The 144,179-nt window shown below is 42.7% G+C and overlaps 1 protein-coding gene and 1 pseudogene across 1 annotated transcript; both read left to right on the top strand.

Moving 5' to 3' along the window:
- Positions 1 to 43,624: 43,624 nt before the first annotated feature.
- Positions 43,625 to 69,786, top strand: LOC122117254 (annotated as a pseudogene).
- Positions 69,787 to 72,600: 2,814 nt separating this feature from the next.
- Znf366 (zinc finger protein 366) lies at positions 72,601 to 133,864 on the top strand. The gene is made up of 5 exons (XM_042691116.1): positions 72,601 to 72,748; positions 113,926 to 115,325; positions 118,704 to 118,895; positions 129,916 to 130,090; positions 132,999 to 133,864. The coding sequence occupies exons 2-5, from the start codon at positions 113,940 to 113,942 to the stop codon at positions 133,529 to 133,531; spliced, it is 2,286 nt and encodes a 761-aa protein (XP_042547050.1). The 5' UTR covers positions 72,601 to 72,748; positions 113,926 to 113,939; the 3' UTR covers positions 133,532 to 133,864.
- Positions 133,865 to 144,179: the final 10,315 nt, after the last annotated feature.

Genomic DNA, 144,179 nt, shown 5'->3' with positions numbered 1-144,179 from the left:
GGGGAGAGCAAACTGCCAGCCTACAGGGCTAAATTAAGCTAATCACGGAGATTGATTACGCTGGAAGAGGGTGTTGGGGGGAGGAGGTGTGGCCACAGCAAACTCAGAGTACTCAGAGCCTGGAAGACCTCCCTCTGCACTCAGGTGCACAATTACCTGGTTTACCGATGCTGGGTGGGGACTTCTAGGGAAGGGGTCCCTTTTCCCCTGGCGACCTACTGGAAAGTCTGAAGGTGAAGGTCATGTGTGGCAAGAAGAAGCACTGAAAGCTCTCCGGTAGGTCCCCAGGGGGGGAAATGATAAGAAGCTGCTAAACCGCAAAACCTCTCCTATTTTCCAAGGTCAAAGTATAAAAGCTACTGATAGGACCTACCATTTTCCGTCCTTAATTTCCATTTCCAACGTGAGGAGCAGGAAATGTTTCTCTTTTTCTCTTTCTCTCTACGTTAACTCTGTTAGAACTAAAATAAATCCTTGCTAAAACCTTCACCATGTGCAACTCTCTTTTTCTGCAAGACAACTGTGAAATATTTTTCATACGTGGATTGCAAGGATTTGTAATTCTGTAAGTATACTGGAAGATGAGGGGAACCCCCGTCCGTTCCCTGGTGACAGAACTACACGAGGAACAGTGGGAAACAGGGGAAGCCATGAGATCAGAGGAGCTGTGGTCACGAGAGGGCTGGAAGTAGAGCAAGGAATAGAAGGGAGAAAGGAAGGCTTACTTCTCCGAAAAGGACCTTAAAGCTGGGCACACAGTTACCACCAAGTGGGTGCTTAGGTCAGGGTATTCTTGGAAGGGCTGAGCTTTAGCAGAGAATTTGAAGCTGGGGCAGAACTTGGGGGCTGGCGTTGGCAGAGTGCGGGATAGATTAGGAGGTGTGAGTTGTGATGACTTGAATGTTTTGGTTAAGTCAGAGTATCTGCAAACCTCCCCTTTCTGTTTCCACCAGTATCAAGGTGTTCTACATTGACTGAGGTGGAATAAACGGATAAACATGAGGATAAGGAACTTTTTAGTTCCTAAAAAGGCCATAATAACCGAAGCTCTCTCCTACCACACCTATTTTTAGATTTCAAGCTACTACTAGAAGCAGAGACACAAAGGAACTGTCTGTTCCTTTTCCAGATATTGAAAGGGCTCACTATGTGTTATAGATAAAGATGCAGAATTGGAAGGCATGCTTGGCAAAGGGAAGTGCCACCTCTTAACCCTGTTTTGGGTAGGCATAGATCACGTCTCTATGTTTTAGTTTTGATTTATGTATACTTTGTTGCTTGCACTAATTGAAAGGATCTGTCACATCCATGTCAGGGGACCACGCAGAGGCAGGTAAGCACAGAGAAAGATTATTACAAGGTGTATTAGAGGAGCCATATTTCCCCTGGAGAGTGCATGACAGCCTCCACTAGGTAGCAGCAGAGTCTGGGCTAGGAAGTGAGGTAGATGGGAGTTCAGGTGGGTCTGGGTGGAGAGAGGGAGGGGCCAGCTGTACAGAGGGAACTCTAGGGCAGGGAGGAGCTCAGGTCTGGGTGGAGCTGAGGACCAGAGGTGAGCATAATGCTTACTCTAAGGCTTGAACTCCAGGCAAGGGTCTCTTCCATTTTGGCTCAAGACTAGATCTCTATCTAAACTACTTGAGCCACAGCTCCACTTCCTTTTGTTTTTGTTTTTGTTTTAGGCTGGTTAATTGAAGATGAGAATCTCAAGGACTTTCCTGCCTTTGTTGGCTTTGAATAGAGATCCTCAGATCTCTGCCTCCTATTTTTTAGGATAATAAACAACACTCACTTTACCCACCCAGAATCATTGTTTTGGGGTTAGGAGTTGCTAAACAATAGGGCCAACTGTAAGTTCCCAGCCCAGAAAGTACAAAGGCTACAGATAAGAGCTGCCTCTCTGAGTCTTCACTCACAGTTCCTGTAGAGAAGCAGGAAATATTTTTATCTTTTCTTTTTATTTTTTTTCTATCTTATACCATTATCTGAAAATAAATTTTTGCTAAAACTTTCACTTTGTAAGATTGCTGCTATTGAAATGCTTTTCTTGTGTGCGGCTCAATGATCTGTAATTTTGTGTGAAAACCAGGAAGCTGAAGGAATTCCTCACTCCTCATGCAATGACATGGACTACTTTTCCAAGTTGTACAACAACAGCAAGAAGCAAATGCAATGTTATCAGCCTTCGGGTATAGAATTGTGCTAAAAGCATTGAGCCTGAAAGCTGAGTGACTTGATTTTCCAATCTGTTTCATTCAACTATCCTAGAACTTAGGATCCTCATTTTGAAAGTGAGACATAGCCCTCATGGGCTGATAGTGGAAACTAATGAGTCATCCAAAGGGAAGCAGAGTTATATCACCTAGCAATTTCAGCCCCCCAAAGAACCCAAAATTAGAACAAACAGAAATTTGTACACATAAGGTCTGCCCCAGGCCATGCAGGCACTGTGCAGACACCTCCCTACCTCTTGGCTAAGTTTCTGCCAAGTATCTGTTACCTAGGTAACTAGCACACCTGGAAGCAGTCACCTCCCCCTCTTGCTAGGTCACATCATGGGCCACGCCTGGTCACACTTCCCATCTGACCAAAAGAGGGTCCCAGGCCCTGAGGTCACATCTGGATCCAGTGTGGCCACACCTTTTCCTGTCCTTAGCCTAGATAAGTCTGGGCCCCAGACTTGGTAACCCCTTTTCGGCCAAGCCTCTCCATCATTCACAGCATGGGCAGCAGTTCGGTAAATAAACTTCTTCTCCTCCCAGAATACTGCTTGCTGTTCTCTTCATCAGCTACCTAATGAAACCTATCTACTTAATATATCTTATAGTACATGGATTTGCATGGCAATTTTAGTCATGATAGTAAAAATAAACAAACATAAAAAGCTGAAATAACCCAAATGTCCATCAACTGATGAATGATAGAAAAATGTGGTGTGTTTATGCAAGGGATCATTATTCATCCATAGAAAGGAATAGGGTAGTCATTCATGCTGCAACAAAACCTTGAGAAACAAAATGGAAACCAAGATTTTAGATCCCAGGCCTGAAATCTAGGGGCCCTACATTAGATCTAGTTACTTACCTCTGTGCTAAATAAAGTCATAAGGTAAAGGGCAGAAAATTACCTAGAAGCCACCAAAGACTGTTTTAGTACATTTTCAGATATACCACGTGAGTCACAGCTCCACTTCTAGCTTTTTGGTGGTTAATTGGCAATAAGAATCTCTCATACTTCTGCCTGGGCTGGTTTTGAACCATGATCCTCAGATTACAGCTTCCTGAGTAGCTAGGATTGCAGGTGTGAGCCACCGGTGTCGTTATATTTACTATTTAAAAACAAGTGTTAAATTTGATGAACATTGATGCAAAACTTCTCAACAAAATTTTGGCCAACCGACTTCAACAATTCATCCAAAAAATCATACACCACGATCAAACAGGATTCATTTCAGGGATGCAAAGCTGGTTCAATATACGCAAATCAATTAATATTATTCATCACATCAACAGGAGCAAGAATAAGAACCACATGGTTATCTCAATAGACGCAGAAAAAGCATTCGACAAGATCCAACACCCCTTTATGATGAAGGTTTTGGAAAAATTAGGAATCCATGGAACATTCCTCAATACAATAAAGGCTGTATATGACAAACCTACAGCCAGCATTATACTCAATGGTGAAAAACTAAAGCCATTTCCTCTTAACTCAGGAACAAGACAAGGATGCCCACTCTCTCCACTTCTCTTCAATCTAGTATTAGAATGCCTAGCTACAGCAATAAGACAAGATGCAGACATAAAGGGGATCCAAGTAGGGAAAGAAGAAATAAAACTCTCCCTCTTTGTAGATGACATGATCTTGTATTTAAAGAATCCCATAGACTCCACTCCCAAATTACTCAAGCTGATTCAAAACTTTGGCAAAGTAGCAGGTTATAAAATTAACCCCCAAAAATCAATGGCTTTTCTGTATGCCAACAATGAGAAAAGTGTGGCTGAAATTAGGAAAGCAACTCCATTTGTAATAGCCCCACAAAAAATAAAATACCTAGGAATTAACTTAACTAAAGAAGTGAAGGACCTCTATGATGAAAACTTTAAAATCTTGAAAAAGGAAATCAACACAGAACTTAAAAAATGGCAAAACCTCCCATGCTCCTGGATTGGAAAGATTAACATCGTGAAAATGGCAATACTTCCCAAGGCTATCTACAAATTCAATGCAATACCTATCAAAATTCCACCCTCATTCTTCAAGGAAATAGAAGAGGCAATCCAAAAATTCATATGGAACAATAAAAGACCCCGAATAGCAAAAACGCTCCTCAACGGAAAGAACACTGCTGGAGGAATATCAATACCAAATTTCAAACTCTACTATAAAGCCATAGTAATCAAAACAGCTTGGTATTGGCATAAGAACAGACCTCAGGACCAATGGAATAGAATTGAAAACCCAGAAATGAACCTACAGACCTATAGCCATCTAATCTTCGATAAGGGAGCTAAAACAATAGAATGGAAGACAGACAGCCTCTTCAGTAAATGGTGCTGGCAAAACTGGTTAACTACATGTAGAAAACTTAAGCTAGATCCTTATATATCACCCTGCACCAGAATCAACTCCAAATGGATCAAAGACCTTGAAGTCAAAGCAGACACTCTGAAAACATTACAGGATGGAATAGGAGAAACCCTGGGTCTCCTTGGCTCAGGCCGAAATTTTCTGAATAGAGACCCGGAAACACAACAAATCAAAGAAAGGTTGGACAAATGGGATTGTATAAGGTTTCAGAGCTTCTGCAGGGCAAATGACATAGCTAGCAAGATCAATAGAAAGCCCACGAACTGGGAGAAGATCTTTACTAGCCATACAACGGACAAGGGTCTCATATCTAAAATATACTTGGAACTCAAAAAATTAAACCACCCAACAACAAATCCTCAAAGAAACAACTGCCCAATAAGTAAGTGGGCGAAAGACTTAAAGAGAAGCTTCTCTGAAGAAGAAAGAAGGATGGCCAATAGACACATGAAGAAATGTTCAACATCCCTAGCCATAAAAGAAATGCAAATCAAAACAACATTGAGATATCACCTCACTCCAGTTAGAACAGCAAAAATCAAGAACTCTAACAACAACAGATGCTGGAGGGGATGTGGACAGACAGGAACCTTACTTCATTGTTGGTGGGAATGTAAACTTGTTCAACCACTTTGGAAAGCAGTATGGAGGTTCCTCAAAAGACTCCACATAGAGCTCCCCAATGACCCAGCAATCCCACTTTTGGGCATTTACCCAAATGATCACAAACAAGGCCACACTAAAGCTACCAGCACAACTATGTTTATTGCAGCATTATTTACCATAGCTAAGATATGGAACCAACCCAGATGCCCCTCAGTAGATGAATGGATCAAGAAGATGTGGTATATATACACAATGGAATTCTATGCCTCCATCAGAAAGAATGACATTTCCCCATTTGTTAGGAAATGGAAAGGCTTGGAAAAAATTATATTAAGTGAAGTAAGCCAGGCCCAAAGAAACATAGGTCCCATGGTTTCCCTTATTTGCAATATCTAGTATAGGTATGAGTCAAGCGGAAAAAGTCAGAGAATGTGATGTTAGGAAAACGAACCCTCAAATATGTATTTTAATGTTTTTGTTTCTTTCATGCATGTGTTTCTAACACATTTATAAGATTATTTCTTTGTTGCTTTGTATGTCCCTCCCCCACAGTGTAACCCCCGCTTTCACTATATTTGATGTCAGTATAACATGTGGAGGAGACGGGGACAAACAAGTCGTTTAAGGATTCAGGTGGACCTGTTGCAACAATGAGAAGTACAAAATGTCATGTCAAAACCAGCTTTACAATGTCGGTGGGGGGGGAGATGGGGGGGTATGATTGGGTGGGGGGGAGGGGAGGCTGGGAAGGGAGGTGAAGGGTAAACAAAGGAGGAGGCTGCAATGCTTGGTAAGAAATGTATGCATTATCCTGCCCATGTAATTGTAACCCCTCTGTACAGTATGTTCTCAAATAAAATAAAATAAAATTTAAAAAAAAAAAAAAAAAAACAAGTGTTAAAGTCAGCATTACGAAAAGAAAGCACAGCATGCTGTTACACTTCATTGCATTTGCTTCATAGTGTAGCATTGCACTTGTTTTCCGTAACATCTGTGTGTTGTGTTTCACAGTTATTAAACAGATACACAATTGCAGGGGAGTGATCCAACACCCTTAGAGCTGTGTGATGGAGTAGCTTTGGAAGGAAGGGCTCACAATAATTTTGATGTTGGTGATCTCCATAGATTGCAGCTTTCTCTTGGGTCTTTCATATATGAGAGAACTAGAAATGGTAGTTACTAGTATGATGTGATTACCCAACACCTAGGAGATCCAAAGAAGCAATTATTCAATCAGTCTACTCCTTCCATCCTCCCCACCTGCCATCTGTTTCAAAAGGATCCATCCAGACACAGAGGCTTGCTGGGAAGAGCTCAGGACAGTGCCGGCCTGGGGTGTTCTCCTGGTATAGGAAGGGGCAAGCTCTTGTGTCTCACAGTTAATTGCAAGCAGAAGGAAGGAAAAACAACACAATTAGCACAATTGTCTTCTTTCTATGATGGAGAAACAAGCAATCTGCTGTTTGTGCAGAGGGCCACAGAGAAGGAGACTGAGCGTTTTTCTTCTAAGAAGCTGTTGTTTAAAAATGCAGGAAGCACACAAGACTGGCCCTTGTGTCTGGTGGCAGGCTAGCTCCTCTTCCCTTCAGAGGTGAGATTTTAGAGGTGATTCCTATTGGGGATAGTTGTTGTGGGATGGACCTGTGCCCTATCTCTGAGATCAGCCAGTCACTCCTACCCACTACTGGCCAGCATTTTCCTCACCAGAGACTGAGTGACAGCTACCACTCTCATACCTCCTCTTCCAGTCTCAGCCCAATGGGCAATGTTGGCTATAGTGGTTCCCTCTTCTCTGTGTGGAAAATGCTATATCCTTAGTGGATGCCTGAAATTGTGGAGTACCCTGAATCTTACACATATTGTTTTTCTATGCATATAAAAAGATTAACTTATTAATTGGGCATAGTAAGAAATCAACAATAATAACCACAGTAAAATAGAACACATATAACAATATATAATAGTAAAAATACCAGCATCACCACTCTTGTGCTTTAGAAAAATTATTAAATAAAAGTAAGAGTTACCAAAATTCAAATGTATAACCATATCATGACAGTTGATCTGATAATCAAGAAGGCTACTAATGGGTAACAAGTGGGCAATATATACAGCACAATACATGGGCATGTTGGAATGAGGGTTGACTTGAGTTGCAGGCAGGAAGAGTGGAACAACTTGAGATTCTGTCATACTATTCAGAAAGGTTGGCCAGTGAAAATGTATGGGTTGTTTATGTCTGGAGTTTTCCTTTTCATATTTTCAGACTGTGGGTGATCTCAGTTAACTGAAACAGAAAGAAATGAAACTGTACTTAAGGGAGAACTAATAGACTTTTATGGAAAATAAGGGAAGCTAGTCTCTCCATAGATAGAGGTCATTGTGGACCTGGAAAATTTAAAGTGCTCTGTGCATCTAGGAGTTATCCAGAAACTCAAAGGAGTCAGAACAGCAGCCCGACAGCTAGCCTACTATCTGAGGTTGGAGAGTCAGTCCTGGGCACTGAACCTTCCCTGCAAGCAGAGGAGAGAGCTCCTCATCATACATACATCTGGCTGCTTTTGATGATCAACTACGCCTTCTAAAAGTCTCTTTGCCAGAAGTGTTAGGAGCTGACATGCCCCTCCCCCAATCTGGTGGGTAATTTTTAGAGGGCATTTATATTCTACCTTGGTTTATCAATAGACCAGATCAAACTGTAAACATGTGTGGATGACAGCTATATTTTGCATCCTCCTGTGGATTAGATCAGTGCTGTTCTGGGAGTAGGCACTTCACAGTTATTCATACTTATGAATATTTGACCCTTACCTCTTATGTCCCTTTCAGTTAAAGCCAGCCTTTTAAATAAGAACAGAAAATTGAACAATCTTCTCTCCTGAGTCCAGGAGCTTCACCCCTGGTCATCCTCCCTCTTGCTTACCAGGCAGAAAAAGATCATTTTCAAATCTTTTCTTACAGTAAAATGAGAGTAATAATAGAGCCATCTTACAAGGATGAGGTCAGACCCATAAAACAGAGCACCATACCTAATGAGAGCTGCTGTTATTCTCATTATCATCATCATCATTGTGATGGGATTGTGATTTCTAAGATAAGCATGATCTGTCCAGGAATTCTGTGAGGGGATGGGAACATTTTGGCTCTTTCTCTCCCCTATGAAGAGAAGAAAGTACCATTCAGATGTGGCTGATACATTAAGTAACTCAGTGATGGTCACAGTGTTATTCCATCTGCTCCTGGTAGCCATTTCTCAAAGGTTTAGAAGTTGCACTCCACCACCTGTCTGCAAATCCAGTGGCATCCACAAGCCCAGAGTTTTGCCTTTTCCTGCCATTTGGGCTCATATCACATATTTCTTGAGAGAAGGAGCAACCTATGGCTCTGCCATGGGTTTGGATGAACACTGTTGCTTTTGTTTCAGTGTCCTCATCTATTCTCACGCCCCAGATTGGGGAATTATTTGCAATGGTAAAGGCAAACTCCTGGCATCCCTGTTCTGTGAAGCTATAATACCTGTAGCAGGCCCTGAGTTCCATCTCCTCTGCAGAGTCCAAGATATAAGGGGTCAACCAAGATGGCGTCAGCTTTATGATCTGCTTTGCAAGAAACTTCCTTCTCCGAATTACATGTCAGTGTTCTAGTGTTTTAAAGCCAGAATATAATGCTCTAATAGTCATTAAAAAACGCTTACACACTGTCGGAAACAAACTATTGCAGACGGAGCACATTATTATTTGATGGTGTTGATGGCCATTATAACATCTTCCATCTGTAAAGTGTCCATTACATAGCAAGTCATATCACCGATGAAGCAGTGAGGCCCAGTGTCTCAGCTTTTTGGGCTCATATTCTGCCTTCCCTTCAAACCACAGCTGGCTAGTAGGCTCTTCCAGGTATAATGAACCACACCATAAAGTCCTCTAAGAGTAAAGTTCAGAAAGAGAGTTTTAATCGCCTGTTTTCTTGTATCAGATCATGCTTGCTTTAGCTTCAGGCAGCCTGGGGGTTTAGAAGCAAACCACATTGTAAGGGTTGTGGCAAGGAAACTCCCATCGCAGTTCAGGCTGAAGAGGGTTTGTTGAGGGAGACAAAACTGCAGCCTGCACAAAATGGAGGCGCTCAAGAGAGCTTATGGCTGGAGGAGAAAGATTGTATAGAGGAGCCTGGGAGGAGGAGGTGTGGCAACAGCGGAGGCTGAGTTGACCTCAGAGGAGAGGGAAATGACCTCAGTGCCTGGAGGACCTCCATTGCCCCCCCTCCCCCATGCCAGTTGCCTGGGTTACAGGTGCTGGGCCAGGACTTCTAGGGTGCTGGGAAAGAACCATGAGAAAGGGTCATTTCTCTCTGGTAGGGCTAACACACATCGGTGTAAGCTTTTGAAGTTGAGACTTTCCGTTTTTTTCTAGTTCATTTGATTTTTTTTCCTCTCCATTTCAATGGTCTTATTGTGTGTGTCTTTGTTTTAAGACACTTAAATCACTCTGAAAGTAATGTAGAGACTTGGTAAGAAAGGTGAACCAATCCATCAGCCGTTTTTGTTTCACTTGGTAAATAAAAGGACCCCAAACTTTTCTTTTGTTTCAGACATTTCAGAGGTCTGCTTTCTTGGGAGAGAGCTCTTCAGATTAGAGTTGCCAGGTAAAGTACAGGATGCCTAGTTAAATTTGAATTTTTATGTAAATAATGAATAATTATAGTATAGGTCCCAAATGTTAAATGATGATTTTTATGCTAAAAATCATTCATGCTCAATCTGAAATCCAAATCTGACTGAGTGTCCTGTATTTTAATCTGCTAAATCTGACAAACTTAACTCAGAGGCACAGAAATCTTAGCTGGTAACTTGCTTTTGTACATATGCAAAGACCTTGGCTAAGGATGAAGATGTAAAACTAAAACAAGTTTATAGATGAGCTGAGCATATTTAATCAACCTTTGAACACCTGGCCTTTGGAAACAGATCCACTGGTTCATCGTCCATCCAAGAGGCAGCATGTGTTATTTACTGAGGCTGGATCTGATTCTAGCCTGCCACCCTGGGAGATCAAGTGGACTGTGAAGGGTTGGCTCCTGCCTTATTCTCCCAGGTCAAGCAAGACACCAGGTGCACAGGAGCAGGCCTGACCACCTGCCTGTCCACAGGCAGGTCATTCCAACCTAGGCCGGGCTGACAGTCCCCACCACCCCACGCGGGACATTCCATTCTGGACCTAACTGAAAGTACTCTGATTTTTACACCTTTGTTTCCTTGTTAAGACCCATATAAACCTGCCCCCAAATCCAGTCCCTTACACAACTTCCAAACTCGCGGGAAGATCTGTGCCCCTCTCTGGCAATAAATAGTTCTAGCCTGTGGTCGATCGAGTCGGGCCTATTACATTTCCGTCCTCCTCCTTTTCCCCGACCGACTTGCCTATGATTTCCCTGGGGCCAGTGCGCTATGCTTACCGGGGTGGACGACTTCAGCAGAAGTAAATACATATTTTGACCAGTTTTCTCTAGCTTTGATCTAGAACTTTTTCAATTGCAAATTTAACTCTGGTTCCCCTGAAGTCACTTTAACCTTGATACTCACATTTCACTGAGTACGAACCCTGCCTCTTCTCCTACCTTCATGTGAAGAAAGTGTACCAATTCCTCTGTGCTAACAAAAACTGCCTGCCAGTTCCTTTGGGACTCCCAAGGATGCTGCCTGCAATCTCCCTTCTATCCCTATGGTGCTCTGCAGCCCTCATCAAATAGAAAGGCAAAAAAGGGAATCTCCTTGGAACTTATCTGGGAAGTTAGAAACTGTGATGTCCACACCATACCTCCATGTGTGAGTGTGTGTGTGTGTGTGTGTGTGTACTTATACACATAGGAGCCTCAGAACCCCATTGGGCAGCTTGTCTCATTATTATGTACTTTATTTGTACATTATTATTATTTATGAATACTATGTATTCATCTTTTTAAAAATATTTTCATTGTAAAGATACTGTACAGAGGGGTTACAGTTACATGAGTAAGGTAATGAGTACATTTCCTATCCAGCATTGTTATCTTCTCCTTTGTTTTTCCACTACTATCCCTTCCCTCTCCACCTCCCCAACTCCTCCCTTCTCCATGCCCCCCAAGTTGTAAAGCTAGTTTTCAACATAGTGTCTTGTATGACTTATTGTTACAATGTGTCAACCTGTATCCTTGTTTCAGCATTTTGTTTTTTCCCTTCCCCTCCCCAAATTAGAAAAAAATGTATATACAAGATGCAGGGCACTGGAATTAAATACAGGGACATCAGGGGTTATAACATGGGGGAAGAGCCTACAAAAGAAACATTAAAAACAACAGCAACAAAGAAAAAAACCTCTGTGTCCCTATCTTGGGGTTCATTTCACTTAGCGTCATCTTATATATTGAGCCACAGTTAGCCTAATTGCCCAGGGGTCTCCAGTAACATCACACTCCTATCATGTCATCATCCCCATGTGAGTGTTGGACAGGGGTTTAATTTCTGGCCCTTCATTTTCCTTTCCTGGAAAATGCCTATGACAATGCTGGGTAGTCATGTTCTTAGAGTTAAGCTCTGATTTCCAGCTGCCTTGGTTCAGATTAAGGCGCCATCATTTACCAACTTAACATGTCAGTGCCTTTGCTTTCTTTTCTGCCAAACAAGGATGGATGATCTCAGTACTTCACTTGTGAAATTGTTGTAAGGCACTTAATAAGTGATATATAAGTGTTGGTTATTTTCTTAGTGAGGTAGCTGGTACATAAGACATTATCTAAAAGTTTCTATAGAACACAGTACCCGACACAGGTTCAGTAATACCAGTTATAATAATAAAAGCAATAATAATTACTACTAATGCTACTAATAACAAATATTAACATATCATAACATGTCATCATCATTATTATTATAATATGTGGCAATATTAAAAGATATAATTAATTAGCCAGGTGATCGTTGCTTACCCCTGTAATCCTAGCTACTCAGGAGACTGAGATTTGAGTCTGTGGTTTGAAACCAGTCTGGTAGGAAAGTTTATTAGACTTATCTTCAGCTAACCTGCAAAAATTCAGAAGTGGAGGTGTGGCTCAAGTAGTAGAATACCAATCTTGAGCAAGAAATAAGGCACAGTGCCCAGGCACAAAAAACAAAAGTTAAAAAAAAGATACAGTTGAGTGATCGCTGGTGGCTCACGCCTGTAATCCTAGCTACTCAGGAGGCTGATATCTGAGGATCGCAGTTCAAAGCCAGCCTGGGCAGGAAAGTCTGTGAGACTCTAATCTCCAATAAACACCAGAAAACTGGAAGTGGTGCTGTGGTGCAAGCATTAGAGCACTCGTCTTGAGCTGAAGAGCCGAGGGACAGTGCCCAGGCCCAGAGTTCAAGCCCACGACCACCACCACCAACAGCAAAAAAAGATATAGTTAACTGTTTGTATTCTTTACTTCTCCAGACTAAGTATCCATTCTTCATAGAACATACTAAGTTTTCATCCCTATCTATACTCTGACTGCACAAATATATTGAGGCCATTACCTTGCCCTCTATATCTATCTTAACTGTAATAGAAAATTGCTTTGATTCAGAAAAGACTGTCCTTTCAACCTCTGCCAAATATTAATTGTCAACAGCAAATGGCTTCACATTTAAATATTTACCAAACAGTTGGAAAATAAAACTATATCTCACTGATGAAATTTATCACATATTTCTTTCATCTATCTTTTTTTTTCCATGTCCCCTGGCAGTGTCCTTAACTTAGATAATTTCTCACTTGGATCTTCTAAAAGCTTTCAAATGATTTCCCTGCTACCATTAAGTCTCTTCCTTTTTCCTCTTCTGCCATCAGTGATACTTACATCACAGGTGTTTCCATCTTCTTTGGTGTAGTATTGACAGCTCTTCATTAATCTGACCCTCCTTGCCTTACCAGCTAACCATTAATACCTAAGGATTATTATTTCATCTGTTGAAACCAACCAATGACAAGACTTTCTCAACTACCTTCTATGTGCTGAGGAATGTGTTAGATATTGTAAAGGACATAAAAAAATTTTTCATGCATGATTTTCCACTTTTAAAAGCCTGCAAAACCAGCATGTGAAAAGAATTATTGCATAATTAAGGGCTTAATAGTGTAGTATAGAGCATAAAAGGAATATGAAGTACATTTTCTGATTAGTTTTCTAGAACTCATAAAAGTCTACAAATATGTATACACATATAAATTATGTATGCATAAGTTCTTGTTTATAATATTAATTTGCCTTGGTAACATAGGCAAAAGGGGAAGGAGGTCACTTCTATCAAACAACACGTCTCTATCAATTTGTTTCACAAACTACTTATTTTATGGCATATGTACCCTACTCTCTCTTCAACTAGAAGGAAATGATTTCTATAATTGAAACAAAAAAGATAAGCTATTGCTTACATTCCTTAGAGGAATATAAACCAGACAGTCAATGTCAGGTCAAAAAAACAAGGCAGAGGAAGACAAACTACTTATAACTCTAGCATAACTACCTAAATCAATGTATTGTCCAAGTTCAAATGAAGAAATTTAACTCACAGTAAATAACTTTGCCAAAGGTGGGACTCTTGCAATTGAATACAGGTTCACCTCTCCTAGTATGACGTCCACATAGGCTGGTTCATTGTCATGCTCTCCACCTGCACCCCACGCACATCAGCTGTACAGAAGTCCATAGGGAGGCTACAGACATTCAGCATTCTTCCCCAGAAAAATAAGTGGACCAGGCTTTACTAAAAGGAAACCCACTTAAAGGATACTGTGTGTCCTTATTTTCCCCCTGCACCCTGCTCTTAGGTGAGGTGTCACAAATCCAAGGGGATGATATAGCCACTCCTAGTTCTTTTTGTTTGTTTGTTTTGTCTTTTGTTGACCTGGACGCTGTCCCTGGGCTCTTCAGCTCAAGTTTAGGGCTCTACCATTTGAGCCACAGTGCCACTTCTGGCCTTTTCTGTTTCTGTGGTGCTGAGGAATCGAACCCAAGACCTCGTGCATGGGAAGCAAGCGCTCTACCACTGAGCCACCTTCCCAGCCCTGCACTCCTAGTTCTTGTCCCTTGGCATAGGTGGGTTTGAAACAGAGCAGTACTGGGCTTAAATCATGTCCGAGGGCTTGCTGGAATGGATAGAATTTTAGAACAGAAGCCAACTGACTGGCTCCTAACGCAGCTGCTAACCAGCTGTGTGTGCCTCATAAGCACCTTAACTTTTAGGATCTCAGGTTTATAATCCTCATTGTGTGTGTTGGGGGGGAGGAGGAGGCTGTGTGTGTGTGCACATGAATGTGCATACATTGGTATTAGGGCTTGACCTCAGGGCCTGGGAGCTGTACCTGAGTTTTTTGCTCAAGGCCAGAACCACAGCTCTGTTTCTATCTTTTTTGGTGGTTAGGTGGAGATACACTAGTGTCATGGGCTTTCCTGCCTGGGTAAGCTTCAAACCACATTCCTCAGATCTCATCCTCCTGAGAAGCTAGGATTACAGGCGTGAGCCATCTGCATCTGGCTAGGGCCTTGCACTCTTGTTTGTCTTTTCCATCAGGCAAGAATAGGCTCGCACTCTACCACTTGAGGGATACCTCTACTTGCAGCTTTTTGCTGGTTTATGAAGATAAGGGTCTCTCAGATTTACCTGTCTGTCTGGCTTTGAATAAATAACCTTCAGCTCTCCTGTCTCCTGAGTAGCTGATTACCTGCATGAGCCACTGGTGCCTGGCTTTTACTTATGATTTTTTTATTTATTTATATTTTTGCCAGCCCTGGGGCTTGAACTCTGGGCCTGGTACTGTCTCTGAGCTTCTTTTTGCTCAAGGCTAGCATTCTATCGCTTGAGCTACAGGGTCAGTTCAGGCTTTTTCTCAATTAATTAGAGATAAGAGTCTTTCAGGCTTTTCTGCCTGGGCTGGCTTCAGATTGTGATCCTCAGATCTCAGTTTCCTGAGTAACTAGGATTACAGGCAAGAGCCACCAGCACCTAGCTTTTACTCATGATTTTTGAGATAGTGTCTCACTTCCTGCCTTGTTATGCTGGCTGGACATGATACACTTATGTTAGGTTTCTAACACAATACACTGATGTTAGATTTCTGGGAAGCTTGGATAACAGGGGCATACCACCCTTCCAGCTCTTTACTGCCTAGATTGGCCGTGAACTCCTGCCCCAACAATCTCTGTCTCAAGTAGCTAGGGTTATAGGCATGAGCCACCAGTGCCCAGTGATGTTTTCATTTTCACACTTGTTTTAGGATCTCCCTGTGTTTCTTCTACATTTGTGTTTTCAGTCTTGGCTTACACATTTCACAAAGATAGAACCCTGCATTTTGAAGTCACCTCTAATTGGTGAGTGCAGAGCAAATGGCATTTTGACCAACCTATTTTTCCCACTGATATCAAGAGTTTTACCACTAGAGAAATAACTAAGAGTGATAGCAAAACCAAGATTATTTTAGTTATTGAGGAGTGGATGTTCTTAGACATTACTTGCAAGACTAAAGCATCTCCTATACCTGGCTGCTGGACTGATGGAAATTTTCTAATAATAACTAGCTACATTTACAAGTGCTCATTTGTGCATATGGTACACGAGGCCAGTAATACAGTGCAAGTTCAAGACCTTGTGATTCATTAGCTGGAAGCTTATTGATTCTGAAAGCTGTGGACCCTGTGCTCTGTCATCATTTTTATAAAGCGGTCCTCAGGGTAGTGTTCACTGTAAACTATTGAGCTTATTAAGAGGATTTTTTTTTTTTTGGCCTCTGATTAACGTTCGCTGCAAAAGCTATGTTAAGTAAATTAGGTACTAAATAAATCTAACATAACTGTGGAAAGTCATCAGCTAAATTAAGACGTTGACAGCTCATACAACATGATGCAAAGCCTAGTAATTAAGAAAAATAATCACCTTTGCTGCTGAGAGCACGGGTTTGGTCCTCAGTGAAGTAATTCCCTAGGCATCTGTCTCTTAAAAGGCAAATCTTGCTGTTTTGTTCTTCTGTGAAGGGGGTAAGGGGTGAGGGACTCTTTTCATATTCAAGTGTTTACCACCCTTTGATGGAGAGCTATGTTAGGAGCATAACCTTGTTTGAAGGAAAAGAACATATTGGCAGGGGCTCCTGCAGTACTAGGGCTAGTCTGATGATTTCATGTTCTAATCTCCATCCCTGCTTTCTTCTCATTGGCCATCTTGTGACCAGTTCTCCCAAGGTGATGGGAATAGTAGTTTCTGGCCTCAGTACCTGCAAAGCTTCAGAGAAGGGTCGGATGTGACTGGATACCCATCTTTTCTTTGTTCTCTTTCCCTCTTCCTGATAGTAAGGTGATCAGGACAGCTGCCCTCCTCAAAAGATGCGATGATGGGAAATCAGAGCAACCTGAGTTGCCAATTCTTGGCAACCATCTCAGGTATGAGAAGAAAGTCCATCTTTGGAAGCCATTTTCAAGAGATTTTGTACTATGCTTTCACATACAAGCCTAACTTTAGGGTTTTTCAGCTTAAAGGTGAACCTTTGAATGTTGGTGGGTTTGGTAAGAATACAGTACCACCACCAACAAAACAACAACAATAGTTTTGTGCCTTTGTGGGAACTAATTTTCATTCACAATTTTCAGACAATGGCATGGCTTTCTGGAGCGGGCAGGGCCAGATCTGTGAATGTAGTCATGAGGGAAGCACATTTCTCATTGGGCCTTGAACCTGTCAATCTGGAGACAATTCTCTTTTTTGCAGGCTTTGTTGATTCCAGTGGACTATTTTGAGAAATAGAATTCTACCATTACTGGCTCCATGGAACAATGCTTTTGTGTTATCTTGGTATTTAGTATTAAACCCCTTCTATTCTAAAGAATGCTTCTAAATATAAAAATAAGGTAGGGGTTTCCTGGTTATATCCTTTACACTTATATTTTCTTATAATCCTGGAACATGAAGCAATGACAACAAAGGTAAGTTCAAGGCTAAAAGAGAACGAAAAAGAAAATGAGTGAGGGATCCCACAGGCTCACACAGTCTGTTTTCCATAGGTATTCCTTCCACGGTTTTTTGTTTTGTTTTGTTTTTTTTGCCTGTCCTGGGGCCTAAACTCTGGGCCTGGGCGCTGTCCCTCAGCTCTTCAGCTCAAGGCTAGCGCTCTACCACTTGAGCCACCGCGCCACTTCCAGCTTTTTCTTTTTGCTTATATGGTGCTGAGGAATCAAACCCAGGGCCTCAGGCATGCAAGGCAAGCACTCTACCACTGAGCCACCTTCCCAGCCCTTCTATTCATGTTTTGTAAGAAGATAGGAATACCCACCCTACACTGGTCAGATGGAAGTGAATCCCAACAGCTCTCTCCTATTATGTGTCCATGAAGAAGTCATATAATGATTGTTTTTGTTTTTTTGTTTTGCCTGACATAGGGCCTGAACTCTGACCATAGGTGCTGTCCCTGAACTCTTCAGCTCAAGGTTAGTACTCTACCACTTGAGCCATAGCTTCACTTCCGGCTTTTTCTGCTTATGTGGTGCTGAGGAGTCAAACCCAAAGCCTCATGCATGTAAGGTAAGCATTCTACCACCAAGCCACCTTCCCAGTCCCTGCTTTTTTTGTGGGTTTTTTTTTTTTTTTTTTGCCAGTCCTGGAGCTTGAACTCAGGGTCTGGGTACTGTCCCTGAGCTTCTTTTGCTCAAGGCTAACACTCAAACACTTGAGCCACAGAACCACTTCTGGCTTTTTCTGTTTATGTGGTACTGAGGATTCAAACTCAGGGCTTCATGCATGCTAGACAAGCACTCTACCACTAAGCTACATTTCCAGCCCATAATGATTGTTTTAAGAGTCAACTTTTCTCCCTGACATTGGAAGGATTTTTGGAGGGACTTTAACTCTTGAATGCATAGAGGATTTGCTTATATTCCTTCAGGAGATATTGTTTATTTCCTTAACAGATGTTTACTAAATATTTTATGTCATCAATTGCTGCATAAAAGATTAGTCCAAAACTTTGTAGCCCAAAATAAAAATAAACTTCTCTTATGTCATGCAGTATTGGTGGGTGGCAAATTAGTGAGCAATTCAGCTTGGTGATTCAATTACAGCCAGTATACAAATGGGCTACAGGTATCTGAGGGCTTGACAGGAGGTGAGAAATCCACTTCCATGATGGCTTCTGCCCGTGGCTGTTGACAGGGGTTGTCAGTCTCCCTCAGCTCTTCATAGGTGTCTGTCGGAGTTCTCGGCAGTCAGTGCTACTCAGTCTCAGAATGCTTTCTACTGTTCTTGGCTCCCTTCTGAATCAACGTTTCTTTCCTAGAAAAGCAACTTATTTTGCAGTGCATGCTTTCCTCTGCTTATTTCCTATTTGTTCATATGTGGAGGTCCAGAGGCCATTTTTCCTTTTGTATTTTCTCTGCCCCCACTTTTTTTTTTTTTTAACACAGACTGGTTATACTCTGTTAATAGAATTTGTGAATCTATAATTTGTAATACTGAGACATGTATCTCTAGATAAAATCCATGTCCATAAACTACATCGAGATAACTCTTTTTCCAACTTTGAGCCTCTCAGATACTGCCAAAGGATTTCATTCTTAAACTTCTCAGAAACTCTGCTGTTTGACGAGTTCTTCAAGGCACAAACGTTGGGTCTTTCTAAAATGTTAACAAAGGAGGTTACAATTATTTATTTGGCTTTATCTTTAGACAATGGTTTTTCTGAGTATTCTGTTTGCTAAGAAGAGAAAACAGAAATGTTAAATATAATACTTCCAGGGCCTTTTTGTTCCACCAGTCCTTCCTCCAGCTTGTCTTTCTTCACTTACATTTTATCATAAGAAGATATCAGGTGGTACCTTCAACACTGATTAGAAATCTCCTTAGGAGATTGGCAAATTCCTCAATTATCACTTATAATTTCTACTTTCCAACGCATATACTGGACTTCTGCCACTTCATAGAAAGGATTTGCTTCCTTCAAGTTTTCAATCACATTTTCTTTATCATCATCATCATCATAATCCTCCTCCTCCTCCTCCTATTCCTCCTCCTCCTCCTCCTCATCATCATCATCATTGCTTCTACTTGAAGACTTTTCAAAGGCCACCAAACTTCTACTATCAGTCCCTCCAGTGCTATTCAGACTTTTCTAGCAGTTTCTGCTGCTAATTCTGCCCCTGTTCCAGTCCCAAAGCCACTCACTCCTGTGTTCTAGGTTTTGTTATGTCAGCACTGCTATACTTCCAGTTACCAAAAATCTGAATTTTTGTAACTGAAATACAATACTGATGTATAATAAAGTAATATAAAACTTAGCATCCTAAGATAAGAAACAAGTATTATGTTACACATTTCTGTGGGTTGGGAGTTTGATCATGGTTTAGCTGGAAGGTTTTTGGTTCATATCTTCTTCTAATATTGTAGCCAAGATGTCATCAGGAGGCTTTGAGGGGCCTGGAGGATCCATTTCCAAGATGACTCACTTGGCTAATTGGCAGGAAGCCTCAATCATACAGCTGCTTGACAGCCAGCTTTCCCTAGAGCGAGCCAAGAAATAGTAAGATATAGTCATAATGTCTTTCATAACCTTGCCTCTGAAGTCACAACCATCATTTCCTTAATAATCATAGTGGCTACAGAGGCCAGCTCTATTCAATACATGACGAGATGACACCAAGTCACACACACACCGGGAGGTGAGTGTCCCTGGGGCCATCTCAGAGGCTGGCCATCACAAAAACTTACTAGGATGCAAGGCTCAAGGCAGGGCACAACTGGGACAGAAAACAAGGTTCTTCCCCTTAAGGGACTTATATTCTAATTTAGACAATTAGACACATATGCAACTAATATGGCAAACTCTGTTGAATTATATAATCTAATTGCTGCAGCTCTAAGGAAAGAGCACTTCATGCCATTTCATATTTGTTTCTATACCTAGCTGCAGCACTTGATGGGGTTTCACTCATCTTTATTTCTCATGGGACTTAGCTAGGACCTGACCAACGTAGACATTTAGTAGTTACTTCCTCAGTGGACAAAACAATATGGCAAGACTTTTTTTTTTTTTTCTCAAAAAGCCTGAGCACTGAGAATTTGACACAGAATTTAATGACCAAATTTTGATATTTGAATTTTCTGTAAAAATCACTTCAGAAGACAAACAGAATAGAATTGGGATTGTGAGGAGTGAAGGACATGTGGATAACAGTGAGAATAAGTTAATAAGCAAGTCTGGAAGTGAAAGGAAAGGTAAAGATCAGCTCAACTTGAAAATAATTATCTAAAAGTCTCTTCTTTATGGCTAAAGGAGATCGAGGTGTTTTTCTAGCAAGAGAAGAGATGATAGAACAGAAAAAGAAAATGTCCTGGGAAAGGATTGTGAAAGGTAAATCTCTAGGAAGGTGTTATCTTTGGAAGAGGGATAGAAGAAAGATGCTTTAGAGTGAATATAAGGGAATATAAAGTCATGTTGAATGACTATTTTTTTTTTTTCAGTGAAGTTGGGGCAAAATCATTCTATAGACTGAGGACTCAGAAGGAGGTGGGACAATGGAATGGACTGGCAGGATTCTGAGGATGCAAATCCCTGTGGTGATAGTGATGAGCCAGTGGGGGTTAGAGCACCTGGGTCTGCAGGAGCGCCAGCATGCAAGAACACGATGTCTTCTGGCATCACGGTGCGGGGAACACGTTGTCTTCTGGCATGGCTTAGCACGGGGTGAGCAGAAGGACAGGAAACAGACATAATGTAACAGCTGCCGACACTCACGGCCACAGCCAGGGATCTCCGGAGACTGAGTCCATCTGATTTTCATCTGACAGAATGTTCTGCTTACATGATATGATTTCTTTGCTTTGAAGATCAATGTGAACTGGGGTTGAGACTGGACCATGAGATGTGCAATGGCAAAAAGATAGGAAGGCTTTTAATATTTTTGTTTTAATAATTCCTGTCATGGACAATTAAAAATTCAGTTTCTGATGACTTCAGAGTGTATAGATGATGTCAGTGCCCACTTTTTAATTCAGCTCATGTGAAAATAAACACTTAATTTTCACATTCTTTCATAGATAGATCCTATAACAAACTACCTAAAGCCAATAGCATTTTATGGAAAGAATTCTTGGGAATATCAAACTAGACTAGATTGGTCTCCAAGTCTACTACATCTATATGACTAGAGACAATACACCCAAGCACTCCTAAGGCTTTAATCACTTAGATGTAAAATGAGGAAACTAGATGGAATACTGTCTAATCCCTGCCAGATTTCTAGCCCTCCATTCACCGGCTTTCCCTCTGTGAGTGCCACACAAGTTGGACACTAGGGGTCACATTTAGATAGCCACTCACGAACATGTCCATTTCCTCAATAGAAGGACCTCCCTAGCTACAGGATGAGTGGCCTGATTTCTCATTAAAAAGTCTTTAAATGGGATCTTGTTATTTCCCTTTCTGGCTGGCTGAGGGTTCTGGGGGAAAGTGAGAAACACAGGTTTCTCTGACTCATAGCTTTCCCTTTGGGCCAATGCTATTTTCTTCCTTTCATACATGACCCCAAATTAAGCCTTCAGTCGTGAGGCAGACAAATTCTTTCTGAAGATTTTGTATTTTTCCTCCAATACTCCTTCTTAGCTGGGTAAATTATATTCCTTACCACATTACTTTTAAAAAAATGTCAGAGTTGCCTTCACAGAAAACCATTTTTGGTATCTTATTCAATGATTAGTCTTTCTTCCATAAATATATAGACTCATTATACTTTCTCTCTCTCTCTTTCTCTCTCTCTCTCTCCCTCTCTCCCCCTTTCTCTTTTTTCTCTCTTTCCTTATTGAAGTTTCCCCAGGAATATTTTATGGCCTATTTTGCTAGTTAGCCAGACATATGGGTTTCTTCTTGGATTTTTTTTTACAATGTTTCCTTTTCCTACTCCAGTCTGAGCACTGCTCTGTCTAGCCTAAGTTCTGACTTGCTGCCTTATCTTAGTGGTCAATTCTCAGGGAGTTGAGAAACTATAATGCTTTTTCATCATGGAAAATGACAATGCCATGAACCATTCCCACTCTTAATAGCCATATTTCCTGAATTTATAAAGTCTTATAGTTTTTGAAATGTTCTTACACGTGTTTCCTAGATTATCACTTGTGTATGCCTTCCTTACCATTCCCCCTATCTCCTTTGCTAAGAGATAAAGCCTAATAGAGATAGGGAAGGGACAGCAGAGAGGGTAGCCAGGCCTTATCCTGGCTGAGAGTCTTGATTCTGTTTCTGACCAGCTGGCTACTGGAAGGTGAGTGACAACCCTTCTCCAAAGCCCAGTGCTCCTAGGAGAATGGGCACTCACATCCATACTCTCCTGGATGATCTTCTCCATGTTGATACTGAGAGCTTTTTGGACAATCTGAAAGAATATCTGAAGGACCATTTCCTTCCTGCTTTCAAATGTGGAGACAACCAAGAGACAAGGCTCCCTGGTTCCTCTCCCTTGGGGCCTGTCTCCAAAAGCATAAAAGATGGTCCTCTTCTCTCCTCTCCTCTTCCTTTCCCCCAGGAGAACTCTACCTTAAAGAAAGATCCCTGCAGGCTGGGAAGGTGGCTTAGTGGTAGAGCTCTTGCCTTGCATGCATGAGGCCCTGGGTTTGATTCCTCAGCACCACAGAAGCAGAAAAAAGCTGGAAGTGACACTGTGGCTCAAGTGGTAGGGCACTAGCCTTGAGTTGAAGAGCTGAGGGACAGTGCCCAGGCCCAGAATTCAGCCCCCACAACAGACAAAAAGATCTCTGCCTTTAAGATTAGGGACTCTGCTGGGCATTGGTGGTTCATGCCTGTAATCTTAACTACACAGGAGGCTGAGATCTGAGGATCACAGTTGAAACTATCTAGTGCAGACATTCGAGAGACTTTTTATCTTAACCACCAAAAAGCCAGAATTAGAGCTGTTACAAGTGATAGAACACTATCCTTGAGAAAAACAGCTAAAGAAACAGCACCCAGCCCCAAGTTCAATCCACTGTACACAGACACATAGACACACAGACACACACACACACACTCCAAGGATTCTCAAGGCTGACACTCTGAGCCACGGATGCTTTCCTCACAATGCTGCATTGAGTGCTGGCTTGTCTATGATAGGAAGCTGCTGTTCTTTTTCTTCCATAATGGTATCTAGACTTAGCATATCTCTTTATAGCAAAACGTGGTGCAAGCATTGCCTTTGGAGTCCGAAAGATTTGTATCTGAACCCAAGCTTTCCAAGTGATTAGTAAGGCAAATTAGTTAACTTCCCCAAACTTTAGTTTCCAAGTAATGTAAGACATGAACGAGACTTTTCCTGTTGTCTCAGAAATATGGCTAAACCAAAGCTAAATGCAAAAAACACCTGGAATCCTGAGATCTAAGTCCAAGTTCTATGACTAGCCAATGAGCCTAGGAGGAAAATAAAACCTGGGAGGATTAGAGTGGAGGCAGGAGCTTTGGAGGCTGCCAAATGGTTGTCTTGGTTACATGATGGAATGCTCAACCCAACAGAGGACTCACGTTGTGGGCCTCTCATGGGTCATGAGACATAGCTGCCCTTGGAGAAGGGTTCCGTGATGGAGGGAGCTGATCACCATCCAGAGGTAGAACACCCATTTGTAGAAGAATTAGCAAGAGTTTGGCCAGAATCTGAGAGATGAAGGAGAAAGTTCAAAGACAGATAAAAGGAAAAAGATCATGAGGAGAAGACTTTGTTTAGTCCCAGTGTTGGGGAAGCAGGGAGAGTGAGATCAGAATGAAGCTTTAAAATAAGTAAGATTAAGTCTAAATATAAAATGAGACAGTGCTAATAACCATAAATGACAGAAACTGACCAAGAGATATTTATGGCCAATTACCCAATGGGAAAGAAGGATGCCAAACAAAGATTACTTAGGGGGCAATAATAAGCAAAATTAAACATTTAAAATATTTGTATTCCAGTGAGCAGAGACTACCTTTCATAATCCATGCCACCAGTAATTGGCAAGTTATTGTTTTGATATTCAGTCCTTTATAGGTACTACTTCATTCACTATTGAGGGATTCTTTATTTGAGGAAAACAAGGTCTTTCTCTCTAGTTGCCTTTTGAACATGCCTGCTTAAAAAAAAATTTTTTTTTTAAACATCCCATCTTCCCAGGTGCTTGTTGCTCATGCCTGTAGCCCTTGCTACTCAGGAGGCTGAGATCTGAAGATCATGATTCAAAGGCAGCTAAGGCAGAAAAGTCAGTGAGACTATTCTCTTCAATTGAACACCCAAAAGCCAGAAGTGGAGCAGTGGCTCAAGAGGTAGAACACTACCTTGAGTACAGAAGCTCAGGGGCAGCGCCCAATCCTTGAGGTCAAGCCCCAGGACACATACTTGCTTGTTCTCTCTCTCTCTCTCTCTCTCTCTCTCTCACACACACACACACACACACACACACACACACACACACACACATATTCCACTTTATCTCCTGGCTTCTAGTCCTTTTCTCATCCTGATGAACATTTAAAATTTATTTATTTCAAAACATTTGAAATCTTATAGACTCATTTCCATCTCATTCTCTTGGAGTAGCTTCCTCTTACCTATGTCACCAGCTAGGGTTATGGCATGCATCCCTTCCTCAGCTTATTTGTTGAGATAGTATCTTGTTAACATTTTTGCCTAGGGTTGGTTAGCCTGGCACCTGGATCCTTCCAGCTCTTCCTCTCAAGTAGCTGGGATTGCAAGCATGAGCCAACACATATAGCTTCTCCATTATTCATCTGTCTGTCTGACTCCTGTTTATGTAGCTATCTAGCCCCCCCTCGATATATATATATATATATATACATATATATTTATATATATATACATATATTTATATATATATATATACATATATATGTATATATATGTGTATATATATGTATATATATATATATATATATATATCTTCAACAAGTCTGTTCTCTGGAGAACACATTTCCTTTAGTAGTCTTCTCCACAGAGCAGCCAGGGAGTTTTTTAAAATGAAATAAGCCTGTCACTCCTTTTATCCAAACTGCTCAGATGGCCTTGAATTTCAAACAGATCAAAAGCTGAAGGATTTATAATGGCCTGCCATGCCGTCTGTGATACGGCCTGCCCATTCCTTTTCTAGTTGTCTCTTTCTATTTTCTCTTTTAAGACAGTTCCAGTTAAAGAGTATTGTAAAGATAAATGGATAATATTGTGCACATACCTGGCCAGTTCAAAGTCAGCAAATGAACTACATGTCTGTAGCCTAGTGGGAATCAGAATTGGGAACTAGAAAGTCAAGGATCAAGGCTTTTCTTTTTAGACAGGGTTTCACTATGTAGCTCATGCTGACCTTGAACCCACCATTTTCCTGCCTGAGCCTACTGAGTGCTGGGATTACATAAATGTACTACCATGCTCAGCAGGAGCCAGGCTTTCTGACTCTCGGGGCACCATCGTTTCCCTTTGCACAGCTTCCTGCTACACTACCTCTATGTGTTCTCTCATCCTTTGTTGCGTTCTGTTTATTCATCTTGTTAAAGGCTTCCCCATGGCTGGCACCTGCCCTAAGTACTTACAAGTGTCCTCTGTTGTTAGGAAATGAGCTAGCACCAGAAAACCAATAAAAATGACTGCCTTTCTGCACAAATTCTCTCTTGTGGAAGCTAGATCCAAAAAATAACTGGGTATAATCATCTATACATGACTCTAGGCATTCACACACACATAGTCTGACCAAAGGAGGATACCAGTAGGGGAGGAACCCAAAGGTGTAACTCTCCTGAACATATAAAACATTATTTAGGAAATGGAAATATGGGTTGTTTATGTTGTTGTTGTTTGTGTCTGTGTGTTTTTGTTTGTTTTTTAAAGTTTTCTTTTTCTGCTTCTCAGGGATGGTAAAGGGAGGGTGCAGAAAGGGAGGAAGGGTGAATAAATGCAATAATGCTATTCACTATACACTGTGTGGAAAATGAACTATTCAACTTGTGGGGAAAGAGAGAAAAACTGGAGGAAAGCAAAGGAAGGGGTGACATTGTCCAAAAGAGAAATGTATACATTACTTGAATGTGAACTGGTAACCCCTTTGTACAACATCTTAATAATAATAATAAAATTGTATGTTTTAAAAAAGGCTGCCTTTGTAGAGCTTGTGCACTGGAGTGAGAGGGGAGTGTGGGGGGGGTGGGGTAAATATAAAATAAAACAGATGAATATGCAAACTATACACTGTTACCAGGATGAGGAGTAGAGAACATGAGAGGAGCAAGGCTAGGCAGTGTGTGTGTGGTGGTGGGGGGGGGGGGGGGGGGCGAGGGTCTTTTAAGGAGATGGCCTATAAGAAACACCTTGGGATCTAGGGAGCGGAGAAGGCTGAGTGAGGTCAAATAGCCAAGGAGTACAGGACTAGTTAGTGTCACGACCACCTCGACCAGCAAGGAAGACCCGACCCGGGAATTCTTCTCAATGCGGTTTATTCAGGAACCTTGTCTACGAGCTTCTTTCCCACTTGCTCCTGCCCGCTTCTCTCCGCTCCTCCCTTCCTGCCCCCGCGCTCCGGTTATAAGCCTCCTGGATGGCCAATCCCAAAGCACCACGTGGCATATACCGATAGGGTTGCAAACACGGAAGCAAACTAGGAGCCAAGTCATAGCCATATAAGGAGTTGTTTTTCTTACAGAGAGCACTCGTCACCGGGAAGAGGAAGGCGGGAGCCAACGCCATCTTTGGTCGCAGCCGCGCCATGCGGCCGTGCCATTTTTGCGGCCGCCCATTACGGCCGCGCAGTCTTTGGTCGCGGCTCCCGCAGCTCTCCACAAGTTAGGAAGGCTTTTCAGGTCACAAGTCTTAACTAACTTTCTTCCTTCCTCCCTCCCTCCCTCCCCACTTCCCTCATTCCCTCCTTCCCTTCTTTCTTTCCTTCTTTCTTCCTCCCTTCCTTCCTCCCTCCCCACCTCCCTCCCCACCTCCCTCCTTCCCTCCCTCCCTTTCTTTCCTTCTTTCTTTCTTTCTTTCTTCCTTCCTTCCTTCCTTCCTCCTTCCCTCCCTCCTCACCTCCCTCCTTCCCTCCTTCCCTTCTTTCTTTCCTTTCCTTCTTCCTTCCTTCCTTCCTCCTTCCCTCCCTCCCCACCTCCCTCCTTCCCTGCTTCCCTGCTTCCCTTCTTTCTTTCCTTCTTCCTTCCTTCCTTCCTTTCCTTCTTTCTTTCTCTCTCTCTCTTTCTCTTTCTTTCTTTCTCTCTTTCTTTTTCTGTGTGTTTGCTAGTACCAGGGTTTGAACTTAGCGCTTTAAACTCTTACTTGGCATTTTCCACTCAAGGCTAGCACTATACCACTTAAGTCACATCTCCATTTTTTTCCAGGTTTTTGTTGGTTAATCGGAGATAAGGATCGCTCAGGTTTGTCTTCCAAGGCTGACTTCAAACCAGGATCCTCAGATCTCAGCCTCCTATGTAGCTAGAATTACAGGAGTGAGCCACACCAGTGGCGTGGCAAGTCTTGATTAATAATTTGTAGGAGATGAGGAACTACCAAAAGTTGTGTGTGTGTGTGTGTGTGTGTGTACACGCGCGTGCGTGCGCATGTGCAAGCGGGCCTGAACTCGGGGTCTGGGCACTGTCCCTGAGCTTCTTTTGCTCAAGGCTAGCATTCTATCACTTGGACCACAGTGCCACTTCCAGCTTTTTCTGAGTAGTTTATTGAAGATAAGAGTCTCACAGACTTTTCTGCCCAGGCTGGCTCCAAACAATGATCCTCCTGAGTAGTTAGGATTACAAGTGTGAGCCACCAGTGCCCAGCTATTGGAGCGTTTTGACTGGAAGAATTCCATGATCTAACTCTTTAAACAAATTAAGCTTAGAACTTAAACTGATAGACAAAGTTTATAAAAAATTTGACCTACCCTTATGAGCTGACTCACATTGTATCAGGATAGCTGTGGCTGTAGGGAGAGACAAACATAAGGAGAAGGGAAGCCACTTTCAGAGACAGAGATAAGGGTGGTGCAGATCAGAGGGGAAACAGTGAGAACTCCCACTGTCCAGGCAGGGCCAGCATCCATTTTTCGTCAAGGGGTTCTGTGGAATGGAAAGGGCAGAGAACAAAACATAGCCACAATATATTTCAAGTCCCCTTAGAGGAGCCCTCCAAACGGCTGACATAGCATCTGTGAGCAGACAGTCATCAAAAACGATCGCTCAAAACTCGTTTGCCTCCAATTGTCCCATCTCCCCGAGAACTTAGCTCTTGTTCTAAATGGGGAAACTCAATTTTAACCAAATTTGTTCAGTGAATTATTTAATTAGAAAGGAGCCTTTGCATATTTCATAGGCTTTTATCTCTATTCTGAAATGAGTTGATAACTCTTGCCAACAGACTGTAGCCATCCTGTTGATACAGAGCAGATCACAATGGTCCCAATGGGATGGCTGTGAAGGATTGTACTACAAGGTATTAACCTTGCACAGACCTGGCCATTTGTCTGTTTGAGGCATAGGACCCTGAGGTCATTTGCAAACCTGGTTTTTTTTCCCTATCATATCTGAAGGAAATAAATGAAATAAATTGAAATGTTGGAAAACTTATTAAGATAGTTTGAGGATTATTCTGAGTGGAAAAATGAGATAAACCCCAGGAATCTGTCTTTGGAGTATTGCTTCCCTCTCTTTACTCTTTCAGTGCATAGTAGGCCTTGAGGGAACAGCACAGAAGGAAGACAACACCTTCTTTGTAAGATGGAGTGTTTGTGGCTCTTTGCTGTGGAGGAAGAAGCTACTCTGCTCAACACCAAGAAAGAATAGAAGGCAGTGGACCTGGCCCAGATTTTAGGTACTCCAGAAGCTGCATTCAGTGAACAGAGACCACCAAATGCCTCCCAGTTTGGAGTTTTGGAGGAAGAGGAGGCAGGTCTGAGTGAAGACTTAGAACCATGCTACATCTAGATTACCAGGCCATGCAGTGAGCTCTGTGGTAGCCATAGTCCCATTTGGGATGAATCGTTAAGAAATTGGTTTCAGGTTGCTGCTCTGCAAATATGTCAATGTTAGTGTTTGGTATCGATGTTTTATCTCATTTATTATTATACTCTAAGAGGAAAGACTACATATTCTTACATATTACAAGAATCAATGAAGCCGTACTAATTTTGAGTTCAATAGAACACTGATTGTAAAGATACATCACTTTTCTAAACTGAACTGTCATCAAAAAGTCATTGGTCACACTGGGACAAAACAAAGTCCATGCAGATAGTAGGGCACATGGACTGTCGGTACTGACTGTTTGGGGAAGAGAGGCTGGGGAGTGGGGGGCATCTCTGAGAGACTTTTTATGGAAAGCTGTTGGAATACCAGCTGTCTCCTTCATGAGTATGCATATGTAAAATGTCTCTGAGCTGAAGCCACTCTTTGTGTACGGTGACATGTTCTACAGAAGAGATGTCAGACTGAAGAGCTAAGATGACTCTGACAGGAGCTTTGGAAAACACCGGTTTTGAACATATTGGTGGCAGCCTTTTTAGTGTAGGTGAGGAAGACAGAAAGCAGGAGAGAGAATTACAGGCTAAGTTCAAACACTGTGCCCTAACCTCAGCTTCCTGCTCTGGGTTGAATAACCAGACAAAACATGAACAGGAAGAGAGCAGCATGACTTTCTCCAAAAAGGTGTGAGGAGGATTAGAAGACAGTGGCTTCTGTAGTGAAAACCTATAGATACTCTGGAGCTAGATGTGAGGCTTAAAACTAAATTATTGATAGAAGGGGATCTTTTTTTATTAATAAGGTTTTTTTATTGTGAAAATACCGTACAGAGGGGTTACAATTACATGAGCAAGGAAATGAGTACATTTCCTATCAAACATTGTTGTCTCCTCCTTTGTTTCCCCTTACCATCCAGAAGGGGATCTTTTTCTTGAAGACATGACTAAAAACACCTATTATTTGAAAGGCGTTATTCTATGTGGCTCCTTAGGAGAATCTTCTGGTACTCTCTTGGAGTAGAAGGCTTGGTTTGGAGCCAGAGGAATGTTTGGAAAGGTTTGTGAGCAAGAAGGTCTAAGGCATATGTAGAGAAAACTAGAAATGACTAAAAGATGGAAGAGGCAAGAGTAAAAAGTGGGTGAGTAGATGGTGAAGCGGGTGTTGGACAGCAGGCTCAGGCCAGCTTTCCTGTTTCCAGAGCTCAAGTTTGCTGAGAGATCAGAGACCAAACACACACTTATGTCACATGTGTGTTTGTGTGTGTGTTGTGCCAGGGCTTGAACTCACTTGGCATTTTCACTCATAGCTGGTGTTCTCCAATGTGACCCATCCTCTGTCTCAGGATGAGTATTAAGGACAAGACCTTGTTGGTCTTAGTGTCTCTTCCTCCTCACACCAAGAAATAGAGGCCAGTGTCCTATTTCTAAAAGTTTAAGCCCTCACACAGGAACCTGTTCCACAGAACCCGAGTACATGTTCCCACGCATACGCATCCACACATGCACGTGCTTATATGCATGAACACACTCATGGGAGGAGAAGTAAAGGACATTTATATTTTTAAATGTTTGGGGATGTTTAACTATGTAGAAGCTCTGAATGGTTAAATGTGGGTCTTCAGTCACAGAAGCAGAAGTGGTGGAATACAGAAGGAGGGGCAGAAGGAGTTTCCTGAGTCTGGGGAGGTGGAGGAGAAGCAGCAGGAGACACGATTTCTCCTTAGGTGCTAGAGCTGCTCAGTGAAGGATTTCTTAATTTCCCATTGTAGACTAACTCTTCCCTGAGTTTTCAACTAGAACTCAGATTCTTCAGTTCAGAACTTACTGAAATAGCCTTGATCTCAGGAACACAGAAGGTCAAAGTAAACTTTCCTAATCAGCCCTTTTTTAAGACTGCGTAAGTTCTGTTTTGCAGTGTCAAGACCCAAGACCACGTTAAAGAGCAGTCATCCATTCCAATTCCTCCTCTCCTTTCCCCTCCTCCTTCTTTTCCTCCTCCTCTTCTGTTCTTCCTTTTTCTTCCCCTTTGTGATAGTACTGGGGTTTGAACTCAGGATCTCATGCTCTCCTTTACCTCCTTTTGCTCAAGGCTAGTGCTTGAGCCACATCTCTATTTTTTACTTTTTGGTGGTAATTGAACATAAGAGTCTCATGGACTTTTCTGCCTGGGCTGGCTTTGAATCTCAATCCTCAGATCTCAGCCTCTTGAGTAGTTAGGATTATAGGTATGAGCCACTGGCACCTGACTTAACTTTTTTTTTTGGTAATATATGAAAAAATATTTCAGAATAATGTGGAATATAGCCACAGTAAAGCCAAATTCACATCATGGCCTATGCTTTCCTAAGATTCCATCCTTTTCCTTTCGTCCTTATTCCTGTGTTCACATTGTCTGCCAGAATTGTCTGTTCTATATTAAATTGGGGATTAAATCTGTTTTCAGTAACAGTGCAAACACACCAAAGCTTTCAGATTCTCTAATAATGGACCAACATGTCCTCTCCACAAAAATACAAAATAAGTTTACCTGATGCTATTCTGAGTCTTTACAATGAAAACAGTCATCTGAATTGATTGGCTGAAGTGGAAAACTAAATGTTGGTTGATTTTCAAAGCAACTTTTCCACTCTGGGTTCCTATTGTCCACGTGTGATCAGGTACTTTATTGTAGAAAAAAAGTAAAAAACAAAAAAAACCCAACTTATACATTGAATTAACTCCATAAGAAATCTGTAGCATAATAAGCTTATAGACATTACTATTTTAAACTTAGAATAATTATTTCTATAGTTATTGACCAAGTCTTTTCCATTCATTCCAAAACAAGTTTGAAGCAGTTCTTTGAAAAAAATAAACAGCTATTTCTATCTCTTAGACAAAAGAGTAGCTTTCAGAAATACTAATAGGTCTTTGCTAAAGAAACGGTGATTTTTATCAAAAGCTAAATATATTTATAGTATTTTATAATATTTAATATAATCAATTATAAATTTGTTGATTGCAATTTTCCTGAATAATGAAATTTACCACTTTTTTTTTTGGTCAGTCATGGGGCTTGAACTCTGGGCCTGGGCGCTGTCCCTGAACTCTTTAGCTCAAGGCAAGCACTCTATGACTTGAGCCACAGCACCACTTCAGTTTTCTGGTGGTTAATTGTAGATAAGAGTCTCACTGACTTTCCTGCCCTGGCTGGTTTTGAACCTCGATCCTCAGATCTCAGCCTCCTGAGTAGCTAGGATTACAGGTATGAGCTACCAGCACCCAGCGGAACTTATCACTTCTAAATTTATTTTTTTTGTGTTGGTATTGGGACTTGAACCCAAGACCTCCTGTTCTTGCTGGCTTTTTCTGCTCAAGGTTAGTGCTCTGCCACTTTAGCTATACCTTCACTTCTGGATTTTTGCTGAGTTGGAGATCAGAGACTCACAGACTTTCCTGTCTGGGCCAGCTTCAAACCGTGATCCTCAAATCTCAGTTTCCCGAGAAGCTAGGATTATAGGTGCTAGCCACCAGCACTTAGTTCCCAAAATTGACCCCTTTTGAACCTCACATTCTTAAGAACAAGTTCACCATATCTTTTTTTTTGGGGGGGGGTCTGGTTGTAGGGCCTGAACTCTGGGCCTGGGTGCTGTCCCTCAGCTCTTCAGCTTAAGGCTAGCACTCTACCACTTGAGCCACAGTGCCACTTCTGCCTTTTTTTTCTGCTTCATGTGGTGCTGAGAAATTGAATCCAGGGCCTCATGCATGCAAGGCAAGCGCTCTACCACTGAGCCACCTTCCCAGCCCCCACCATATCTTTATATATGTTATATCTGAAATGAGTCCAGAAAACCCAAGGTCAACATTTCTTCAATCTTGGAGCCAAAGCTGTGCCATATTGATTTTTATTCAATGGCATCAAGTGTGGAGGAGAATCTCATCCATTCTCTCTCTATTCTGGATTCTACTGCTCTGACTGAAACTCCATACTTAATATACTCCAAGAGCCAATTTGCTTTCTTGTTTCTCTCTGAATGTGTGTAAAGTCTTCCTTAAATTTCCCTATTTTCACTCTTTCTTTTCTGTGTGACTATTTCTCTATGAAACTTGGTCGTTCACTACAGCTTCCAAGATCATTTGGAACCTTAGTGTTTGGGTGCTGCCTTTCCACTGTAATGCTGCAGTAAGTGCAGAAGTTGTCATTCATTCTCTCTTGGCTTTTCTCAAACTGCATTCCACATAATGCTGGTCCCAGATGTTAATCTGTGGTATGAAAAAAAGTTAATATAGTTTGAGAAATGCTGGATATGTAGTACTGAAGTAAGGAGGCCAGGTTTGGTGGGCTCCACATTGGCCCATGGTGGATGGTAGGGTCTGGCATCTTGTCTTCATGCTGGGGGAAGGAACCCCCTCCCCCATCACCTGCCTCCCAGGTAACGGGCTGCCTGGATCCCTGGAGACAGGGGCAGGCACTTGGCTGATAGGTTACTGAATCTGTCAGTCTAGAGGCTGGGACTGGGAATTTCCTGAGGATCTGCCCCCTGTGCCCCTATTTAGGTCTGGACCAACCTAGCCGCCAGACTCCATGCCACATGTGTCTCTGTAATCGTGTCCTGTGTCCTGTCTCCTGGCTCGTCTCCAGTCATCATGGCATTCCAATTCAGCTCAAATGGAGAGCTTGTTGGTATTGTTCTTGTTATTTCTTTCCTCTTTAGCATGTTTCCTAGCTGGGTTATGTGTATCTGCATGCTGCAGGCCTTTGTAACAAGTGGCGGCCTGCAGCCTGTTAACTGTATATTAAAGACTCCAATATTTTATATTTTAAAATGTGGCTTCTGGGATGATTTACCTTACAACAGTACATACATTAGTGTGTTAAGGCCTCCATTAACGTCTCTAGTGTCCTCTCGTAAGGAAATTCACCTATGTATCATATCTATCACATATTTATATATATGATATATATCAATGTGTTTCATATATACACATGTAGCATATATGTTGCACATATATATATATATATATTGCATATACATGCTTGCTTTTATTAGTTTACGTTAGTTTTGTTTAATACAACCTTTTCCAAATGTTACACATAACGTAATTTCATTTGTTATAGGATTCCTCCCCACCCCCCACCACTTTCATGACAACTTTGGGATGTATATGTCCATTGATCATACAGACTGGTTGAGTGAATAGTCTTCATCCAAAAGACATCGATGAGGACATGCCTACAAGCTGACAATGACTATTAAGGAAAGGGTAGTGGTTCTATGTGAACAGATAACCAAAGACGTGACTTGGGCTGGGGCTGGAGACCATTTTGCCAAGGGTGACCCTTTTCTGAGAGCTGAATGTGCTGGTGGAGCTAAGGTGGGAGAAGGAGCCCTCCTTCTGCATGCAGCCTGTTCGTCTGTCTGGATAAATAGCTACCTTTCTAGTGCAGCTCAGAATACAAGAATCAGGGTAAGAGATTTCAGTTTGGGGGACATATGGCCAGCCATTTTAGTATCTGTTAGCATTGAGATTTCCTTAGAGAGAAAAAAGAAAGAGCAGAGACACCACTAAAGCTTCGGGGGAAAGCATAAGTCCTCCCAGCATTAGGAGACAGCTGGGATGTGGGAGTGTGATGGCTGGAGTGGGGGGAGGCGGTGGGAGGGGGTGGGGGGAGAGGAGATGCTAAAGATAATACCCATTTTTACACAAGACTGGGTTATTTTTACGAATGATTATACAGACTGTTCCACTGTGGTCTATGAAATATATGCTGCCGCTCTTCAATAGTACGGGGTATTGTACAGCACACACCTTAAGAACTAAACATATTGTTCATTGAATGCTGAATTTATCTACCTTGAACTATGAATGGAACTAAACATCTTTTTAAAGGACTGAGACCAGATCCAAGAGGCATTCACAATTAGCAAAGCAATTATAGTCTCTTTCTTTGATACATCATTTTCTTTTAATTTTCAGAAAAGATGATATGAACCTTCTGCTTTGGCAGAGAATCTACTTTTGAAAAGTCTAATATTCATGCTTTTCTAGATCCTATAAATAGAGCACAGGGATCCAGAGCTCACTGTAACCCTAAGCAGATGATGTTGGCTTTGAAGGGTGAGATGGGCCATGATGAACCAGTCGTGCAGGAGTAGGATCTCTGTGATCTACCCCAGAAGGTAAAATATGGATACAGGGGTTATCATCTTGACATCTTGGTGAAATTCCACTTCCCTACCCACCCCAGGTGATGGGCGTGCCTAAACTCCTAGAAGCAGATGGGGCAGGGGACTTTAAACCATAGGTTCCTGGACCTTCTAGACCTGTACAATGAACTCATGAGACTCTTTGAACTCTCCAGCTCTCTGTGACCCTGTCCCCGACCATGACCTTATTTAGGCCCTGACTACCTCAGCCACCATTGTGCCACGCCTTGTGTTTCTTGACTCTCCTCAGGTCACCCCTTCAACTTTCCATTACAGTTGATCTGGTTTGTTGAGATTGCTTTTCTGCTATTCTTTACTGTACTACCCTTGTGGCTCAGTTTCCTAACAGTATTAAGTGCATTGGAGGCTATAAGTTTTGAGGAGACCTAAGTCCACCCCGGTCACCAGCTTTTTAATAAAGTTTCCTGATTCAATCTCTCAGAATGTGGCTTCTTTGTATCTCATGATCAAATTCCCTATAGCCAAGGTACCTTATGGCTTTGAAGGTTAGTTGATCGCAAGTCTAGAAGTAAAGTGTAAGGTCTGCCCTGGGCCATGCAGGTTCTATGCAGACACCTCCCTATCTCTTGGCTAAGTTTCTGCCCAGTATCTGTTACCTAGGTAACTGACACACCTGGAAACAGTCACCTCCCCCTCCTGCTAGGTCACATCCTGAGCTGCCTCTGGTCACACCTACTATCTGACCATAGGAGGATCCCAGACCCTGAGGTCACATCCAGATCCAGTGTGGCCACACCTTTCCTCCACTTGACCACGATTCTTCCTGTCCCTGGCCTAGATAAGTCCTGGCCTGGGGATGGGTCTCCTCTTTTTGGCTATGCCTGTCCACTGTGCACAGCGGGGCAGCAGTTTGGTAAATAAATTTCTTTTCCTGCCTGAATAGCGCATGCTGTAAATTGCAGTTCAAAGCCAGCCTGAGCAGAACAATCCCTGAGACTCCATCTCCCAACTAACCAGCAAAGAGCCAGGCTGGAAACATGGCTCAAGAGACTGTTATCTCTTAGTTAGCCAGCCAAACACTGGAAGTGGTTCTGTTACTCAAAGTATTAAGAGTGCTAGTCTTGAGCAGAAGTGCTCAGGCCTTGAGTTCAAACCTCCATGAATACCAACTGGGATGAGCCATCCTAGCAATAATCATCAAGACCCCTGGGACTTAGCCAGTCTGGGGAACAAGGGACCATGGAGAGGAATAAGAGGAGTTGGTGTCACATCAGCCACTTTGTGTCTGCCCTTTCAAAATTAACCAGAGCCAGGAGGTCAATAGAAGTAAGAAACTTAGCCAAGAGATAGGGAGGTATCTGCACCTGGCCTGCATGGCCCCGAGCAAAACTTACAGAAAGGATGAGTAAGGGAAGAGGAAAGGAAAGGGAAAAGGAATGAAGATGGAGAGGGAGTGGAGAGGGAGGGTGGAGATGGGCAGGAAACCAAGAGCACTAGAGATACTGTTTATTGCTTCTAAACTGTGGCAGCCTTTTGAGCAACTTGAGATTTTCACCTGCTGCAATGGTACACATTCAGGACCTTGGCTCTGGGAGTTCAGGGATCTAAGTCATAACAGGGTAAAGGATAAGATGGCAAGAGCAACTCTTAGAAATTAACATTTCTTGCTCCATTTAGTCTTTGGAGCAGCCTTTTAGTCTTTGATATTGTAAAGCCAACTCATGCCCATGAGCAATGAAAACACAATGTGAAAAGGCCTCTCTATGGCTTTGCTCTTGGGGAAACATTACTAGTGTGTAGTGGAAGTTCAGAGGAAAATCTCAGTGATTTGTCTGAAATAACACTGTCTTCAGGGGGAGGGTTCTGAAATCACAGACTGAACTTCAAATTCTCACTTGGCTGCTTAGCAATTTCTGTATTCCTCAGGATCTATTCCAGAAAACAGCTAAGCTAATTAATCGATAAACTTTTATTTGGAGCACTGATTAGAAACAGGACGAAAGGGATAAGATTCTAACATATAGGGAGGCCAGTCAAGGCCTAACGAAAGTGGGAAAATGCTATCATCCCTAGCCCTGGAAGGTCAGAAGCAATGTGTTGGGATCTGGGAACATGGAGAAAAGGCGCTAGGGAGAAGAAGATTCAGCCATTGACAGACATGCTGCCCCAAGCACAGGGACTCTGGCTTTCCATTCCTCGCTCCTCAATTTCCTGCTAATGAACCTTTTAGTGAACTGGAAGAAGACTGACAAGGTCCACTGGGAAATATAGTTTGCATAGTCAGCAAAGGAAAGGAAAGCTAGGAAATAGGTGTGGTGAAAAATATGCAAACAACCAGCCCAGAAACTGTGTGATTCAGCTGGGTAATGTTGTATGGCCAAAGTTTCCTCATTTGTAAAGGTGGGAATATTATTTCTACCTCACAGGGTTTGGAGAGCATTAAGTGACCTAACTATGTTTCAATTTTATTTATTTATTTATCTATTTATTTATTTATTTATTCATTTATTCATCTATTTATTTATTTGCTGGTCCTGGGCCTTGAATTCTGGGCCTGGGCTATCCCTGAGCTTCTTTGGCTCAAGGCTAGCACTATACCACTTGAGCCACAAGCACCACTTCTGGCTTTTTCTGAGTAGTTTACTGGAGATAAGCATCTCATGGACTTTCCAGCCTACCCTGGCCTTGAACCACAATCTTCCGATCTCAGCCTCCTGAGGAGCAGGATTATAGGTGTGAGCCACTAGACCCTGACTTCAGCTGGGTTCTTTTGTTTAAATGAAATAGTCTCTCTCAAAGAACCTTGAGTGATCAGAGGATGCTTAGACTGTTGTATAGACATATGTGAGCTAAGGAAGTAGAGGGCAGAGCTTTTAGCAGTGGATGAGAAGCCTAGCAGGGCAGGCATTACTACAGAGCAGAGTTTTGTGTAGGCTGATGGAGAAGTGGTCCAAAGGTCTCTGGATTTCAGCAGTTGAGAGTTAGAGAGTTTTGCTTTTCTCTTGGTCCCAAGTTTTTCTGTGGGTCTCATTTCCTCTTTTAGCTGTCAGTAGCTTCTGCATCCTCCAATCCAAAATTTTTCTCTAAAGCTATCTCATAATGCTATGGATTGGATGTGCCCCCCAAAGTTGGAAACTTAATGGTATTTAAAGGTGTGATTTTTCCAGAGGTAGTTAGAATTAGATGGCTTTACAAGAACAGGCAGAAAGAATTGAGCTAACACTTCCTCTATCTTTTCACATGATGCCCTTTGCCATGTTATAGTGAAGATCTTCACTGGATACTGGCACTGGATTCTGGAACTTTACAAACTCCAAAGCCATGAACTAAATAGGCATTTATTCTTTATACATTATTTGGTGTCAGGTATTTTTTTATGGCAATAAGAAACAGAGTGAGATGCTTTCTTCTTCCTCAAGACTTTGGCTTCATGGCCACCCATCAGATTTTGCTTTCTGTCTACCTCAAGATCTTTCAGCTCCAATTCCTACTGAAAGTTGCTTCCTCCTCTACATAATCCCAATTGAATTTCATTAGAATAAGAATATCAGAGCTGACTCTTCATGATTCTAGGTTCTTCCAAGAATCTATGCTTGGATGTCTTTGGAGAAGGTACTCCTCCTTGGTCTAGCTTCCTAGCACTGTCTGTTCAGAATGCGTTGCAAATAGGTACCTAGCTGGGGTTGTGTTTCTGTCCCCAGCTCTGACCCTGTAACTCCACAGGTCCCTCTGCTCAAGTCTGGATTTGGGCCACAGTGGTCTCACATACCACTTTTTGTTTCTCTTTTGGTTATAGTACACTAAGATATTGATCCTATTTTAACATGGCCATGTCTTTTTGTTTTATTTTTTCTATTTTTTTTTTAATGCCACAGTAATGCTTTTGGAGCCAACCAACGTCTCAAGTTTTGATTCATAACACCATCTTGACTAGAATTCATGCCAATACTTTCTAAAATCTATGACTAATACAAAGCTGCTGGAAGTTACCAAAATTAAGTTCTTCTGAGCAACACTTTTAAGAAGAATGAGTGAGAGTGTGGAAAAAGTAGACATGGTTGATGAGGATCTAGCTTGAGGACAGAAGAACATGAAGATCATACCACTGAGGGAACTGGAAAGGCAAGAACATTTCGAACTGAACATTTCACACATGGGTAGTTTTAGAGAAATTAAGATGAAGGGGAATTCTCTATCTCAAAATCAATATATCTCTCATAAAAATGGAAACAAACATAAAACTCATGACAACATTAAAAATAAAATCCTCAAGAACAGTATTGATGTGTACCTGGGCCAGAATGATTTAAAGAAAAGTTTAGTCAGTTGAGATGAAAGTGAGACACTTTGTCTAAATGATAAAATCCTATTTGCTTACTCCTGCTCCTTGGTCAAAATACCAAAGCAATCATCCAATAATAATTCAAAAATAAAATAGAGCGAGGTGAGGTTGGAGGTATTTCTCAGTTGGTAGGGTGGTAGCCAATGAATGAAAGCATCACGTGTTGAGTTCAAGTCCTGGCCTTGGACAAAACAAAATAAAAAACATAGAATGGAAGGAGGCATGATATGGAACCACATGCAAATATGATCTACTCCTGGGACTTTAGAGGAAGTGAATAGAATTTCTGTTGAGAAAAGGACCATACCAACGATTTCTCAAGCATCTCTTAATTTTTGCAGTAGAAGTAGACAGAGGAGGGATAGGCAGAGCTAACTGGCTCAGTTCTGTCCCCCCACCCCACCCCGTCCCCCGATTCAGAGTCCGTATGTGCCTAGAGCAGCTCTTGAACATGGCTTCCCTCAGCCATCTAGGACTGGTTAGGACTCACACCTACTACATTCTTTACCAGAGCATTAGTGGGAACCCTGTCCTTCTCAGGTGGGGAATAGTTTAAAAAGAAAAGAGGACTGAGAATGTTGTAGTTTGGGCAGTCCTGGAGAGAGGAAAGCCAGTCTTTCAGACTAGGGTGCCACCAAAGGCTTTCCTACTCAAACAATGTCACATTTACAGAGGGAACACAGCTTGATGGAGAAGAGTGGGCATTGTCTTCAAGGATGAGATATTTTTCTGGCTGAGAAAACTCTGATTGGATTGCTGGTTGGAGAAAGGAAAGCTCATTTAGTGCTGTCTGGAAAAGAACACTCTTGGCTGACATTTGTGGGGTTGTTCTGGCTTCAGAGCAGACAGGATATTGACTAGCTGCCTTCTCCACAATTGTACTGAGCTGGGATGTGGCTGAAACCCTGGTGGGTCAGGAGAGGCCCAGTCAGAGTGGGTTGAAAGAACATGAAGTAGAGGGTTAGCTGGGAAGTCTAGAGACCTAGGACCCGTTATGAGTCCTGAGACCCTTTCACAGTAGGGCCTGGACTTCTTTTTCCTCTTCAACAAAAGAAAGGATTGGACAAGATTATTTTCAAAGTCCTACATGCTCTAAGAACCATTCATAAAAGTGGGGAGAGGGTAGGGGCACACAGGGTACAGACAGTGGTTTAATTGGAAGCCAAGGGAACAATTAATTTCAAAATCAAAATGACAGAATGGTGGAGAACAAAAAGACCAAGGCTTTCACCTTTCAGAAAGATCAAGAGATTTTTTTTCTGTCTGATCTTATTAAAGTTTTTTTTTCTCTCTCTCTCTCAAAAAAACATATTGTACTTTCTTTTACTCTTAATCCTCTGTGATGGCTTTCATACTTCTGCAGTCTCTGTATAACTCTTGGTCTTTCCATTGAAGGTGGAAAAATCTTCACTTAATGACCTTAAAAACATTGTTGGGAAGCTCTTAACAGGCACACTTTAGGAAACTGTGCAGATTGTCATTTTTTTCAGTTCCTTTTCTGTGTATTCAGATCCATCCTCTAGCCTTTTCTTTCAGATAGAAGGGTCCAGAAGAAATGGGTTTTTTTTTTTAGAGCCAAGATATTGAATTTTTCCATGTTTGTCCATATACCGAGAGCCAAATCTGAGACAGATATTGGTGACCAAGGGTGTATGTGTTAGGAGCGGGGGGAATTAAGGCAAACATGATTTTGGAACTTATGTCATCTGGAAGAAAAAGCATAGTCAAACAGAAAACATGATATGATAGTTTTGAAATGGTTATCCACTCTGGTAAGAGTTATGTAGTAGACCTGAAATGAGGTGGAGAGAATGGCAGTGGTATGCCTATCTTAGTATCAGGAAGGGGTGTGGTGCTTTGGGGCAAGAGTCATAGAGGACTCTTTGCTAAGGAGTGACAGTTATGCCAACAGTGGAGACTTGATTCCAGGCAGAGGGAAAGTGCCAGGCCTTGGCAGGAAGAGTTGATCAGTGAATCCTAGAGTGAATGGGGAGGTTGATGTTTGCTTTCTTCTCGTTCTCCTTTTTTTGGGGGGGAGGGGGGCAGTTTGGGGCTTGAACTGGGTGCTATCCCTGAGCCTCTTTGTGCTCATGTGCTACCACTTGAGCCACATCACCACTTCCACCTTTTTCTGAGTAGTTTATTGGAGATGAGTCTCACAGACTTTCCTGTCTGGGCTGGCTTTGACCTGTGGTCCTCAGATCCCAGCCTCCTCAGTAGCTAGGATGACAGGTGTGAGCCACTGGTGCTTGGCTGTTTGCTTTCCTCTTAACCCACCAGATTTTCTTTCATCCGTAAAGTTTAGGTGAGCCATCAAGAAGCATTCCCTAAGTTCACATATCAAGAACATTGGCAAAATCTCCTTAAGATGAATCACTCAGCAAGGCCTGAACTCGTGTGTGTGTGTGTGTGTGTGTGTGTGTGTGTGTGTGTGTGTGTGTGTGTGTGTGTGTGTGTGCGTGCACCAGTTCTGGGGTTTAGACTTAGGGCTAGGATACTCTCTTAGCTTTTTTGCTCAAAGCTGTCTCTCTACCACTTGAACCACAGCTCAATTTTCAGCTTCTTGGTTTTTGTAGATTTAGAGTCCTATGGTTTTTCCTGTCTGAGCTGGCTTCGAACTGTGATTCTCAGATCTCAGGCTCTTCAATAGCTAGGATTACAGGCGTGAAACCCAGGCCTTGATAGAAGGATTCAGGATGTTCTCTCTTTTAGTGAAGATGAAACAGAGACACCTGCTTGCTACAGACACCTCTCTCTCTCTCTCCCTCCCTCCTCCTTCTCTCTACCTGCCTCTATTCTTCCATCAACTAAAATCAAAGAATGGTAAGTAGAGCCAAATGATAGTACACTATTTCTTTTACTTAACCCAATCTATATTAAGAACTTCAAATGGTTTTGCATGTTTATTTTAAGCCTGATTCATCCATAAGAGTCTTGATTCTTGTGCCTTAAGAATTATTGCTATCCCATTTACATATAATGATAGTTAAGCAGATAGGCCCAGGTCCCCAGCTGAGTGATTCCTTAACCATTACCCACAGCTGCTCAGTGAGGCGAGGTGCACAGTGGGACTCCGAGGAGCAGCACACAGAAGGTAGCAAAGCATTGGGAAGTAGGGGGTGGAGATTTTCTTTTTTGGGAGTTAAGAGCTGGCCAAGCTCCCATGCAAGCATGAGATTTCTAGGCCCCATCCTGCTCACTAATTTTAAGTCCCTAGGGGTAGAACTCAGGGATTTGCCCTTGTCAGTCACTACACAGATGATTCTGGTGAATGAAAAACAACTATCTGGTTATTCACAAATACAGAGTTGAACAATAGTAAAGACTGGACCCTAAGTTCCTGTACTACCAGCAATAATGGTGGTTATAATGCCATTTCCTCAGTGCTTTCATTAGATATTATATTAAGGTCCCTCTAATGATAATTATATGTGAACAACTTTGAATTTAGATAAGTAACTTGCCTAAAGTTATACAGAGAGTTACAGAACAACAGCAAACTATTTGCCTATTCATTCTCCACAGCATCATACTAGGGGTGAACAATTCTGTGAGATCTTTTCTAGAATTCAAGTGATCAGAGAAACCTCAAGTTTTTCTTTCTTGTGTCAGCTTAAATCATAACCAATGACCACATGCATTCTTTGTAAGCAAAAGTCCTTGGCAAGTTAACTTTTCTTTATTTGCAAAGGTAGGAAAAGGTAGTGCCTACCTCATATTAGTTGTGGGGATTAAGTGAGGTGATTCATGGAAAGAAAGCCTATAAATAAGTATCTAGTGTTAAGCACTCAGCAAACAGCAAGGCTGCGATTATTAAAGTAAAGTAAGTTTATGGGTTCAGTCCATGATCAGAATTTCTGATAATCATTGATTACTGGTTGCCTCTTGATTGCCTTGAACTGACAATAGTCAGCATATTCCTTAAAATGCAAAGATAAGACTGTTTGGCCCATCATGTTCTTCTTCTTGGCATTTCAGGCCAGAGCAGCCAGCCTCACTGCCCAGTGGGGAAGACAAATAAGGAATGTGCATAAGTCATCTGTGCAAAATGGTGCTGGGGGAGCCTTATTTGTGCACAGAGATATGCCTGAGAATAACCCAGATATCCCATTTGATTTCACACCAGAAAACTGTAAGAGAATGGAAGCAATTGTGAAAAACTATCCAGAAGGACACAAAGCAGCAGCGGTGCTTCCAGTCCTGGATTTAGCCCAAAGGCAGAATGGGTGGTTGCCCATCTCTGCTATGAACAGGTTGCAGAAGTTTTACAAGTACCTCCAATGAGAGCATATGAAGTTGCAACTTTTTATACAATGTATAATCGAAAGCCAGTTGGAAAATACCACATTCAGGTCTGCACTACCACACCTTGCATGCTTTGTAACTCTGACAGCATACTGGATGCCATTCAGAAAAAGCTTGGACTGAAGGTTGGGGAGACAACACCTGACAAACTTTTCACTCTTACAGAGGTGGAATGTTTAGAGGCTTGTGTATATGTACCAATGGTTCAAATAAATGACAACTATTATGAGTATCTGACACCTAAAGATATTGAAGACATTATAGATGACCTCAAAGCTGGCCAAGTTCCCAAACCTGGGCCAAGGAGTGAACGTTTCTGTTGTGAGCCAGCTGGAGGTCTTACCTCTTTAACTGAACCACCTAAAGGTCTTGGATTTGGTGTTCAAGCAGGCCTCTAATTTATGTTAAACTATAAATATGTCACTGGAGAAATAAAGCTCCTACCTTATAAAAATATGAAGATAAAATATCTCCAGATGTTGAGGTTAGCATTTCCAATTCAGACTATTCCGAGAGATAGTTGGGGTGGGGAAGGCTACATAGGACCTTGCAGGCTACTATATATCTTGGGCTTTTGCTGTGAGTGAGAAACCATACCATTAGATGGTCCTGAGCTGAGAAATGTTATGTTGAGAGTAACACTTCTCCAAGCACACTGTGGCTACTTCATTCAGAATACACCAAAGGTAGGATGAAGATAGAGACAGACACACAAGACAGGAATGTAGTGGGTTCTTGTTCTCTGGTAGTATCAAAATAATACCAAGAAAGGTGAGCATTTATTTAGTTCTAAAGCATTTATTTAGTAAAGGGAAAGTAAAGGCTACTCCCAAGAATGAGCAGTGGGACCCAGGAAACCCATTTATCCTGCCTTGGACTCATGGTCTGTTGCTTTATGTTTGTTCTATGCTCCTCCGCTTTCTCTTCTTCCTTCAGGCAATCTGTGAGATCATGCTTGGTGTGTTTGAACAGGCCAGACCCTCTTCTGGGTGGAGGAACCGAGAAAAGTGGGTTTGGCCAAAAACATGACAGGACCTAAGACCCTTCCCTGGGTGGTGGCCACCATTGAGGGGCCCAAGCCTCTGGGTACCAAACAGTGAGGGAAGAGGCAAGCTGGCTGAGCAGTTTGCTGATGTCTTTCAAGACCATTGGATGACTGTTGCAATTATCCAAGCTAATGTAAGAAGAAAGTTTTACGGACCAGGGTATTGAGAAGCTTATAAATGATGAGAGGGGTGAAGGCTGGCCTGGCAATGCAGCCCCTACTGCTAGCACTGCACACCCAATGTTGCCACAGACTGTTGAGCCTATCTTCTGGAACACTGCCACTGCTGCCTCTATCCTACAGCTGAATCCAGCAGCCATCATACGTCACTTCCAGTGGCTGAGCTGCTGACTCCAAGTCTGTGGCCTGTCTATGGCTGGAGGAACCTGCTCGGGTAGCTCTGGTCATGCCCCAGTATGCAGTAGACAAAGCTGGGTGGGGGCGGGGGAGGGCAGGGCATGACACTGTCTCAGCTTCTGTCATGAGAAGTGTGTGATTTCTGAACCCCATGTTAATTGAACCCAAAAGAATGACAAGTGCTGCCCCTAGTGGGGACCTTCTGTTCCTTAGCATCTGCTTGTCTCCAAGATTGCATACACATGGCAGCTAAGAAAGACTTCTATTGGCCTTTTAAGCACAGCAGCAGCAGCAGCAATGTAATTATCAGTGATTTCCACAATTGTCACCCCATAGCCTCACCACACTGCTGGTTTGTGTTTTGTATGTAAAGGGAGGCACATTGAGATGATTACTCTACAGTTTTCCACTGCTCTATAGCCTTCTGCCTATCCCATAGGTGAGGGCCTATGGATTTGCTCCTTCTGCTCTTTCCTTATCCCTGTAATTGAGAGTTCTGGATGATGACTAGATGGAGAAATTGACAAGAGCTACAGGACCCAGGGACAGTACTAACCCTTGCTTGGATTCTCACAGCTGTCCACAATTTGGCCTGAGTCACTCTGTCATCAGATGATTCATGTTATTCAGCAAAAGCTTGAAGAAGAACAGCATTTAGAATTTGTCATTCCTCCCTTATCTTAGAGAGACTGGGCAACCAAATAAGTCCCCTTGTCCATGATCTTTTTTTTTCCCATTTAAACTCAATCTTAATACATACAAAATCATCTTAGAAGAATTCATATAACTTTCAAATCCGCAAGGTGAAATGTACCAAAGGTGCATTGATAGCTTCTATTTGCAAAATTGTCCATTCCAAAATTATTATTTGGAGATAGTTATGAGAGATTAGAAATGTATTACTCTCTTGCACTTTAACAAAAAAAAAATCATACTTGCAAGTTTTATTCCTTGCCTAAAGCTTTTGGTGTTGGAGACAAAATCTTGATAAGATTTTAGAAGACAGTTTTGCTGATAAAATAAATTGGGGAGCCATTAAAAATGCTCACCCTTAGGCTCACTCAAGATCAATTAAATCAGACTCTCCAAGGCCTATCCTTGTCATGCATCTTTGAATCCACTGTGTGACCAGGACAGAGACCCACAGGTCTGGGCCTTGGAGGTCCTTGGGTTATTGGACCAATGAACTGCCAGGTGGTGGCTCAGTTAGAAACATGAACATAACTCAAATAGGAAGTGAGAATTTATCAGATGGCCCAAAGATAACCTAAACTTCAGAACAAGGAGAAGCAAGGTTAGAAACAGGGCTGGGAGGGGATGAAGTGGTGAGAGTGGAAGAAAAGTTTGTGCCTTCTGCTAAAGTCATATCAGTTCGTGGTTGTCTCTAAAGATGTGGCTGTCACGAGAGAATGGTTTCCACACAAAATCATAGGTCCTTGAGATCCACTCAGGTAAAGCATTTCAAGGTGTCTCATAAAAAATAGAGTCTCACAAGGTGAACATTTTAGCAAGGGTTTATTTTAGTATAGCAAAGTTAAAGAGAAAGGGAAACATTTCTGTTTCCCTGTACCCCCCTCAGTCAGAAAATGAGAATTAGAGACTCAAAATGGCATGATGTTACCTGCTGCCTTTATTCTTTCTGAGTTTTAAAATACACATAGTCTTGTCAACTCACAATCCCAACCTCAATCCTTGGGCAATGGTTCTGGGTAGTCAAGGTGGGTGTTCTTAAAATATGGCGATGTCTCAGTACCTATCTTCAACTTGGGGACAATAGGTAAGTTTCAGTGCTTTTTGTTTTTCTTCCTAAGCTTCTATCCTACTCTCTCTACCAATTTACAGAGTTGCCAAGTTTTTACTATTTCAAAGGAGGGAGCAGTTTTTGGTAGTCCCCTTTTTAGGTCTCCTTGTAACTTAGCCCATAAATGGAGGGAAGCTCAGCTGTTTTGTTAGTTTCTTCCTGATTCCAACTTCTGAGTCGAGACCTTTTTATATTTATTAAAAAATAATATAATTTCATATTGTCTCCTCATCCATCCCTCCTTCCTGTCAAAAGCTATATTCTTCCCAGGGGAAGAATCATCTTTCAAAGCAGACAGATCATGTTCTCAAGTGACTCAGCCCAGGTGGAAAGGAATAGGGTGGAGGGCCAGAGAGGAATAGCAAGCACACTATTAATAGCGCAAGTCTGGGGGCTGGGAAGGTGGCTCAGTGGTAGCGTGCTTGCCTTGTATGCATGCATGCCCTGGGCTCGACTCCTCAGCACCACATAAGCAGAAAAAGCCGGAAGTGGCACTGTGGCTCAAGTGGTAGGGCGCTAGCCTTGATCTTAAGAGCTGAGGGACGGCACCCAGGCCCAGAGTTCAGGCCCCATCACCACCACCACCACCACCAACAAAAATAGAGCACAAGTCTGATTTTGAGGACCAAGTGGGACTTGAAGGGGTACTACCCCAAAGTGATGCTCAGAAGCAGCCTCCTAGGGGAGGGGCCAGGATGGATGCACTTCAGGCCTTGGACACAAGTGTGAGCTCTCTCATGCCAGCTGTCCTGTGCCAGCTGCAATGGCAGGTGTGTAATTTGGGAAATCTCCCTAGCTTCATGGTCTCAAAGCCTGATTCCCTTGCCTTCTAAGGGATTATGGGCTGTCTACATCCCTTAATAAACTGTTGTTGTACTTAAAGCAGCAGGAATGAGTCCTGTGGAGGAAGAGGAGACAGAAGAACCATTAAAAACTCTGAAGGACACCCATTCATTGTCTTTTAATATTCATTTCAGCCCAGTGGGATAGAAGACATTGCTCCTAATTAATGGAAAACAAATGGAGAATCAGCAGTTAAGAAGCTTTTCCAAGGCCAGACAGCCACAAATGGACAGAGCTGGAGGAGAGTTCCTGTGTGACCCGGAGGCTCTGCTCCTCCCTCCCTGTGGATCCTCAAAGGGACCACAGAGGCTGTATATCTTAGGCCTGGTACCCTTCTCTGCATGGTCCAGCTGAGGGAAATGACCTGGGCCTCAAAGCTGCCTAAGATTTGCTAACCAATGCGTGCATTTTATTAAAGTCATTCATAAGACTGTGGATGCAACTTTTTGTTTCTCAGAGCTGAACATAGAGAATAGGGGATTTTTTTTCTCTACCTCAGCCAGTGTCAGGATGTTCCCATTAGGGTAAAAAACTGGGGCAATTCCTAATGACTGTCCACAGATGACACCCACCCCTACCCACGACCCTGTAGCAGTGTACGTAGACCCCAAACCACTGTAGCCAGAGTGGCCCTGTCCAGCAAATCAACCCTAGTTCTCCTTGGAAAGTCCCCGAATTTAAAGCTGTATAGGATCTTAGAAACTTCATTTTGCATTAACTAGCTACTAGGTAGAGTTTTCTTGAGGTCATACATTAGTGGTTGGGCAGAGTTGTTGCTTTGGATTAAAAACTACAGAAACTAGAAAGGCACTTTGTAATGTAATGGAGGCAGGAAGAGAGAGAGAGAGAGGAAGAAGAGAGAAGTAGGAGGAGGAGGAGGTGGAGGAAGAGGAGGAGGAGGAGCAGAAGGAGGAGGAGGAGGAGGAGGAGGAAACAGAAGAAAGAAGAGGAAGAAGAGCCTACTGCTCCTTTACCCCACAAGACCTGGAAGCTGCTGCTCATCCTTCCCTGGGTGGGAATGGCATTCCTTTACTCTTCCTCCTCTGCCCTCACCCACTCCATGCTCTGTAGATCTAGCTTTTTGCTAGTTAATTGGAGATAAGAGTCTCATGGACTTTCTTGCTCTGGTGAGCTTGGAAACACGATCCCCAGATCTCAACCTCCCGCATAGCAAGGAAGGTGACACTTTCAAATGCCAGTTTCTTTATAAGCTTGTGCCCCGAATACCTGAACTGCTGTTCACACTGAATACGTGTAAGTACATTCAGTCTTTCCTTTTGCATTCACGGTAGTCATGATGCCAAAGGACAGGCACCCAGTATGAAATCCAGGGAAAAGAGGTCAAAACAATGGAAAGAAGACAGGCAGCACCTAGGGAATATTCCAGAAAGCAGAAATGACATTGCCTTCAGAGTGTTGCCTGGGCCTCCTCTGCAGGGTGAAAAGGTTCACCCCACCACCCCACTCCATGCCCTTCCCAGTTTGTATGAAGAATAGTCTTAGTGGTTAAGTTTGGTTTGGATTTTGCCTTGTGGGGGCCTGCTAAGGGTCACAAGGCTCTCCCAGGATTGGTAAAAAAAAAAAAATTCCTCTGTGGTTTCCATCCTTCCATCCACCCAACACATATTTACTGAGTACTTACTATGTTTCAGGCATTATTCTAATGAATAAATTATAAGAAAGTATTACATTGGAAGGAAAGAGAAACAAAGAGCAAGCATAATAGAAAGGAGAACAATGGTGATTAAAAAATAGAGCAGGTAAGGAGATCCACCTGTGTGTGTGTCCCATTTTAACCAAGGTGGTTTGGGCAGGCCCTAGTAGGCCCATGGCAATGCAAACCTGCCAGGCAGGAGGGGGCAATCCTTCAGTTCATGGGAAGCCCTTGAAGAGCCTTTGCTGTGTTCATAGATTCGCAGCACTGCAGCCCCTCGGAGAGGATGACTCGTTTACCACTCAGATAGAATGGGAAGGGGAGTATCAATTATTCATGTTTTAATAGACCATTATAGCTTTAATTTCCCTGCTTCCATTTCTAACTGCTAGAGAGCTGTGATATGGTTATACTTTTTTAAAATCAGGTGAAAAGGTGGGGAAAGGGAAAGATAATAAAAAAAAAGGGAATTCTATATTTTTGAGGGGGACCACTAGGATCCTGGGGGTGGCTCTCAAGGAAGCTAGTGTAAAGTGAGTCTCATTTTTGAGTGAGAAACAGCTCTCTCTGGGGTGAAGTCTAGGAACACATTTAACCAATTCTGAATTAGTTTTTTCCACTGGACTGATGAACACAGGAATTAGAATAGTGTTGTTTATTGATTGTGTACTATGTATGGGTTTTATGCAGAAGCTCCGAGTCTCCGACTTCCCTTTCATCAGAATGGCATGTGAGCTGTGACAGCAGAGACCTTGCTTCGTTCACTGCTGAGCTTCAAACAACACCTGGCACATGGATTAGCCTTTCTGGATGGAGGAAGGAATGAAGAGACATTGTATCCCGGAGAACAGGGCCAAGGTGCCCATGCTCTGGGCCTCACAAAGTTTCAGGATCTTCAGATCCTTCAGAGTGCAGCAAACACAGCACACACATTGTTGCTGTTGCTGAATGTTCTGTGTATGACTTTAGATGTTATTGGGACGGGGGAGTGAAGCTTCTTCGCCCTTGCCACCCCATAGTGGGCAGATGAGTAGAGGAGGAAAAGAGAGAGACGAGGGCAACATGAAGCTTCATCCTGCGCTTCATCTATTGCGTTGTGCAGTTCTTACAACAAACCATTTCACTGCGGAGGAGACTGAGACGTAAGTTGTCTGTGGCCACATGACTGTAATAGCACCTGAGAGATCTCCCACCTTAAATCTCTATTCAGAACCAGGGGGCTCTGTCCTCTCCCCCAGGCCTCTTGAAGCGAACACCTGACCCTGAGCCAGCCAGCCATGTCTCAAACTTTCCTTTGTGGTTTCAACTCAGAGCTTCACACCACTTGGGACCACTTGAGCCATGACACCCCCCATCCCTCCATCCAGAAACTTTCTAGAAAAGAAAAGGCAAGACAGTTGGATTACTCCTCCTATAAGAGGTTAAAATTAAGACACAAAACCCAACAAACGTGATGAGTGAGAGACTGTGAAGTCATTGAATAGTTATTATGGGACCTTGGGGATTCAGACAGGAAGTTCAGGTGGGACAGTCAAGAACAGGGGAAATATAGATGGAGTCACTGGGCAAAGAAATAAGGAATCAGAGAGAGGAGATGAATAATGGCAGGTCCCCAAACTTCCTGGGTTTCTGTCTCCCTGGGATTTATAGGCTCAACATTTTCTAAATTCTTAAGACTTCTCTGCATTTGCCATTTGTATTCTCTTTGGAGTTAGCTTAAACAGGTTTCTGGTCCTTGTCATCAAGAGCCTTTATTAGATTAAAAGACAGAATAAAATCAAGCAAAGGCAAAATTATATGTGGCTTCAGGTAAGAGCTCCCAAGAGCACAGAGGAGAAAAATGAGTTGACATCCGCTTGGTACAGCAAAGGATAGTTACAGGAAGAGGACCCTTGTGTTAATTCCTTGCAAGAACTCTTGGGGGTCAGGGCGGCACTGTGGGTAGCTGCTAGGTAGCTGACACTGTCTCCCACATGCTCTTCTCTTTGTGTGGGTGCACTAAGTTTTCTGCGGGATTCTCCTAATTTCCTCTCTTCACTCCTCCTGAGTCATCAACATTTCTAGGCTTTTCTCTGGCTTTTTTTTTTTTTTTTATTGGCACTCACATTTCATTTTTCTCTACTCTTCTTCCATCCTTTCTGTCCCCACCCCATTGACTGGCTTTTATGGACTTCAGATGTCCTGATGCCTCGTGTATCCAGAGAGGAACCAGTTTCTGTCTTCTGTAATCTTGAAGGTTTGGATCTTCTCTGGGAGAACTGCTGCTCACTCCCAAAGGCGTTTGGAGGTATATTTTCAAGTTTGCAGCTGTTCTGGAAAAAAAAAAAAGAAGTACCAGATGTCAGAAAATAACAGTTGGCTATTAATGCAGTATGTTCCTTCTCTCTTCCTCCTTTTTTGTTGGCAGCAAAAGCTTGTCTTTCAAGTCCCTTGCTCATTTTAAAATTAGTTTGCATTCCATGAGCTCAAACCAGTTGAACTGTGGGGGGCAAATGAGCCAAGATGTTTCTTGTGCTAAATTTCAGTGCACACTCAACACAAATTAAAAATTGACCCCAGGTAGATGCTTCTTGTGCTAAATTTCAGTGAAGAGTCAATGCAAATTTAAAATTGACTCCAAGTAATGAGCAAAATAAATATTGTTAGTAATTAAGAACTAATAATATTGCTGATCCTAACACTAGAAAACACCTGAACATAGTACTAACAGACAAAACAGAATAATAATCAGAGGAAAAATTTAAAATTAATTTTTAATTATCTCCAAATAGTTATACAAAGGAGTTTCAATTTAACATGTCCATTGACGTATGCAATGCATCATGATCAGTGTTGGCCCTTCCACCATGCTTCCCTCCTCCCATCTGTCCCATCCCCATCCATTGCCTAAAGTTTCCTACTTGCATTTTCACGTATCCATTGGGGATAATGACTGCGGGCACCTCCCATTCCTCCTCCATTTTCTATTCCCCTCCCCTTAACTCTACTTCCTTCAGACAAGATATGTTTCAGCTTCCTGGTATTCATTTTGTCGAAATGTTCATTGTTCAAAGGGGTTACACCATGGAAATTCACCCCTACATATTCTGCACTTTATTTACTTTGATCATATAAATAAGCATTAGTTTATATTTTAGGATTAATGTCCACATATGAGAGAAAACCTACACCTTTTTGTCTCACTGAGTCTTGACTTGCTTCATTCAATATGACTTTGCCATAATATTGTTGTTCTTGAGGGACAAATAAAATTTCTTTCATATTTTTATGATCCATTCATGTGTTTTAGGGCATCTAGGCTGTCTCTGTAATTTGGCTATTGTGCGTAGTGCTGTCATGAACATGGGTATATAGACACCTGCCTATGATACCATACATGTTATCACCAGATCACAGGGCAATTTACACCAATTTACAGTAGTACAAACTGTGTATTAGAGTTCCTTTCACCCACATCCAAGAGAGAATTTTTAACTTTCCAAATTCTTGGTAAGCAATAAGCTTAAGAAATCTCTTACTGTCCGTTTTCTTGAAAAAGTACCTGCTAGCATGAGAAAAAGAAAGTGACCCAATATCATCAAAACACACATCACTTTCTTCTCAGTATGGCTTTAGAAAGGCGAAAAAAATCCAACAAATTATTTTTAGAGTGCACCGTCCCACCTTCTTTCTCTGACCCAAAATTAGAATACAAGTAAATCAGACCTCTCTCATTCTGGGTCTTACTATGGAGCCTTGTTGTCCTGGGATGTGACAACCCTGGACACCAAAGGACCAGGAAGGCATGTCTTCTATATAGTCATAGGAAAGCAAAGGAAGATTTGAGAAGCAACAGGAGGTAGGGTATATTGATGTAGGTGAGAAGGTCATGGTGATTATCCTCCACTCACTCCACCTGTCCATTCATTCAGCTACCTGTCCATCCATCATCCATCCATCCATCTACCCATCCATCAGTCCAACTATGTAGCTTAGGAGTAGAGTTTAGAAGAAAATTTTCTTAAGGAACGCTTATTTGAAACACCATTTTTTTGTTTTTGTTTTTGTATTTTATGGAAGAAAGGTGTATCTCTAAATGAAAGTAAGCCTGATTTTGCTATTGAATTAGACAATAAGGATACTGTTGACAATTATATAATATGATAGACATTTTCTATAAGTTGTACAAGCCATATTTGCGGTTTTGAACTTAAAAAAGAAATCTATACAATTTATAACATGGCAGAAATTTTACTTATTGTGTTTATTTAAATAATGATAAATATGCCAGCTTAAAAGGTGTGAATGGATATGGGGTTTCAAGAATTCTTCTCTCTGGAGCTACCAGAATGAAAGGATTGAAGTTCATTGCTGTAAAGAACGGTTAAAGGAGAGACAGTATTTTTCCTGGGAAGTATGAAGAGATGTGGACCTTGTGGATCAGGGTTCAGGTTTTATCTCAAGCAGTTTGATCCAATGGAGCAAACTAGTGAATGCCTGCATTGTGCTGTGGCACTGGACAAGCGTGCCCACAGAGGTAAGTACTGATGACATCTCCATGCTCTCCAATCGGTCAAGTTGTATTTGTTCACTGTTTGGGGAGGAAGTAAAGAGTTACTAAATGCCAGGGAAGCCAAATGTCTTCTTCAGTAAAGTAGATTGACAAACATGTCCAAACAACATGGCATTATATTAGATTTTACAGCATGCTGCAGAAACTTCCAGAAAAAAAAAAGTGTATCATGTGAGTGAGGTGAGGTGAGGTGAGGGAGGAGTCACAGGAGAGGAGAGGCATCAGTCAGAGGACAGAAGGAAGGGACAGGAAGGGACAAGGAAGCTCAGCCCCACACAGCCTTTGCAGGAATGAAAGCTTCTCCCACCACCTGAAGAGCCAGCCCCACCACACCCTTTCCCATGTTGTTCTTCCTCCTGCAGCCTCAGGCCAGGCCAGGCTGAGCCCCAGGAGTCCAGGCAGAAGCCAAAGGCTTTCCCTTTCAAGTCTGCAGAATGTGGGGACTGTCACGTTGGGCCTACTTGTTTTCTCCCAGCCAGCTGACCCTTCCCCCAGCCCCCCAAACACAGGCTGGCCAGCTACACCCCTTCCTGTAACCCTGCCTGCCAGAGCCACACACACAGGCTTCTCCCTTTCTCCCTGCACTGCCAATCACATGAAGAGTCTGCCCTGAGCCTTGTCCCTTTGCTGTCCACTTTGCTCTCCCATTAGGCGTGGAGAAAGAGATTTGTAGCCAGGCCACTGAAGCTGCAGCTGCTCCTGGCTGCTCTGGATGCTGCTGAAAGCAAAGGGGGTGGATGTGTGTATGCAGCCAGTGAGGAGCTGCCTGTGGGCCATGGACGTGGCCTTGGCTCTGATCTCTGAATTATGGTAAGCTCTAAATTGTGTGCCATTTCACAGTCTCAACAAGGGCTACAGGTCTGGTGCCATAGTGATAGGGCTGAGAAAGCACCATGGTTTGGGATTGGCCAGGTAAGAGCAATAGCAGCAGAACTCTGAATAGGTACCCCAAAATCCTAAGCTCTACTCAAAATGGCACTTTTGTGGCTTACGCATTCCCATTTCCTCTCTAGTTATCCACATCCGCTGGGTAGGTTATGCAGCCTGCAACTAATTTAATGCCTAACCACTGCTGGGTTGTGTTCATTTTCAAATGTTAGTGAAATGTAACCAGCATATGTGAAAGCATTCCAATAATAGTCATTCCTGTTAACTTCCACAAAGGGAACACATGCCTGAAAACTGCCTCCAAAGCCAGACATAGAACATACAGGCATCCAGAAGCCCCACAGGTGCCTTCCAGACATTGCTTAAAGGTAAAATCATGACCTGCTTGACTTCTAGCCAAGCTAACTTATTTTGCCTAGTTGTGACCTGATATTTATTTTTAAAAATGGAATCAGCCGGGCGCTGGTGGCTCACGCCTGTAATCCTAGCTACTCAGGAGGCTGAGATCTGAGGATCGTGGTTCAAAGCCAGCCCGGGCAGGAGAGACTGTGAGACTCCTATCTCCAATAAACCACCAGAAAACCGGAAGTGGCGCTGTAGCTCAAGTGGTAGAGCACTCGCCTTGAGCTGAAGAGCTGAGGGACAGTGCCCAGGCCCAGAGTTCAAGCCCCACGATCGACCAAAAAAAAAAAAAAAATGGAATCACACAGTCATATATTCTATTTTTAATTAATTAAGTATGCCACTTGACATCAAGTGTGACATTCACCCATATTGTCTATCAATTGAGTGAGAAATTACATCCTTTGCAGTGGTTGGTTCCAGTAGAACCATTTCCATCTCAGTTGGCAATGAAGAGATTTAAATTTTCATTTTAATTAGATAAGTAACTATTATTTTAAATTTCTCCTTAATTGTTCTGATCATTATTTTCTTTAAAAAAATTTTTAAAAAAAAATTCTAGCTGGGTGCTGGTGGCTCAGTCCTGCAATCCTAGCTACTCAGGAGGCTGAGATATGAGGATGGGTTTGAAGCCAGCCTGGACAGGAAAGTCTGTGAGACTCTTTTTTGTTCGTGTGTTTGTTTTGTTTTTTTGTTTTTGTTTTTGTCTGCAGGTCCTGGAGCTCGAACTCTAGGCCTGGGCACTGTCCCTGAGTTCCTTTTTGCTCAAGGTAAGTACTCTACCTCTTGAGCCACAGTGCCACTTCCAACTTTTTCTGTGATTAATTAGAGATAAGAGTTTCTTTCCTGGACTGGGAATGTGGCTCAGTGGTAGAGTGCTTGCCTCACATGCATGAAGCCCTGGGTTCAATTTCTCAGTACCACATACACAGAAAAAGCTGGAAGTGGCATTGTGGCTCAAGTGGTAGAGCACTAGCCTTGAGCAAAAGAAGCTGAGGGACAGTGCCCAGGCCCTGAGTTCAAGCCCAAGACTGGCAAAAAAAAATTTAATTTAATTTAATTAAAAAAAAAGAGTTTCTTTCCTGTCTAGGCTGGCTTTGAACCATGATCCTCAGATCTCGGCTTCCTCAGTAGATAGGTGCCTGGCTTGTGAGACTCTTATCTCCTCTAAATAACTACAAAAACAAAAAACAAACCCTGGAAGTGGAGCTATGGTTCAAGTGGTAGAGTGCTTATCTTTGAGCACAAAAGCTCATGGACAGTGCTCAGGCCATGAATTCAAGTCCCACAACAGACAAAAAATCAAACAAAATTCTGCCTTTTCTGTAGAAGATGATCCTCTTCTTTTTTTTTCTTTCTGCTCATGGAAAACTAAGCAAAGAAAAGGTATTCCCAGGAAGGGCCTGTCCTATCTGTTTTTAGCCTGTTTGTCCCTTGGAGTCTCAACTGCCTTCTTCTCCATCTGTTTTTGCTTGGAATCTGATGGAGTATAAACACAGAGTTCATTTACCTGCAGGTGGATGGTTCTGGGGAGGGTGCTTTGTGTCAGTCTCTGAGTTTCCCCAGTGGCATTCCATCTCATTGGTACAACACGATGGTTTTGTAACATCTTCCGTGTGTCCTTTTACTCTGCATCCTTATCATCCTTCCTTTACCTCTCTAAGGACTTCCAACCCCTGCCTTTGATCCTGTTTCTGGAAAGCCCAATGTCAGATACATACATAAACAGACCTTTGCTCAAAAGATAAAAAAACAAAGAAGGTTGACCCACACTGACTCTATCTGCATCAAACATGACGTGTGTGCTGAATACGGGTTATATTGGTATAATATAGTTCATATTTATTCTTAAGCTTTTAAATAATTTAATTTTCAAATATTTTAACTTCACCATGTTGGCTTTAAAAAATGTTTTTACATTTTAATGTGTTTATAAGGATAACTAGTAGTCCCCACGTGTCAAGATAAACATTAAGACACTCATTTAAAAGGCCCTAACTCAGTCGCCAACATTTTTCCTCCTTCACTGTGCTCTCGTGAGCAAGGGCTGGTCTCAAAAGCAAATCTTTTGTAGTTCTTCATTGAGAAAATTATTTAAAATAGTTGTCTTTTAATCTCATTCCTTCTGGGTGCTTGACTGTTTTCTGTAAATAAGAATATAAAGGAAATTTGCCATTCTAGTTGCCCATAGAACTAAAAACAATAATGAAGTCTGTGTTCTTGAAGAGAGGTTGCATTTTCACCTGTGGAGGACATGGCTAATTTCATCCGAGGGAGGCCTGCGTGTCTAGCTTGCAGACAGCTGACTTAGACAATGAGAGACAAGGCAGACACCAGTGCCACCTCACATCTTGTGTTCCTGGCATGTGCAAAACTCTTCCACCTTGGGGCTGGGAAGGTGGCTCAGTGGTAGAGTGCTTGCCTTGCATGCCTGAGGCCCTGGGTTCCATTCCTCAGCACCACATAAGCAAAAAGAAAAAAGCCGGAAGTGGCTCTGTGGCTCAAGTGGTAGAGTGCTACCCTTGAGCTGAAGAGCCAAGGGATAGCGCCCAGGCCCAGAGTTCAGGCTCCATGACCGGAACCAAAACAAAAACAAAACAAAACTCTTCCACCTCATGCTTCCTTGGCTGGTGTGCTTTGCTTTGCTATATCTGCAGATTTCACCTCTGAAATATTAACAATAACAACAACAAAAATTGTGTCTGTACTGAACATGTACAGACTTCTTTCTTGCCAGTTTTCCCTAAGTGATACAGTACAACAACTACACACATAAACTTGACATGGTATTAGAGAAGGCAAGTGATCCAGAAATGGTAGAAAACAGGTGGGAAGAAGCATGTAGATTATAGGCAAATACTACATCATTTTATTCAAGGGACCTGAGCATCTTTGGATCTGGGTGTTCTCAGCTGAAGGATGATTGAAATTGGGGTTTTTTTTAATTTAAATTTTATCGTAAAGGCGCTGTACAGAGGGGTTGCAGTTACACAGGTGAGGCAGTGAGCACATTTCTTTTTGAACAGTGTCTCCCCTCCTTCATTTTCTCCCACTTTTTCACCTCCCATCCCTCCCTTTTCCCCAGGTTGTAAAGTTCATTTCCAACATAGTATCTAGTGAGTATCACTGTTTGGTTTCTTGTAGATTGTGTCAAAGTCCTATTTCATTTTTTCTCTATTCCTTCCTTTCTTCTTTTTTCCTTTCTTCCTTTCTTTCTCTTTTTCTTTCTCTCTCTCTTTCTCTCATTCTTTTTTTTTTTTTTTGGTCCGTCATGGGGCTTGAACTCTGGGCCTGGGCACTGTCCCTCAGCTCTTCAGCTCAAGGCGAGCGCTCTACCACTTGAGCTACAGCGCCACTTCCGGTTTCTGGTGGTTTATTGGAGATAGGAGTCTCACGGTCTCTCCTGCCCGGGCTGGCTCAGATCCTCAGATCTCAGCCTCCTGAGTAGCTAGGATTACAGGCGTGAGCCACCAGCGCCCGACTCTTTCTCTCATTCTTTCTTGTCAGCCATGGGCTTGAATTCAGAGCCTGGGCCCTGGCCCTGAGCTTTTTGGAGCCACAGTGCTACTTCCAGTTTTCTGGAAGCCAGCCCAGGCTGGCTTTGAATTACAATTCTCAGATCTCAGTCTCCTGAATAGCTAGGATTACAGGCATGAGCCACCAACACCTGGCAAAGTCATATTACATTAATATTAGTTTTGTGTATCTTGTCTATCTTTTCGCATGTCAAGTGCTCTTTTCTTTGATATTTTCTTGAGTTTTCTAAAAACATTTTTCATCCCAGAGGATTTTGTTACCCCTTAGATATTCTTCCCAATGGAGCTTCTTAGTCTCTGTTTATAAATTGCTTCATGCATTATCTATCTGATTTTCCTTTGACTAGTCTGTAAGCTCACAGGCTAGAATGGAAGTATCTTCCTGTAATTACCATAAACTAGCACTAAACACAGAGTAAAAATTAATCTAAAATAGCTGGCCAAGCATGGTGGTAAGCTAGCTTCTCAGGAGGCAGAGTTAGGAGAATCATGGTAGAAGCTCCTTTCTGAAAAACAAACTAAAAGCAAAAGAACTAGAGGCTTGGAAACTCAAGGGGTAGGCCACTTACCTAGTAAACATGAGGCCCTGAGTTCAATCCCTAATACCTCAAAAAGAAGAAAGAACAGAGAGAGAAAGAGAAAGAAAAAGAAAAAAGGAAGGAAAGGAAGGAAGGAGGGAAGGAGGGAAGGGGGAAGAAAGGAAGGAAGGATGGGAGGAAGGAAGGAAGGAAGGGAAGGAGGGAGGAGGGAGAGAGAGGGAGGGGGGAGAGAGGGAGGGAGGGAAGGAAAAAGAGAGAGGAAGGGAAGAAGGGAGGGAGGGAGGAAGGAAGGAAGGAAGGAAGGGAGGGAGGGAGGGAGGGAGGAAAAGGAAGGGAAGGAGAAAGAGGGAGGAAGGGAGGAAGGGAAGGAGGGAGGAAGGAAGAAAGGAAAGAAAGAAAGAAAGAAAGAAAGAAAGAAAGAAAGAAAGAAAGAAAGAAAGGAAGGAAGGAAGGAAGGAAGGAAGGAAGGAAGGAAGGAAGGAAGGAAGGAAGGAAGGAAGGAAGGAGAAAAAAGAAAGAAAGGAAAGAGGGAAAGAGGACTGGCTGGACTAGCTGGTTGATTCCCTTCTGTGCAATCTGTTAAGGTAAACTCAGTACCTAAAGATTCTTTCAATGTGAGACTGAATAAAAGAAAACATTTGTAGATGATTCCTCCACCAAGCTTCCTTTTATGAATGACTTGTAACTCTTTAGGAATGTATAGTTTACAGAGCGCTTTGAAATGCTGTGTCCAATTCATCCTCACAGCCAACTCTTGAGGTAGAGAAGGCAAGGATTAGATTTCCATATCACAGCTGAGGAAATCCAGGGCAAAGGATTTGCATGCCCAATGAGGCTGGCATGTTGTGGAGCTCAAGCCTTTTCCAGATCAATTTAATCCCATAAAGATCTTATTACTTGGAGTGCAGTATGTAAAATTGGAGCTGGACCCAAAGGACAATTTAGTATTCAGGAACCATTGTGCTCACTCAATTCTGTTGTCAGCCTCAAAGAAATCCTGCAAGGTGGTGACTTCAGCTTCACTGGTGTTAATATGCTATGTAGGCGCCTGCCCAGATCTCACCTTTCCATTTCTGTCCAACTAAAACAGAGGCAGCAAGTGTCCTTACCTCCTAGGCCTTTTATATCACTGAATAGGAATTCTGTAAGAGTTTTAGTTTCCCTGTCTCCTTGCCAGTGCCTACCTAGTATTTTAAGTACTTTCACCATTCCAGTGGGTGTGTAGATTCATCTCACTGTGTCTTCAATTCCTTTCCCCGGTATGGAGCATCTTTTCATGTGCTATATTGGCCGTGAGTATAGCTCATTTAATGATGTGATAGCTTAAATCAGCCCATTTTAATTGCCTTCTTTTATTGAATGCAAAACATCTTTAAATTTTGGGGCCCTTCATCAAATATATGTATCATATGTAAATATTTTTTTGGGGGGTCCGGTCATGGGGCCTGAACTCTGGGCCTGGGCGTTTCCCTCAGCTCTTCAGCTCAAGGCTAGCGCTCTACCACTTTAGCCACAGCCCCACTTCCAGCTTTTTTCTTTTTGCTTATGTGGTGCTGAGGAATCGAACCCAGGGCCTCGAGCATGCAAGGCAAGCGCTCTACCACTGAGCCACCTTCCCAGTCCATATGCAAATATTTTCAATGACCCGAGAAAGCTGGTAAGGAAGGGCTTGTGCCTTTTCTTATCTCTCTTATTAGAATGAAGATATCTTCCCAGAGCTCCTCCAGGCCACCTCTCACACACTTCCATTTCCATAGGCTCAGAAATCTTTGCCCAGCAAGAGGGCGGAAGCTTGAGATAATCCCACTTGATTACAGCAGAGGGCGCTCCCTCACAGGAATGTGACAGCCTTTAAGCAGTAGGAGACTAAAGACCCCAGACCCATGGAATGAGGTCATAAAAGCAATTGGTAAGTATAAAAGAACTAGGTGTAGCTCATTCTTTATCCAACTGGATGCCCTCACTTTCTGTGTATATTGAAGTCCAGCTGTATGCTCAGAACCTCTAGTTTGCTGATGACTAACTAGGACTAGAATTCAGGCCTGCTAACCAGGAGTCCAGAGAATTTTCTATTCCCTCACATCCCTCTACAGTGCATTCATTAATCAATAGTAAGGTTAGTCCATTTGCATTTAATATAATTTCTGATCAATTTAGGATTCAGTATCTCTTATTATTTGATGATTCAAGTTATGTCCTGCCTCTTCCATGATTCTTTTCCTATTTTTTCCGAACTTTCTTTTAGAAACTATTTCCTAACTATTATTTTTCCCTCTCAACTACGTTAGAGGGTTTATTATTTGGGAACATTATATTTTTAGAGTGGCTGACCTAAAGTTATCGTTATTTTTTGCTATTTTATTTTTAGCAGCTATTATTAATAAATATTATTTACATTTACATTTTATTTATATTTACATTTACATGAATTTTAATCTTTAGCAGTGACTTATATAACTGAGAAACAAAATATTTTTATGGCACTCACTATTATTTCAAGTAACTTGCTATTTAACAATTAACAATTCTATAGACGCTTTAAATTCCACATGATAATTTATTGTACCCCACCTTCCCTTTGGTCTTCATTCCTTTCTGCATCTTAGACTTTCCTTCTGGATCATTTTACTTCTTTCTTAAATACAAGTTTTAGAATTTCCCAACGCCACTCTCTCTCTTCTCCCTCTCTGTCTATCTTTCTGTCTCTCTCTGTCTCTCTGTGTGTGTATATCTATCTATCTGTCTGTCTCTGTATATATGTATGTGTGTATCTATCTTTATCTATTTATCTATCTTTATATGGCAATAACATGTTGGGTAATTAATTGTTTTCTTTTACTATGATGACATCATACTGTCTTGTGACTCCCAGTTCTTAAATTAATTGTGCTTCTTTGAAGATAGTGGTATGTCTTTTCTCTATGGCTGTCCATAGTACACAAAACCCAGAGTTCAGCTTTTTTTAGTTTCTTATGGCTTCGCTATGATACTGTTTTTTACATTTGTAGGATTCATTAAGTTACTTGAATCTTTGATGTTCTTTATCTATCAGTTATTCTCAGCTCTCATGTCCCAAAACATTGTCTTAGAGTGTGTGACTAAGAATTCCAACAGACCTTATTTTCAGTACCTCAGGGTCTATTTGTATTGTCTGTTGTTTCTGTGTTTTGTTTTCATGTATGACTGGTTATTTCTGACAATGTATTGGACATTGTATTTTAAAAATGTATTTGTGAAAATAATTTGAGGCCTATTATGATGGCATCATCTTCAGAGAGGATTCTCATTTTCTTCTGCCAAACCTTCCATTCCAAACCAAATTAAAGCCTTATAGTCGTGAGGAACACCCCGATGACATAAATCCAAATAGAAATCCTCTGCAGTGAATAGTTTAATTCTGATTCACCATATCTGAAGCGACAGTGGTTCGGGATTCCAGTTTGAAATGTCAACTCATTAGAACCCTCACCTTGGGAGAGGATTCTTTGCCCCTTGATACTAGGAATTTGGCCAAAGTTCAGCTGAATTTATGCATCTGTCTATTTCGTTGTTGGTAGTAGTGATTTTTCTTTTTTTCTTCAGTACTAGACATTAAACCCAAGACCTTTCAGGACATTCTCTCACTTGAACTATGACCCCAGGACTTTTAGTTTTGCTTTTGAGGTAGGATCTCACTACCTTTGCCAGGCTAGTCTCCAATTCAAACAAAACAAAACAAAGCAAAACAAACAACAGCCACAACAAAACACAAAAAACAAACGCCAGAGAAAGAGAAGCAAGGTCCTCAAGAAAAATGTGAAAATGTCTGAAAGTCTAGTTAGAGCCTGGGGAATTTTTGAAATGGAATTAGAGGAAAGAAGTTTGGGGGAGATGGGAGAGATCTCGGAAGACTTTTGACGGATCCACAGCATTCCTTTCTGCCCCTTTTCCTTTCTTCACAGTTTGGCACAGTCTTCCGGGACAGGGCGGTCACATGAGCCAGTCTAAGGAATGGAAGACAGCAGACAGCGTCCCTTCCTTTCACCAAGGAACCACAGAGTTCTGGAGATCACAGCAGTAGAATCAGCTTTCCTGTGACCCAGTTTGGATGAATGTCATCTCCTCATTTCATAGAAGGTATTATAGAGAGGTTTGGTGATTTGGCTTGTCATGTATTTTTTGCTCTCCCATCCTTGGCCACCCTTCACCATCCTGATATTTTAGTAGTACTATTCCTGATGGAAGAAAATAGTCAAGGCTGGGCACCTGATAGCGAGATAAGGGTCTGGTGTCAGATCCCAGCGCTGAACACCCCAGGGAAAAGCGCACCCTAGTGGCATGGTGCCAGCCCTGCAGCCTGTCTGCAGCACTTCCTGTAACCAGAGGTCTTTTCCTGTGTTTGAATTCAGCACCAATGGCTGTCCTATCAAAGGTAAACAGCAGCCATCTGAGCAAACGACTCTGTTCCTAAAGAAAGCTTTTAACTTCTCTTTTGGAGGAGGCAGGAAAGGGGTCATCTGAGGACTGGATGGAGATGCAAGAGGAGTATTCCAGAGCCCTGCCATGCCAGACTTTTCCTCCTCCTCCTTCTCTGCCCCTCCCTCCTGCTCTTCCTCCTTCATCATATTTTTCACTTTTCTCATTCTTATTATTTTGGCTTGCTTTTTTGCTCAGGCTGCCTCCCATTCACTCCCAGCTGCTGTGAGCATCAGTCACAGCAGGCACCTGTCAAGCTGTGTGACTCTAGCCACACCTCTCTGAGGTCTCCAGTTTGCTAGCTTCAAAAATCTGAGCAAGTGCAAACTTGCCTCCTAGGGATGGGTGTTCAAAGAAGGAGAAGCTGGGACCAGACTCATGAATCTCTGATATTAAAACTGGAAGCTCCCATCTTTTGCAGAAAGAGAAAGTGGTACCGAAGGAGAAATCCGGACTGAAAAAGAATCATGGAGCCTTCTGCCAGGGCCTTGTGGTCAGTAAGTGGAAGGAGCAGGGTCTGTGGGAAGATATGCTCATATCTGGTCTCAATGTTCTCTTCCCACTCTGAGAGGCCCAGCCTGCTTCCCAGGTACCTCTGTGATGAGCACATCTCAGGAGTGGGATGGAGGAAAAGGAGGGACAGGGAAAATGCCCAAAGGACAGAACTCTTTTCTTGGATCTCCTCTTTAATTCAATCATTCATTCCACAATTGCATATGGAGCAACTTCTACCTGCCAGGTGACTTCCAGATACTGGGCACAAGACAATGGGCCAGTCTTCTCTCATGAAACATGTATCTTATTGTTTGTATTAGTTTCCAAGGAAGATTTCTTTTGAGGGGGTGGGAGGTAAAAGGGTTGTCTTAAAAAAAAAAAGACAGGTAACAACTTTCCAACACGTAAATTTCTGAGCAGTAACACCTACTCATTAAGAACTTAACACACAATAGATCTTGTCACTACATAAAGTAAATTAGCTGCTGACCTCCTGATCCAAATCAAAGGAACAATCTATCAACACTCCTAAAAGGAACTTGTCTAGATGGTACCACTTCCATCATTGGCAGCTATGGAGAAAAAATGAAGGAACAAGTTGATGGCTTGGATGGGGAGCTAAACCCTGATAATTCACAGTCTACCAAGGATCATCATCCTTTTTATTAGCGTATTTAGTTATACAAGTAGAAGATTTTCATTTGTTAACAAGAGTCACTGTCACAGTCAATTGTTATCCTATATTTGATAGGGAGGGTGGAAAATGTGTGAATATTGTGAAACTGATGCCCTTGGAATGAGGTGGGGGAATGTGGACATAATAGTTAACAGCTATGGTTTCTTTCCAACTCTAGTGTTGAAGGCTATGAATTGTCTTATCATGAGATTTGTGGTCTGAAAAGTTAAAGCCAAAAGGGGTGATACTGATCAAGATGCACTGTACTCATAAATTGATATATTAAATTCAAATTATCTGTACAACTAAAGATAACAATAATAAATTAAACCCAAAAGTTGCCAACTAGATGCTTCCCAGATGCTAAATATATTTTTATTTTTCTGCATAACAAATCTTACTAAATATTAAATAGCTAAGTAAATCCACAATGTTGTCATTTGAATATGTCCTCCAGAATTCCTGTATTAGGAAACTAGCCCTCAAGGTGGCAACACTGTGAACCAGTGGAACTTCAATGAGGTGATTAAGAGTTGGGCAGTGGGTCAAATCTTTAATCCTAGCTACTCAGGAAGCTAGAGGCCAGCCTGAGCCAGAAGTTTACAAAACTCCATCTCAACCAATGAAAAGCTGGATGTGGTGGCACGTGCGAGTCATTGAAACTGTTTGGAAAGCATAAATGGGAAGAGAAGGGTTCAGGCTAGCCCAGGGAAAAAAGTAAAATCCTATTGAAAAATAATAAAACAAGAAGGGCTGAGGCATGTCTCAAGTGGTAGAGCACCTGCCTGGCAAGCCCAGGGCCCTGAGCCTAGACCCCATTACTGCCCCAAGAATAAAAGATGATTAAATCATGGGGCTTTAGCCTTCATGAATGAATTAATGCTATTCTCACAGGACTAGACAAGCTACCACGAGAATGGTTGTGATGATAACGGTTGCCCCACTTTAGTGAGGACATACCTGTGAGCTGTACTGTCTCCCCCATGAGTGCCCACCCCCCTTCTACTTTTCCATTATGGGATAATGTAGTACAATGTTCTGGCCAAATGCAGCTGCCCAGTCTTGGACTCCCAGCCTCCAGCACTAGGAGCTAAAAAAAAAAAAAAAGAAATCTTCCCTTCATAAATTTTCCCAGCTCAGTAGTCTTCCAGGGCAACCAAACATAGACTAAAACAAATCAATACATAATCTCATAGTTTTTGTGATCAGAAATTTAAGAGCAGCGTGGCTGGGCAATTGGGCTCAGGATCTCTCACGGGGGTACGGTCAGACTATGGCAGGGATTGCCATCATCTGAAAGTTTTGACTGGGTTGCATGACCCAGCACCAAGATGGTGCACTCATTCAGCTGTCAGCAGGAGGCCCCCTTTCTCTTTTATTTTTTTTTTTGGGGGGGGGTCCGGTCGTGGGGCCTGAGCTCTGGGACTGGGCGCTGTCCCTCAGCTCTTCAGCTCAAGGCTAGTGCTCTACCATTTGAGCCACAGTGCCACTTCTGGCTTTTTTCTTTTTGCTTATGTGGTGCTGAGGAATCGAACCCAGGGCCTCAGGCATGGAAGGCAAGCGCTCTACCACTGAGCCACCTTCCCAGCCCCAGGCCCCCCCTTTCTCTATATGTGTTCTTCTCTGTAGCTTAGTTGAGTCTGCCTATAAGTAGATAATGTCCCCAGAACAAGCAACCCATGAAACTACAAATGGGGAAGAAGTCTCAGTGCCTTTTATGACTTGCCTATTAGGCCACTCATTGTCACTTCTGCCTTATGCTCTTCCTTAAGAGCAGCTACTAAATTCAGTCCACAGTGAAAGGCTGGGGAATTAGATGTCATTTTTTAATTGAAGGACTGCCAAAGAAGTTGTGGATTTATTTCAAGACCATCACCTTAGGTTCCCCTCCCATTTATGATTCTTTTTTTTTTCCTTCAAGAATTTTAGAACAGATCACAGATATAGTATCACTTTCTCTGATGCCACTTCAGCACATATTCTTAAAGAGAACTGCCATATCCAACAAAATTAACAATTCCTTGATATCTTCTCAAATCAGTCTATTTTCTGTCTTAAAAATTTTGAGCTAGGATATTTGCATAAAAATTCAGATTTAAGTCTTACATTTTTTAAATAAGAAAATCTTGTCACATTAGACCTATGTTCTCACATGGTCAAAATCCATTGTGGATGGTTCATAATTCTTCAGTTTTCCTTGCTTCTCACCTGGCTCTCTTGTGTTATACATGGCCATTTGTCTAACACTTTTATACTACCTGCTTGGATAATTTAAACGTTTGGGTGTAGCTCTAAATAAATCTAGATCAAATGACATGGTAATGTGGTTGAAGAAAAGAGATTGAGAAGATTGAGAAATGATGCACATTGTGGGTTTTCTTAGAGTAGCAGCAACCTAGCTCTCACTTTTGTGGAGATCTGAGTATGAAGCAATAGGACTTGAAAGATTTGGTGCATGTTCTGCGGAAAATATTAACTCTAGAGCATAGAGCCATATGCAGAAGCATCTCAGAAGATGGTGGATCACCCAGTCCAGAACCAGCTACCCTGAGGTCCGTGGAGCACTCATTCCAGAACCAACTACCCTAGAGATCCATGGCGTACTCTGCTCACAACCAGCCACCTTGGAGGGTCATGGAACACTAAGCTCTGAAACACAACCCTAGAAGACTATAGATTACCCAGCTCAGACCAAGGCTCAGTGCTGTCTTCCTAGAGAGTCATAAATATGAGTCCTAAGTCTGTAACTACCAAAGAAAAGATGTTGGATCCATAAAAAAAAACTATGTAGAACAATTGGCCAACTTTGTTAAGAAGGAGGTTGCTAAACACATTCACTTTAATGTGTAAAAATAAGAGCATTACTTCTTGTTCTATGACATAGACGCAGCTCCTTTATCCAGGTTTGGTACCTTGCTGCATGCTCTCTGAACCGTGGACTTCCTCTTCTGCACACGGGTTTTTGTGGTAACTGCTTAGGCATTCAAATATTATTTGTTTGATTTTCTTAGTGCTATCTCTTCTCTACCTGGCAAAATATCCAGAATCATGTTAACTACACATAGCAAGGAGCCCCTAGTCCATCAACAGGCTCACTAAGTGATTACCCAGTGAGCCTCTTGGCCCTATGGTTTTGTCTTTACATTATAAAACATAATGGTCTCCAGTTTTAGAGATCTCATTGGGTTTTATTATGTGTCAGTCATTATTTGTTTTGGAGGCAAGGCAGGTTTAGTGTGTTCCATGGTTAAATATTAGAGTTCTGAGCTAGAATTCCCTGGGTTAGATACCCTACCTTATTTTATGACCTAGAAGGTAGTGTATCATCTCTGTGATTCAGTTTCCTCATCTATAAAAGGGAGGAGGGGTTGGTAGACAGTGTCAACGGCACCTATTTCACTATCTTTTGTGACCATCAGGAAAATCATGACATGAGAAATGTTTACAACAGTGCCTGGCCCACAGTAAGGTAGTTATGTATAAATATGGTGTTAACCCTGCTTGTCCAATGAGGAAGTTGGGTGCTTACAATAGCCTTCCTCCCCCACCCCATAACTTGTTGATATGGATCTATCATTTTAACTTTTCATACTTAAAAAAACTAAAAAGGAAAAAAATAAATATTCTCATGGTGCTTTTTTATTTTTGTTGTTGGTAGTGGTGGTCCTGGGGCTTGAACTCTGGGCCTGGGCTTTGTCCCTCAGCTCTTTAGCTCAAGGTTAGTGCTCTACCACTTGAGCCACAGCACCACTTCCAGTTTTCAGATGGTTTATTGGAGATTAGAGTCTCATGGACTTTCCTTCCTGGGCTGGCTTTGAACCACGATCCTCATATTTTAGCCTTCTGAGTAGCTAGGATTACAGGTGTAAGCCACTGGCACCTGGCTAGTCTCATGTTTTTAAGAGTTGGGATTTGGGAAATATTGGACTTTGGCAAGATGAAGACAGTAAATCCAAGAAACAAAGGAAGCTTCAGAGCAGTTTAGGGCTGAGGACTTGGCCACTCTCTTGAACATTAATATAACAGAACTTCACCTGTGCCTGTGATGTCCTGAGCAGCAGGAAAGACTGGGGAGGGGAGATGGAGGAGTCAGGCAGTGGGACTCACAGAGCAGGTTGCTTCCAGAAGTAACAAGAGTGCCCCTAATGGTGAATTCTGGCTCATTAGGAAGTCTGACAGCATCTCCCAGACAGGACTGTGTCTTCAAGGCAAAGACATTTGAATTGACAACAATACAAAACAAAAACAAAAACAACGCCCCTCCAATGCCAAGGTTCCCTACTGAGAGAAAGTGGATGCCAAAGGAAATCAAACGAAAAGGTGGTGAGTCCCTGGAGGGGACTCTCTTTCCAGAGAAAGCTGAGTCCCTCAGTGGTCCCTACAGAAGACCGGCCATCCCCAAGTAGAAGCAGCTCAAACATCCATGTTGAGCAAAGAAGACACAGACACTAGGGTGGATTCACAGTGGAATACTATCCAGTTATTAGTCTGAGATGAATAAACCACAGCCCGGCTCAGCAATGGGATGAATCTTGCAAAACAAGATCAGGCCAAAGGAACCCCAAATCAGAAAACACAAGCTGATTCCACTTTCATGGAACCTCAGGAGTCCACACTTCTCGTTCACGTGAGGTGTGTTAGAAGTCAGGATAGTGCCCCTGAGGACAGGAAGTGTCAGAAGGGCCACAAATGTCTTTGGTTTTGGTCTTATTCCAGTGTTCATTTGAAAGTTTCACTGACTTACACACATACTTTTGGGGCACATTTCTGAAATATAACATATGTTCTATATTAATCCTTCCCCCATCTCCCACCTCCAAGTTAGTACTGAAGTGAAAGATGGTTCCAGAGTTCAGATTGCCAGAACTGATGACATACAAATTGGGTACATTGGAGGTGAAAAGTACGTTAAGCAGAGCTTGTATCTCTGGGATGCTGGTTCTTAGTATTTGACGCCATTGTTTTGACTGGGTTTTCCCCTTGTCCTTTGATCCGGTCATAGAGAACTACAGCCTTCTCTCATATTCCAGTGTTTTCTATGAGGAGCCATACATAGGACTTACCAAGGGGCTCAGGACCACCTCCACGTCCACGGGCACACAGGTGGCTTCTCACTGGCTTTACACACACACACACACACACACACACACACACACACACACCATACCACACCACACCACACACCACCCCCTTTGCTTTCAGCAGCATCCAGAGCAGCCAGGAGCTTCAGTGGCCTGGCTACAAATCTCTTTCTCCACACCTAATGGGAGAGCAAAGTGGACAGCAAAGGGACAAGGCTCAGGGCAGACTCTTCATGTGATTGGCAGTGCAGGGAGAAAGGGAGAAGCCTGTGTGTGGCTCTGGCAGGCAGGGTTACAGGAAGGGGTGTAGCTGGCCAGCCTGTGTTTGGGGGGCTGGGGGAAGGGTCAGCTGGCTGGGAGAAAACAAGTAGGCCCAACGTGACAGTCCCCACATTCTGCAGACTTGAAAGGGAAAGCCTTTGGCTTCTGCCTGGACTCCTGGGGCTCAGCCTGGCCTGGCCTGAGGCTGCAGGAGGAAGAACAACATGGGAAAGGGTGTGGTGGGGCTGGCTCTTCAGGTGGTGGGAGAAGCTTTCATTCCTGCAAAGGCTGTGTGTGGCCTGAGCTTCCTTGTCCCTTCCTGTCCCTTCCTTCTGTCCTCTGACTGATGCCTCTCCTCTCCTGTGACTCCTCCCTCACCTCACCTCACCTCACTTACATGATACACTTTTTTTTTTCTGGAAGTTTCTGCAGCATGCTGTAACACCTCAACGTTTCTCTGAGGTTTTTCCTCTGTCACTGCCTGTTAGAAAGTCTCAGTTCCTTTCTTTCCTGGGGTTTTCATTTTCACATACCTCCTACCTCCCATTCCTGCAGAGGTAGGCTATACAGAGAAAGGCCAGCAGAGGGCAAGAGTCCTGGAATTACACGGCGAGGCAGATGAACGTGAGAAACTACAAAGCGTAGAGACTTTTGCTGGTCACTGATGCTCTCATTTGTCGTTGGGGTTGTGTCACCCATGGCAGGAGTCTATGGGCTGTGCCAATTCTGGGGTCATGGTGAATGCTCTGGCTTATGACAACCTACTGAATACTATCACATACTCTCCCTGATACTTATGCTCCTGCCCAGTCAGACAGACAGACAGCAGACAGACAAATGGACACATAGGCAGGATAAAACATTGGAAGAAACTCTCCATGTGATAAATCCTAGTACCCAAGTGAAGTTCCTCATGGGCAGCGCCTCTGTCATCCTCTGCTAGAACTCAATCAGGTAGAACTCGCTACTCTATTTTCTTCACAATTAGGTAAAATGAGGAAGCAGCTTTCGGCTTTTTTTTTTTTCCTGCCACAAAGGACAATGTAATTGCTGGTTCCTTTTTGTGGTAACAATGATATTCACTAGATGAATGAGGATAGAAAATACAGCCCAGTCTATTCTTAAATGTAAACCCCCTCATGCAGACCTCCTGCCTACCCCTGAACTCCCAGCTCCCTTCCTTGGTAAACGATGTTCCCCCTTATTTTATTCTTTTTCTTCACCCTCCCCATCCATTTTCAAAAACAATGGCCTATACACCCATGATGCTTCGTAGCATTCTGCAACCAAATTATAAATCACCTTCTAGTTCCCCAGAGGTAGCTACATCTAAAAAACCTTAGGAATATGAAGGAGAGGATTGTATAAACAACAGTTCTGAGCTACTATGTGCTGTAGAGCTGTGCTAAGTGACTTCTTTTCCTTTTAGGTCCATCAGCAAAAATGGAAGCCGGATTTGGTCCACTACAAAAAGATTCAGGGAGCAGTGCAGAAATTTGCACTCACGGGCTGAGGAATTGTAGCAATGTAGAGATTCAAAAGGCCTGGGGGAAGGTGAAAGGTCTGTCTGGCCAGGCTTGACGCCAGCTCCCAGGCTGCAGGTTTGCCTCAGTTCACGCAAAGGACCAACCTTTCCCCACTCAGAGCCAACAAGACACGATTTGTTCCCTTTGGGCTGTGTAGGTTCTGCAAGACAGATACCCCAGGCTTCAAGCTCAGGAGCCTGACTTTCTGGAGCGCCATTTGCTTGGACAAGCCAGGCCAGTGAGGCAGTTTCATCTTCTGAAAGCTCCCAGGGCAGAGAGCATATTTGAAGAATTCCTTTTTTTTTCAAAGACTTTTTTTTTTTTTTTTTTGCCCCTTCCAACATTTTGTTTAAGAGAAAATGAGATGTCTATCTTCTGTTTCCTTATTTTTTTTCAGGAAAGCAAAGGGTTGTTGACTTCCTCCCTCTCCCCTCCCTTCCTTCCTTCTTCCCGAAGGTACTCATCTGAGAAAAAGAGAACGAAGTATTGTTCCTGTTCTCCTTCTTAAGTCATTTCAAACACTGTCCCTGAGAGTTCTCTAAGTTCCCTGCAATCTGTACAGGAGAGAAAGAGGGAGAGAGAGGGAGAAAGAGAGAGACAGAGAGAGCCAGGGACCAGGTAAAGCGGTGGGGCTCCTGCAACCACTCAGCCCCTAGGAGCTGGTAAGTGACCCACACAATCCTTTCTATTTGCATTTTAGTGTCTCTGGGATGGAAGCTTCCACAGAAAACACCTTAATTAGAGGTGTGTCTTATGGACGGCCTAGAATTTAAACTTGCACTTTTTTTTTTTTTTCCAAAAAGAATTCTGATGCTTTGCAGGGCAGAGGCTGGGCGAACTGGGAAAAAAAACGAAACACCACCACAATTGCATTAGGCTGAAGAGGACATTGTGTTAAGTCTGAATTTTGGCACAGGGTGTTGGGGTTCACTACAAGCTGTTGAAGTGTATGATGGATGCCACTGAAGGTCTCTGTCTTTCTCAGTGCTATGCTTCTTAGGGTTATGATAAGCGCTGAGCTTTGTTCTGAGGGTTTTGTTATATATTGTCTGGATTAAAATGTTCTCTTATTCTTTTTCTTTCCATTCGGCACCTTACTCCACTCTCTTAAAAGAGTACAATTCTAAGAGTTCATTTCTAAATGCATCGCCAAAATAGGAGGGAGAAAATGAGGAGATGTCACTTTAAAATAGTACCGAGTGATGGGAAGGTTTCTGTGGTCAGGTGCCACCTGTGGCTTGAGTGGATTTCTTGTCCCTGGAAGGTGTCTCACTTGCCTCATAAAAGGAAGGCAAGGATTTAAGGGCTTCAGTTTTGGAGAACAACAGGCAACTGGAATGGGAGGGTTAAGATTGATCACCAGTGTCAGTACGAGTAAAAATCCTAAGGCACAGATGCAACTGGAAAACCTCCACCCAGTGCCTGGTTTTCCAAGCACCAAATAGATGTAGAAAACTATGTACAACCAGGGTTTCAATGTCTTGCTTCCATTGAGTTTGTCAGAGAGGACAATATCCCCAAGAACTCTCTCATGACAAACCATCAGGGAGCCAGAATCATGCCAAAAATAGGTCAGCAAGGTCACTCCGAAAGACCAGTGTGTTTACTAACAGTAATAATTAATTCATCGGAGTGCTGAATGGGTGAAAGAAAGTGGACATGCATACTCTTTTAAATATTCGTTTTAATGAAATTTAGTGGTTAAAGTTCCCCGGTAAAGGGAAGAACATAATAAAAATAAACAGACCCACATTTGTAAAAAGAAATTAATTTAGCCAGATTATTCTAAACCACAATCAAATTAGTGTTTATTTCAAACCGAACTGTCATCTTCATGAGGCTGAGACCATACTCTAAAAAGGGACCATTAGTGGAGATTTTGTTCCATTAGTCAGACCCCTTTTTTCTTCTCCTTTCTGTCTTCAAAAGACTTTTTCTTAGTATCGCCATAAATAATATAAACAACATCAAGAAGGATGTGCTTAGCGTTTGACTACTCAAAGAGGCAGATAGAATGATTCTCTTGCCCATCGTGAGTGGTTTTAGCAGCTCTTACCCCTGCTTCAGCTACTTCCAACATATCGAATGTTTTGGGTATTTTACATTATTTATCAGTAAGTATCACAGGGCTGTGATCTGCCTTTCTCCTTTCAGTTTCATTTCTCCTTGATAATGGTTTAATGTTGTGCCCAATTAAAACAACAGCACAGAATGCTTTCTAGCTTCACACGTTGAATGCAAACATCAAATGCAGGATAATATATGACAGATAATGCAGACTCATTGTGCTTAAAGACAATAAGACAAAAGGTGGGAAGACAATGAGGACGGAGCATGTGTCTTCATTGTGGCTCAAGACTGAGAAGAATGTGCTATTTTCCTTTTTTTTTTTAAAGTGTGAGTGTGTGTGTGTTTGTGTGTGTGTTCAATATTTTTATTTATACTGTGAAGTAATTGCCAAGGAACTATCTGTTGGGGCTAGAGGGTCCAACTACTGAACACAAAAACCATCCTCAGCTACTTCAGTCTAAGTCATTACTGCATTTGTGGAAACCTTCTTTATGATTCTTCTTGAGGATCCTTTGTGGTATCACTAGGGGAATTCCAGTTTGGAAAAATCCAGAACTTAACTTACATAAGATTTCATTATTTTATTTTCTGCCACAACTAAAATGCCAATTGCTTGTGTGTGTTTTGGGGTTACTAGGGTTTGAACCCAGGGTCTCTCACATCCTCTTACAGACTAAAGACTTGCTCCTTCACTGATCTAACACCCTCCAACCCCACAATGGATAGCATAAATCATGTCAGCATACATTCCCTGCAGGACTGGGTGCTGTCTGTGAATGAGAGCCAGCAGAGCACCAAAAAGTGCAGTCGGTCAGTACACAACCTGGGCTTGAATTCAGCTTTGTTGCTTACCAACTGTGGGCTCCATGCCAGGTCTCTAACCTCTCTGAGTCTCAGGGTTTCTGTATGCGTTATGCTGAGGGTTAGAAAAGGTAGGAGTCAATTGGTGTCAGTTGTGATTTTTTTTGTCAGTTATGGAGCTTGAACTCAGGGTCTGGGGATTATTCTTGAGCTTTTTTGCTCAAGGCTAGAGCTCTACCATTTTGAGCCATCATTCCATTTCTGATGGTTAATTGGAGATAAGAATCCCATGGACGTTCCTGCCTGAGCTGGCTTTGAACCATGATCCTCAGATCTCAGCCTCTTGAGCAGCTAGGATTACAGGTGTGAGCCACCAGTACCCAGCTCAGCTATTATTTTAAGAGTCATATGTTAACACTTCAGAATACTGTGTTTTTGCAAATCGAGAAGATATACTATGTCCTTTGTAACTTGTATCATTACTCTTGCTCATACCCAGGTTGTGGGGAGAAAAAGATTATTCTCATAGTTTTAGAGGTTGAATAAACATACTCTGAATCTCAAATCCCTGTATAAAATAAAAGCTAGGGGAGTTTACTGCATTGATGTTCGTCTCTGTTTAGGGTAGAAATGCCGGTGTTTGTTGTATTGCAGGCTAGTTATATTCATCAGAGCTCACCGCAGGAAACAAACAAATGTATTGAGAGACCTAAATAATGCTGTAGACATTTCCTAAATAATGCTGTAGACATTTCTTTTTTTTTTAAATGTTTATTGCTATTGTAAAGTTGATGTGCAGAGGGGTTACAGTTTCATACATTAAATAAAGAGTACATTTCTTTTTGGACAATGCCGTCCCTTCCCTCACTCTCTCCCAGTTTTTCCCTCCTGTCCCTACTCACAAGTTGTATAGTTCATTTTCAACATTTGTTCACATTTGTCTCATCATTTCTGTGCCCCGCTTTACCCTCTCAAAGCCAGATGAAAGAAAAAACAAGACAAAAGGAAATGAAAATAAAAACAGCAACAAAGGAAAAAAAGACCTCTTGTTTCCATTTCCTGGAGTTCTTTTCGATAAATATTATTTTATATGGTCATATGTACACATGCTGTAGACACTTCATAACCTCTTTTGCCTACTTTCCCCAGGATCGGGAGCTCTCTGTTGCTGGTGACCTTTGATCACCCTGGGCCGAGCCCACTCAGAGTGACCTCTTCTCAACCATTCCAGCAGGGAGCCACTCACTAGTCCCTACCAACAGGACATCATGTCATTTCCAGGGGTGTCCCAGTCAATCCAATGCCTTTTTTTTCCCCATTACAAACTTGAAAACCTACATACCTGTTAGCTCATCAAACAAGAAAGAGTAATGCTTTTATTTAGCTCTTAAACTTTCCCCCACTTTCCTAAAGCTCCAGCAAATATGACCATAAATGGACCAAGACCAACTCTAACATTTGAGGTTCTTGTTAGAATAAAAGTTTCTGACTCAATAGACTCATTTGACCACTTACCTTAGGAAGAGAAAAAAAAATGGAGTGAGGTCGCTCAGTGCCAACATGCAAAGGGCGGGTTGGTGCCTGAAGAACAGGTCAGGAGCCAGAGCTCTGCGGTCCTGACCCCACCTGGTGACTTGAGGGATTTCTTTACTTGTTTGGGCCTCAGTTTTCTTTCTGAAACGATTCCATCAGTGGTTGTCAAGACGATGTGTGTGTGAGTGTTTCAGAATTCGTCTGGAGCCTGTTCTCTCTCTCCTCCTGCCTTTCCCTCTTCTGGAGAATCTGGAGGACCCATGCTGACATCTGTGATTCTCTCAAATGGACAGGGGTAGGGAGCAGTCTGGCTGTTCTTCTTTAGGAAAGCATTGATGTGAACTATAAATGCATGCCCTAAGCGCCCTGGTTTCAATGGCATTTATAGGTAGCACTGGATGTTTTCTCTCTCTCTCTTTTTAAATATAGTTTTTAATTGGGATTAAATGATAACATAAATTTCACAAATTTCACAGTATTGTGGGACAGTGATAGTTAAAGTCACAAACACAATTTAACCTTCACAAGGCAAATTGTCATCATCATGGTCTATAAAGTTTGTGAATTCTATAAGCTTTGACAATACAACTATTTCTTCCACATCGTGATATGTACATCTCTTTCCTTTTACTTAGTGTAAGTTGTTCCCTCTTTCTGGATGTTCTCTTTAGAAGTTAGTTTTGAATACACCAGTTGTTATTCCAGAAGCTCGCAGTGTATGGAATCAGCATGTCCTGGTCCGTGAAGCACTCTGGCTTACCACAACCACAAATCCAAGCCTCTCCTCTTACTTGGGCTCTGTATCTAGGGACTGAACCAGCCACAGACCGAAATTATTTGGAAATAATTGCCTTTGTGATGAATGCATAGACTTTTTTTCTTGCAATTATTCTCTAAACGATACAGTATACAGCAAGAGTGTTATGTTAGGTATTGTAAATTATCTAGACATATATGTACAATACATATATATGTGTATATATACATATACATATATATGTGTATATATCTGCAAATGCCATTGCATTTTATGCGACAGACTTGAGCATCCATGAATTTCAGTGTCTGTAGGATCTTGGAGGCAATTCAACATAGACACTGAGGGACAACTATAGAACACATAAAAAGATCAATTACTTAGATCTATAGATATTGCAATTCTGCATGAATAGCACTTTTGAATTTATGTGTGTCTACATAATTTGCACCTTCAAGTGAGCATATATCCTTTTCTCTTGTCTATGTGTTCTATTCTTTTTAAGAAGCATTCATAGTTTTGATCTCATAAAGTGTTGTTTCTGTAACCTGTTTTACAATGCGTGTGTGCTGTGCTTGAGCCTGTCTCAAAAATTAGGTTCTTTTCCCTTAGTGGTGGCAAGACTAAAAGACAGACAATGGTATTAAAAAGCTGTCTACTTAAGTGAAGAAGAGTAACACAAACCTTATAGCCAAAGTGACTCTGATTTTCCTGATTTATTGTCTACCTTAATCACTTGATGAAGAGTTTGGATGTTTAATGAAATGGAAGTGTTCACATGGCAGGAACAGAGACCACAAATTTGTGACGTGCACGCTCAGAAACAGCTAGCCCAGTGACAACTGTCCTCAGTGACTGTCCAAATCCAAGTCCATCTACATAAAACAATGATATGGAGATGCAAGAATAAGAAATATTTTCTTTAATAGCTGGATGCCAATGGTTCATGCTTGTAATACTAGATACTCAGGAGACTAAACTCTGAGGAACAGAGGGTTCAAGGCCAACCTGTGCAGGAAAATTTCTTATCTCTAACCACAAAAAAGTGAAGTAGTGGCTCCAGTGGTAGAGCACCAGCTTCAGCTTTTGTGAAAAAGCTAAGGAACAGCACCCAGGCCCTGAGTTCTGGTACATGTGAGGGGAAGAGAGGAGGGAGAGGGAAAGGGGAGAAGGAGAGAGAATAAGAGCACTGTGAGCCAGGATTTACACACAGCGCTCTTTGGTTTGTTGTAGGCAAGGCTGTGCATCCAGATTAAAGGGATAGTACTTGGAGCAAGTTTTCAAAACACCATGGGGGTGGATTCAGGAAGAGGAATGCGAAACCCTTGTTGCGCATGGTACCCTTTCCTTTATTTAATTAAAGGCAATGAAGGTGGACAAAATAGTGGGTAGCAGCAATTTGGTTTCTGTTGAGGAGTAAGGCTCATCTGAGGCTACTAAGGTTTTAAATATTAACATTCCCTCTGGGACCGTGTGCAGCACACACACAGAGCAGTAGCACAAATCTCCTGGAAGCTTGTTTGAAATGCAGAAACTTAGCTTCCCATCCCAGGGCTACTGAACAGAAACAAGATCACTTCATGGTTCAGTCTTACATTCAAGTTGGAGCAGTGAAACCTTCTCAGGGTTTTGAACTATTGTACATAGACAGACCCTGGAATATAAGGCCCCACTCCACAGAGTTAACTTTAACCTTGCTTAAGACAATAGCACTCTATTAACAAAGGCATCGCTGTAACAGTCCTATTCTATTGATCCTTGAGCAGCATTAGGCATATTCATGAGGTCACACTCAATGGGTAAACTCCATACCAAGGGACCTCAATATCCCAATACCAATGATCAGTCTCCTAGGGTGGACTCCAGCTCTTTCCTCCCTCCCCTGCCCCCCACCAGATGGAAGGAATGTGGGGAGGAAACTCAGGCTCAGCCTGTGACCCCAGTTAGTGGCTCAGAGCAGGGGAATCCCCAGGGAGGGGAGGGGATGAGTATTTGAGGGACAAATCCTAAAAAGGAGTTCAGTTTTTCCACAGTTAAAAAATAACATTTAAGAATTATAACACTGGCTGATGGCATATGCCTGTAATCCTAACTACTAGAGAGGCTGAAATCTGAGGCTCATCGTTCAAAGTCAGCCTGGGCATGAAAGTCTGTGACAGTCTTATCTCCAATTAGTCACCAAAAAGCCAAAGTGGGCCTGTGGATCAAGTAGTAGAACACTAATGAAAGAAGGAAAGAGAGAGGCGGGGAGAGAGAGAAAAGAAAGAAGGAAGGAAGAGAGAAAGAAAGAAAGAAAGAAAGAAAGAAAGAAAGAAAGAAAGAAAGAAAGAAAGAAAGAAAGAAAGAAAGAAAGAAAGAAAGAAAGAAGAAAGAGAAAGGCAAGCTTAGGGATAGTGCCTACGTCCTCATTCAAACCCAGGGACTGGCTGGTGTACACACACACACACACACACACACACAAACACACAATTATAGTACTGGATTCCATCCTTGGCAATATAAAAAAAATCCAAAATTGAGAGAGAGAGAGCAGAGCTCTGCCAGTTTCTTTCTTAAAATGCTTCTAGAATGGGGAAGGGGTGAGAATCTTACTATCTGTACCCCTCCCTGGGGAAGGAGGGAGGACCTGGTCCCTAGTGTCTCCGCCAAGCGGGGAGGGGGTTATGCCAGAACACACAGCTCCTCCTCCCAGGGCGGAAAGAATCCTTAGAGTTTCCTCTGCACTGGGGACTCACCGTTCCCTCTTGAACAGAAATCAAGAGAGGACTATTGTTGGAGGGGTGGGGAAAGGAAACCGGGCGGAAGGGAGAGAGGGAGAGGACGGGAATTGCTGCTGGTTGTTGCAGCCCAGACCCAACGACACCTCTGTGTGGATAGAGAGGGTGGCTTCTCCCCCTCAGCTGAGGCTCTGGCCCCCTTCCACAGGAAGGCTGGGTTCCAAAGCCTGCTGCTCTGTGGGACAGCTACCTACCTGTGCCACCCTAAGTGTAAGAACACCTTGGTTCTTGTTGACTGTTTATCTGAAGCACTTTGTTCTCCACGGCCACACCCAGAGAGCTTTCTCAGAACAAAAAGCACGAAGAGGAGTTATCCATCATTATCCTTAAAAAAATGAACACCTTTGTTGTTGTTGGTGGTGGTGGTGGTTGTGGTGCTTGGACTTGAGGCCTAGACTTAGTCCCGGAGCTCTTTTTGCTCAAGACTAGCACTCTATCACTTTGAGCCACAGCTCTGCTTCTGGTTTTCTGGTGGTTAATAGGAGATAAGAGTTTCATGGACTTTGCAGTATGGACTGTTGAACTGTAATCCTCAGAGCTCAGCCTCCTGAGTAGCTAGGATTATAGGTGTGAGCCACCAGCACCTAGCTCTAAAATGAACACGTTTTGAGTGCTAAGAAGCACAACACTACACTATGATGTTCCTGATGTGCCTGTTGGGCCCTGCTAGGACCTGCAGGGACCTGCTGGGACTGGACTTTGTAGGTGGAGGAGCTGCACCAAGCCCTGGAGGCCTCTTAGATTATCCAGTCTCCCCTATCCAGCCTGTGGAGAGGCGGTGGAAGAGACCGTCCCAAGCATCATTTTTGTGCAGAATCCTGCACACAGTGGGTATATTTCCACTGTGGTCCACAGCCCTCTTGACATCCAGTGCTGTTAACCACCCACATACACATCTCTGGTGGAGCCAGGCCTTCAAGGACAGAGTGCTTCTTATCTCCAGGCTTCAGTATGGGCCCTAGATCCCCATGGGAATATTGGAGAATGAACAGAGAGCCTAGTCTTTAGGAAAAAGAGCTGCACAACACTGGATCATGTTGAAGACAATTTCATTCTGTATATGACTTTACAACCTCTGTGAGCCTAAACACATCCCACTAACATATCCTTTTTATTTTGTTTTATTTCATTTTTAATTTTGATGGCTTTTTGCTTTTAGAATCAAACAAGTGGTTGACTTTCAGAACCAACCAACTTCTTCCTGATCAAGAAACAAAAACAGTCTATAATACTAGCTACTCAGGAAGCTGACATCTAAGGACTGTATTCAAAGCCAGCCCAGACAAGAAAGCTCGTGAGACTCTTATCTCCAATTAACCACCACAAAGTCACAAGCATATATGTGTGTGTGTGTGTGTGTGTGTGTGTGTGTGTGTGTGTGTGTGTGTGTGTGTGTGTGTGTGTGTGTGTGTGTGTGTGTGTACAATTTATATATTCCAGAATAGGCGTGTGTGTGTGTGTATACTGAGGTTTGAACTCAGGGCCTAGGTGCTGTCCCTTAGAATTTTGGCTCAAGGGCTGGTACTCTACCACTTCAGCCACTTCTGGCTTTTTGGTGGTTAATTGGAGATGAGTCTCATGAACTTTCCTGCCTGGGCTGACTTTGAGCTATGATCCCATGGTCTTAGGCTCCTGAGTAGCAAGGATTACAGATGTGAGCCACCAGCAACCGATTAAAATAGGTGTGTTTTTCAAATAAATTAAGAGGGTACTAGAGCAGAGAAGTCTAGGAACTTTCACTAATTGCAGGGGGCATTTTGAATGGAATAGGCTTTCTGGTTGGCAACAAGCTTTCCCATTCTTCAATTGCTCCAGTTTTTAGTTTGTGTATTCAATCAAACTCTAGAAAATCTGGAAGTATTCATTGTTGCTATTTAATTACTTTTTAATAACCATCTCCAAAATAACATCTGGTTCCTTTTCTGACTGTCTCTATGGCAGTGGGCAGCTTGCTCAGCCTCCGTGTTCTTTGCTCATTGGCTCCCTCAGGGGGTGCTGTGACTGTCACCTGAGTGTTGGCATGTGACCTCTTTCCCACGTTCCATGTTCCATAGTCAACACTCAGCAAGCACTCTGTTAGGCGCCGCTTGCCACTGTGTGGGTCACATCGTGGAAGTGGGGTTGAAGTAATGAGTAACTGAAAATGTAGAGAGGAGGCAAAGGTCCTTCCAGATGTTCCCATCTCTGGGTCACAGGCAGCCAGTGAGGAAGTGGACTCTCTGTAGATACCAAGTTGGAGACAGTTGGCTGGAGTGAACCCACTCTGGAAAGATGAAGGTATTTCTGGTCTTTGAGTTCAGTAGACTTTGCGAGTCCATTGCTTCTGTGTGACATGCATTGACACTTGCCTTTCTGGACTAGTGGGCAGAGCATGGGCTTGGAGCTCATGGAAGGCCTGTTCCTTACCCCTCATCACCAATCATAAGGGGAAATAAGGCCACTGGCCTCTCTGAAAGCAGCAGAGAAGGCTGTTTTGCCACAAACCAAAATGCTGAGGGCCACAATTATCAGAGGGTCAGAAGGAAGTTGAAATGGCCAACTCAATGCTCAGCCAGTTGAAAATTTCACTTTCAGATCATCCTGAGGATAGTTCTGTAGCTTTATGACATCGACCACCTCACAGATGCAGTTGATCTTGGAATCATGGTGATTGCAAAGTGAGGCTGTTTAAATGACTAAATTTATTTCTTAAATCGGCCCCAAAAGACATAAAAATAGAACACATTCATGGATGACATGTAGTTTGAAGTTTTGAATGTATGAGAGAAGAATCTGCTGCTAGACTTCAAAAGATGAACTTCCCTGAAGTTAGTGCAGGGTGATACAGACTTTTTTGGACACAGTCTGAGACAAGTAGGTCAATGAAGAGTCGGCTTCTCAACACCCACTACTTTTCCTTGGTTCAGGCAGTCATCATTATGGCTAGTGTTCTTTGGCTGCCCCATGTGGGGTAGGTTCTGTGCTTGCCCTATGGCCCCTACAGTGAATAAGATCCAGTTTGAGCCATCTAGAAGTTTCCAGAAAATTAATGGCAGTACCAAATACAGACTGATTGGCTTCCCTGTTACTTCCATTCACATGGATTTGTCATGAGATCCCCAGAGATCACCTGAGACAAATCCAAGTGTTAGCTCCGTGAATATTTAGATATAAGGTATCCAGGCCTCAGGCTTTGTGTGTCCACTGCAGGTCACATCCCTCTGCATACTCTCTAAGTTGTTCCTGGCCATTGGGTTTGGCCCAGAGCATTCCTTCCCCTTACCACCCCACAGCTTTGGCTGATGAAGAGCAGAACTTGCCTCTTTGTGGTCCATTTTCAGGGCCACAGCCACAATGAGGGCTCTCCATCAGAAAGCCTATGTAAAGGAGCTGGGAGTGAAAAACCAAGAAACTTGGAATGACAGTTATTGATTTACTCTATTATTTTCCCAGACCTTCACTTCTAATCTTGTCTCAGTTCCTCCTCTTCCTCCTCCTCTTCCCTTTGCTAGGCCCTGAGGATACCTTCTTACTATTGTTCCAGGGGACCAAATACAAAGGTAATTGCTATTTATTGAGTGCCTCTTTTTGTTTAGTACCAGAAACTTTTCTTTGCCCATCCTGGGCCTTGAACTCTGGGCTGGACACTGTCCCTAAGCTCTTTTTTGCTCAAGGCTAGTGCTCTACCACTCCAGCTACAGCACCACCTCTGGCTTTTTCTGTGATTCATTCAAGATAAGAGTCTCATGGACTCTCCTGCCCATGCTGGCTTCGAACCGAGATCCTCAGATCTCAGCTTCCTGAGTAGCTAGGATTACAGGTATGAGCCACCAGGGCCTAGCTCAGAAACTCTATTTATTTCACTTATGAAATAGCATAATAATCTTGCAAGATTATTATTTTTCCAGATGAGAAAACTGAGGTCCGGTGATTAAGAAACTTGCTATAGTTGGTAAGGAGAGAGAGTTGAACTCAGGAGCTACCTAACTTCTAAGGTTATGTCCCTTCTATATTTCTCAGTCCCTATGATGTAACACACTTAAACAAAACAGAACTTTGGCTTTATCAACACTTTGTGCTCCAAACATGTAATAGGAATGTCCCTTTCATCATCTTTCCTCTTCTCCCCAGTAATCACATTCAACCTAAAAGTGAAGAAAAGAGGTTCAGTTTGGTGTGCCAGATCCCTGGATAGCCAGACAACATGAATTCTAAGATGATGTATCTTTAGTCATTTAACCCCCCCTTTTCTATTGGCGGCAGACAGTTTACAGGAATCCAATAATATTTACTAGGTCAATTACAAACAAAGAATATCTGAAAATGGTTTCTAAACAAACTCCATGCCTTGGAACTTTATCCTCCATTTTCAAATGATTGTATTCAACCCACAAAGCATCCAGTTGAATTCCATATCATTTGAGCACCTATACCTGGACCTCCCTCCTTTGGACTTTAAGTCTACAGATTAGGGGAAGATACAGACAGCAAAGAAGTTCTCAAAGCCAGCATCACTTTGGCTCCTCCTCCCATCAGTGGCATCCTTTTTGGTCATCTGTGAACTCTGTTCTATCAACTACAGCAAGGCCACCGGTCCTCAACTGGGGCAGTTCAGGATCACCCAGAGCTTTTTGGTTATTACAATGACCAGGGGCACTAGTGGTATCTAGTGATTAGTGATAGGCAGGGATGACAAAGTTCTGTGATTCATACCACAGTGTTAATGGCATATTGCAAAGCCATCTACCACCACCACCACCACCACCTTCTCCCCTGTGTGACAGTCAAGCGCATGACTGCTTCCTCACCACTGGCCCTCCACACCCAGCTCAGATTCTTAGCACACGTCTTTTGGATGACTGCTCTCCTTTGTCAACTCCTGTGTCTACAAGTGTCCTCTCCCATCAAGAGTGGTTCTGCTTGCCTCTTGTTTCCAAAACCACCTTTAAAGGTAGAGGCTTCTCCAGCATTGGCCCATCTATATTCCATTCCTCTTTTCTCCCCCAAAACTTTCAGCCATTTGGAGGTTCTTCGTGCTAATGAGCACCTCCTGAACTGATTATGATTAACCCTTTGACTTCAACTCAGATATGGCTTTCTAGAGTAATTTTAGGTGGGAACTTTTTTTCTCTGAAGTAGATTTTAAAACTTTTAAAAAGTATTACATAGTTTGATGGCCTAATGGATTAAGATGTTCGATGAGTCACTCTAAGTGATTTAGCCAAAGCAATCCCACTGGCCCTATTGACATTCCAGAGAGGAACCTAAAATGTGACATCTGATGGTCTCCATTACTCTTGCAGAAGTGTAAGAAATACAGATATTAAGCCGATCGAGGGCTCCAGCTGTCTCTAAAATAGATGACTCATTGGGGTAGAGTCAGAGCCATGAGCACCTAAGACACCTGCATCCAGATCCCAGATCACTGGAGACGCATGATGCTGCCTTGTAGAACCTTCTCCATGGCTGGAGACTTCCAGAGTTCATAGATTTTACTTTCTGATTGATTCCCTTAATAAGACCCTCAGCACCTTTTGTAAATTTCAGAGAGAAAGTTCTCTTCCCAGCATGGGAATTCCCAACTCTGTTCTATACAGGTACTCTCCCATTTTTTTTTTTTAGTATTAAGAAACACTTCAAAAGGTCTTAAAATTCATTTTCATTCTTCCCAAATCGAAAGTATGCTGAACAGTAGTATACCTCACAGCTGGTAAATATAGGCAAGGGTGTGTCTGTTCTTGCCCTATGCTGTGCATATTAACTATCAATGGCTTCCTTTTAGTCTTCATTGGGATCTGTGAAGTGATATATTAGGACAGATGAGGCTATGCTTCAGAAACAAACAAGACCCAATTCTCCATGGCTTGAAAAAGAAAAAAGAAAGAGAATTTATTCCTCACATGATTATGTATCCATTGTATAGATCCACTGTGGCTTTGACCCTGATCTGCTTAAACTTTGGCCCCAGACCAACAGGACAACTATCATCTGAAAGGTTTCAGATTCTTATGGCAGAGTAGTGTGGACTACTCAGATAGTTCACAAAACAGTGATACATGTCATTTGCACTTACATCTTATTGACCAAAACAAGTCCCATGGCCATGCCCACTTTTAAAGGGAATAAGGGCATGCAGTCTAGTCACATAAGAGAGCTATAAATATTTGATGAACAAAGTGTTACTATCCTTGTTTTGTAGATAAGGGAACTGGAACTCAGGAAAGTGGAGGAGCTGGTTCTCACAGCCAGATTTTGTGATGTTTCCTGAGCACTTTGCTCTCTGATAGTGGATGCATTCCATGAGCATACATGTTGCAGACATGTTGCCTGACTTCCTTCCCAAATGCTATTGCTTGGGCCTGAAGGAATAGGCACACACACTTGGGTAAGGTTAGGTTAAAGCCAAATACACACTGTTGCAATCTTTCATTTTAACTATTTCAGTTCTCTATCAAGGGCTTCAACACATTTAGCATGAAATCATTAAGTGAGCCCAGGCACCAGTGGCTCATGCCTGTAATCCTAGCTACTCAGGAGGCTGAGATCTGAGGATTGTAGTTCAAAGCCAGCCTGGGCAGGAAAGTCTGTGAGACTCTTATCTCCAATTAACCACCAGAAAACCGGAAGTGGTGTTGTGGCTCAAGTGGTAGAGCGTTCACCTTGAGCCGAAGAGCTAAGGGACAGCGCCCAGGACCAGAGTTCAAGCCCCATGACCAAATTAATTAGTTAATTAATTAAATCTTATTCGTTTCCTTGCTGATTGATTTCATTTATCTCATAATGAGAGAAGAGCCACTCTATTCTCAGATCAGTGAGGCTGCTGATTGGTGGACGCCCGGGATCCAGAGGGAAGAGGTTCATGATTCCTTATTATTTTCAGTAAAAGTAATCTATAGGGAAAAAAAAAAGAAATAAAAGCTTGCCAAAAACCAGTAAAACAGCAAGACTGATTCTACTAGCCTTCAGAGTACCAACCCCAGAATTTCACTTTCCTGGAGCTTAGAGAATATACTCTGTTATGTTAGTTCTTTTCAAATTTTTCTAATCAAAGTACTCCTAGGAAGAGAAAAATCTCAAGAAGAAAGCTGAAGTAATCTGTGCAGGTGGACTTTGACTTAAGCATATGCTGGCTTTGCTTTCTTCTCCATGACATAGCCCTTACTGTTTACATCTACAATGCTTTAAATTACTCAGCATTATATAAAATTGATAGCCCATAAGACACATTGACTTTGTGTGTATGTGTATGTGTGTGTATGAGACAGCGAGAAGGAGAGAGAGAGAGAGAGAAATAGGTGTGTACTGGGGCTTGAACTCAGAGCTTTGACATTGTCCTTTAGCTTTTTTTTTTTCTCAAAGCTGGTGCCCTACCATTTGAGCCACAGCATTACTTCCAGCTTTTTGCTGGCTAATTGGAGTTAAGAGTCTCACAGACTTTCTGGCCCAGGCTGGCTTTGAAGCACATACTCAGATCTCTACTTCCCAAGTAGTTAGGATTACAGGCATGAGCACCCAGTGACACAAAGAGTTTTTCTATAGTTTCTACCACCCATGGGACTTTAGTCCATCCTTTAATCCTAGCATGGTTATTATCTGAAAGTGAGTTTCTGTAGAGAAAGACAAGGATTGCCTTTGTCATGTTGGAAGTGTATGATGAATGCTCTTTGTACTCACTACAGCCTAAAGTACCTAGAAGAAGGGGGAAAAATCAAGTTGGGGGGGTGAGGAGAAGGAGGGGGAAGAGGAAGAGGAAAGAAGAAAGAGAAGAAGGAGGGAGGGTGAAAAAGGAGAGAATAGAAAACGATAAAAATGATCTCAGGAGATATAGAAGAGCCAGTCAGCCCAGAAGTGCCTCAAAAAGTGGTCCCCTAGAAAGCACATGGAAACATCGTGAAACTAATTTACAGTTGTTAAGGAGCTATATTTTTATTACTTATATTTTCTTTACACATTAAAAAACTACAAAATACTTTGTTGGAAGCAAAGCTGTAGCCGGAAGCAAATGGTTTAACCTTGCTTGTATCCAATCCCATAACTCTAGCGCTGCCAGGCCTAATGAAGCATGATGTTTGCAAAAATCTTTGAAGGTGAGGAGTGCAATTTAGGTATTATGCATTATTAAATATAAATGCCTATCTAGGAAGGAAACTCTCCAGTAGCACTTTATGTGCCTTAACCAGTAGCCAACTTGGTAGAACTGGTTACTGGTTATCAACATCTCCTGACAGCAGGGACCCAGTTGTGGGTCCCTAAGAAAGGAAAAATAAAGGAAGAAAGAAATAGGCCAAATGGTAGCAAATGGCAGGCCTCATGAAGACACTGGCTTGGGTCATAGAGAGATTCTAAAGAAGGCCTTATTTACTGGAATGGAAAAATATAGGGCCAGGAAATTGCTCAGAGGCCTCTTGTCTTTTCCTGTGTACATGGAACTACACGATATGTTGGCTAGTGTTTTGGATTAGAATCTCCGCTGTAGAAATAACCTGAGTTGTGTCCTTGGGAAGAAGAGGTTGTGTGCTGTGGAGTAGAGGAGGGGACAGAAGGGAGGATGTGGAGAGGAGCCATTTAGACGCACTCTGAGACCAAAGTGCTACCTTGGGCTTCACAGACCATTGTCAGGCTGCAGCTGGGAGACTGGGCAGCCAGTCTGTTTAGGGAAGCTCCAAGTTTTCTGAAGTGTCTCTGAGCTGGAGCCCACTGGGTCCCCTGGGTGACACAAGGCAGTTCCAAATGTTGAAGCTGGATAGCTAATGTTTCTCCGGAGCTTAGGCTGAGCCTCAGTTTCTCATTGCACACCTGTTAGGCAGTTGCCTGTTCCCATGCACTGTTTTAGACAAAAGACAGCATTCTTATACTCTGAAAGCTTACATTCTAGTAGAAAGTCAATGCATAAAATACGCAGTAAGTTAGAAGATACCAATAAATGAAAAGCAGGGAAAGAGTGAGAATAAGGAATGCTTGAGGATGAGGTTAAGGTGCCCTTACTGAAAAGTTGATTGTTGAGAAAAAAAAAAAAAAAGAATGAGAGAGTCATGAAGGCACGGAGGAAGAGCCATCCAGGTAGAAAGAGCAGCCAGTGTAAAGTCCCTGAGGCAGGAATCGATCTGTTAAGCAACCAGAAGCCAGTAGAATTAGAATGGAATAAGAAAGGTGAGTGTGGTGGGCTATGCACCTTGTAGGCCACAGTGAGGACTTGGGCTTCTATTCTGAAGTGGGTACAAAGTCTTGGGAGAATTTTGAATAGGAGACCATAAGGAGGCCTGACTTCCACCTTAGAATCAGCTTTGACTGATGAGTTGAGTAGAGCAATGGGAGTTCAAATGTGAAAGGCAGGAGAGGAATTAAGAGGCAGTTGCAATACTCCTGGAGAGAAGCTGCTATGGTTTGAGCAGCATTGGGGCAGTCGATGTGGTGGGCAGTGGTTGGACTCTGGGTAGACATTGGAAGTACAGCCCACAGAATTTGCTAATCCCTATAGGAGAGTTCTCAGATGTCTCCTGGGAACAGGTTAATGAGCTGTGAATGGTGGGGAGGGCTGACTCCTCTCTATTCAAGGGGAACAAAGGAAGAAGAGAGAGAGGGACAGCAGGTAAGCTTCTTATTCTTCCTTTGTCTCTTCCTATTCAAGGAAGGTTAGTACACTGGCACAAAGTGACTCTGAACTACCAGGACCCAGGTCTTCACCAAGTAGTCTCCTGAGGGAATTAGGAACAAAGTGAATACTCAGATACATGCTAAAAAAAACCACCATGCTGTCAGAATTGGTGGGTCTGTCCTGGCTAGGAGGTCCTAAGGGAGGCATGCTTGAGCTGTAGGACAGAAGCCTGGGAAAAGGAGGGGAAGGAGGTGAAGAGCATTGCAGGCAGTGGGTACAGTACATGTGATGGTTCCAAAGGAAGGGAACATGGCACGTGACAGGACATGAGTGAATCTTGAGGGTTTTGAGGATGAGGAGTGGATGGGGCTCAGCCCAGGTGAAACTCGTGGGCCTTCTTTGGATTTTGAACTTTATCCTAAGATTAACAAGAAGCTATTGGAGGCCTCTGGGCAAATGAATGGTGTGGTCATACTCGCCTGTTGACAAGCTCACTGAAGAGACACATGCTTCTAAGTGATTTTTGGAAAGGTAGGAGATTAGTTAGTTCAAAAGTCAGCTGACAGAATTCCAAGAGTGTTTTCCATTCCAAAGTTAAAAAAAAAAAGGTTGAGTTCCTAAAGGGAAATTTCAGTAGTGATTAGATATTTAAATAATTAATGAAACTATTGATGTTTTTGTTGTATTGTAGTATTTTAGCTGTTTTCTGTCAACCCTGTGTATTTGTGGTTCTGTCTCCACAGATTCAACAAACTTGAGATTGAAAATCATTTCCTTTGAAATTGCATCTATACTGAACATGTTCAGACATTTTCTTGCCATTATTCTCTAAGCAATACGATCTAGCAACTATTTATGTAGCCCTTACATTGGGTTAGATATTACAAGTCATCTAGAGTTGGCTTCAAGTATATGGGGGAATGTGTGCAGGCTATACCTAAATCCTAAGCCACTTTATATAAGGGATTTGAGCACACATTGTATGTGAATGCCAAGGGCTATCTATATTTATAGATGAAATAATATGATATTGTGGATCAAGTTCCAAATCATTTCAATTGGGAGGTAAGCGAGTGGGTAGATAAGACTGCTACGAAATTGGTCATGAATTAAAATAAGGCATGAGATATGGGTATGTGTGACATCACTCTACTTTCATCATTTGAGGTTTTCTGTAATAAAAAGGGGTTTTTAAAAGTAGAATCTTCAGACTCTCTTAGATTCTACTTACTTATTGGATTTCAAATGTTCCCCTTAAAGATCACATGAAAGTACGATGAAAGAACAAATGAACCTCTCCCCCACACACATACTCTTGAGCATCAGGAACACACAATTCTTACTTACTACTATTAGTACTGCTACTGACTGAAGCTCCAGGTGCAAAATCCTGACCATACTTGAAGTGTTTCTGGGGTATTAGACACTTAGTCTTAATGATAGCATCACTTTGCTCTCTCATCCTTCCCTTTGCTCTAGTTTGCAATCAACATTTATAAGTGAAAGGTTACACTGCTGAGATTCAAGGAGAGTCTCAGACTTCCAGGACCACACAGGTGTACAGGGAGCGTGGCAATATGTCATTGACGTAGACTAAACCTGTTGCAAACACAACAAGGTACAGCCATTTGACCCTCAGGTCTAAAGAATGCCCCTTCTTTGTATTTTAAAAGCAATGTGCTGTGGAGCTAGGTGGGGCAAGGGACTCAAAGGCTAGGAGACCGGCATCAGAGACTCACAAAAGGGCATATATATAAGTCACTTGTAAGCCCGAAGAGCTGAGGGAGTTGTCTGAATTTCTGGCATGATTCTGACACTAACTTCAGTGAAGAACTGTGTGTTTCTGTCTACCTGGATTTCTCAGACATCATGATGGGGTGAGGATGCTGAAATCCATCTCCAAGTTATTCCCCAAGGTGTGGTGAATAGCTGCATAGTAAGTCAAGAACACAGGACCTTCCCAGGTGGTACCTTTCAGGTACCTTTGCCTGATAAGTTCATATCTAACTTCCATGCCACAGACTGCTTGAGCTCCCACCAAGGATTGCAGAACACACTCATTTTACTTCTGAAACAAGATTGCTGTTAGTGTTGTTAAAATAGTATTTATAAAGAAAGAGAACAGGACACAGTCTGAGTGTGCTTTCCTTTTGCATTTCAGCCGAGAGAGTGCTGAGTTTGGGGTACTAACATATGGCATAAATGTTAACTTTAAGGAAAATCTGGCACATGACATGCTAAACCGTGCTTCTTTCTACACACAGGATACTTGGCTTCAGTGGTAACAATACAGTGCCAGGTTTTCTTAAATGTCAGGCATTTTAAGAAATAGTTTCTCAGAATTTAAAATTGCGTGCACACACACACACACACACACACACACACACACACACACAGAATGGAAAAACTATGATGATGTTTCTAAATAAGAGAAATTTGACTCCAGAGGAGAATGGGGCAACTGGCTGATTACAGTTCACACAAATTGACTGTCAAACATCAGCAGTATGATATCTGAACTTGTAAGCATTGTGGTATAATTCTATCATTCACTAGCCAGATGATAACATACAATATTAAATGTTCAGTTCTTTTGGTGGGGCAGTGAGGGAGATAGAAGGAAAATAGATAGTTTGCTTTGGTCTTTCCCCTTACCTGTCGAAAGAACTCATTTACATTGTGTGAGTCAGATGAGCAGGTGGGAATTATAAAAAAAAAAAAAAAAGAGTAGTTCACTCCCACCTCCACCCTCAACCTCCACCATGTCTCAGCAAATCCAATATCTGGAAATCCTTGTGGTTAACAGAATCTAGTAAACTTGGTCCTTGATCTTCCTAAATTTCCCTTGACCAGTTTGGTTTACCAAGTTCACTCTCTCAACTTCAGTGGCTCATTGTGGCCTGCATATTCATAATATAGGGGATCTGTTCTGGGTCATCATCTGCATCATGATACAGCACTCATTTCAAGATTGTTCCTTCTCTGCTTATGAACCCAGATTTCCAGTTAGTTTCTTACTCTCACAAGAGAGGGAAAAATCTGATGGTGAACTTTCCAGTGGAGTAATGAGAATGGTACACAGCTTTATAGGGACAAAGCCAGAGTCAACGTCAGTCATCTAGCGGAAAGGTCAAAAATGAGTTGTGATTATAGACACATGGGTTCTAGAACTTTAAAACTCTCCTATCTTCCCTCTGCCTCTGTTGGATGGAAACACCCATTAATTTTGAACAAATTACAGTGGAACCTTTTCTTTTGCTCTAAACTCTGTCATTTCTTTTCATTTCAGAGGGTATTGTAGGAACAAAAAATAATGAGTATGAAAGTTTTTGAAAGGGTTGAGAATTTTTTCAGTGTAAGTTTTCACAACATCATGAAATAATTTTCCCAATAAGCCTAGAGGTTTTTTAAAAAAGAATTCCAATTACAATGTTGGGTCAAGTTTAAGAGCTTACTTGATCGCAAGTGTAAGATGAAAGAATCCAAAGATAAAAAGACCCACTTAAAGAAATGAGTAATTTGGGTATAAATTATGTTGGTCTTTCTTTAAAAAAAAAAACAATTTGTTAGTATATATTAAAGCATGAAAACTCATATACTTTCACTCCATAATTCTATTTCTAGAGAATTTAATCTGAGAAAATGATACTCAGCAAGGATTTATGAGCAATTTGTCTACTGCAGTGGTATTTGTATACTGCAAAAAAGATATAACCAGTTCTATAGAAGAAAACAAACTCCTGCCTAGGAAACTCAAAAGAAATAAACCAAAATACCAACACAGCTACACTTGTGAATTATTGATTATTTTAATTTTCTTCTTTAGATAGTTCACTATTAAGTTTTACAATGGTTATGAATTTACATTACTTTAAAGATCACTAAAAATAAATTATGGAGAATCATTGCCCTTAATCTAATGCTGGTGCCAAGACATTTTGTGCTTTCATTTGTCCTTATCAATAACTTATCTTCGCTGCATTTATGTCTTTCTTCTTGTTCTTTTGCTTACCATGATGCACTGTGGGTTTTAAATCATACTCTCTGCTGACAGCCCTCTCATACCCAGGAAGCTGAGTCTCTTGTCAGTTTTAGGGTGCCTAAATATGGTTCTCATTCCTTTCTGAATCCCATGCATTCCTTCACTGGAAGTTCACAGACATAAATCAGCCCAGGACTCATTTGTTCTAAGCTAAGCCAGACCAAGGGATATTCTTAAAAGGTGGCTTAATCCTTACTAAACTCAAAGGCAGGCATATCCTATTATCATGATGAATTTTCCATTAATTTCTACAGACTAGCTACCTACTCTGAAAACCCAATAGTTTTAGAAAACATGTACAATTATAAAAATCTGGGGGCTGGGAAGGTGGCTCAGTGGTAGAGCGCTTGCCTTGCATGCCTGAGGCCCTGGGTTCGATTCCTCAGCACCACATAAGCAAAAAGAAAAAAGCCGGAAGTGGTGCTGTGGCTCAAGTGGTAGAGCGCTAGCCTTGGGCTGAAGAGCTGAGGGACAGCGCCCAGGCACAGAGATCAGGCCCCGTGACCGGACCAAAAAAAAAAAATCTGAACTAAATTTGTTCTGCTCAGTTTGAGTAGAAAGGCACTTTCTTATGTAGTCACTCATTCAACTTAGTCCTGTTCTGGGTCAGTCTCATTACCTCATCAATGTGTCACATAATTCTTAATCCATTTACATCCAGCAGTGTCGGCTCACTCTTGCATTGATTTGGAAAATGGCCTTCACACTTTGGTTTTACTCTCTACTCATGAAATGTCATTTACAATGGAAATGTCATTTCATGAATGGAATTTTCTTTTGGTGATTTTGTTTTAGATCAGCTTGAGCCTCATATGCCTCATTCCAGATGCTTCTGCACAATTCTGTGAGTCTGTTTGTGTCTTCTTCGTTTTTCTCCCTTTATTCCAACTCTCCGAGTTGAAAGCTTGGCTATATGTGTGTTCATTGTTTCTTAAGTTATAGGTGTTTTTCATATTCTACCTTCAATTCAGCCAAGCTGTCTTAGGCTGGTGTAATGTTTTTACAGAGAGATCACACATACTTATACTCTAGAACATACACGCTCACACACACACACACACGATATAATTTTGTGTGTGTGTGTGTGTGTGTGTGTGTGTGTGTGTGTGTGTTATATGCTGGTCCTGGGGCTAGAACTCAGGGCCTGGGCACTATTCTTGAGCTTTCTGCTCAAGGCTAGCACACCACAGCTCCACTTCCAGATTTTTGGTGGTTAATTGGAGGTAAGTGTTATATGGACTCTCCTGCTCAGGCTCATTTTGAACCACAACCCTCAGATCTCAGTCTCCTAAATAGCTAGGATTATAGGTGTGAGCTACCAGCACCCAGATAATCCGTGTGTGTGTGTGTGTGTGTGTGTGTGTGTGTGTGTGTATACATATGTATTTTTTTGGGGGGGTCCATTCGTGGGGCCTGAACTCTGGGCCTGGGCGCTGTCCCTCAGCTCTTCAGCTCAAGGCTAGCGCTCTACCACTTGAGCCACAGCGCCACTTCTGGCTTTTTTCTTTTTGCTTATGTGGTGCTAAGGAATCGAACCCAGGGCCTCAGGCATGCAAGGCAAGCACTCTACCACTGAGCCACCTTCCCAGCTCCATCCCTGTATATTTTTGTCTAAACATTCCCTTGAGTAGTGGTTCTGTAATAATGGGTATCTGATTTTACTTAAAACTGGTCCAGAATGTTTTAATGTATCCTGTTTCTGTTGTCTTTTACCATTTGAGGGTTTTTGTCCAGTTTTCCAGTTTAGTCACTTTTGCAATTGATTTATACAAGCTCTAGGATACTGAATAACATTAATTATTCTCACTCACCATGTACCTGTGATGTGATAAAGGAACTGTCATTGCATGTGTGTCATTGAATGTACCTATACCAACCTGGGAGACTACAACTCCACTAGGGACCATCAGCTAATGGGACAGATGTCATACGTGTGGCCTGATTAACCTAAATATCCTTATATCATGCATGGCTGTATGTGTTGTGTTGTGTTTTTTTCTATCTGTCACTTACTTTAAGATATATATGATATTTTTCTTATATAATCAAGCTATTCACTAGTCTACATTCGCCAATTTTTCTTATAGATCCTGGGTTTAAAGCTAAGACACTCTAAGCCCTGTCCTCCAATGAGTTGGCACCTGAGACTTTGAATGAAGCCAGAACATTTTGCTCTACAAGTGTTGAAACCACCAGGCAGGGGTTAGTTAGGTCTGGTAGAAAGAGTTGGATATACATTCATCTCAAGGAGGAAAAGCTGTTTTGAAACCAGCAGAGTTGAAGTAGGAGACAAGAGGAAGGGAGTGGTAGTAGTGATGATGACTTACATGTTTATATTGTCATTTGTGTAACTACAAATTGAATGATGATTCTGCAACCTTTTCCTGACTTTGGGCTCCTGGACTATGGGCTACTTTTTAAGGGACTCGGGGGGGGGGGGGGGGGTGGGGGGGAGGGCAGCAATTTCTCACAAACTTAATCTGAATTATTCCGTGGCCAGGATCTCTAGGGGGCAAGCCAGACCTTTGCAGTGACAGGAGTGCAGGAAGATGAAAGTTCTGCATCACTGCTTTCATGAGTGGGTACCTGGTGCTTTCATTCCAAGTACTATTTACTTACCATGTGACCTTAGAGAAGTTGTTTATATTCAGTATGTAAATTTTTTTATCTAATAAGGTAGAGATGGGCCAGGAATGATATAACACACCCATAATCCTATCACTTGAGAGACCCAGGTGGAACTATGGCAAGTTCAAGGCCTAATTACATAGACTAAGTCTGTCTTTAAAACAACAACAAAAAACTCCTTCAAGCTAGGCATGGTGGCTCATCCTTGTAAATCCTATCTATTCAGGAGGCTGAGATCTGAGGATTGAGGTTCAAAGCCAGCCCAGTTAGACAAATTCAAGAAACTCTTATCTCCAATTAAAGAGCAAAAAGCCAGAGGCAAAGGTGGGCTTAAGTGATAGTGTGCCAGCCTTAGGCAACAAAACTAAGCAAGAATGCAAGACCCTGAGTTCAAGCTCCAGTACCAGCACAAAAAAGAAAAGAATCTCTTGATAAGAAATGTACTCATTATCTTGCACATGTAATTGTAACTCCTCTGTGCAGTATTTTCACAATTAAAAAAAAAAAAGAAAAGAATCTTTCTAGAATTACCTAAATAAATTTAGTAAGGAAAATAATAATACTTATTAGACAAGGTAATCAATGAGAAAGCTTTGCATGTGACAAATTATTGGCTAGCAATAACAATCATGATTATTAGTAATATCAGTGGTTGACAACAAACCCTCCTGGCCTAAGTTTTATTTATTTATTTATTTTTAATTTATTGCAAAGGTGATATACACAGGGGTTACAGTTACATAAATCAGGTAATGGTATATTTCCTTTTGGACAGTGTCACCTCCTCCCTCATTTTCTCCCAGTTTTTCACCTCCTGATCCCCCTTCTCCCCAGATTGTATAGTTAATTTCCAAAATAGTGTCTTGTGAGTATAACTACTGAATTGGCTCACCCTTTATCCCACCGTTTCTGTGCTTCCCTAAGTTTTGAAGGTTGCAAATAGCTACAGGTAAAACAACCAATCTTCTCTGCTGCAAATGTATTTTCATAAGATCAGCCATTTCAATGCTATTTGCCCCACTTCTAGAACATCAAAAGCATACGCTACCATTCCTCCACAAGTCATGTGGAGGTTTGGCTCTATGTCACTGACTAGTTTCCAGTATCTGCATGGCCTATCTGGAGGGGGAAATTGAGTGAGGCATTTTGTTGGAATTAAATGTCAGGAGTACCAGCTGCTTCTTTCTAAAAATATGAACTACATATTCCCAAAAAAGTGTGAACCGTCAATCAAACTATAAGGGAAAATTTTGCATTTACTTGTTTGTTGTTAGAAAAGGGAAAGAAAAAGAGTAAAGAAAATTAACCTTTTGAGAAATGGTATTGAAAGCCACGAAGGGAAGCTGAAAAACTGGCAGCCTCCTCTTGCTTCTTCTATATGATGGGAGATGCTTTCCCAGTGTAAGGAAGATGTCTTACCCGGAAGTTCATCAACAGATGGAGGTGATTTCCAAGAGAGAAGTGAAAAAACAAAAAATCCCACAGCCCAGCCTTTCAGAAGTATCATAGTCATGCAGACAGAAACCTTCTCCTGCCCTTCTTCCTCATCATCAAGCTTTGCAGATTAATAAACCCATCCCTGTGGGGCCAAACTGCCAACACAACTTCTTACTAGGCGGCTGGGCAGGGCCATGGCAAGAGGGAATACTGCAGGGAGGTGAAGAGATGAGGAGTGGTCTCCAGCTCAAGATGTGTGCATATAGGCAGTAGCTTTGTGACCTACCCCTGCCACTAGGTTTAGCCTGACCTGCTCAGGACCTGCTCATGGCCATTGCCATGAGTTAAGCTCCATCAATTCAACCTTGGAATGAAGAACAATAATCTTCGCACCCTTATGCCATGTCCTTAATGGCCTAGATGGGAGGTGTAGAGAAATGACTGGAAGTCACAGGGCTGCTTCCATCAGAAAGCTGCCTCTGCTGACTCTCTGCTCACATTTCCCTGTTGCAAATACTCCATTATATCACCTTCAGCCAGGGTATATTGAGCAACTCCCTTTAGTAATTCCCAGCCCTGAGTGATCTTGAGTCACCTACAGAGCTCCTTTAAAATATTAATGCCTCAACCCTAGTTCAGAGGTGTGAGGTCTATGGATGAGCCCAGGCATTGCAATTTTTAGGACAAGAATCTCACATTGTATATTGAAAACTCCCTAAATGATTTATTGAGTGCTACTATGTGCCAGACTCTCTTATGGGAGGTATAACAGTCAACACAAGCCTGATGGCTGGTTGCATGGAACTTTTCTGGTCTAATGTGGCAAGTCAAATGATAGATAAATAAATAGCCATGATATTTATTCTGATCATTTCAATTTAATTGAAGAGTGGCTAAATCCTCAGAGGTTTAATCAGCAGCTCATTGTCCACTATTTCCTCTCCTTTCTGTCTTTGCAATCAGCAGAGGGACAGGACACTCTACACTCTGCTCTATATTAGCTTAGCATTAGACAGCTCTGAGCCTTTTAACTGAGTCTATACTGCTGCAAAATCAGTGCACCACCATACTGATCTACATCATCTTGATGCCAAAGCCTAGATTAAAGGGTTGCAGACTGGTCCCCAATACCAACAAATGCTCTATAAACAATTTGCAAATTCAACAGAATTTGCAATACTTAGATTGCAATACTTAGCCCACAATAATAATGTTTACTGTTGCAAATTTCTCCATACGGTAAATTCTGAACTGCAACAAATGATAATAATTTACCAGCTGGAGATACAATCTAAATTCTTATGTATTCTTAAAACCATAGACAAAAGTGGTTTTTTCTTTAAAACAAAAAGATATAGCCATGCAGAGCAACAGAATCACAACCAAGCAATGCCTAGCCATTGAATGTGATCAGTACAATGCAGGGTGCAATGGGAGATAGAAAAGTAGGGATTCAGGCCACAGAGAGTTTAAGCAATGTCTGAGGAAACAAAACTTAAGCATAGGAGATCCTGTGTATTTAATCTAAAGTTGGGGTCCAGAGAGTGATGTAATAGAATTTGAAAGAAGTATGAGATAATTGGGTAAATAGGGAAAAAGCTAGGTGTGCTAGTGGCTCAGGCCTATCATCCTAGCTATTCAGAAGTATGAGATCTAAAGACTGTGGGTCAAAGCTAGCCTGGGCAAGAAAGTCTATGAGATTTATCTCCAATTAACCAGCAAAAATCTGGTAGTAGAGTTGTGGCTTAAGTCATGAAGTGCTAGCCTTGAATTGAGAAGGCTCAGAGATAGTGCCCAGGCACTGAGTTCCAAGTACCAGGAAAAAAAGAGTAGGGAGCAAAGGATTATGGGGAAAAGCTGAACTTCAATTCAGAAGAATAGAATGGATCAAGGAAAAGAATATTTATTAATATCAACCAGTCTGGAGGTAGAGATTGGTTTACTGGATGTAGGAAAGTAAAGTGACTGCATTGAGAGGATTTTAGAGAGAAGGGGAATAGATTGGATTATCAAGCATTTAACTTGCCCTTGTCTAGGTAAGAATCTGAGCTTAGTTTGTTTAATGGAGTAAGGATTCATCTTACCAAGTAGCAAAAAGACCAGCATCAAGTGGGTGTCGGAATCCCACATAGCCAGTTCTTTACTCATCTCCTTACCTGGTGAGTAGCACTGCCATTGAACACAGTGCTTTGTGTTTCAACATGATTGTTCTATCTCCTGAATCATCTCCACTTGCCAGGCAGAAATATACAAGATGGGGAAGGATAAAGTGGTGGTCCCTGCATGAGGAATGGGAAGGCTTTCTCAGAAATCCTTAGCAGTCTTATGCACGTCGTTCGCCAGATTGTGGCACAAGGTAACCTTCAACTGAAATGATGTCTGAGAAGAAAAATGTTTTTTCCTGGGCACATGGTCACCACAAGCAAAATCAGGGTCTTGTTTCTGAAGAAAAAGGGGAAATGGATATTGGAGCCGCAGATAGCAAGCTTTATGCACTGTTTAACAATCTCTATACACCATAGGAAAAGTGATGGTATTTTAAAGATGGATCTGGCATTGCTATGCCAGGAGGTGGAAGGAGGGGAAGGGTACCCATGTGGATGGATGGAAACTGCAGGAAGTGATGTAGATGATGGAAGGAAAGGAGGACAATACATTTCTAAGGGGCAATCAGAAGATTTTGTGATAACTGCCAGCAATGAAGAGCCAAAGTGGAAGGTGTTGGGATGTTGATCTTTATTTGTTGTTGCTGTTGTTATTCTATTGATAAAATAAATTTATAGCATAGATGAGAATTTATTATCAAGAAGTTGATAAAGAAAATGTCAAGAATAAGAGGCATGTTATAAGCAATAACAAATCCTGGAGTATCATTGCATTTTCACATAAAAAGCTTCAGAGGGATAGAAAAGGATGAGTCAAGCAAGTTCAAAGTCAGAGGATTCGAATAGAATGTGTTTCTTCTTTGAATGGTGATCATCTTTTGGGAGGGGACATTCTCTAGCTATGATAGACACAGCAGGCCATTAGAAAAAACCTCCAGAATACATCTCTACTGAAAAAGAATCAGGTCTGAAAAGAAATTGCATTCCTTTTTATGGCTAATCCTAAACAAAGAAAGCCTCCTGCCTATTTGTTAGAATGACAGCAAAAAGGGAAGAGTAAAAAGGAAGAAATCCCACAGGTCACTTTTTTTTTTTGGTAGCTGTATTACAAAAGAACAGAATAAAATGTTTTAAGAATAGAGAACGATTGCAATTTGAAAATGAAGAAACAAGGCTTATGAAGCACTAGTCATGGCACAAGACACAGTGCCAAGGCAGAAAAGGTTTGGAAAAAATCCATGCCTTGAGGAGACCCAGCATGGCTGGAGGTGGCTTTCTGCAGGGCCCTAGGAGGAAGCTCCCTCAGAGCTCTGTGCGTGCAGACAGCGGGAACTGAGTGGAGGAAGGGACTGACTGTCTAAGGAAGGGTAACAGCCCACTTTGCACTTTGCACTTTGGCATTTTATGGTTTTGCAGTATCACAGATTGAAACTTTATTTTTTTAGGAGTTTTTCTTTTTTTAATTTTAATTTTTATTGTAAAGGGGTTGCAGTTATATAAGTCAGGAAATGAGTACATTTCTTTTGGAACAGTGTCATCCCCTCCCACCATTTCTTCCAGTTTTTCCCCTCCCCCACAAGTTATATTGCCTTCAAGGAGTTTGAAAGCATCTCAACTACATTAGGGCCCCTGGGGAAAGACATGACATTGTCAAAGATCCCAGGATTTCACCCTTAGTACCTCAGACCTCCTTCTCAGCTTGGGAAAGGAGCCAAAGAGTATCTCCAGGGTGGATGGAATGGAGAAAATAAATCAGTCATCTTTGCAGTATGTAATTCTGTCATTACTGGGAATCTTCACACTAGACTAGCTTTATCTGAACTTCCAAGGAAAGGTTGGGTGTAGTAAAAAGTTTTTCTTTATTTTTTATTGTGAAAATACCATACAGAGGGGTTACAATTACATGGGCAAGATAATGAGTGCATTTCGTATCAAGCATTGTTGCCTCCTCCTTTGTTTCCCCTTCCCATCTCTTCCCATCTCCCCTGCGCCACCCCATCCCAAAGTTGTAAAGTTCGTTTTTCGACATTTTGTACATCTCATTGTTGCAATGGGTCCACCTGTATCCCTATTTAAACAATTTGTTTTTTCCCTTCCCCTCCACAAATTATACCAACACCAAATACAGTGAAAGCAGGGGTTATTCTGTGGGAGAGGGACATACAAAGCAACAAAGAAATCATCTTATAAATATGTTAGAAACAACTGCATGAAAGCAAAAACATTTGAATACTTATCTTGGGGTTCATTTCACCTAACATCAACTTATCTGACCTTTTCTGCTTGTCTCAGACATATACTAGTTATTGCAAATAAGGGAAACCATGGGATCTATATTTCTTTGGGCCTGGCTTACTTCACTTAATATAATTTTTCCCAAGTCTTTCCATTTCCTAACAAATGGGGCAATGTCATTCTTTCTGATGGAGGCATAGAATTCCATTGTGTATATATATCACATTTTCTTGATCCATTCATCTACTGAGGGGCATTTGGGTTGGTTCCATATCTTAGCTATGGTAAATAATGCTGCAATAAACAGAGTTGTGCTGGTAGCTTCAGTATGGTCTTGTTTGGGTAAATGCCCAAAAGTGGGATTGCTGGGTCATAGGGGAACTCTATGTGGAGTCTTTTGAGGAACCTCCATACTACTTTCCAAAGTGGGTGAACAAGTTTACACTCCCACCAACAATGCAGTAGGGTTCCCTTCTGTCCACATCCCCTCCAGCATCTGTTGTTATTAGAGTTCTTGATTATAGCCATTCTAACTGGGGTGAGGTGGTATCTCAATGTTATTTTGATTTGCATTTCTTTTATGGCTAGAGAAGTTGAGCATTTCTTCATATGTCTATTGGCCATCCTTCTTTCCTCTTCAGAGAAGTTTCTCGTGAAGTCTTTAGCCCGCTTATTTATTGGGCTGCTGTTTCTTTGAGGATTTGTTGTTGGGGGATTTAATTTTTTGAGTTCCAGGTATATTTTAGATATGAGACCCTTGTCCGTTGTATGGCTAGTGAAGATCTTCTCCCAATCCATGGGTTTTCTATTGATCTTGCTAGCTATGTCCTTTGCCATGCAGAAGCTCTGCAATTTCATGCAATCGCATTTGTCCAACCCTTATTTGATTTGTTGTGTTTCTAGGTCTCTATTAAGAAAATTTTAGCCTATGCCAAGGAGTCCTAGGTAAAAATTTTTCTTTAAAAAAAGTATATTTTTCCTTATGCACAAATGGCTTTCTGGATACGGTTAATCCAAGGTCAGCCCCATTTACAAGTCACGCAAGTCTTCCTATGCTATGTAGAAAACACTAATAGCCAGGTTGGGATGCTGGGTAAGGAGGAGGAGTTTTCTTTTCTTCTCGGGCATCCCCAGGTATGCACACACCCTTTCCATGTTGTTCTGAAGTTTTGATGATAAAAAAGAAAATTCATTTTCAAATGCTGAGGTGTGAACCTGCCACTCTACACTTAAGCTCTGCCCCTAATGCCCCTCACTTGAAAAAAAAGTTTTCCTTGGCTAATCTGAAGATTCTCCAGCTTTCTTTTGTCAAGTGGCTAGAATTACTGGTATGTACCACCACACTTGGATGAAAAACAAAACAAAAAGAATATATGAAAGAAATGAGTTTATGTTAAAGAAATGTAGCTCTGCTTCTTATTCTGTTGCACCTATGAAATCAAACTACGAGTTCACATCTTCTACTATAGCTCCTACATTTTCTTCCACACCTAGCCCTAATTGTCTGAGTTTGTTGAGCCTCATGTTTGCCTGATGAGATAGTCTTCCATCAGCCAGCAAAGGGCAGGCACAAAAGAGATTCCTGGGTAGATGCTTGTGGGGAGGCTCTTCAAGGTTAGACTCTCTGGGTACTTTCATGACATGTCCTGAGAGAATCTATTGCTATTGCCTAATAAGACAGTGTGGTGGTGCCTGTCCTCCCACGACAGTGTGCTGGAATGTGGCCATGTTCTACTCTGTGGTGACACTCTTCCTCAGAAGATCAATGGTATTTGACTACTGTCACCTTGGGCACTTCCCAGGAGCACTACCCTAAGTCACTGCTTTCTTGTGGATTACCCACTTTTCCTCACTGGAGCCTTTCCTAGCAGTCAACTTACCTGTGGTTAGCTTGAATGGACTGAGACAGGACAAGTCAATCCATTAGCCCTTCTTTCAGAGAATACCAAAGTTCTTGCTTGGTATCAGGGAACAAGAACAAGCTAGACCATGATATTATCAAGTAAATTCCCAAGTAATTATTGGTCCCCAGCCATGTATAAAGCACCAAGCAAATTTCCAACTTTATAATCAGACTATATTAGCAATGTGGACTCCCACACCTAGAGATGGAGAACTAACAGCATAGGGCCCTGCCAGTAAATAGAACATCAAACTCTAGAGAAGTTAGAAACTTACCTCCAGCTATGGTGAGAAGGAAGGTTTCACCTCCAAGTCCCCATGAAGTGCCCAGTGGGCGAGGAGCTTTCTACTTCTTCCCCAGCAGCACTCTAGTTACTATATCCACTGCAAGGCATTAAAGAAATAGAGCAGTTGGCTGATTAGGTAGGCTGCATGATTCAGCATTTGGCCCTTGGGTTAAGAAATTCATAAAAGAATTCCATTTTTATAAGATAACTCAGTTAATAAGGCTCAGAGGAAAAATGTACAGGAGTAATATGTGGACCTGAATATCAATACTATTGATTTACAAAGTGATTTTGTCCACCTACGGCAGACTACTTTACATCTAAAAGAATCCTGGAGCAATTATTGAAGATTGTTTACTGCATGTGTAATCAGGGCTGAAGATTAGAAGACATTGATGGATAACACAATCCCTGCCCTAGAATATTCTTGATGAATAGAACACACACATGTACACACATACACACATACATAGATATACATGCACATACCCAACATTGATACAAAATATAGTTAAGCTTTCCCTTTGGATCGAACAGTGGTTTAAGATAATTGAATTCTTGCAATCCACTTCATCTCTGACTTTATATACTATATGCAAATTATTGGACCCATTCTACAGTTATAAACTGACTGAGGGATCTTTGCCATCTTTATTGATATAGAACATTTCACAAATATCCTCACTTGTTTATGAAAATTATTTTATTTTTGAATTAGCATAATTAATAATGCAAGGGTAAATGTGGTAATTCCATATAAACATAGTGAATTCTGAACAAGCTCGCCCCTCTCCCTTTTCAAATAGCATTTGATGTTGTAATTAATATACTCTATTTCCCTCACTCCTGTTTCCCTTCCTCTGTGGATCCCCTGCTACACAGTCCCCTTTTTAATAATATTCATGGAGTTTTATTTTAATGCATTTCTTTTATATTTTAAAACTAATTTTAAACTTATTGAGTTTAATATGCTTTGACAGAATTATATAACCACCACCATCATCACCACCACCACAAACAAAATACAAAACATTCCATCATGTCTTCCCCAAATAATACTGCTACATTTCTTTCAGATAAACTTCTATAAACTTCAGATAAACCTTCTACAAATGATCATACTGATTCATTTGGGAGGAGGGGGGGCGAGTCTCAGAGGTTCATATTTTTAGTCCTCTCTACAATATTCCCAGGGATGGATGAAATGAAGCTTTCTAACATGCATGTGTATTTCTGCTCAGCTATGAATAAATATATCTAATTTATTTCATTTTGAGCATAAAAATAATGCTAGCACATATGCTAAGGACATTTTTTCCAAAGAAAGTTGGGGACAAATTCTATCATTCCAGTTATAGCTCCATGAACAAGAGATGCATTAGTACTGAGGGCAGAGGACAAGAATGCTAAGTTAATCTCCAATCATTTCCTTCCTTTAAATGGGCCTGAGCACACTGATAACCTCAACTCACCCCTGCTGCCGGTACCCAACCACTGCAGTCACTCCTGCTTTTCAGAAAGTAGGCCTGGGTAGACAGTCCTTAAAAGCTTATCTTTCCTAAATGAAACTCATATCTATGTTAAACTCGACCAGTTAGTAGCTGAATGTTGGGTTTTATTAAGAACTTTCAAAAAAATCTGTATTAACAACTTCTTTAAAAGTGTATAGAATTACCTATGCCTGTGCTCATTCTAATATCTGAAATAACAAAAAACTTAGTTTGTCTTCGTGTTATGTACAGGTGTTATTTAGAAACTCATATGTTCAGATGACTATTTCATGTAGAAACAAGCCTGGATACCTACAAGCTCAGCCCACAGCTGGATTACTTTTCATAATGCAAAAGGGGAATTGAGGTTTTTGAATAAGTAGGGGACCAGAAGGGCACGTGGAAAGGCCACAGGGTCTGTACCAGGCAACTAATCAACTCCTCTTGGCTCTACCATTGACCCAGAAAGTGACTAGGCAGAATATTCACTTCTTTGAGACTATGTTACACCATTTGCCTAGGTATAGACCCTACTATCCCTGCCAATCTCAAGGGTGCAGGGCCAAATCATTTCTGCCAAATGCCTATGATTAAAAACCCAGGAGTCCAACTACATACATTTAAGACAACTATGTTGGGTCATTTGAACCAACTGTATCACAAGTGCAGAAAGAACCAGAGGAATCATTCCACTCCAAAGGAGCTTTGTAAAAGGCTCTGTTTATGAACAGGGAGAGGAGGTGTAACTTGACTTCTTCTATACCACAGGCCCAGCTCCAGGGATTCCACATGTCCAGCCACAGGTCCAGCAATGATGGAGGACAGAGAAAAGAGATTTATTATTACATAGCGCAATATACTGCAGGGAGAGGCAAAACAAGAACTCCAGTCATCTTTGAGTACAAACATAAGCTTTAGGTTGAAATAGAGAAAGAATCTGGGCAGGGGGTAAAAGGTATGTATACTTATTAAGACAATTCTGGCCAAAGAATGGTCTTGTTTGTCTTTATTTAGCAAGTTGTTATAGCTGTCATCATTTGAGGGAAGCAATCTAGTCACAAGCAAGTCATTGTTTCCTAGTGGTATGTGTGTGGGACCTCATCTGAGGGAAGACTCTTCTTCCATGGGGATAGTTTCCCTGAAGATGTTATCAGTCAGTCCTGTCCTTTCCAGATTCCACATCAGATGAAGAGAGAACAGCTCTAAGCAAAACTAGATCTAAAATGGAGACAGGGATGCCAAGATGTTCTCCCACTTTTAGTGAATAGCCATTCCAAGTGAGGCGTCTGTGCTTATAGCAAAAGCATTTTTGAAGGCCCTGTTCTAGATAAGTCAGTCTATAGCACCGTGTCCTGCCTTCCTGCTGTGCCCTAGCATGGCTTCTTATTCTCACTTTTCCTCAGCCTTACCTCCTCCCTGCTTCCATCTCTGTCAAGCCCAGAGCTCCAGGGAGAGCCATGTAAATGAGCATCCACATTCATGGGAAAAGGGAAGCGGGGCCTCTGAAAATGCAGCATTTCCTCTGAAGCATTGGACAGCTTCATGGAGTGAAGGTTGTTGTTTCTATCTTCCTGATGAGAATGGATATCTTTGGTGAAGCTCAGAATGAGAAGAAATCAGTGTTGTTGGCATGCTGACTCACCATGACTCTTTTAACTGCATTTACTGGAATGACCTAGCAGTCAAAGGAGAACCACAAAATACCAGTAATTTTATCTTGGGGAATATTTATTTTTTTGGTGCAGTAGGTGAATTCCTAATTAAAGGGCATTATTAGAAGCATTTCCCCCCTAGACTAAGTATAGTTTCATCCTAGGTAGGCATTTCTGTAGTTCTTTATGGTTGAAAATTTTTTTTGTTTGGGTTGTAAAAATTCACTCATTCCCTATTTCCTCATAACCAGCTCTCATGGACATGATCTGTTATAGAAGATAACAGAATCTGCTATGGAAAAGTCCCAGGCTCCTTTAACAAAGATCAAAACCCAGTATTTTCTTCCTCTAACTATCTGCTTCCTGATTTATAGCCCATTGTGTTCAGTGATTGGGTATATTACATAGAAAGCCAGAAGTCTTAGAACATTCCCTGATTATAGCGATGAAAATATATGGTTATTTTAAAGTCTCCTCTTCTTTGTCAAATACTAAGGGTAGACTAACATCCTTGGGGTAGAAGAGTATAAGGTGACCACCCAGCCTTGGTTTGCATGTTTCATTGTCAGTGCAGGAGTCTTTCTCTCTCCCTTCTACTCCCTCTGGATTTCCCAGGAATTTGCTTGATGGCAAAACTGTGTGTTACTTTGAGAATGGCTCCCCAGAATTTCAGTATCTAGGATCTAGTACATTGAATCTAAGAGTCTTTGAGAGAACTGTGTCCTGGTCACACAAAGCTTGGACAACACATTTGTACAGAGTATCCACAACAACTAGAACTCATAAGGGTGCTAATGATCTGATTAGCATCATACCAAAAGTCACCCATGATCTAAATAATGTCATATAAAATGATACATTTAAAGGCTTCATATAGGAACCTTACAAACAAGAACAATTCATTTCTTCTTTCATTGCAGAGCAGTTGAGTCATCTGCCTTAAACCACCTCTTTCGGGTTAAGATCTGGAGACACAACATAAATGACCAGACCTAGTCCCAGCTCTTACAATTTAGTCTGTTTAATGTTAACTTAGCACTGTCTCAGTATCTACAGCTTTGGATTTCACATAGATCTGTAGGACAATTCTTTAACTTTTCACACAGAGGCTAAAAATAGCTCACAAGAGTGATGGATCCCTCTCCCTACTCCTCAAAGCAGTCTGTTGGCAATGTAGGTAGGGAGACTCTTTCATCATAAGGAAAGAAGCCATTGTAAGAATCTTGATCATGGAAAGGAAGGAAGGGGGTGGGGGATTCTTAAACTAGAAAGCTTATTGGCCAACAGAACTTTATTAGCCTCTCTCACACTGCTGGGACAAGCGTAATTCAGGGTAAATGAGTAGTCTTGGTTTTGAACTTGCAAAGCAGCAGCTCAGATGTCAATCAGTAGTAACCAAGTTCATATTTGGAAAACAGAGATGATGTCAACCAGGCCAAAGGTCCTTTCTACTGTCTTGCCCTCCAAGGGCACCCACTGTCCAGTGTTTTTTATTTTTTTTTTTTTGGTCGGTTGTGGGGCTTGAACTCTGGGCCTGGGCGCTGTCCCTCAGCTCTTGAGCTCAAGGCTAGCATTCTACCACTTGAGTCACAGTGCCACTTCTGGTTTTCTGGTGGTTTATTGGAGATAAGAGTCACGGATTTTTCTGCCCAGGCTGGCTTTGAATTGCGATCCTCAGATCTCAGCCTCCTGAGTAGCTAGGATTACAGGTATGAGCCACCAGCACCCGGCTTGTCCAGTGTTTTAATACAATGACTCACAACACTATTTTAAGTCTGTAACACACTGATTAGACAAAGCCAGAGTTAAAGACCAGATCCCAATCTCCAAACTGATGCTCTTCCCACTCTCCCTCAGCTTTCTACTTCTAACATTTCAGTTCTTTTTTCTGTGTATTGTTTCCACATACCCTGGTGGGACACTGTCTTATAACCTGCTGGGTCTTTTTCCAGGAGCTTTGGGCACCGCCAGAGATGGCCTCTCAGGAAAGGCTTGAGCTGTCCCCATCTACCTCCAGGTCCTTTCCTGAAGGCACAGTTCTTCCAACCAGATCACTAGCTCCAAGTTTTTACTGCCTCTTGTCAAAGAATCCTACTGGTGTCCTGGATGTGTGGGGGGAGGGGAGGCTATTTTTGGAAACAGAAGTTGGGACATGTAGTTGGTACACACTGAAATTTTCTAAGAATCTATTAACATTTTGAAGAATTGTAACTTGACTGATTAGAAGATAAATTGCCTTGAGCTCTGCTTCTAGCTCCCCATCCCTAGTATAGGTTTTTTTTCTGGCTTTTCTTGTTGTTGCTCTTCTTTCCCCCTTAGGGCTTCTCCTGAGCTCAAAGACAGGGACATTAATAGCTAGCCCAAGCCACAGTTGACTGCTCTCCAAGAAGGCCAAGGGGGAAATAGCAAGTTCTCCTTGACCACACTCTGTAGGGTTGGCAATGCTCCCTGAGATGCTCTTCCGTAAGGGAACTGCTGTTCTAAAGATCTGTACAGAGGTCCATGCATGAATACCATGCTTCTTTAAGCTTCCTGGGTTGCTGATTTTACTCTAGGATGTTATTTCAGAGATGAGATAATCATATACACAGCACAAACTGGGGTGCATTCATTTTAAAACCTTAAAGAAACAAGAAATTAGAATGTGTGTGTGTATGTGTACGTCTCTACATTTGGAAACCTAAAATTGTACCATTTGTGTTTTAAAACCTCACATCCTTTCTGTTCAAAATGTTTCTTTATGTTTTTTTCTTTCATGCGATTGTTTCTAACATAGTTATAAGATGATTTCTTTGTATGACCCCTGCTTTCACTGTATTTGATATTGGTATAATTTGTGGAGGGGAAGGGAAAAAACGAAAAAACAAATCGTTTAAATAGGGATACAGGTGGACCCATTGCAACGAGATGTACAAGTTGTTATGTCGAAAAACGAACTTTACAATGAACTTTACAACTTGGGCCGGGGAGGGGGGGGGGGGGGACAGATGGGAAGGGAAACAAAGGAGGAGGCAACAATGCTTGATAAGAAATTTACTCATTATCTTGCTCATGTAATTGTAACCCCTCTGTACGGTATTTTCACAATTTAAAAAAATGTTTCTTTGATTTACTAGGTTAATGCTGATAATATAAAAATGAAAACACTAAAAATAAACATTTTTTGATATTAGCTTTTTTATGAGTGTCACAAATAGGAATCAATTAGTGGATAATGTCAAACTAAAAACAGATAAGTTAAACAAGGCAATACTATTGAGCATAAACCAAAATACCTTCAGCTTCAAAATTAGGGCTACTATTTCCTACTAAGTAGGTAGTTTTCCAGTATAAGCTACAACACATGACTTAAAAATATTACACATCATTAGTCATGAATAAAACAGAGGATCAGTTTGATTTGGGGCTCATCCTGCTGTGACTGACAGGCACAGTTTGGAAGGACCCTTTCCAATCAGAGCAGGCTTTAAACAAACAAACAAACAAAAGAAACCTATCTTTTAGGGGGTTGCAAAACCAACGGGACTCTGAGATGAAATCCCAGAAAAAGGATCCACCATTTTCCTTTCAATTCAATAGGACACATTTAGCCTTGTCTGAAAGCCAGTTATTTTTAATAGATGCAGCAAAATCTTGGACCAGATCCACACCTCCTATAACTCCGAGTGAGTCTCAAGACCAGAATATGCTCAACTACAAGCCAAAAGACCACCTAATAAACACGAGGGAACCATCAAAAGGCCTTTGCTTTCCCTATCCTACTTGTGTTTTCTGACAATAGCAATACCTCAACTTCCGTCTTAATATCCCCCAATCTCATAAACCAAGGCATTTCCTCCTCTTACTGCCATCATCACTTCCTATAATTGCCTGAGCTCATAGCTGTAAAAACTCACAATTTGGAATTTTAGGAAGAAGAAAGCCCTGCGTTTACTCGACACACAAGCTCTCACTCTTAATAACTAAACCCTCAGCCCAAGGAAAGAATGACAAGCTAGGTAGAGACACATTCCATCTCAGATAAGCACAAAGCAAATTCTTTTTTTTTTTTTGGGTCCAGTCATGGGGCCTGAACTCTGGGCCTGGGCGCTATCCCTCAGCTCTTCAGCTCAAGGTTAGTGCTCTACCACTTGAGCCACAGTGCCACTTCTGGCTTTTTTCTTTTTGCTTATATGGTGTTGAGGAACCGAACCCAGGGCCTCTGGCATGCAAGGCATGAACTCTACCACTGAGCCACCTTCCCAGCCCCGCACAAAGCAAATTCTAATAGTCATTTTTTAAGTTCTCTGATAATTGCACTCAACAGCTTTAAATAATACCAAATGTTCACCTTATAAGGGCTTATTTGGGTCATTAATGTGTGAACTTGGTCATCAAATATAAAAGGATCTATTTTTGTTTTAATTTTACTCAAAACCTCTTCGAAAATGTCCATGCAGTTAGGGATTAGTTGGACACTTGTGAAAACTCCATCTATCTTACCAATGGCTATAGAAAGTCCTGGAAGCTTTTGGTCCCCTCAACCCAGGGTCTTCACCCTAAAGCACCTGTTTGTAGCCATTTTCAGGAGCAGAGCCATCCTAGCCCTATCTCCAGTGGCTCTAGTCTAGATCTGATTGGGCCAGCTATTTCCTCGGGGGTATCTAATGACAAAGAGAGCCCATCAAAGTCAGAAAACTTGGACAGAAAGAAAGACCCTTTGCTAGGAAGGTGGAACCAATCATTGACTCATCCCATCAACGATCCATGTAAGGAAGAAAATTAAGAGGGGCACAGTCTCTGGTCTAGACTTCTGCCCCACCAGCTCTCTCGGCCATGCCTCATATGGTCACCAAGAAATAGTAACTGGCCTACTAGAAGATATGGTGAACATCACAGGAACAACCAAAGGCTGTGAGAGACTAAGCTGCAGGTTTAGAGATTTATAACCACTGATATGCTTCTCCTTGAATATCAAAACAAGTAAGTTGCCAAAATGGCCTTATAACCTCGAGTTGTCAGTATACTTTATACTTAATTATGTGGATCTCGCCCACTCAATCCTTCTCAGCCGAATACCTTGCTGAGTCAGAAATAAGAAATCTGAGTGCAACATAAGAGTATCAGTGAATACCCGCTTTGTTATGGAAGAAAGCATCCTAAAACACACACACAGCACACACACACATTTAAGTCACCGTTAGTACCTGCACCTCAAATTGAAATGCTATGACACCAATATGTTCCAGTGTTGGTGACTCTGTCATGAATATCTGTGTGACTTGAGCAAGTCATTGCCTCTCTCTGGGCCTTGACATTCTCACTGTAAACCCAAACAAGGATGGCAAGAATTCTTTTTAAAAATTTTAAAGTTTTTAGTGAAGATACTGTACAGAGGGGTTACAATTACATGAGTAAGGTAATGAGTGCATTTCCTATTGAGCATTGTTACCTCTTCCTTTGTTTTTCCCCTACCATCCCTACCCTCTCCACCTCCCCAATCTCCCCCTATCAGTTGTTAAGTTCGTTTTTAACATAGTGTCTTGTACATCTCATTGTTATAATGGGTCAACCTATATCCTTCCCCTTCTCCTCCCCAAATTAGAAAAATGTATATAAAAGATGCAGGGCACCAGAATCAAATACAGTGAAAACAGGGGTTATACCATGGGGGAAGAACATACAAAAGAAACAAAAAAATCACATAGTACATTATATATACATTAAAAACAACAGCAAGAAAGATAAAACCTCTTATGTTTCTATCTTGGGGTTCATTTTGCTTAGAATCATCTTATCTGGTCATATGTACATAGCTTTTGACCTTTTCTGCTTGTCCTAGACTTACACTAGTTATTGCAAATAAGGGAAACCATGGGACCTAGGTGTCTTTGGGCCTGGCTTACTTAATATAATTTTTTCCAAGTCTTTGCAACCATTTCCTAAGAAATGGGGTGGTGTCATTCTTTCTGATGGAGGCATAGAATTTATATATATATATATATATATATATATATCACATTTTTGTGATCCATTTGTATACTGAGGGGCATCTGGGCTGGTTCCATATCTTTGCTATTGTAAATAATGCTGCGATAAACATAGTTGTGCTGGTAGCTTTAGTATGGCCTTGTTTGGGTAAATGCCCCAAAGTGGGATTGCTGGATCATAGGGGAGTTCTATGTGGAGTCTTTTGAAGAACCTCCATACTGCCTTCCAAAGTGGTTGAACAAGTTTACACTCCCACCAACAATGCAGTAGGGTTCCCTTTTGGCCACATCCCTTCCAGAATCTTTAAGAATTGTTACGAGTTCTTCTCAAACACCTCCAGTCCCCAGCCCATGTGTCTGTAACTGGATTTACTCACCCTGAGCTCAATCTGATGGAGCCCCGTCCTTATCCAGTGCTGCATCAACAGGGATTTTTTTAAGACCCTAGATTGAGGCAAGTATTACTCTTCATAAATGAGTATCTACGTAGGCAAACAAAACAAAACCCTAAGGGAAAAGAAAACGGAAAACACAGCAAAACAAAGAAAACCCATCCAGTGATGTGTCCTTCTCTTCAAAGGGAACTCGCCCAGGATGCAGAAGGCCCTGAAGCTGGTCAAGGATGAGGACTTCAGCTTGGGTGCGGAGGGCGCGCCCCGCTTCCCCCACAGCCTCCAGCCGGCCCTTTCCCGGGGGAAGGCGCCCCCCAGACACCCCTTCCCAGAAGCTCTCCGGGGCCCATTCTCCCAGTTTCGGTATGAGCTTCCGGCAGCCGGGGACCTGGACGAGTTCCCGGGGGTCTTCGAAGGCAGTGGCTCCCGGAAGCGGAAGAGCATGCCCACCAAGATGCCTTCCGCCCAGCCGGCGGAGGAAGCCACGCTCGCCCTCACGCCCGAGGGCGCCCAGAGCCACGGCCCCCCCAGCCTCCCGATGCTCTTCCCGCCTCCGCCTCCGCCGCCGCCGGCGCCCCGGGCCTCGCACCCCAAGCGCGACTCTCAGATGATCGACTTGTGCCACGTGGGCTTCCAGTTCTGCCGCACCCTGGAGCACCTGGAGGGCAAAGCCATCAAGCGGGAGCCGCTCAAGCCCAGCGCCGTGTGGGCCCAGCCGGCGCCCCCCGCCTTCCTGCCCACGCCCTACCCCTACTACCCCAAGATGCCCGCGGGCCTGGTGTTCCCCCTGCTGGTGCCGGCGGCCTCGCCCTTCCCCTTCGGCCGGCACGCCTTCCTGCCCAAGCCGGCCCCCGCCCCCGCCGAGGCCGCCGCCGCCGCTGCCGCCGCGGCGCTGCCCCGCAAGGCCGAGCCCCGCGAGGGTGAGGAGGCCGCGCCCAGGGCGCAGCGCGTGGACGTGAACGTGCAGATCGACGACAGCTACCTGGTAGACGTGGGCGGCCCGCAGAAGCGCTGGCAGTGCCCGACCTGCGAGAAGTCCTACACGTCCAAGTACAACCTGGTGACGCACATCCTGGGCCACAGCGGCATCAAGCCGCACGCCTGCGCGCGCTGCGGCAAGCTCTTCAAGCAGCTCAGCCACCTGCACACGCACATGCTCACGCACCAGGGCACGCGGCCCCACAAGTGCCAGGTGTGCCACAAGGCCTTCACGCAGACCAGCCACCTGAAGCGCCACATGATGCAGCACAGCGAGGTGAAGCCGCACAACTGCCGCGTGTGCGGCCGCGGCTTCGCCTACCCGAGCGAGCTCAAGGCCCACGAGGCCAAGCACGCGGGCGGGCGCGAGAACATCTGCGTGGAGTGCGGCCTTGACTTCCCCACGCTGGCCCAGCTCAAGAGGCATCTCACCACCCACCGGGGCCCCATCCAGTACCACTGCTCCGAGTGCGACAAGACCTTCCAGTACCCGAGCCAGCTGCAGAACCACATGATGAAGCACAAGGACATCCGGCCCTACATCTGCTCGGAGTGCGGCATGGAGTTCGTGCAGCCGCACCACCTCAAGCAGCACTCGCTCACTCACAAGGTACTGTGGGGCTCCCCACGCAGGCAGGGCTGGGTGCTGGGCCCGGAGGGGGATGGGGGATGAGCTGGGCCTAAAATGGGGGGAGGGGGAGGAACTGGACCTGGAGGGGGGCGGAGTATAAGCGAGGAGGGGAGATGAACTGGGCCTGGAAGAAGGAAGTAGAGGGCATGAATTGGGCTCAGAGTGGGGAGGGGGTTGAGCTGGGCCTGGAAGCTGGGGCAGATGAGCTGGGCCTGGGCAGGGCAGGGGCAATGAGCCGGTCCTTGGCTGCTTTGCTGTACGATCCTAGGCAAGAGGCTCACATCACCTGAGCTCCCAGGCGCTCCCTTCTCCACCTTCAAACAGACCCAGCAGCAAGACCACAGACATCAATCAAGGCCTTCCCCCCAACAGCTTTCTTAGAGTCTCAAGTGGGCCTGAAAATGAACAATGCAGGCATTTGGAGAGGAGAGTGAGGAAGGATGAAGGAAACAGCTGGTAGTTGTAGCTGTTGCTGCCTAGTTCCCCAAGAATCCCTGGAATTTGGTTTCTAGAAACTTCATTCAGGGGAGCAGTGAGTGTGTCAACAGACCCTACCTAGATTACCTCCTTGCCTGGGACACACCAGTGAGACTTCTAGAGAATTCACTCTTTTTCTATTGAAGCCCGCAGCAGCAGCAGCCTTTTGGTTTGCTTGCTTACTCCATTGTGAGCCTACTTCCCATTCAGGTGGCTGTGAGGAACACAGATCTTGGTCCAGTCCTGCTGGGCCTGTGCCTCTCTGGGGTTGAGACACCGCCTGCTTGGTCATTGGCCTATGGGGTTATATTAGGAGAACCATTTTGCCTTCCTTGGCTTAGGTCATCAGGGAGAAACACAGGCCCAGCAGGACCGTATTCTGAATTCAATCTAGTTTGTAACCACCAGCCTAGAGGCCTTCAGGCTGAACCAAATAAGGCTCTGGTTGGTATCCATGACATCAGCCCCTTGCTGATCTGACCTGTGTCTTCTTTGACCTGCCAAGGAGGAAGTAGCCCCCCCCACCTCTGCTTTCACCTTTGGCTTCAGTGGTTTTCTTGACAGGAAAGACTTGTAGAAAAAGTGTCTAAAACATTCTTCAGTTCCAGTACATCAGCCTAGGACCTCACCCAGTGGAGATAATGCCTCTCCCCGCTGTGGGGCTTTCCTGAGTTTCATTTGTCAAGTTAGGATAAAAAAAAAAGAGGGGAGGCTGGGAAGGTGGCTCAGTGGTAGAGCGCTTGCCTTGCATGCATGAGGCCCTGGGTTCGATTCCTCAGCACCACATAAGCAAAAAAAAAAGCCGGAAGTGGCACTGTGGCTCAAGTGGTAGAGCGCTAGCCTTGAGCTGAAGATCTGAGGGACAGCGCCCAGGCCCCACGACTGGACCCCCCCCCCCCAAAAAAAAGGATTGCACAGTAGAGAGAAAAAGTGAGGCTGCCTTGTGAGTTCTGTTTGTCTAAGGCACCTTGTCAAAAGGCACCTGTAGGTATCATGGGAGCAGGAGCCATCAGGAAAGGACATGGTCTTGGACTCAGACACAAAGGGGACTAGCCGCTTATTTCATGGGCTCCTGTACATGTAGAAAGGAGTCCGGGTGCATTAGTAAATGAAGCCCCAATGAGAGAAACAGCTGGTATCTGAAACAGGTTTTATTTGATTCAGGGAACAAAATGCATTTTAATTGAAGGTGTCAGCAAGCCGTGAGAAGTTGTATTTATTGAATGCTCACTGTATAGCAGCTGCTTTGCTTCTCCTTATATTCTTTAATTTTCAACAACTCTCAGACACCAACAGCAGCCCTTCAGTCTTAAACACAAGACTTGCCCTGCTCTATCCCTTCCCCCTACCCATGTTTCCCATATAGAATCAGAGACAGAGTAGCTTCCTTTATGCTCCAGGGTTTTGTCTCCCGGCTGCTATTCTCTTGCCTTCTTCCTAAAGAATTCTGCAAACAACAAGATGGGTGTGGAAAGACATAGCCCTAGTCCAGTTACTCAGGAGGTGGTAATAGGAGGTTTGAAGTTTGGGGATAGTACAGGGAAAAATTAATGAGATCCTGTCTTGAAAACAAGTTGGCATGGCAGAACACACCTGTATTCCCAGCTACTTGGGAGACTGAGGCAGGGGGATTACTTGAGTCTATGAATTTGAGATCAGTTTGGTTACCATAGTGAAATCTCCATCTTAAAAGAAGGGAAAGGGAAGGGAAGGAGGAGAGAGGGAGGGGTAGTGGGAGGGATGGAAGGAGGAAGGAAGTGAAAAAGCAAAGGGCATTCTGGATCTCTTAAAGAGTGTTTCAGGAAGTGACAGCTAGTCAAGATTAGTTAATACTCTGCTCTGACTGTTGGTCTCCTTGAATGTTCTTCACTGAGGGCAAGAACATTCACATTTTCAAACACGTTACACATAGCAAGGAAACAAGCAAAATTTCTGTGCTGTTTCTGATTCAGAAAGCTGTCCCTTGACAAGTTTCTTCATCAGAAATAACTGGATTCTGGAGACTCCAAAAGCATGTCACACAAGGTCAGCATGGCTTGGAGGAGCTCCGGGGAAGCTGGAAAGGGTCGATTGGGTTGTAGTTGATTGACAGAAAGATAAATAACTCTTTTTGGGATGTTCTAGTCCCTTTGTGAGACTTTTCTAGACCAGAGGACCTGGCTTTCCTATGGGAAATAATAATGTCAGGTTAGGTTTTAGTTTTTTGTTCCCTTGAAAGCTAGATTACAGACTCATTTCACTTTATTATCTACAGTGCTCTTACCAAAATCCTATTAATCTACTCAAACTGTTATTTTAGAATGAACTCTGTCAACATTAATAATAACAAAAACAACAGTTTTCCGCATTAATGGTCTGGCTAGTGTAAGGTGCTTAGGGTTTTTTTGTTTGTTTTTCTTTCTTTCTTTTTTTAATTATTCTTTCTTTTGTTTCTTCTTTCTCTCTCTTCTCTTTCTTTCTCTTTTTCTCTTTGTTTTTTCTTTTTCTTTTTGGAAGGTATTGGAGTTTGAACTCAGGCCTGGGCACTGTCCTTTAGCTTTCCCCTCAAGGCCGGCACTCTACCACTTGAGCCACATCTCCACTTCCAGCTTTTGCTAGTTAATTAGAGATATGAGTCTCACAGACTTTTCTGTCCAGGTTAGTTTTAAACCACAAACTTCAGCCTCCTGAGTAGCTAGGATTGTAGGTGTGAACTACTGGCACCCAGCTAGTACTCAAAAATTTAGAAAATGGATTTATGCAATCAGCACTTTTCAAGGAAGTAATAACTTAACAAAGCTAACATGCCATTTAGAGCTTGTCTTTGAACTTCAACTCTTGCTTTTTGTCATGAAAGCCATTCCCATTAACCATACATTGCTTTGAACTTTGCCTCCCTAGGGTGTGAAAGAGCACAAATGTGGGATCTGTGGGCGGGAGTTCACCCTGCTGGCCAACATGAAGAGACACGTGCTGATCCATACCAATATCCGTGCCTACCAGTGCCACCTGTGCTACAAGAGCTTCGTGCAGAAGCAGACCCTCAAGGCTCATATGATCGTCCACTCAGATGTGAAGCCCTTCAAGTGCAAGGTGGGCACAGAGGGGTGACTCGGAGGGCAGAGCAAGTGCCCAATGGGCAAGAGTCTCCAGGGACCCTTCTGCTCTGTTTAGTCAGAGGCTCACTGTGGGCCTGTGGCCAATCTCAAGTTACATCTATTCCTCTTTCACCACACCTGTGCACGTACCAGCTCTTGACTGGTCCCTAAAGAACCTGCCCTGGTTGTTTTCTTTTATCAGTGGAGGAAAGATCCTAGGGTAGGACTTACAGGAGGATGGGTTGGTATGTGGTACATTTCTATTGTACAATGAAGAAACCAGATGTGTCACTCTACCCCATACAATCCAGTGAGGGGAACCTAGAAAAGATTCAGAGAAATTTTTAGTACAGCTCTGTCCCTTTACCTGTCTGACCCTTGGGCTGAACCTCATCATTTGAAGACAGGCCTCCTAGAGAAGATGAAAGCGTGTGTAGCATGCTCTTTCCCTTCTCTTTAGATATTTGGTCAATGGCAGATTGCTAGACCTTATGATAGTTACTGCACTATTCACAGTAGTCAAGGTATGGAATTAGTGCATGTGTCCATCAGAGGATGGATTAATGGATGGATGGATGGAAAGATGGATGGATAATAAGGTATGTGTATACAGTGCAAGGCTATTTAGCACTAAAGAAAGGAAATCCTGTCATTTGTGACAATATAGATAAGCCTGAAGGACATTATGTTAAATGAAACAAGCTAGGCATGGGAAGACAAATACTGCATGCACTCACTTGTAAGCAGAAGCTAAATAGGTTGACCTCACAGAAGTATAGAATAGTGGCTGGGAGCAGGAGGAAGAAGTGGAGAGGTCGATGAGGATTGCAATATTACAGGTAGACAGGAGGAAAAAGTCCTAGTATTCTACAGCACGGCCAAGTATTAAATAGTAAGAATTTATATTTCAAGATAGCTAGAGGAAGCATGTTTTTTCTTTTCTTTTTTGGTACTGGGAATCGAACCCAGGATGTTGCATTTGCTAGGCAAGTGCTTTGCCACTGAGCTACATCCCAGCCTTTAGAGGAAGCATTTTTAAATGTTCTCAACACTAAGAAATTAAAGAAGTTTGAGGTGATGAGAATACTACTTCTATACATGCTGAGTATATGAATCCAAGTGTCACATTGTACCCCATAAATACGTAGAAGTCTTATGTGCCAATTTAAAATGTACTTAAATATAGAAGACGGGAGGCATGGCCCAAGTGTTAGAGCACCTGAATAAATAAATAAATAAATCTAGAAGAGAAGAAGGGGACTCCAAAGTTAGTTCTTGCAAAGACCTCGGAAATGCTTGTTTTGACTAATAAATAACTGAGCATAACCATCTAAAGATAGTCACAGGCAGTGAGCATCTTTGTTCATATTCGTGTCAGATTACCTTGGTTGGCTTTTTATTTCTTAAGCCAAGAAATACATGAGCTAGAAATTTGTAACACGCAAGACCTCCCAAGGTTGTTCCACCTCCAGGGCTCTTTTCGTCTCTACTTCTGAAATGAGCAGGAGTCTTGATCCAAATTGGCTAGTTTAAGGATTGTTCCATCAGGTGTCATCCCGGTCATGAACAGAGGGCTGGAGGGGGGAGGGGGGAAGAGGAAATCACACACAACAGTAGAGCTCTTCTGTTTGAAATGGAAGATTTCCTCTTTCCTCCATCTGATAGGGTGCAGATGACACTCTGTGGACCTATCTTCCTGAAGTGGAGTTCCCTACTTCCAGAAACTGATATTGCTTCCATTTCTCTGCAGTAAGGCTCCCACTTTAAGGAACCCCCTGTGAAGTTGACTTCTTTCCTGTGTTGGCAACTCCTGGACAGGGTGAGGGGTCAGGCACCAGAGCTTCCCTAGACCATGTGGGTATTGTCCAGGGGTGGGAGAGGGAATCTTCTCTCTCCAGCCCTCTTCCTGCCACCCACTTCTGTTTCCCCTCCTTTCCTCCAAGTTCCCAGTGATTTGACAGTCAAGTTCTGTCCATTTTGATTCAGCTAAAGGAGAAGGAAGTAGCATGCAGGACGGGCTGCAGAATATTCAGGGCCCAGTGCAAAGTACAAATGCAAAGCCCCTTGTTCAAACATTATGAAGAATTCTAAGCCTAGCTCTAGTAGCTCAGTCCTGTAACCTTGCTTCTTAGCAGGCTGAAATCTAAGGATTGAGGTTCAAAACCAGGCTGGGCAGGAAAGTCTATAAACCTTTTATCTCTTATTAATCACTAAAAAGGAAAAGAAAAAGAAGTGGAGCTGTGGCCCAAGTGGTAGAGCGCAAGACTTGAATGAAGAAGCTAAATGAAGAAGCTAAGGGACAGGGCCTGGGCCCTAAGTTCAAGCCTCAGGACCAACATTGATGATGATGATAGTAGTAGTAGTAGTAGTAGTAATAAATAATTCCAGATAGTAAAATCAGGGCACTGGCTGAAATCACTGCTTTGAAGCAGTGAGGGCTGTATTGCACAGGTGACGCTGTAGGACTCCATAGAGATGCTTTTCTCTCTGCCTGAAGGCCCTTGCTTGATTTTCTTCCCACTCCACTGAGCCCCACAGTGCTTCACCCATAACAGCTGCCACCTCCTGCAAAGCGTTACTATCTGCTACAATGGAGGTGTGAACAGGGTCTCTGTGCTAGTCTTCATTCCCTTGTTGCATTTGCTTTGAGACTTCAAGCATAGACTGTATTTTTTAAAATTTTCTTAATTATTAAATAGTGGAGTAAAGTTGGGAAAATATGAAAGAGTTCATTATCTAGTTTTTCTCCTAAAACCAATAACAAGCTTCCCCCCCACCCCGATCTTTCCAGTCCAACTGGATTGTGCTTCTGCTTCACCCCTTCTGGTCCAGCAGTGGTGATATAACCAGGCAGAAAATACCTCTGAAATTGAGGTACATGTAGAGCCAATCCTGGCTATGTAAGATTTGAGAGCACTGGGACATTTCTACTTCTCTACCCTCAAGGATCTGGACAATTTCTTTGACTTGAAGATCTAGAGAGGACTCTCTAGCAGTGGTGCATAAAAGCTGCACAGAATGAGGCATCCTGAGCACAGTGATGCTGTGAGCCCAGTAGCGGGATACCCCATGCTCCCCTCACAGACAAGCTCTCCTCCACCCAATGACAGGACACTATACATGGTCCAAGCACAACTTTATGGCTCAGAAACTTGATTTACCTCTTTTCTAAAAGCTGATTAGGCTCTGGCTGTGTAGTTTACATCACCAGGTCTTACAAAGAGTATGTATAAAGTAGAATGTCATCTTTGAATGATGCATAGTTTATACTTCACAATAATAGATGGGCCTGGCACAGGAATTAGACTAGTCATCTGCAAAGGTCACTTCTGGGGGCTCTGTTCTCTCAAGAGGCCACATTATAGGTGAAGAGACTGCCTAGAGAGTATTATTAGACTAGAGTACTATTAAACCAAAAGAACTGGACCTTAAAGGGAATTTTGTCAGACTTAGGTATCCCTGCTCCCTTTATAGACATCTCTGAAACAACAGTGGGTTGTCACCTTGATCAAGAGCCTTCTGGAAAGAACCAGAAGTGTCTCCACCTTTACCATCAGATCTCTCCTCTCCTTCTCCCTCTTCTAATCTCTATTCATAATGTCACTTTACTTGGTATCCTTTATGTCCCTTTCTCTTTGTTCATTTCAAAAGACTTTCAGAGTATGTTTGAGTTTAGAGTTAATACAGCCAGCTCTTTGTGTTTGTAAAGCTAGACCTTTTAGAAAGTGTTCTGTGGGCTTTGCTCGCATCCATGTTGTGCTGGATTCTTAGAAATGAGGCCCTGGATGGAGATTATAGGGGATAGGGAGTTGGGAAAGAAGGAGGCCTTTTGCTCATTGCTAGGCAATCCAAAGCCAACTGAGACAAATGGCTGGCTGGCCACAATGTTGATGTTGGAGAACAGGCCCAGACAACTAATCCCAAGTTTGATCATGGTAACTGGGAAATTATTCTCTTCCCATAATTGACATGGGTGGGAGAGAGAAGCAGGTGTTGTTGCAGCCCACTGTGGTGCAGTTAACTCTGTTCCACCCGACAACCAGGAAAAAAAAAAAAAGATTATTTAGCAACAGACTCTAGCTTCTTGGGATTCTCACCATTAAAATTTCTTTCTGACATAAATCCTTCCTTCTCTTGAAGCATAAAATGTTTCTGGCTCTGTGATCAGTGGACGCAGCTGTCTTTAGAGAGAAGAATGTTCGTGAACTGCACAATTAGACATTGACAATAGGATGGAAAATTAAGAGGAAAGGAAAGGTTTCCAGCATATCTCCCCTCCACACCTCTCTCATATATGTATATATAAATTACTGCTTTTCTGGACTCTTTTGTGAAGGATAGTTAAACTTCTGGACTCCTTGCTCAGAGCCAACTGGAGTTAGTCCAGAGACCTGCGCTCATACACTTAAGCCCTGTTTCAGAAATGTGCTTCCCAGATTCTGCGTAAGCACGCAGCGGTTGATTTGGATACTGTCCTTGTAGTGGCTGCACTCCATAATAGCAAAGAACCAGCTGCCGCCTTTAGAAAACCTGTCCAGGAAAAGCAGCCATCCAGAATTTCCGGGACAAATTCTCTTTGGAGATGGGTGAAACCGGGAGCTGCCTAAGTGATGAATCACCAGGTCATCGGCAGCATGGGGCAGAGGGCTGAAAGCAGAAGAGGGGTGAGGTCTCCCGGAAAAGGGTCTTCACTTCCTCTGCCCAGTTGCCTCTGTTTCCCTCTCAAGTTCTTTGATGCTCAAAAAAAAGGAGAGACATTACCTGGGATATTTTGTAGAGCCCAGTTCTTGGGGCCAGAGTTTTCAGGCTGGCATGGAGAGGGTTAAGGCAGTGACCAGATAGGAGCCTTTTGGCAGCAAAGTGTCCTCAGCAGAAGGAAGGATATAGCTGCATGAACTGCCTGCTTAACAATGCCTCACATGTCCCCAGGGGCCCTCCTGCAAATAGATTTCATCTTGCTTTCTCTTGTACTTTTCAAAGCTTCCTGTTTTCTCACGGTCCTTTTGGACAGTTTACAGTCTCTCTCTCCCTCTCCCTCCCTCCCTCCCTCCCTGTCCCTTTGAGGAAAGGAACACCCATCTTACTAAAGAAGAGTGGGGAGCAAGGAAAAGAATGGAAGGGAAGGGCAGTTCAGTGGAGGCCATTCTTCTGGATGGCAAGCTAAAGCTCTTTGACCTTTTCTCTCCAAATAGGAAGGCAGGGGCTTCCTGGGGCATCTCAGCTCTGAAGCTCACCTCAGGCGACTGCAGAGAGGTCGTGATGCTTTGTGGCCCTTTGGGCCTCTAGCCCGAGCCAAGTGCTGCTGCCATCATCCTGTCTCTGCCCACCTCTTTGGGGCAGCTGCTGGCTGTCAGCCTTGTTGCAAGGACTCATGGGAAGTGATTGCCAGAGGTGCCCCTAGGCCTGGGATCTGGGAGAGAAAGAGCACCAAGAGACTAGAGCAAGGAGGCCTGGAGCAAGCAGAGCATCTGCCAGCTGTGTCAAGGACAGGCTGAGGACTGTGGAGCCAGATGGCAGGCTCTCCCAAAGTCTGCAGTATAGGATGAATCTCTGCTTACTATCTACATAGTAAGGTGGGTGTGCACAACTGCTTGTGTTCCTGTTAGGCCCCCTCAGTGCTTGCCTGGCTGGTGTTCACACAGGATTCCATCTTTGGGTCCTTCCTTCCTTTGATGTTTTCCTTCAAATAATTAGCTTTTAAAAGGACCTCATCTTCAAAGATCTTTCTATTTCTGAAATGTTAAAAAGAGTCTACTGTATAGTAATAGTAATAAGAGCTAATATTTAGCGAGGGTTTTTTTTTACTGTTTCCTTAAGTTATGTCATTGGATCCTTCAACATCTTCATAAGAAACTTTAGTTATTAATGACACATTACAGAAGAGAGAATGAAGCAAGTTCTCTATCTGACTCACTGCTACCTCTCTGAATCCAGTGGCCCATGCAAATCATTTTAGAAGGACTGTTAAAAGTACTTGTTTCCATTTTTTTGTTATTGTTTGTGCCAGTACTGTGGCTTGAACTCAGAGCCTGGGTGCTGTCCTCTAGCTTTCTTACTCAAGGCTGGCGTTCTGCCACTTGAGCTATAGTTTCACTTCCAACTTTTTTTTCCTGCCCAAGCTGGCTTTGAGCCTCCATCCTTAGAACTCAGTCACTATGATTACAGATATGAACCTCTGGTGCCTGGCTCAAGCTGGAGTTTACTTTCAGAGGTATGGTGCTGCTAAGTAGAGCTCAAGCAGAGGGAACCTGGCTGAAGTGACCTTCTAAAAGATGAAAGTGAATCCCCAACACACCATTAGCTTCTTGCATAACACCTACCTTAGATAAACTTTGCAGACCCTTGATAGGACAGAATTCCACCAAGTCCTGGTTTAAGCCAGATCTTGGCGTTATATCTCACAAGGCAGTTTTAACTTAAAAGTTTCTTTTTCCCAGAGAAGAAACTAGATAATTGATGCTCCCTCCCAGCTTTTCTTCTTCCTTCCTGTCTGACCCCTCCAGACACTGTGATTTTGTTTAGAGCTCAAACTTTGCCTCAGGATGCCATCATTAGCTGGCCCCAGACCCTTCCCTCCCTCTTTGCTAACAATACAAAAAAGCCTTCTCTTGGTTACAGAGATGTTAGAAAAAAATCTCTATTTAAAAGGCCATGAGACTCTTTTTTTGGGGGGTGGGGGGATCCAGTCACGGGGCTTGAGCTCTGGGCCTGGGCGCTGTCCCTCAGCTCTTCAGCTCAAGGCGAGCGCTCTACCACGAGCGCTCTACCACTTGAGACACAGCGCCACTTTTTTCTTTTTGCTTATGTGGTGCTGAGGAATCGAACCCAGGGCCTCATGCATGCAAGGCAAGCGCTCTACCACTGAGCCACCTTCCCAGCCCCCATGATACTCTTATCTCCAATTAAACTACCAGAAAACTAGAAGTGGCACTGTGGTTCAAAGATATCTTTGAGCTTAAATGCTCAGGACAGTGTCCAGGCCCTGAGTTCAAGCCCTACAACTGACAAAACAAATTAGTTAAAAAACAAAATTCTCTATATAACCATGTGCCAGTGGCTGACACTTTTAATCCTACCTACTCGGGAGGCTGAAATCTGAGGACTGTTCTTTGAAGCCAGTCTTGGCACATAAATTGGATAGACTTTTATCTCCAATTAACCAGCAAAAAGCTAGAAGTAAAGGTGTGGTACGCACACACACACACACACACACACACACACACACTCAATCTCTGGAGAAAAATCTGAGGTGAAGAAGTCCAAGTGTCCTGACTGGATAAGAACAAAGGGTTTGGGGGAAGGCCAAAGGCTGGGAAGAAGCAGCTAAGTACTTGTCTTTGAGATGTGAAAGGAGCCCAAGTAGCTCAATTCCCGAATCAATTCACTCCTTCCCTCTGCCAGTAAGGATCTTAGTTAGCACACTAAATCATACAGGTTTCATGAGAAAAAAGAACTGACAATGGCTGCTTTGTAGAATTTTATGAAACAGAAAAAAATGGTATTTTCCTGACCTCTTTATTTGTTATCCCAACCATATGCTTAGATGCTCATGTGTACCATGTGTACACACCTGTGTTTGATAGTGAGGTTGGAAGCTAGAGGTGGCCCTTGCATTAGAGACTACCTGGGACACCATTTGGGAATCTAAACACCTTTCAGAGTTGACACATCTCCACTTTGCCCTGAAGAAACTCTCCATTAGCCTGCCCATGAAGGTACCATATATTATGCAAATAGATGTAATATCCAAGTATTATCAATTACCAACAGCATGAGAATCCAGAAAGATAGTTGTCAACATGTCCTACAGTGGGCCTTCTTAGATGACATAGGTGTGACAAAATCATTTTTAATATGCTAGTGTACCCATGTACCACTAAAATGTCCCAAGAAGTTCAGTACTGAAGGAACTTATCCAGGAAGTCACTAGAAAAAAAACTGGGCTATGAGAGAGGGAAGTAAAAGATTGCTTGTCTGAGGCTAGGAAGACCTTAGATGACGTCCAGGGGTCGCCATTGTGATGAGCATATCTACATGTATGGAGTTAGGGGCAGGAGAATTGCAGGGTCCACCTCGACCCCAAGTCCCAGTAAACATGTCAGCAGTGAGCAGTTCATTGTTAACCCAGCAGCAGTAGTCACCTTCCTATGGCAAAAGATTGACTTCAGTGCCTGGAAATAGGCAATGACAAAAACAAGGACATGCTACAGATTCTTAAAGGTAATGTTGAATTACATCTTCTTTACAAAACCCTTTTATACCAGCCCAGCTTCAAACATCTCAATAATAAAGAGTTTCTCCCATCCTAGGAGTCAAGGGCAAAAGGCACCCAGTCTTGTGTTTTCAGTGATGTTTGTATAGCCTTCAGGACCATGAGTGCAGTAGCATCATAAATCTTCCAGCTTTCAGCTTCACTTTTCCTCTCTGTGCTGTACCACCTGGGGCTTTATTCTTCTATTAATTCTTCTACTGCCCTGTGTCCCTCCTTCCTCCCTCAACAGATTTTTATTGAGGTCCTACCTTGCATTGAACATGATATGTCAGAAGGGCAGGCAGAGCCATGGTGAATGCAGCAGTCGCTGGGTGAGAATACTTCTTCAGTATTGGCTGCAGGGCTGGTCATGCAGCAGCAGCAGCAGACCTTCACATAGCCAGGAGCCATCGCGAAAGCCAAATAAGACTGTTCATAAAATTGACCAATGACTGGAAATACTTAACGCACCATCTCTAGACTCAAAGCTTTTAGTCCATAGCCATAAAAGAGAAATAGGTAGACCAAGCTAATACATACAACTTCACAAGAACATTTCCTCATGTATGCTGCTGAGCCACAGATTGGTATCTTAGTAATTTCTTTGAAATGAGGATAGAGAAAAATAAGGGTCCATCATCCCACATGCCACTTCTCTTGTGAAAGTTGGAGTAGGATCAACTCTTCAATCATTTTGTTGTCTTAGGTCACCATTTTGGTGAAAGGAAGGGGGAGGGTACCAGGGATGGAATGCATATGTACTTGTAGGAAGCAGTCTACCATGGAACTAAGACTTCAGTTATCATTTTCAAATGCATGTGAGGTACAGATATTCTAAGCATAGAACCCATTTAGGATGCCAAATTCATTCTCACTAGTAAGGAAGCAAAGGGGAAAAATACTTAGAATCCCTAAATATGAATCATTGAAAAACTACAGAGCCAATCATTTATTCTGTGATAATTATTATGTTCAACCCTCTCCCATCCAACCCCACCCAGTATTCTTTCAGCTAATTTCCCTAGGTCATCTTCCTTAGATCTACCTGTCTTTCCAAGGCCAGCTCAGCTCTCATTTCCCTGAAGAAAATGTTGCTTTCATTAATAAAAATTCCATCTAAAGTTTGATGCTGGTGGTTCACACCTAAAATCCTAGCTATTCAAGGAGCTTGAGGCCTGGAAGATTAAGGTTCAAAACCAGCCTGGGTAGAAAAATTCAAGAGACTTTTTCAACAAAATAACCAGGATAATAGGCAGGCTGGGCCGGGGAAGGGCATGGATCAAGTGATAGAGCACTAGCTGATCAAGGAAACCAAACAAGCAAACACAAGATCCCGAGTTCAAACCCTGCTCCAGCAAAATAAATTCAATCTAGAATTCCCATCACTGTCCCGGAAAGTGTCTCTCAGTGAGACAGAAAACTGATGAAAGCCTAGGGAATACCATACTTCTTGTCTTGTGTGAGGTCTCTTACCACTTATCGCTGCTGGCCTCTGGGATTGGGAGAAAGAGAAATCTCTGCCATTAACACACTAAGCACAAACAAAATCCTTCATTGCCGATCATAGCAGCTATGTAAGGGCTAGAGCTTTCAAATCCTACTGAACTGTGGTGTGGGAACAAAGCATCCCAGAGCATCTATTCTATGCTTTCTGCTCCTGAGGAAGGAGTGTGAGAAGCACTGTAGACCTATCATGTGTGAGCATGTTGATAGAACAGAAATGATTAAATGAATACAATATGTTTACTTTGAAATCGTATTCTCACTCCTTCCAATCTCTTTCCAGAGAAAAGACATACTTCTTTCTTAGCTGTCTCTTTGTTCCTTGGACTTGGAAATCCATCCCAACAATTAGCAAAGTGAAAATGAGAAACAGGGCTACATGCAATGTAGCGGAGGGCTAGGTTGGGAGAACTCAATATGGATGGTGGTTGGTCCTGTGGTCTCTGGCATCCAGTGCTCTGAATATCTTATCCCAACTACAGTTTCTAATAACTGGGAGCCTTGGCCAAGTAAGTTAAGCCCTAAGTTTGCCAATGTATAAAATTAGATGACAGACCATATAATAGAATTGATGTAAGAATTAAGATTCTCCGTGGCTGACATAGAACAGTACCTTCTTTATTACTCTTTTTTGGCCGTGCTGGGGTTTGAGCTCAAGGCTTCTATCACTTGAGCCATACCCTGTGGGGAAACTGAGGTGCTGAGGCTTCTAATGTTTCTCAATAGAAAAGGAGCAGAGTCAGGATTTGAACCTAGACTTTCCTAGTCAATCTTTGCACATTGCTTATAAAGGGCTTGTGATTTTTCTTTCCAGTGAATGATTGAATTAAAGATAAATAAATTAATTTGAGGCAGGGTCTGGTAACCCAAGCACTCTACCATTTAAGACATACCCTAGCCCATCATCTTTCAGATGAAGAGCATCATAAATATTAAGCTTGTCATTGTATTTTTATTATTAAAGAGATACACTTTGGCAGCCGCTTTTTTTTTGAACAGCTCAGTCACAAGAGCTTTCAAAGCTGTGCTGTTTTTGTTTTGAGTTTAAAGATCCCTGGATCATGTCCCTCCCTGCTCACCTCTGAGGCTGGGAGAACCAGCCCCTCCCTGACTTCCAGGAGATTTTCTTTGGAAGCAGTTTAAAGAGCCAAGATCCAAGCAGAGTAGAATCAGATGTGGCCCCATGTCCATCCCCGCTGTGGGCCCGGATGTGGCTTCTCTCTGGTAGGACCACTGAGTTCTCCTCCCTCGTCCCCAACAGCTGTGTGGGAAGGAATTTAACCGGATGCACAACCTGATGGGCCATATGCACCTACACTCGGACAGCAAACCCTTCAAGTGCCTCTACTGCCCGAGCAAGTTCACCCTGAAGGGAAACCTGACTCGCCATATGAAGGTCAAACATGGAGTGATGGAGCGTGGCCTCCACTCTCAAGGTATGACGCACAACTGAAACACCCTGCCTGCAGTGCCAGTGGGATACACATCTGGAAATTCACTGTTACGAGCATTATTTGGGGAATCATTTATGTACAAAATGAAGGGGAGGGGGTGGCTAGGCACCACATGTACAATACTAACTCCTCAGGAGGGTAAGACCTGAGGATCAAGGTTCAAAGTTAGCCCAGGCAGAAAAGTCCACGAGACTCTTATCTTTCATTAACCAACAGCAAAAAAAGTCAGGAGTGGAGGTGTAGTTCAAGTGGTAGAGCAATAAGCCTTAAGCAAAAAGACTGGGAGAGCATGAGGCCCTCAGTTCAAGCCCTATACTGGCACACCAAAGCGGGGGAGGAATGCAATTTTTAAGACCACAACAAAAGAGCAAGACCAGACACCAAAGGTGTCTAAGATCAAAAGGATATAAGTAAAAGAAAATCTTAGATAGTACATTTGGAGCATTATCATGATGCTGGCACCATCATTGGTTTCTTTGGTCCAGACACTGCTTCTGTCGGTGCCTTAGCTTCTTAAGTCTTATACAACTCTGGACCGGATAAACAATCTAATTGATAGATGAGGAAACAGGCTTCTAATATTTCTCAACAGAAAATGGACAGAGTCAGGATATAAACCCAGACCTTTCTACTCAATCTTTATTGGTTGCATGTTGGTAATAGAGGGCATGTGATTTTTCTTTCCAATGAATGGGTTGATTAAAGATTAATTAATTAATTTGAGGTGAGGTCTTGCTAAATAGCCCAGGCTGGTCTGTAACTCAGAGTCCTCCTGCCTCTAGATGCTCTGATCACAGAAGTGCAACACCATGTCCAACTTTTCTTTAACTTTATAAAAGCAAGAGTTCATTTTCAGCAGGAGGTGGGAGTTGGGGCCACTACAGTGGATGGAACTTTGGGCCTCACAGTCTTGCTTAACTTGCTTCTCCCAGCTGGTACTCTACCACTTGTCCTATGCACCTAGTTGGGCATTTTGCTGATTAATTTTGAGATGGAGTCTTACAGACTTTTCTGCACAGGCCAGCTTCAAACCACGATGTCAGGCTTCCAAGTAGCTAGGATTACTGGCACCTAGCCGCAGTTCTGAGTTTTCTTCTTATTTTTGTGCCAGTACTACGGCTTGAACTCAGTGCCTGAGTGCTGTCCCTGAGCTTCTATCTTGCTCAAGGCTAGTGCTCTACCACTTGAGCTAGAGTTCCATTTCTGACTTTTTGGGGGGAGAGAGTAGTTTATTTTGGAGATACAAGTCTCACAGACTTTCTTGCTTGGGGTGGCTTCGAACCATGAGCCTCAGTTCTCAGCCTCCTCAGTGAGTAGCTAGTATTAAAATGTGAGCCATCGGGCCTGGCTCTGCAGCTCTGCTTTTTAACACTCAGAAGTAAGTTTCTAGTAGGCTAAGTCTCCTCTCCTGGTTCACTTAAGGACAGTTTTCCTCCCGATTGCCCCCTACACAGAAGAGTTTTATGTCTCCCCCACTGAGTCTTAACTGAACTAATGAAAAACTGTGGCCTCCTTTCTTCAAACCCCCAGCCCTTGGCAGCTATGAGTTCGTGTTCCAAACTCACTGGATTAGACATCTAATCAACCCTTGCTGTGATAAACAGGCAATAAATGCAGCTCTCTCCAACACAGTGAGCTGAGCCCAGGGACTGAGGCCTGTTGTTACCCTCTTGGTCTGTGCAGGAGTGAAACTGGTAACATAGGTTATTTACAAAATAATATGAACCACTTTTTGGCCATGAGAATAATCAAGGGCAGGACAAAAGATTTAGGGGCGTCATTGCTCACTTCTGCAAATCCACTAGAGACATTTATTCTTGTCTTATATAAGAGACCAAGAGATGGGTTATATAAACTGCCTGAGGTCAGATAGCAAGTTTGAAGGCAGAATTCAAAAATTTCTTTCTTTCTTTTTTCTTTTTTTTTTGCTGATCCTGGGGCTTGAGCCTCAGGACTTGGATGCTGTCCCTGATCCTCTTTGTGCTCAGGGCTAATGCTCTACCACTTGAGCCACAGCACTGCTTCCGGCTTTTTCTGCATAGTTTAGTGGAGGTAAGAGTCTTATGGACTTTTCTGCCCAGGCTGTGTTTGAACTATAGTCCTCAGATCTCATCCTCCTGAGTAGCTAGGATGATAAGCATGAGCCATTGGCTCCCTGATGAATTCAAGGATTTCTGAATAGACCCCCTGCTCACTGCAGGCAAAAGTATAGGGCCATTGGTTTATGGTTGCTGCTTATAAAGTAAATCACTTTGTCACCTACACATATGTCATTTTATGTATGGACCATTATGTGTTGAGCCACAGCTTAAATACCAAAAGTGCCTTCCCATTTTTGCTGTAATCAAACCATGGTGAGCAGCAGCCTCACATTCTGTGCTCCTGCCTCCTGATACTTTTCATTTTTGAGAGTTCCAGTAAGGTCATTGCCAGGCCAACTTCATTTTTAAAGCTTTGTGAAAATGGCCACGTTCACCTTAGGGGATTATACAAATTTAGGGCTTGCCTGCAATAAACCTGCCCTGGATGTCTGTACTGGCAGTCACCCATTTTAAAATAGACAATGGGATCTTGGCACTGGTGGATCACGCCTACTATAATCCTAGCTGCTCTGGTGGCTGAGATCCGAAGATGGCAGTTGAAACATAGCCCATGCAGAAAAGTTATGAGACTTTTATCTTCAGTTAACTGGCAAAAAGCTGAAGTGGAAGTGTCTCAAGTGATAGAGTGCCAGCTTTGGTTGAAAAAGCTAAGGGACAGTCCAAGCTCCAACATTGGCACACACACACACACACAACAATGAGCAAGTGTATTGTCCACTGACTGGTCCCCAGCCCTCTCTGGCCTGCTGCTACTTTTCCTGGGTGCTGAATTTTCTCTGCTCTCACAGGTTTGGGAAGGGGAAGAATCTCCCTGGCACAGACAGCGGGTGTCCTGAGGGATCTGGAGCAGGAGGAGCCTTTTGACTTGTCCCAGAAGCGTGGGGTGAAGAGGCCCTTGTTCAATTCGGATGAAGAGAGTGCTCAGGGCAGCCCTTGCCACGAGGAAGAGGAAGATGATGATGGTGACAACTGCTGTGAGGTGGAACCTATCAGCCCTGGTGTGCCCCCAGAGACCCAGCAGCTCTGTGCACCCCAGGATCTATCTACCAAGCCTGAGCAGGGTCTCCAGGGGCCAGGAGAAGCCTGCAAGGAAGAGGAGGATGGGCCCAAAGAACAGGAGGAGAGGAGCAAGGACCTTGAGGGCACCGAGGGCAGCCAAGAGAGAGACTGTGCCCACAAGGATGAGCGCCTTGCATTTTTCCAAAGCACCCGGCGGGGCCCCTCTTTTTCTGATTACTTATACTTCAAGCACCGAGATGAGAGTTTTAAAGAATTACTGGAGAGAAAAATGGAAAAACAAGCAGTGCTTTTGGGTATCTAAAATGGAGAGTTTTCAAATTACCTTTGGAAAATGAGAACTAGGTCATTCAAATACAGCTTTCTGCATGAATAGTCATTTGCTGGGGATTGGAGAGTGGCGTCAATCTTTACAAATGGCTCAGACTAAATGAGCAGGTAATGTAAATGCATCTACAGCCCTGCATACTTTGAACACACACAGGGTCTTCAAGGATGTTTTATACAGCAGCCATGTAATAACTACGCATATTCTTCTAGCTATCTAGTTAATTGTAAGCTGATTCTGAGGTGCTGTTAGAAGTTTTCTTTTGACTAACACTCAACATATAGTAAATTTTCTTCTAGCCACAAAAACTGGTGTTTGACGTGTGACCTTATTAATAACTGTTTAGTTGAATTTGTGGAAGTTACAGTATTTTTGGTCTAGATAGAAGAAAATATTAGTAGCTGTATATAGAAATAGCCTTCAGTAAATAGTAAAATACCAGAAATACTGCAGGATAAGGAATTATGGGAAAGGATACTCCTTTTTGTCGGTCAGTGGGGCTTGAACTCTGGGGCTTGGGCGCTGTCCCTCAGCTCTTCAGCTCAAGGCCAGCACTCTACCACTTGAGCCAAATGCCACTTCCAGTTTTCTAGTGGTTTATTAGAGATAAGAGTCTCATGGACTTTCCTGCCTGGGCTGGCTTTGAAGTCTTGATCCTCAGATCTCAATCTCCTGAGTAGCTTAATATTACAGGCATGAGCCACCAGTGCCCGGCAGGATACTCCTTTTTGTGCAAGTCGTGGGGCTTGAACTCAGGGCCTGGATGCTATCTCTTATATTTGTTTTTTTTTTATTTTTTGCTCAAGGCTAGCATTCTACCACTTGAGCCACACCTCCACTTACAGCTTTTGAGGGGTAGCTAATTGGAAATAAAGAGTCTCATGGGCTAGGTGCTGATGACTCATGCCTGTAATCCTACCTATTCAGGAGGCTGAGATCTGAGGATCACGGTTCAAAGCCAGCCCAGGTAGGAAAGTCCATAAGACTCTTATTTCCAATTAACCAGAAAACTGGAAGTGGCTCTGTGGCTCAAGTGGCAGAGCACTAACCTTGAGCTGAAGAGCTCAGGGACACTGCCCAGGTCCAAAGTTCAAGACCCATGACCAACAACAACAAAAAATCTTGTGGACTTTCCTTCCTGGGCTGGCTTCAAATTTCTGTCCCTTGATCTCAGCCTCCTGAATATCTAGGATTATAGATATGAACCACCAACACCAGGCTCGGACTGTATTCCTTTTTTTTTTTTCTGTCCATTGTGGGGCTTGAACGCTGGGCCTGGGCGCTGTCCCTTAGCTCTTCAGTTCAAGGTAAGCGCGCTACCACTTGAGCCACAGCACCACTTCCAGTTTTCTGGTGGTTTATTGTAGATAAGAGTCTCACAGACTTTTTCTACCTGGGCTGGCTTTGAACTGTGATCCTCAGATCTCAGCCTCCTGAGTAGCTAGGATTACAGGCATGACCCAACGGCACCCAGTTCGGACTGCTGACTACCCTTGAGACTCCCCTAAGGAGGTTTCTGGAAAAAATACCAAATGTAGTTGGTGGTTTATGTATGTAATCTTAACAACTGAGCAGGTTGAGATCTAGAGGATCCAGGTTCAAGGCCAGTTGGGCAGAAAAGCAAAAAGACTCCATCTTCAAAATAACTATCAAAATCAAGCCAGAAGACATGGCTCAAGTAGTATAGCACCAGTCTAACAAGCCTGACATCTGAGTTTAAAACCCTAATGCCGTTAATAAAGAAAAACAAGTACCCAAGGCCTCAGCCCTGATATTCTGCTTTAATTGATCAGAGAGTAGAGCCTCGAACATTCAAAATTGCCCCTGGAGTCTTTTGTGTAGGCACAACTGAGGAAGATTCATTGGTCTCTGGACACCACTAGCCCTCATCCATTTCTGAATCTCCCAGAACCCCCTCCACCACTCATTTCTGTTTCAGCTTCAGATTCCATGCTGACCAGGCCTTCCCCAAATTCTGTAGGAGCCTCAGGAGGACAGAGCTGGGCATTGCTGATTACTTTGACTTCTCTCTTCGCAGACTCCCCAGGGCATTTCCTGAGAGGCTGGCTTGCCCTGTCTATCCAGGTGCTTTCTGGGAGACTTGTCTTCCTCATTTACCTTTCTGCTTTGGTCATCTCTGCTGGGTTCTCCTACTCCCTTTCTAAAATTTCTCCCTTGAGCCTCACTACCACTGCAATGTGCTAAAGCTGCTTGGGTTTCCTACTGCCGCATATATCTGGAGGTGAAAGCAGCCCCTGTAGAGGGAATCCTGTGGGTTTCTATGGTGACAAGCACAGCCCTGAGCTGAGAATGGTTCCAGGCCCTCAGGTGAGCAAGTTCCTTCCACACACTGTGAATATACAACACATTAGTGCCTTTGATGAAATTGCCCAGGAAGCTGCCCCAGGGCTCCGTGACACTCTTCTCCTAAGCTCATGTTCCACGTCTGCATCCATTGGGCAGCCACTCATTGAGGATCTACTGTGTGCAGTATCTAACAACATGTGCTGCGTACTTCCAATTGCTTCTGGCTATGTCCAGCTGGAAGAGAAGGCAGGAAAATCTAGAGTAACAAACTCTAGCCCTTTCCAAGCAAAACAACCCTGTAGGAATGCTTGAAGGACCAGTTAATGTAGAGGAAGGAATGTGATGTGCAATGGTGGCTTTCAAGTTGTGTGTGGAGTTTCCCAGAGGAGCAGAGATCTGTGGTGGGCCACTGCAGAGCCACTGGGGGGAGCAGAAAGCCCACATCTGTGCCCATGTCCATATCACTCGGAGCAGCTGGGCTTGCTGTGTATTGTAGGACAGTATTCTACGTAAATCTTCATTTGGAGGGAAAAAGAAGTATAGGAAAAAGTAAAATTCCAGCATGGGGTGTGTTCCAAGGCCTATTCGTAGTTTTTGACACTGGTTATAAGAGACTGTGAGTTCTAGCCTACTGGATGACATGTTGAGCTGAGAACCACGGTTGACACCTTGCTTTTCTCTAATATCCTGGTTTTCCTTGGATGACCTGGGTTTCTATCAGTGGCCCCCAGGCTCATTACAAGTAGCATCCCCTTAATTTAAGGTTGAGTGATGCATTACGGTGCCTCCCTGGAGAGGAGCACAGAGTTGAGGGAAGGGCTTTCCAGGTTTGGGCTGAAATGGGTGGACCAGAATGCAAACCTGAAGAAGGGCTGGTGGGGCCATCAGAGGACAAAGGAATAAAGTCCTCTAAGATTATCAGCAGTCCAAGGTCATGATCTTCACTACCTGAAAGTCAATCACCATCAAATGCTTTCTGTGCTTTTGACCAACCAATGAATAGAAAGGGGCATATATTTCTTTTATCCTTTGTATTAGGGAGCCTACGATTACCCCCTCTTGCTGCCTTTCCATTCCTCTTTTAGTTCTCTTTTTAAAAACTTGGCTCTGCCCCAGTTATGAGGCTGAAACTGACCTTTTTACAAGCCAATAAAAGTAGCTGGACTATCTGTGTGAGAAAGCTTAATGTGCATACTATATTTATTAAGCCCTGAAGGCATTTGATAAAATATTAACGTTGTGTTTTGAATGATGATCTTCCTCTGCTTTGCTGGAACAAAATGTAACAGTGCTAGCACTTCAAATCCTTCACATATTTGGACGTTACACCACATGTTGGTTTTGTACAGAACTCTGCCTGGGTATTTTAAAACGAAAACTCTAAAATGAATAGCAATTCAAATTGTATATATAGCTTTTGGATTGAGTGAAAAGGCAGTGTACCTGGAAATAAAACATATATCCTGTTAATTTAAGCAAATAAAGGCATATTGAAAACACTGAGTGGATATTTGCAAATACTTAAAGATTGACAACAAGACTGCCATTGTGAGCATCCGCTCCTGCTCTTATGCTGCTGTCTGTCCCAGGGTGGCTTCTCAGTCCAGGCTTCACAAAGGATGGATGAAGCTTGACCCACTTGTAGACCAGGTGTCCTCTTACCCATCCTCTTTCTCTTTACTATTCAGAAAAGTTTTTTCTAGAAGGAAGTCCCAGGCAAATGGAGGTAAGAGCGCCAATTTCCACTGAAGTTCAAGAGCAGTTCCTAGACTGCTCAGTTTCCTCATCTGTAAAACAGGACTAGACATTGCACTTTCCTCACTGGCTGCTTGTGTGGGTTGAATAATGTAGCACACTTCACAGCCACTCCCTAGGTATCTATTTCACAGTTGTGTAAGATTCAGGCACGAGCATTTTGGACCAGATATCTGAACACCCAGTTCTCCCTCTTGATCCAAAAGCTCACAAAGCTATGTTAGTGTGGGAGAACTTTGCATTATTTCAAGGAGCAGCTGCTCTTGAAAACTTCAGCAAAACTATAATGTACAGGATACAGCCCCTCCATGCTGAGCACTCTGCCAGGTGTGCATAAGTGCTTGGTGTCACTGATGCTTCCCATCCCTGCAAGGCACACATCTCTCTTTTGCTAATGAGGAAACAAGTTCAGGAGAACAAGCAGCTTGCCCTGAATCCTCTAGTTAGTGAGTTTCTCCCTTGCTGTAAAGCACATAGCCCACTGTGGTTTGGTCATTTATCTGGGAGACACTCAGCAAACATGCAAAGTATTTATTAAGGATCAACACCAGCCAGGAGCTGGTGGCTCATCCACCAGCTCAGGAGGCTTGAGATCTGAGGATTGCAGTTTGAAGCTAGTATGGACAGGGAAGTCTGTCAGACTTTCCAGTGAATCACCAAAAAATCAGAAGTGGAACTGTAACCCAAGTGGTAGAGCATTAGCCTTGAGCACAAAAGCCCTGAGTTCAAGCCCCAGGGATAACCAAAACACACACACACACACACAGAGCAAAGAGCCAAAGAGCTTGGGGCTATGGCTCCTCAGTAGAATGCCTGCCTAGCAAGTGCACACCTCCGTACTGCAAAAAGAACAAGTGCAGTAACAACAAGCACCGCAGATCCAGTTGACTTCCCACACTCAAGGCAAATTTAATAATAAGATAAAGTGCAGTACAGAATAAAATGCCATTTGATGTAAAATTCATCTCACACAGTCCAAAGGGATCGGCTAGGTTTTTTTTTAGCGCGCCCAGTTCCCATGTTCTTTTTTTGATTGGCAAGAGCGCACCCTTACTGAGTAATGCACTTTGTTGATGTAAGCCCATCTGGTTGCTCTCAGCTACAATTGACCAAGACCAAAGAAGGCAAGAGTTTCCCAGATGCTGGGAAGATCTGGCAGAAGAGAGGACAAATGAACACAGTTAGAAAATCAGAAAACCCATGGAAAGAGTCCAAACCTCAAGACTAGAGACCCCGATCTCCACAGACCCTTAGGGCACCTCTGATCCAGCCAGTAAAATCCACTCAAGATAATGAACATGCCTTGCCAATGGAGAACTCATCTATTCTAACACACACACACACACACACACACACACACAATGTAGTCCAAGTATATTGCCATTTTTAAATGTGTAGTTCCCAAAGGGTGTTGGCCCATTCACCAGGAAAAGTAGATCTAGTGCACAACCTTACTTAACACCTGTACGTAAGCAAGATGTTATATTTCAAATCCCTTATTGGCTGGCCCAAGTCATCAGTGAATTCACTTTAAGAAGAATTAAAAAAAAAAAAAAAAAAAACATGGAGGAATTTGACTTGGCTTTCAGGAACATACAGTTCCTAGCCAGACAGTGGAGACCAGCAGGAGCAAGCTAATGATTTTTCAAATCTTTCTCAGATTTCCAAAGTCAAAAAATAACCCTCTGCTCAGTGACACCAGGTACATACCGTACACACAGCCTAAACACAGTGGCATGTTTTTGTTTTTTTCTTTTCTTTCTCCTTTGCACATCAAGCAGGGCCAAGAGAGACTTCCACACTGATCACCAACTCCGTGTGCAAAGGGAGGGAGACATGCTCCTGTGGTAGCTGGGGAGTGACCCTTCCGAGCTCCCTGGGGACGCAGTATCAGCCGCACTCTGTTTCCTCTTCCCTGGATGCAACAATATATTAAGGGAGGGGAAAAAAAATTTAAGAGGAGGTTGGCTCTTTTAATTATTTTCCTTCTTATTTTATTTTATTATTTTTTTTGGTTGTTGAAAAATGGAACTGTGTTCTCTTGATCTTTCAAACAAATGGACGGGAAGTAGAAGGTCCACTGCTCCTTCTGTTCTGGGAGAGGGAGGGTGGCTTTGTCTGTAGTGTGATATGGGAAAAGCCCGCCTGTGTCTGCTGCTTTGTCAGGTTGTACCAAAGTGATTTGCTGTAGGAAGTGGGGGATGAATCGATTTCTGTGTCAGAGAAAGTGAAGGAGCCACAGGCTTTGAATCAAAGACCTCCATTCGCCCTTCATCTCTAAGGCGAGCTTCCTGTGACCTCCACCCTCCATCGTTATCCAATGATCAAAGAAACACAAGAACACTCTGAGCTTGACCCAAACAATCCCTTGGAGGAACAAAAGTCCTTGATATGCAGACACCCTTGGGCAAGGCGGGAGGGGTGGGGGTGAGAAAGTGTGAAGGCTTGGGGAACTTGCAAAAATCATAGTGGTACCAGGCACTGTTGGCTCACATTTGTAACTCTAGCTACTCAGGAGGCTAAAATCTGAGGCTCATGGTTTGAAGACAGCTGGGCAAGAAAGTCTGTGAGACTTATTTCCAGTTAACCAACAAAAAGCTAGAGTGCCAGCCTTGAGCGGGAAAGCTAAGGAACAGTGCTCAGTCCCTGAGTTTAAGCCCCAGAAACACCCCCTCTGCCCACCCCCTCCACACGCTACAGTGATGACATGAAAGGGAAGGTCATTCAGATACTTGGCATCATACTGGAGTCTTTAACTGATGCTTGAATATGCAGTGTGAGTCTCTTCTCAGAGTGGATCTTAATAAACAAATGGTCTTCGGAAGGAAAATGGAGAGATGCATTTGCATTAAGAAGCGTATAAAAGAATCACACGGCTATTGCTTCCAGGGTAGCAATTCATCATATTAAGCATGCTGGCAAATGATTTTGTTTCTCCATCTAGAAAGTGATCAAAAGGAAAGTGAGATCCAGACTTGGGGGTGGAGGGGAGAGTGGGAGATGAGGTAATGCCTATTAATCATTCTATACTTGCACAGATGATGGCTGTGTCATTTACGATTCTTGAAGGACAGTTTTTCTTTGCAATCTGTAGGAAATCTAGGGAAGGAAAAACACTTCAAGCCAAAGTAACACAGCAACCCTGACCTGAGCTTTTGCAGAACGGAACCTATAGCCTGAGATGAACTGCCTTTTCATTGCTGTTCAACAATCAAAAAAGAAGGAAAGGAAGAAAGAAAGAGAGAGAGAGAGAGAGGGAGGGAAAGATAGAAGGAACGAAAGGAGGAAAGAAAGGAAGGAAGGAGGAAAGGAAAGAGAAAGAAAAGAAAAATATGAAATCTCCAGCAAAAAAGGGCAACATTATGCAGAACTTTAGAAGCAGATTATTATAATGTCACCTCCTAGAGGACACTCAATAAACGCATGTCCAGTATATCTTTCTGAAGCCAGCCCTGCTGACAGGGCTAATCCCTCTGAAGACACTCTAAGCCCCTATCTGAAGAGATATAATTTTATGGACTTTTGAAGGGCTTTTATTTCCAAAAGCTCTGAATATTTCCACAGTGTTCATTTCCTTACTTTCCCACAGTGATGCTATACTTTCCTTTCCAGGTTTTTCTATTCAAATGCTTTGTTGAATTCCAACGGTTAGCTCTCTGGACTAAGCATTTGGCCACCACCACTTCTTTATCTACACAAGGTTTTGGGTAAACTAGAGATGACGTGTAACCTCTCTCTCTCCCCTACCTCTCTGCTTCTCTGGCAGATGAGTGTCAGATTGACATATGTAGCAGAGTGTGATAGCTAATACCTGAGTCCCAGCTAATGCAGAGGTGGAGATAAGGAGGATCAAGATTTGAGGCCAGCCTGAACAAAAGGTTAATGAGACTTCATCTCTACTAACAAGCTGGGTGCAGTGGTTCATATCTCTAAATTCCAGATCTGTGAGAGGCAGAGGTAGGAGGATTGTGATCTGAGGCCAGTCTTGAGCAAAAATTCTACAGCCTAGATTTAAAAAAAAAATCTAAAAGTAAAAATGGACAGGGGCATAGCTCAAGTAGTAGGCTGCCTGCCTAGCAAGCTTGAGGCCCTCCTGAGTTCAAGGCCCAAGACTACCAGGATAAATAATACACAAATGAAAGATTGAGATATAACTTACCTTCAGCGCCCTATGAAAAATGTTGATGTTCAAAAATATGCATATTTCCATTATAGTTCATGGGAAAGCGTCTGAGGGTGAGGCGGGGTTTCCAGAATAGTTTAAGGGTTCCAGCAACCCCTCCTCCATACAGAAACCTATTGAACTGGCCAAAATGAGAGATGGTCAAAATCTGAGGGTTAACCAAGGAGCTTACAACAAGTTAGGAACTAATTAATGAAAAGATAAGCATAACTTCAGGAAGCCAGGAAAAGGAACTTGAGCCTGATGTTGTGAGGGACAGTTCCAGTGGGCTCACCAGCTAGAGATGCTGTGGTGCCATCCTCTACCCAGCCCCACAGGGAAGATCGATGCAATGACATCATAGCCAGGCTCCCCAAGTCTGGTCCTGCTCTGCAGGTGGGAGCTGAGCAGTGTGTCTATAGCTCTGTGGTAGCTCCCACCTCAACAGGCAAAAGTCATTCTGGATCAACTGAGCCACCAGGGAATGTGGGTAAATGGTTTGCCTGGATTTGATATCAAGTCTCCAGCAGCTGGTAGCAATGGTTGGGCAACCTTGGGACTAATTAGTAAATGCATGGTTTTACAATGTGTTTTGTTGTCGTAAAAGATACACAACATGCAATTAACATATGGCATGCATACATGTAAATGTATATTTTGTGGTATATGTGTAATATATTACATTATGTATGTAATATATTTTAATTGCATATAACACAAGTATCACATGCATGTAGCATATATATACATATAGCATGTTAAGTTTTACAATGTATTTTATTACATATAACATGATTGATATATAACATGTATATATGTATCTATACTGTATATTATGATATATTGTATATGATAATATATGTTACATTGTATGTGCAATCAATTTTATAGTACATATAACATATAATGTATAACAGTTAACACATAACATGCCATTTTAGAGTAAAATTCAATATTACATTACATATTATATGTTATGCATAATACACATGCATTTATTACATACAACACTTATGCATATCACATACCATTTTAACCACTTTACAGCAAAAGTCAGTGGCATGAATGACATTCACAATGTTGTACAGCAGTCACCTCTAGTCATTTCCAGAATTTTTTCATGATCTAAACAGATGCTCTGAACCCATGAAACACTAATTCCCTTTTCCCTTCAGCCCCTAATAACCCTATGCTACTTTCTGACCCTGAACTTGACTTCCCTAGATACTTACCTTATTTATGAGGAATCCTACCGTATGTCCTTGAGGCTGGCTTATATGACTGAACATAATATCTCCAAAGTCTGTCCATGTTGCAACCATGTGACATGTCTTCCTTTGTGGAAGAATAAAGTCCATTACCTATATATCCATTCAGCTGTTGATGTATGACACCTGGGTTGTATCTACCTTTTGACTCTTGTGGATAGCATCTGGGTTCCAGTGTTCAGTTCTATCATTGTTAAGGATGTGCCTACAAGTGGGATTGCTGAATCCTGGGGTCTGTGTTCAATAGCTCCAGGTTCTGCACACTGTTTTCTATATAACTAGCATCATTTCACACTTCTCCAGCAGTGCACAAGGGTCTGCTTCCTCCACAGCCTCATCAAAAGTTGTTAACTTCCATTTTTTAATACGTGTCATCCTAATGGTATCAGAGGGGTATCTCACTGAGTGCATTTCTTTTTGGATAATGTAACTCCCTCCTTTCCTTTCCCCCAATTTTTAATTGAAGTAGTGAAACTCCTTTACATGTTCTGCTGTTCATGCTGAGCTCCATAGTTAATTTTATAATCTCTGCTTTTTCCCATAAATATGAAAATTGAAAATAGAAGATGAGCTGCTGCCTTGTGATAGCAACTAGATATCTAATGATTTGCAAAAGTTTTTTTTTTTTTAGTTTTTGCCAGTACCAGGACTTGAACCCCACGGCATCACCTTTGCTTGGTTGACTTCCTCATGATTGGTGCTTGACCACCTGAGCCTTGCTTCTGGTCTGGCGTTTTGCTGATTAATTTGACATGCAGCCTCACAGACTTTTCTGCCCAGGCTGACTTGAAATCTTCATCTTCCAGATCTCAGCCTCTTTAGAGTAGCTAGGATTACAGTGTGAGTCAGCTATGTCCAGCTACGTGGTTTTTATTCCTATTACTATGTTATTGTTTTGTATTCTGGATGCTTCTAACGACAAGGACCCTACTTCCAATCAATTTTACCACTCTATATTCTTTTTTGGCCCTTGACCCAGTTTTCCCTGGATCCTATTAGTTGCCTGTTGCAGGGTAACTTAACGGCTACTGCAAACTCCCGGTGTCCTCGCTGATCTCACTGGACTTGTATGGATGAGACTGGGGTAGGGCTGGGCTGTGCAGGTGGTAAGCACAGCTCTCCCACATTGGTC

Source organism: Dipodomys spectabilis, unplaced genomic scaffold (genome assembly GCF_019054845.1).
Source record: "Dipodomys spectabilis isolate Male_0828 unplaced genomic scaffold, ASM1905484v1 ptg000140l, whole genome shotgun sequence".
Taxonomy (NCBI): domain Eukaryota; kingdom Metazoa; phylum Chordata; class Mammalia; order Rodentia; family Heteromyidae; genus Dipodomys; species Dipodomys spectabilis.
This window is presented reverse-complemented; position numbering and strand designations above follow the sequence as displayed.

What these genes read in the sequence shown, in the direction of transcription:
- Znf366 (XM_042691116.1), top strand. Translation starts at nt 113,940, where the DNA reads ATGCAGAAGGCCCTGAAGCTGGTCAAGGATGAGGACTTCAGCTTGGGT. An exon ending in AGCACTCGCTCACTCACAAG is followed by an intron (nt 115,326 to 118,703) that starts GTACTGTGGGGC and finishes TTGCCTCCCTAG; the next exon opens with GGTGTGAAAGAGCACAAATG. An exon ending in GCGTGGCCTCCACTCTCAAG is followed by an intron (nt 130,091 to 132,998) that starts GTATGACGCACA and finishes CTGCTCTCACAG; the next exon opens with GTTTGGGAAGGGGAAGAATC.